The sequence below is a fragment of the Hetaerina americana genome, unplaced genomic scaffold (assembly GCF_022747635.1).
Source record: "Hetaerina americana unplaced genomic scaffold, ioHetAmer1.1.p SCAF_4, whole genome shotgun sequence".
Classification (NCBI taxonomy): Eukaryota; Metazoa; Arthropoda; class Insecta; order Odonata; family Calopterygidae; genus Hetaerina; species Hetaerina americana.
In genome coordinates, this window is record NW_027286985.1 from 64,525,269 (window position 1) to 64,669,447 (window position 144,179).

At 35.7% G+C, this 144,179-nt stretch overlaps 7 protein-coding genes across 8 annotated transcripts; 4 read left to right on the forward strand and 3 right to left on the reverse strand.

The window, feature by feature from the left end:
* The first annotated feature begins 35,896 nt into the window (after positions 1-35,896).
* LOC139691807 (corepressor interacting with RBPJ 1-like) lies at positions 35,897-40,513 on the forward strand. The gene is made up of 7 exons (XM_071589676.1): positions 35,897-36,067; positions 36,147-36,241; positions 36,317-36,466; positions 36,656-36,756; positions 37,115-37,323; positions 39,155-39,252; positions 39,744-40,513. The coding sequence occupies exons 1-7, from the start codon at positions 35,996-35,998 to the stop codon at positions 40,336-40,338; spliced, it is 1,320 nt and encodes a 439-aa protein (XP_071445777.1). The 5' UTR covers positions 35,897-35,995; the 3' UTR covers positions 40,339-40,513.
* Sf3b1 (splicing factor 3b subunit 1) lies at positions 40,506-70,776 on the reverse strand. Of its 2 annotated transcripts, XM_071589672.1 has the most exons (13): positions 70,701-70,776; positions 70,311-70,492; positions 69,828-69,914; positions 65,346-65,472; positions 62,028-62,107; positions 57,664-57,843; positions 53,850-54,066; positions 52,660-52,965; positions 49,715-51,690; positions 45,694-45,869; positions 42,528-42,800; positions 42,177-42,393; positions 40,506-40,838 (listed from the first exon to the last, which is right to left on the reverse strand). In XM_071589672.1, the coding sequence occupies exons 1-13, from the start codon at positions 70,726-70,728 to the stop codon at positions 40,680-40,682; spliced, it is 4,008 nt and encodes a 1,335-aa protein (XP_071445773.1). In that variant the 5' UTR covers positions 70,729-70,776; the 3' UTR covers positions 40,506-40,679. The 2 variants fall into 2 exon arrangements, with proteins under 2 accessions (XP_071445773.1, XP_071445774.1); XM_071589673.1 differs by lacking the exons at positions 65,346-65,472; positions 69,828-69,914; positions 70,311-70,492; positions 70,701-70,776 and adding exons at positions 62,595-62,664; positions 63,106-63,996.
* A 191-nt stretch (positions 70,777-70,967) lies between these two features.
* On the forward strand, positions 70,968-81,661 carry LOC139691805 (tRNA wybutosine-synthesizing protein 4-like). The gene is made up of 9 exons (XM_071589674.1): positions 70,968-71,072; positions 71,151-71,354; positions 71,487-71,655; positions 71,730-71,898; positions 72,159-72,348; positions 74,955-75,668; positions 76,508-76,909; positions 79,307-79,560; positions 81,574-81,661. Exons 1-8 carry the CDS (start codon positions 71,052-71,054, stop codon positions 79,508-79,510), a joined length of 2,073 nt encoding a protein of 690 aa, XP_071445775.1. The 5' UTR covers positions 70,968-71,051; the 3' UTR covers positions 79,511-79,560; positions 81,574-81,661.
* Positions 81,152-93,250, reverse strand: LOC139691806 (4-trimethylaminobutyraldehyde dehydrogenase-like). Its single transcript, XM_071589675.1, has 9 exons — positions 92,844-93,250; positions 92,569-92,752; positions 88,147-88,259; positions 85,348-85,479; positions 84,113-84,212; positions 82,697-82,824; positions 82,364-82,552; positions 82,033-82,259; positions 81,152-81,801 (listed from the first exon to the last, which is right to left on the reverse strand). Exons 1-9 carry the CDS (start codon positions 93,069-93,071, stop codon positions 81,582-81,584), a joined length of 1,521 nt encoding a protein of 506 aa, XP_071445776.1. The 5' UTR covers positions 93,072-93,250; the 3' UTR covers positions 81,152-81,581.
* A 364-nt stretch (positions 93,251-93,614) lies between these two features.
* Arf1 (ADP-ribosylation factor 1) lies at positions 93,615-96,021 on the reverse strand. The gene is made up of 5 exons (XM_071589714.1): positions 95,895-96,021; positions 95,251-95,416; positions 94,957-95,066; positions 94,753-94,878; positions 93,615-94,558 (listed from the first exon to the last, which is right to left on the reverse strand). Exons 2-5 carry the CDS (start codon positions 95,396-95,398, stop codon positions 94,394-94,396), a joined length of 549 nt encoding a protein of 182 aa, XP_071445815.1. The 5' UTR covers positions 95,399-95,416; positions 95,895-96,021; the 3' UTR covers positions 93,615-94,393.
* A 1,037-nt stretch (positions 96,022-97,058) lies between these two features.
* Positions 97,059-108,013, forward strand: LOC139692100 (DNA damage-binding protein 2-like). Its single transcript, XM_071590134.1, has 8 exons — positions 97,059-97,270; positions 97,345-97,777; positions 97,857-98,002; positions 98,082-98,243; positions 98,494-98,619; positions 100,543-100,675; positions 105,568-105,778; positions 107,330-108,013. Exons 1-8 carry the CDS (start codon positions 97,221-97,223, stop codon positions 107,470-107,472), a joined length of 1,404 nt encoding a protein of 467 aa, XP_071446235.1. The 5' UTR covers positions 97,059-97,220; the 3' UTR covers positions 107,473-108,013.
* A 7,554-nt stretch (positions 108,014-115,567) lies between these two features.
* Positions 115,568-118,988, forward strand: DCP1 (decapping protein 1). Its single transcript, XM_071590409.1, has one exon. It carries the CDS (start codon positions 115,817-115,819, stop codon positions 117,200-117,202), a length of 1,386 nt encoding a protein of 461 aa, XP_071446510.1. The 5' UTR covers positions 115,568-115,816; the 3' UTR covers positions 117,203-118,988.
* Positions 118,989-144,179: the final 25,191 nt, after the last annotated feature.

The window sequence follows — 144,179 nt, forward strand, 5'->3', positions numbered from 1 at the left end:
GGTCTAATATTCTAATAGGGTGCACCATTTAGCAATGTAAAGACAAAAAATGGTAGGGCCCAAAGGAAACTTTAAATTAATCTATCACATTATATACGTTTAACTGTAGCAGTAGCATATGATTAACACATGAAAGAATTGCTACGAGATTCAACAATCATCTTAATGAAATCCAATAACATGTGCCACAATTTTCCCAATCAATAAAAATGTTCTCCCTCATTTCTAAGTAAAACGGCCGAATAGAGCCCAAAACAAATGAAACCAAATATAAAAGAAAAGCAAGTATAAAAATCCCAAACTCATTTTAGACGCCTACATTTCAGAAACCGAATTGAAGATCAGCTATTTATTAACGTAAATTATCCTAAATGTACCTGTATCCTGTTTTATGTGTGTTTTATAATAATATTCCAAAATATTCACACAAAAACAAGTATATTTCTCATTCTCACGAAAAATAATTCTCATTCCCCTTCCATTATCATACAATTCTATCCTCGAAGGCAAATATCTTTCATAAGAGGATCAGGAAAAGTTGGCACGAAAATCATTACGCACTAAGTTCGCCTGGACTTAAATAAAATGGATTAGAGAAAATATTAGGGAAGGGGTGCATCACAGGGTTCGGGGGAATAACTGGGCGTACCCAGTGATTTGAATACCCTTTGCATATTATTTTAACGGACGAAGCTCTCATCTCACGAGTAGGGTCGTTTCGACTAACTCAAGTTCGAACTTAGGCCATCTCCGAAATGATCTATGTATTCCGTCCTCCACGTTCTCATTCCCTCCCTCGAATATGAAATTACTCCTCCAAATAAAAAGCATCCTAACGCCAGAGAAAGTCGTTACAATGACTGAAATTTAGTTTCTCGATATTTTCCTTACTTAAATTATACTGAGGAACTGGAAACAATCGCTGACAATAAGATAATTTGAAACTAAACATTGCAACGAACATGGAGATAGAAAAATAAAAATTTAGTTTTTAACCTCAAATTTTCTTTCGTTCCGCAAAGAATGAAACATTCGCTAGCATACTAACAAATTTACGGAAATAAAAAGGTTCAATCAAATAGGAAATAGCACTAGGATGACTTGTTTTACGCACAAACGTTTCCTTTTTAGTCAAATTTAGGAAAACTTTTATCTAGGTAACTATATCAAACGATTTTTTATAAATAACAAAGAATTTAGGTTTTATACTAACAAGATGCCAATCGCACGGAATAGAAAGAGGTTGACCATTACTCACATATTCCAACACACTAGTAATAATTTCGCTAATAATTCGGAAGGCATCACAGGATGTGTTTTTCATTCAAAAGACGAGATCTCGCACACACAATTTCAATATTTATTCCTTCAAATACACTAGGCATAACCTCTTATTTACACTATTATTAACTGGAACCTGCAACAAAAACTCTTTACCTAAAAGCAGTAGGAACCTACGAGTAACGACAATTACTGTATTACATTGATTAAGCAATATTCATGTGAATAACCAAACTAAAAGATTTCATCTTATCCATTTTTTTCACCTCCGTAACTGATTTTCAAAAAACACAGTTACCCATCGTAAATATAATATAGTATTAGCACAAATACCCACCACTATTAGCCAATAAATTATAAATATTGAAGCGAAATATGTTCGAAATAAATAGTTCTTAAAACAATATGAAAATACTATTACTTGAATACTATACTTAATACTATATACATTGAAAATCTAGTTGCCTCTATTGAATAGTCATGCGTCATATTCAATCATAAAATAAAAACCAATCCTAACAGCATTAAGTTGGAATTAGCAGATTACCTGTATAATTTATAAAAGGAATTTTAGATTAGGTCGAGGCTTTACATTTCATTACCTCTATTTCAAATAAATAGAGAAACCCTTAGTGTTCTAATATAATTACTGAAAACTATCATTATCACAGGAAAAATTAGAAAGAACGTGGCAAATATGAACATACAAGTCTGCAGTTTTCAATAATTATTACAAAATTTAACATAGTTTAATCAAAAAATGTTATTGTAAACTCGCACAAACTTATAATTGCGAAATATTTTTTTCAATTAATCAAATTGTAATTAATTTACCCCTGATATTGAATTAAAGCATTTAAACATTAAGGCATGGAGGACGAATTAAAATATATTAAATTATATATTGAGGAATCCGAAACCCTAATTGCAATTCAATGCTTTCGTTCGGTAAATTTTCACGGTTTAAAAATTTCCAATTATTACTCACTGCACATTTATAAATTGTTATTTATCATGTAGTTGTGCATAATAAAAAAGATTCTTGACTTTTTTCGTTTCAAGGTTAGGCATTTATCCCCACTTCTCCTCTCTTCGAAGTCTCTGTTAGAGACTTCGTCAGGATCTAAGTGCTTAAATTCTTTGCATTTCCACAAGCTTGGATATCTTTTAGAAACCTATTTTCATTTTCCTAAAGACTCGTGTTCGAATCTAGGAGTCAGCTATATGTTTCCGTAAGTGTAACGCGACGCTCCATTTGCCCCTGAGCACAAGGATTTCTCCTTCAATTTATTGAAATAGTAAAAAATATTTGATTTCGTTATCTTTTATTTACATTTTTGCTAAATTTTTAACCTTTCTAATTATTTTGATGTATTTTGTTCGAAGTTAAATTATTCCGAAGAGATTCAATTAAAGTTTTTTACACCGAATCATTCGATTGCAGCCAATTAAAATTTTATTTCATTGCTAATTTGAGAATCGGAACTAATGTCGTAGATATCAAAATTTTGAGACTGTCATGGTAAATATTGGTGAATGTAATAATGTGAGAAATAACTACGGAAGAGAAAGTACAAAGTAAACTGAGGCGGGAAACTGATAGGGCGGAGGAAGCGTGGTGGAGGATGCAGGGCGAGTATATGAACAATGTAAAAAGGAAGCACGGCATTGCTGTCCTTAGAGGGGTGTGAAAGAGCAATCTAGAAGAAAAAGGAATAATCTGTGCACACTATCAAAGACGCCAGGAAAATTATTGACAGAACCAGGTTACTTCAACTTCAAGAGATGTTGAAATAAAATATTGAGAAACTATACGAAAGACATTAGGCCAGCAAGCCTAATGTCTTTCGACAAGTCAAACATAGAATGAGAATATTACGTAGATGAGGATATCTTAGGTCGAGGCATACTCAAGGGAAATAGGAGAATTGAAATCAAATCAGACCGTTGAGGTAGACAACATTCCCACCGGACTAATTAAGGCTTTAGGAAATCGTGGGAGGTAGAGTTTTTATGGGCTAATTGTAGCATTTATGAGGAATAAATTTGTCCGGAAGATTTCTTTCGATCAGTGTTAGTTTCTATGCCAAAAAATGAAAGGAAGCTATATATAAGTACTATACAACGAGTTTATTTCCCATGTAGCTAAATTTGTACTCGGTATCATCAATCAGAATATAGCGAGGAGGGAAAATGACTACTCAGGAGATAATCATTTTGATTTCATAAAAGGGAGAGGCAGGCGTGATGCAATAGTGGTAATGAGGCCAATCATAGAGAGGAACATAAGAGTACGATCATGACATATTTGTTTGTTTCGTAGACTTCGATGTTTCGATGTCTAGCCTACTCTTGTGATTACTTGAGCGTTCGCATTAGAAAAGAGTGGACCGAGTTTCTAATAAGTGAGATAAAGACGAAAAATAAGTGAAAAATAGATTTAATGAATATTGATTGGAGTAAAGCGAAAGAGTTTTTCGGGAACCACAACAGTGAAAAAGAAAAAGTGCCTGAAAGCAATTCTCGGTTTATTCGTCAACCGGTCTAGAACAAGCCCCACAGTCCTATCTTAAAAGTAAAAGGAAATAAATTCAAGTTTGGCATCAAATAACCATTGGGTGAAAGTTGATTTCAATTTACATTTTTTTTTTTTTAATCATCTCTGTATGACAGTCACAGCCATTTTTTGCCCGTTCACAGATTTTGGGAATATTATTTCGATAGATGGTTTTTTCAATAAAATAAAGCAATAATTAAATGATGGACTAATAAATAACCAATTAAATCAATAAGGATGGATTTAGAAAGATAAATTCCAGCAATTGCGCCGGTAAGCAACAATTAATATGAGTGAGCTGAATGTTCTAAATCATACAAATCGTCTGCTGTCATTGAAAATAGTAATTTAGGCTACATTCCGATAAAAAAAGGTTCATTTCATTCATTTGGAAAACCTTTTCTTTGAACTTGAACATGATTAACGTTTTCCAGCTAGCTTCAGGGGATTCGGTATTGATTTTCTTCATGATTGTTCATCTCTCTCGTGCTATTAGATGGAATATTTTGTTTGAAAAATTATTTGATATTTGTATCATATGTGCTGTACTGTTAATAAATAAAAGTAACTTTTTAAATGTAAGGCTTACTTAAGTCCGTCCATCATTTACGATGAACTAACCTTTTCTCAACTAATTTCAGTCTAAATATCTGAAATTGGAATCCCCTCGCTGAATCTTTATAGTCGTGACGATTTTACTACCCTTGATGAACACAGACGTACTTCCTAATTAACAATTGAACTTTTAACATTCAAATAACTTAAAAGTTTGCTCTCCAATGAAACGAAATTCATGCACAAACTGAAATCTGATAAAAATTAAAACTTTTTGAGGTCAATCGCACACACAAATTCGGATAATGTCTTTGTCACGATTGCCCTTTACTAAACTAAAAAATCTTTCTCAGCTATGAGCATATACATATTTTCCCCTGCCTAAGTTTTAAATTAGACACATTAATGAAATTCTACCTTTCATAAAATAAATATTAAGTCAGATTCATAAGTATTTGGCCTTGTTCAATGACAGGAGTCCAAATGTACGCGAATGGTGTACAAAGATCATAACTGCTCAAACCAACATCACGGATAATTAACCTAGGGTCTTGCTACTATACGGAGAACAAATGTGCATGCAATATCACCAAGAAATATACTAAGTAGTGGTATTTTGGAAAGATTTCACGCTTGAAAATTAATGCTCCGAAGAAACTCCTTTAAACTTCATTTTCGGTCAAGAGACATATTTAAGAAAGGTAGGAAGATCATTATTTACTGAAAATACCATGGAAAATTTTCCATTCCAATAATAAATGCTTACACTACTGGTAGAAGCGATGTGACGCCAAGAAACGCGACTGATAGCCCTCGCTGCCAGCGGAAACAGCGAAAAAAATACTGCCCACAGAGATCACTGCAGTAAAATGCGTCACCAAGTCAACAATTTGTACCGAGCGTACGACAATGACCAAATCAAACTCATCTATAAATTATGAGTTTCACGAACAATGCCCACCTCCAGGATTTCACGCATCCAACCTCTTTTCAGCAATGACTTCAACTACGGCGGAGGGCAGACTAGTAGGTAACCCTGGAGACCACGGAAGTCATCAGCTGACCAACAGTGCGCAGTTTGTAATCTCCACAAACGGTATGGATACGGAGTGGTCGCCTGCTGAATGGCATCTAAAAACATATGCGCCGGGAAACGACCTCAGTCGTTCACCTCACTCCAACACAGTGCACAGCGTTAAAATGTCCTGCCAAACGGGATTTCCGCAAACCTTCAGCGCTGGAAGAGTTAAATATTATGTCACCGGCTCATGCCCGAGGCGAAGTAAATCTCCATGACCACAGAAAATGCAAAATCAACGATTTCCTCGAATAGCGGCATGCATTACAAAAATAAAATCTTCCCTTTAGTCCATCGCATTCACCACAAAGCACGTCTCCTCATCCTCGGCGCCCATCGCGGCGATTCATTTTTCGCAAGATTGACGCGCCTTCGACTGCGAACGGTGTGGGATGGGGAGTCGGAGTGGTCGGGAAGGACGATGATACCATGGTTGAAGGATATCATTTGAAGGGCGGGTAGAGGAGAAGGGATGGGAGACGAGGACGTGGGGAGACGTATGAGGAGGGTCGGGAGTTTGAAGGAGAGGAAGCGGTCGGATTAACGCCATCCACCGTCCGAACGCTTCGTGTAAATCCGTTTCCGGGTCCGAAGTTGATGAATGGTCTGCCACACGCATTTTGATTATTTGTGCGGGAAAGGGATGGCGGGATCCGGCGCCTGTGATCGGCGCCACGGCGGGAGGGAAAGAGGATGTGCAGTGGGCAGTGAGAGTGACAGGGATAAGGCGGGAAGATCGGATAGAAAGCGGTCGGGGAGAGGGAGGGAACGAAGGTTGAATCTTTTGTCCGTCTGTCAGGAAAATAGAAGGGCGAGAAAAAATAACTTTCCTTGGCAAGCAACCCTGCTCATTGCTGATGGACAAAAAGGTCCATGACCTTACGGAAGTATAGCAAGTAGATTTTTCGGTTATCAGTCCAAGGCTTCTTCGTTTTCAATCCGGATAATGCACTTGGATGCTATGAGATAAAGTTTATAGTACCCAAAGGTACGATTTTCTTTTTCGCAGAAAATTTAGGGAAACCAAAGAGGACTGGGAACTAATATTTCTACTTAATCAACTCAATTTAACCTACAATCAATGTGAACCGGCTTTAATGTAAGCATCACACACCCCGTAAGGTTCCGAATCTACGCGGAACACTGGGTAAACTCCGCACTCATTTTTTAGTAAAAAGACATTCGGGTTGATTGTAAAAAGTGGTTTTGGTCTCAAATCAGTGTCTTCACGTAATTATGAGTATCTGAGTGCATTGCATTATGCATATCTTATTTTGGGATGCGAGTAAAAGGCATTCATATATACCAATTGGGATAGGTGACAAATTTGCAATTCAGATTAGGTAGGATTTCACTTATACATGAAAGAGTGAACCCATTTCTTCTACTTAATCAAAGACGTTAGGAATTCATCATCCCATCCATGGATGGAATACTTCAATTAAAGTGCTATCCACCGGGCAGCCAAGAAGGCAGAGGAATGCCACCGAAACATCTGTCAACTTCGAGCATTGGGATACGTCGAGAAATGTAATTTTTTAAACAAACACCAATTCGACAAATTTATGCAAAAATAAGTTGTGTTAGAGCAACTATTCTTAAAGGGGCACCTAGTGCGTTCGCTAGTTTCACGGATATCTAGGAACAACGAACTGGGTCCCGTTAAAGAATACGTACACAAACGAAACGCGTTAAATACTATCGTATACAGCACCTCCACCATGATATGGTACCGGTTTGAGGTGTATCATAAGGAAGTACATACATATCGCGTTGATTACCTAGTAATCAATGGGTCTCGTTTCATTTCACAAGCTAGGTAATGGCTAACGTTAGAGTTTGGAAGGAAATGGTCCCTATTTTTTTCCATCAAAGATCCCTGCGAGGGATAATGTAACTGAGCAACGATCTATGTCACTCGACTTATTGAAAATTCTGCAAAGGAAAGAAGTTGAAGTGGTAATTTCTAACCCCATTTTTGTGTGATAACGCATTAATCATATCACTTATAATTATAGAATGAAATTAAATTAATTGTTTGCATTGCATTTGCTAATTAAGGCGATATAATTCAAAATATGGCCTTATCCCATTTTCATTTCGTCAGGAAATATTCCGCCTTGGTATTGTGTCGGCAAAAAAGACATTTATCAAATCAAATTGAATTAGCCTTGAGCTATTTGCTGACTTATCCAAAGAGTGGAAGCCCAAAAAGACATAGAACACATAAGGTCAATTGGAACTGACAATTTTGAGTAGTCCTTTCGCCACTATTTTATCCTCAATAGCCCATATCACATCGTGAAACTGTGTATTCAACCTGGTTCATTCGCAAATCTTACAACTATTCAACCGTTACCGAAAGCGATATTATGTAAAACGATCGAGACTATTATCATCACCCCAACCTACTTTTTATGCTTGCAAATCCGTCTCTCCCGTCTTATGCTCCGCATTAACAATAATCATTCCCGCGTTTGGACAACGGACATATTCAGTCGAGCCCTACCCCCCCCCCCAATCCTTTTCACTGCGAGTTCCATTGGCTGGAGCCATAATAGAAGGCGATAAGCGCTCATGCACCACCGAGCCTTTAAGTACCGCACGCGTCCATTTCCACCTGTGATCCCAGGAGAGCAATTATCGCATAAAGCATCGAAATATCTCGGCGTATTCCAACCAGACATAAAAGGGCTACACATTCTCCGAGGGTAGACTTGGAAAATTTTAATGGGAGATGGTTCAAGTTTTAATGAGAGCAAGGGATGAAATTACACAATTTGATGCCGTTGTGGGCGATGTGGTCGGAGGGTGGAGTCTTCCACGCCGACGAAAGCGCACAATCGAGAGGGGAAAACATCCAACTCTCCGTCTCGCTTCCATGAAACATGGAAATTCTTGAATTTTTTTAAGAGAAAATTTTGCGGGATTTCCTCAAGGGACTGAATGAGATACTCATATCTATGCCCTTTAAAGATCAACTTATTAAATATCACCAAATTAAATAACATCGCAAATATAATAGGAATTTCCCAAACATTTTATAACCACATCATGAATTCCGGTGGAATAGAGAACAGTTTCCTTCGGATTAAACAGAATTCCTGACAGTTTCCAATACCAAAAATTACTTATCTCCAGCTCTGCACTGCTAAACTCGAGTTAACACAACTTTCAGACTTTTTATCCAACTCTGGAGAATGGAGGCTCATTACACTGAGTCAACAAGTGTCAATATCTCATTTAAACAAACACTTATTTATCATTGCGTCGTATTTTGAATTTTCTTCGTGCAAAACCTTTCAGATTTTATTTTTACAGTCGATTTGTTTCTAACAAACACACGCCTGTCTTTTAATCACCGTGACGAACCTAACAGTATTTTTCAGAGTTCCTAAACATCAATAGAAATGTAAGATTCTCTAAATATTCAGTAAATATTGCATTAATAAACAATAGAGCGCTATCGAATTTCATCTTCATATCTCTTGCCATCCCTGAACAATAAATAATTCTAAATATAATGAAAAATTTAAATAATCAATTCTATAGCGATAAAAATGGAATTTCAAGAGTTTTTCGTGTTGTGAAAACGTGAGAAAACCTCATATGCACGCATACCCTTCATAACGCTCCCTTTAACGGTAGATAATGTCAAAAAGCAGGGTTATGAGATATAAAGAAACTGTAAGCAATTGTTTACCTGATGATAAGTGTACAAATTTTGTTTTTTCTGCAGCTCCTTTGTGATTCTTCTCAGAATCATTTTTGTTATGTCTTGTTGCTTGAATAATGGGAGTTTCTTTTTTCCTAAGCATTGCACATATTTAGTTATATGATATTAAGCTTTCTTTGTATTTTTAATGGTTGATATTTTTTAAGTTTTTTTTATCTAAAAAAGATTATGCGTATTTTTTTAAAGATAATTCATCAAAATATAATAATATCAAGTACAAAATTTAATAACTATGTATTGTGACTTAATAATTTAAGGAAAAGACTTTATATTAATATTTTCCTTAATTCGGATTCAAGAGTTTTGAAATAGCATATAAATTAGTTTAAAATAATCAATTGGTTGAATGTAATATGTAATACGAGTAGAATTGGAAGAGGACGTATGCGTTTTATTATGAATTGCAAAGTGTGTTGGTTAGTTCAACAGGAGGAAATGTAAACATCATTGCCAATAAAAAAAAACTATTCCTCTTGAACTAGACTGATAGCTGCTATATATGTGTGTGTGTGGGTCGCGGTAGTCCAGTGGGTAGAGCGGTGGACTACTGACCCGAGGGTCCCGGGTTCGGTTCCCGGGCGAGGCACTCTGGGCACCTGCAGCTCCACCCAAGCTGTGTGATTTTTCGGGTACCAGGTCCAGCACCAAACCGACCATCGGGTTGATTACTGTGTTGATGGTTTATATATAGTGCATGTTGACACTCATTGCCTAAAGCAGCTATTCTAAATCTTATTAAATTCGTCCGAACAATGTCATTTCAAAGCGTAAAGAGTCACACTATTTGACCCTTTTCGAAAGCAATAAATGAATGACAAGGCAAAGCGATGGAGAATATTTAATAATATCCCAGGTAAGAGACTAGACAGTAAATATAATAGAAAGAACGCAATAACCAGAAAATGGTGGTGAGTTATTCGTACACAAGATAAAGCAAACAAATTCAAAAGAATTTTTGCCAACCTGTGCCTAAAGCGTGATTCCAGCGCTGGTATCACTATGAATAAAATTCAGCAGGTAGGATGGTTTTTATTTAGTAATATATTGACGTCGTAAGATCTGTGTCCAAAATATAACGAAGAAGCTAATATTAGAGAAACTAAGGTGAAGAAATCATAAAATGAAAAATACAATTGAAGCTGTACTAAACATATTACACCAGTTTTTGTATGCTACGTACGTACAGGTAAGTTTAAGTATGTTCACTGGGGAATTTTCGGAACAACTAAAAACTGTGGTATTAGTACAATTTTCATGAAGGAGATAAGATATCAGTTCTACCTCTTTCTCTAAAATTTTATAGAAAATCATCAAAACTAGCCTATTTAATTTTCTAATATATAATCAATTTTTATAGTAAATCTTAATTACGGGTAATAAAAGGAAAATATACTCAAGATGTACTTTTAAATTTGTACTGACATATATGAAGTACTCATCAATATTAGTAAAGTAGCTGGCTCTTTTATTGATACTAAGATTTTGACTGCGCATATCACAGTATATTATTCAAAAACTAATACAAGCTGATATAAGGGGAATTGTAAATGACTTAACTCACTATGCGAAAATCAAAAATTGCTACATTCGAGATGTCCCACTTAATTGTGGAGTGCAAACCTTGGGTAAACACTATTTCTTATGTGTCTAAATAACTAAAATTGTACCAGAAAATTGGATATGAACAAATTAAAGTCAAAAATGATGTGAGTATTTAATTTTACCATTTGCGAATCTCATGTTTTTTCAGTTGTTCGTCCCGTCTAATGTGCACATGTTTATTCTAGATAACAGTATGAAATTACTTGTTACGTTACTTAGGAGCCTATTTAAAAAAATAGCCTTTGCATACTGCTCAAAAGATAACCTAAAAGAATAATATTGCGCAATCCAAAACCTAAGCATTTTTCAAATATTTAAAGGCATTAATGTTTCACCATTTCGGCAATTCTTTATCTACCATTGCCTAGAATATTTTATGTACCCAAGGAAACAGATAGAGCCGAATGAATATTCGAGTAATTTAAAGTCTATTTATGGTGTTGCAATATCAAAGCCATACATCGAAGCTTTTAAAAAACCTTTTGTATCGCTAGTACAATTTTTAACAGATCCCTCCCAATTAAATTGATTAATTTAAATAATGTCCTTAAGTTTTTACGAAAGAAAGCAATGTATCATTCCAGGAAAAAAGTCAAAGGTCTCTTGAAAAGCGTAGCGTGATTCATTATTTTTCTTATTTTACTATGCCAAAAACTACGGGTGTTTAGCTGAGAACATATTATAACTAATTGTGGACTGTAAAAGTAGTTCCTTGATTTTCTCAAAACCCTCTTCATTACGAACACTAAAATAAAGATTAACATATAAATGCTCAGATTTAGGTACGATTTTTTATTATATATTTGTACCGCACCTCTCTCTCAATCTGATGGATGGGAGAACGTTAAGTAGGCGATATGGAGGAGTTAGGAAAACGACAGGAATGTAGGAAGAAATTAAGGAAGCTGGAGAGTATAATAAATCGAAGAATAGCTTATTGTAGTTTAAGGTGTTAGGTTCTGTCTTGTTGGACGAAACTAAGAAATTTAGCCTACAAAGAATACACTTTGTATTTCCACACAAATTATATATTTAGACGACCTAGGTTTACAAATGTGAGGGACGGAAGAAACACAGGAACTACCAAGAGAAGTATTTTCTCTGCGAATAAATTTCTATTCCTGCATCCAGCTGAGACTTCTGGGTGTTTATTTATTCTTCTCAGATCGTCGTGAACTTTTCCCTCGCTAATTTTTGGCTGGCCTACAGGAGTGATGCGCATTTTTACTTCGTTGAAATATTCACAGTGAGCAGAAGGTCTCAAAAACGTCTACCTAAAACTAGCCGTAACGAGTATATTTCAGTCAAAGTGTAAATAAAAGTTTGTAATATTCGATATTCAAATTGCATACCACATTTATTTCACAAGCCAAGTAACCGCAATATATAGTATAATGAAATGAGATATGTTACACCAATGAATTCGAATTTAATTTTTTTTAATTTATTATGTGCGGTACACTCACAAAAAAATAATGTGAAGGGACTAAAAATCTGCAAAAATACCCTGGGTATGAACGGAAGAGAGCAATCAAGAAAGTTGGTTGGAAACTCAGAAGTTGGTATTGGTCTAGCTGATAGTGTACTTAACTTCCCACGGTGAGAATTTCTGTGATGTAAATTCACATACCGGAGGCAAAGGGTTTTCTGGTGGTAAATAAATTTAATTGACCGGCGAAGGGAGGACACGAAATGAATATTATGAGCGTGAAACCAAGCCACCAATGTGGTCTTCTTAATAACTATACCATCCCAAATTAAATCATGGTTCGATTCCCAAGTAATGCCATCTTATTACAGAAAATATTCTCAAGGTAGCTGAGAAATGGAGAAACTTCATTTCATGAGGCGGTTTTTCAATTTAGTTCGCCAATTTCATCACGATCAAAATTCAGTCTCAAAAGAACTCTTTTAAAACTGGCTAATCACATGATTCCCATATCGTCTGCCGCCTTTGACCCATCAATAGCTTCACGCTGCTAAGGAAGTCGTGATACTCCCGATGAAAACCCACATTGATAGTTTACAATGGATGCCACGGCCGCCTTACAAATCTTCCCAAAGGATCCTCGGCGTTTAAATAGCGCCACTAATGAATCATGCTATCAGTTGCCGAATAACAGCCATCGTGCATAATCGCCGCTTTCACTGTTACCCCCCTCTGTGTTTGCCAAGGTATTCTGTTTACCTTGCGTCGACTTTTGAGATAATAAGGCTATTGATGCGAGAATACGGAGTGATTGATGAACCCATATGTGCTATACGTTCGCAAGTCTCACAAAGTTGCCGATCGTGGTAGCAGCATACCAATTTAAACGCTTTCGGAAAATGATGAATGGAGTTTGAGAAATGACGATGAATTCTCGAGGCCACTTTGATAGATTGAAAATTACATAGAAGCAATGGACAACGCGTGGTTTATGACGGTAACGTTAATTCCAGTGGAAGGAAATTTTATCGATGGCGATAAATTTTAGATAGCGAATTAGTAAAACACAGCCGTACTTTATTCGAAGTCATAAACAGAACTTTCAAGTTCACGTTTAATCCTCACGAGTACAATGAGTACTTCAATCAAACAAAATAAAAACTACTCTAAATTAAACTGATTCTCATCCTATGATATTACTAATAATATTGGAAGCTAAACTGAGATGCACATTTTCTACAATGGCCACACCTTCCATAAAGACAGGGAGAGCATCTCGTAAACACATACTGCGGGAAATTTTGATCGCTACTTAAAACACTTAGAAATTCGTTTAGAGGAATGATTACAGAAAAATATCTATCTATAAAACCACCCTAAAATTAAAACCCTAAGGCCATATATTATAGCCTTAAGGTCATTCCAACATCTACTCAAATGAACAAACCCTGGAACACGCTAAAACTTGTCGACACTAAGGTGTAAATCTTACTCAGTTTACAATGATCCAGGGAAGAATTCACCTGAATTACTTCGCCTGAGTTCAACGGCGAGCTTAAGATAAAATTTTTTGTTTCTTGTTTTCAGAAATTATAAAAAACTATCTCGAAAATGAAATAGAGCTTCACAAGATCATTTTTTAAGCTCCTAATAAAACTCAATCCTCAGTACATAAAATTTTCACGGTGTGATGAAACTCATTATCATGTCAAATTTACCTAAAGTGAGAGGAGAAATGCATTTGTCGGGCTTGTGTGTCTGAATAGGTCAGCATTAGATATACATAACTTATTTGGCTTATTCATACCTGTATTTGAAGTACAATCTCTTTTACTACAATATTTTAAACAGGCTTAACCCATTAGCATAGCACCACTTGCGTACATCAAAATATTAGGAAACTATCCGATGTTCGGCAATAGCTACGCGTCCAGACTTATACTCTATACAAAGATTGTCCCAAAAGTAGCATGACTTATTTTTTCCCGGTTAGACGGACGGACGGGTGGCGATTTCTCTTGCTTTGTTCGAGGGAGGGGAGGCTTAAGAAAGGCTAGAGGACGATGGCAGTTGGCTCCCAGCCTTTGCGGAGTACGAATAGTTTGTATACGAAATTTCTATAACGTGACCTCATCACGTTCCGTCATGAAGTTTATTGGTACAGCGCTACGCCATCAAATTTTGCGTGAACAGGGCATAATTGGAAAAAAAGAGACTCATGACATACTCAAGGCAGCTTATTGTGATAACACCATGAGTAGATCGGGTGTTTTTGAGTGGCACAAGTTGTTACGGGAGGGTAGAGAACATTTTGAAGACGCTGAACGTTCAGGACGCCCTTCGACCTCGAAAAGTGACCAAAATATTGCAAGAGTGAAGGCTTAGTTGGACAGGGAGCACAGACTAAGTGTTTGCATGGTTTATGATGAACTTGGCATCCCTAAAAGTGATAATCATCGAATTGTGACCGAAAAAATGGGCATGAGAAAGGTGAGTGCGAAGTTAATGCCACGAGTGCTCTCGGACGAACAAAAGGAAACTCGCACGCGGATCTGCCGAAAGCTTTTCGACCATGTAAGTGAGGCTCCAAATATTTTCGACAATGCTCCACCAGACTTCTCCCTATTCTCTCACCTCAAGTTCCTGCTGAAAGGACGTCACCACGGCCCGTAGGAAGCGTTACAACAGGCCGTGACGAGGGAGCTTAGCGGAATTTCAAGGGTTGCCTACCAGAAGGCGTACGAGGTGCGGAAAACCACTGGCAGCGGTGTGTGGACGTACAAGGGTGCTATTTGGAAGACTTTTGAGTGAATGTAGCAATTATGGCAATACTTTTTTTTATCGCCTCTGCCCTACTACGTTTGGACAGGCCTTGTACATTGGGATAATCGAAAACATCAATATCATCGCACTGATGCTACTAAAAATGGCTCCACTTTTGCATGGGAAGGCCCAGAAGTACTCCGCCTGACCTAGAGATGGCGGTAGTTGTTGTAATAATATCACTGAATTAGAAAGTATGCAATCTAGAAAGCATATGTTTCAAGTTTGAAGACGCCAGGTTGTTAATTATCTGTTTGGAAGCCATCAATAGTGAACATTTTCAGTGAATATGTGAAACGGAGAAAATTGGTCATCGTTAGGTGATACAACACTTTTATTTGAAAGGCCTCAGCCCAAGTAATATAAAAGCTGAACTGGATTCCACTCTGGGTGAGTCTTCTCCTTTTTTATAACAGTAAAATATTGGGTAGCAGAGTTTAAACGAGGCCATACGAGCTGTCAAGACGAGCATCGCATTGGTCAACCAAATGAGGTGACGACTCCAGAAATGGAGAAGAAAATCCACGAAGTGATCCTGGATGATCGTCGACTGAAAGTGCGCAAGCTAGCAGGCATAGTACGCATTTTAAAAAGAGCCGTACATCACATATTAACTGAAAATTTGGGCGTGACAAAGCAGTGTGCAAGATGGGTGCTCACACTCGAACAAAACCAGTGTCGTAAAGATGTTTCAATTGAGTGTTTAGCAAAGCTTCTAATCAACAAAGCAGAAATTTAGCGCTACTTCATAACCATGGATGAAACATGGGTACATTACTTCACACCTGAGACAAAATAACGATCAAAACAATGGATTCAAAAGGGAGAACCGGCTCCAAAGAAGGCGAAGACCGTTTCATCTGCAGGCAAGGTCATGGCGTTGGTTTTTTAGGATGCATGAGCGATAATTTTCATTGACTATCTTGAAAATGGAAAAACTATTAATGGCGAGTGTTATGCCAACTTATTGCAATTTTTGAGTGAAGAAATCAAGCAAAAGCAGTCACATTCGTCCAAGAAGAAAGTGTTGTTTCATTAAGACAATGCACTAGCTCACAATGCAATTGCAATGGCTATATTTCATGAATTAAAGTTTGAATTTCTACCTCATGCACCCTATTCGCCAGATTCAGCCTCCTCGGATTATTTTCTGTTCGCAAACTTGAAAAAATGGCTCGGTGGTCAAGGATTTTCCAACCGTGAAGAAATGATATCGGCAGTTAATGGCTATTTTGAGGAGCAAGAAATTTCTTATTATAAAAAGGGTATCGAAATTATTGAACATCGCTGTGAAAAGGGTATAAAGCTGAAAGAAGATTACGTTGAAAAATAAATAAATTTTTTTCCAAAATTTTTGTTTTCCTTGTTGGGTCGGTTACTCCTGGGATTACCCTCGTAATATTCATGACTACTTAAAACTCACATAAACAATGGGATTTTCCAACCTCCAAATTAGGTGGCTTTTGATCCGAGTCAAAATGGGATTTAAGCTATTATATTAATATAATGGCAATCATTTATGAGCCCCAATGGTCATCATTTCACATTTCTTGACATTTCATCAAATTATAATTCTAAAGAATAAAGTTTGAGAGGATTCAACCCCCTGGCCATTGAGTTTTTCAGTTAGTATGCGAAACTGATAACAACTACGTTTCAACGGCATTCACGAAGATGTAAATAAACTAGTCCAGTTGTATGCATAGAATCTCATGCTATGAGGTGCTAGTACTGGAGATGAGAAAATGAACTGAAAAAAGAGATCTTACACTAGTGATGAAGAGATATGAGAAGATTACTAACGAAAGAAAAGGGGCCGGAATTGACATCTCCCGCCCAATTCCGAGGAAAAGAAGAACATTTTTGAAGCCACCACAGGGCAAGTAGCAACCGTCGGGCGTGGACACCTACATAAAGGGATGTGCTCTATTCGCTCGTACGGAAAGTAATTGCCAAGAGTAGAAGAGGAAAAATAAGACTCTGAAACTGATGGGTGGGAATGAGTGGAAAGGGTACCTCACGCGGATTTAATAGAACAGCGTCAGGTTAGGGATAGTCGAAACGTTAAATTAGAATTTAACCACAGAGCAAATCACAGTTGAAGGAGAAGAATACAAACTAGACTTAACCGATTTTACCTTACCAAGGCTAAGTATATAAATTGCACTCGACACACGGTCGACTGCGCTGTCAATGATTTGGCTACGCGAAAATATATTTACTTCTGTAACTTCATCGTCCTAAACAGTCCTTATCAATATCATTCCATTAATTCAAATGATCTGCAATTAACAATTTCACTAATTTTACGGATATGATCGCGATATTTGACCACCGGCTCTCATGATTGCCCTTACCAATCTACCCAATGACGATATGTCATGGTACATCACTTGCTCCACTAAAAATATGGAATATTCCAAGATTCTCAATGTTTTAACAAAATTACAATACTTTCATGTGATTCTTACGATTAGAGTGGCAAACCGATACAGACACATTGCATAAATTTGCATGAAATTCAAAAGTATACAAAAAAAAGACTAGCTCCAAGTAAAGGGTCATCAATTCACTTAAAATTCAGTACTGATTAGTTAAGCAACGCACAAAGCCAAAGCGAGACAATAAATAAATAAAATAATATCGCACAGATGATGAAACGCACGAATTTCCCCAGAACTTAATGAATAATTATGAGATAATGAAAAATTCCTCCCGTGTTAATTCATCATGTAGGGTGAAGAATAATATCTTGGCCGCTCAGGAATCGAAATTAAAGAAATATTTTACTTTTTAAAGGAAATTCCACAAAAAGATCATAACTGACCTTAAATACAGGTGTTTTAAATGATGACAATAGGTATTAATTAATCACGATATTCTGCAAAAGGATTGGAGCTAATGTTCACAATTTTAGTGCAACATAAAATTGTTTCCTCAAGGTATTTTTACATCTAGGCAAAAGTTCTTTGTACAGTGGTTGGCCATGGGCAATTTGCACTATTTAAAACGATTAATTGAAAAGGGTGCAGTTTGCATGGTAAAAATTTCATTTCTCGTTTCCTTGCATACATTCTTGGCCCAAGAATTCTCTCGATTTATTCCCCCCTATCTTCTAACTATCTAACCTCAACCCCTAAGCTTGGCGAGTTCGGGTGAAAGATTTTTGGAGAGATTAAGGAGGTGATACTAGCATTGTTGACACGTACCGGATATAACGTTCCTTCCGAGAGAAAAAAAAATAAGACCGCGCGGAACCAGAGTACATTCGGCCCATTGCATGTCATCACCCTTTCCCTCCTCCATCCTGCTCCATTTTTCTCAACGTGCGATATTTAAATGAGAGCGGCGGGTTTATAAGACGACAAGAACGTACGGTGGTTAAGTGCCCACATCTCCCATCCCTCTGGCGGAACGGAAAATGGGAAAAATCCTTGAGGGAGAGCTAGTGAGAAGGGGGTATGGAAAATGGGGGAGGGGGAGAGGTCCATCTCCTCCTGCGGATGGGAAGGGATTTGAGGCGGCGATGGGGGAAAATGAGAAGGAACGCATATTGCACATAGTCTGGATTAACGGAAGAAGGGCTGGCGGGGAAAGAAAGCCCCTATCGTCAAAGCGGGGAAGATTGGAAGCGAAGAGGCGGCACGGGGGGGGGGGAGGGGAGACGAACATTTCGGTCGACGCAAACGGGACGATTTCTCCGCAAAATTAAATGTCTTCTCTCCCTTATTTCTTCCCTGATTGAACAGCTTTCCCATTTCATTCATGTCGAACATCTCTACCATAGGATAATGGAAATCCAGATGTGAATAATTAATAAAAAAAATAGAGTCAATGAAATGATCTATGAATTTCTATGCATGAAGCAACCGTCATTTATTTTATGTTCTCATTATTAAATGTTTTACACAGTTGACCCTTTTTAGGTAAAACTAAGCAACGGACACGATTTAATAAATAAGTTCAGCTAATAGAAACCATTTTTTCGTAGTCGTATTTTCACTCCACACACAATTATCGATGAATAATCTTAGCAGCAATTTTATCGCCATGCTATTCAAACTAATTTCATTTCATTTTCGACTGTAGCATATTTTCACACAGTTGTTCGCTTTATGTTCAGCATTCACCTTTGCACATAACGCGAAGTTTTCACTTTTTACGTTACATGTAAATTCAAATATCATATCCTCACTTATATGCATACTTTTATTCTGTCAAATGAATAATTATTGTTTTTCAAGGATCTCAATGTCACAAGCCTATACGACAGATTGCCCTCTCTAAATGAGGTTGATTTTCTTTAATTGGCAGTCGAAGCCAACTTCACTTTGAAATTCAGCGCCAAAAATATCCCTTGAACGAGCTTACATATGTAAAACAGAGATTCCGGACTCTTCGACTCAATTGGCAAATTTAAAATCAATTTTTAACGAATATGTAAGAAACGTGTATAAATATCAACAGCGGCAGGTAAATAACTGCAACTACAATTAATCTACTTGAATTGCAATTACCTTCTAATAATAGCTTTCTCCTCTCACACGGACCCAATAGATATTCGGACGAGAATCGATTACGTCAATTACCAAGCGAAAATTGTCATAATCCAATTGCAAACACGTGACAAAATAATTTCTCTATTCCCACCAAGAAAATATTCGATTAAAATACAATTATATTTTTGTGTATTAGGTTAGATTAAGCCTTTTAGAGGGAAATATTTTACATTTTTTCCCCAATAAATAGGTACAGGGAATATTGAACTCCTAGCACGATCAACAACAATTTCAAGGAAGAATTTCGAAATTTAGGAAATACATATCGATTAAGTAAATTTCGAAAAATAATGAACAATGGTCTTCGTCAATATAAATAGTAAAACGAAGCCAAATTTACCTCAGTAAAGAAAAGCTTCGTTTACACGAGGTGATAGAGAGGTTTTCTAACTGCGAGCCTATTTAATCAGTCCTCAAGTCTTTGCGCTATGCATGGGAAATAACTGCTGCATAACTGATATCGTGGTTTTATTGTAAATTGGCTATTCTAGGATGCACTTGAATCAACGGTGTTCGGATTTGAGGGCTCTTTTGCCGACACGGCCATGGCTTGCATAAAAATTCATGACGTGAGTTCGCATTCATCCGATTACGAAAAAATACCCTACACGCCACCGACCGAGTGTATATTTGTTGAAGTTGATTTGGGTTTCAGTCAAAAAGAAAAAGGGAAAAATAAAGAATCTAATCAGAAAAATTAGTTACTCCCTCTCTCTTTCTTTCTGCCTGGGTTTTGAACGCAATTATAGTCAACATCCCTTACGTTTCTGTGGTTCCGCCAACCAACGTGGTCCGGAAATTTTATATTTTTTTTTGGATTTCCGAAGTCAACTGTAAAATCAGTCTCTCGGGTTACTAGGCGTGAAAAATATTCATACCAACGTTTCTCGGAATATGTTATTATTGTCTTCAGGTCACAAGTGATTGTCGACTATTTCCGCGCCTTATGTGTATACCATTGGACGTTACGGACCAAACGGTTTTATCTGTTGGGCAAATTTTTCGTGCACCCGTCTTTCCTGATGAAGTGTCTTGGGTATTTTACACTCTTTCATACGATTCTGAGCATTTCCGTTATAATAAGCTTGCAACGGAAAACCACCACATTATTCTCCCTAGAACATCCAGCAGCCTTATCTTGCTTTCAAAATAAAGTAGCATGGGAAGATATGTGTTGCAGTAAACCAATCCTAGGAATGAAATACTAAAAAAAAAAGCTTAACTAATATCAGCTTTCTGTGAACAAAAGTGTGGTTTTATCCATCCGGGCGTTCAACTGGGAGCTAAAAAATGAATTTTAGCTGTTGGTTATTTGTTCAATACGTGATTATAATCTAAGATTAATGTCAATTTCTCCGATTTCCCTTTATGTGATCACAGCCAAGAAGAAATGGGATAAGTTCAAAGAACTACGGGAGATACCGTGACATCTACTTTAACTTCATCATCTGCTAATGTGTACTAAAATGCAACAATTTCACAGGGTTAAAATCACTCGCATTGACCGGGATTCGACTCCTTTGAAATTCAAAATGGGATTTTTTTTCTTTGCCTTTCCCCCGAGTGCAATTTCTGAATAATGGCTTCACATATGCAAGTGGCTTTTCTCAAGTGTAGATAAATATTCTACTGCGAAAACCGCGGCATTCAGGAACAATTGTCATCCCCATCCATCAAAAACTCATCTCGAAGGCCCATCAAAAATCTAAATTTGACCAGAAGGCAACTGCTTGGATTATTTTCACAATTTCAGTTGCTTGATTTGTAAGCAACCTTGGAGTTGCAGATTTCTCGAGGAACTGATTCCAACCCCTGCGAGAATATACTGAAAGTTTTTTTCATCATTCAGTTAAAAATTATCATGTGTTACTAATGTTTAACGAAAATTATTTCATGTAGAATATAAAATAGTATGTGTACAGTGACCCAGATGCTATCATTTTATTACACTTATGGGGTGCAACCCGTACGCTTTCTCTATTTTTTCGCCCGCAAAAATATAATCCTCCCAAAAATTCTCGAAAATTAGCCGACGCACTCAGTTTCCATAGAATAGATATTACTAATAATCATATCGGACATAACTCTTTCATTTTTTCATTAAAACCGATGTTCCACGTTTCAGCAAAACGAAATCATTTAAATATGACAATCATGTCAATTTTTCCATGAAAAATATACGTGCTTATAATACGAGCTCGTAGTTATGGAAAAATTGTGACTAGTCGACTAGAAAAAAATAGTGTCAAATGTATACAACTTTTTTTCGAAGAATGATGAGAAATCGCATAAGTCTAGTAGAGAAATTTTGACACTCTAGACAATAGATTAATGGATACAACGAGCCTATCCCTGTACTGTAACTGAATATTGGTAACGGGATTTTAAAAATCTATATATAAGAATTGTGCAGTTAACGGCGTGATATGTTGGAATTGGAACATAATGAGCAAATAAAAGCACTGTTCCACTTGATAAATATTTATCACCGACCAGGTTTCAATATACTACATCATGTAGTAGTAGTATTTAGGGGAGGCGACCTACAGCTGAGGTCATTTGCGCCATAGGGGATGGACAGGAAAAGGTGAAGGGTGGAGAGATAACCGGCGTCGGCATTTGCCTGCTCTTTACGAAAGGCGCTAAGCGGTCCGCATCTTAACGTCCCATCCGACGGACGGCGTACTCACTCAAAGTACCCTCCATAAAGCACCTCAAATAGGGATCGAGATACCTCTGAAAAATATTCAACACCACCGGGATTTGAACCCGGACCCTATGGGTGGGAAACCAGTACGTTAGCCCCCGCACCATCTCGATCCCCTTACTACATCATCTTCAGGTCATTAAACTACATATAACCTGATTTCTGTACCTGTCTGGTTCAAGTGTTGCGCTACTAAAAGTATTTAGTGAAATGATATGAGGTAGCATAACTGAATTTTATCTAATTCACTGCATTTTATCCGCTTAACTGAATCATTTTGAAATTGGTAATAATTTTGAGCTGTAGGATTTATTGTGTGAAGCAACCGGAACCGGATAACCGAACCATAAACCGGAAGCAATATCGGAATATATTAATTACTTGTCACCACGGCGACGCCAGCGTTTAAAAACTAAAAGAATGATGTTAAGTTTCTTTCCTTTCCCGTTTGATTTGGAGATCCTCGAACTACCGAACGCACGGTCACTTTGTCAACAACCCTTTATCAAAATTCTTGCTCCGTCACAAGGTTTCTCCGAATCGATAGCTTGATCGAATAATATAAAAGCAAACATTCGAAAAAACACACGCGGAAAAATATGATTTACACTTTCGCCACCAAACTTCAGAACACTTTTACAAGTGAAGAAATCACCCAAACTTAATTATACTTCCCGAAGTACACTTTATGGCAATATTAGATATTTTTAAATAATACAACCACAAGCAAAATGAGAGTGTTCTAGGAAAACGAGAAACTTCATGAAAACACAGCAAGGAACTGCGATGACAGTTAAAAAAAAAGGTAAAGAAAGCATTCGCTAAGTAAATTTTCTGAGCCAAGATGGAGCGAGAAAAAAGCAAGCGAATCTGTAGAGCTGCCAATTTAGAAGACTTTGCGAATGACAAAAAACGCAAATATCGAGAATGAACATGGTCTGTAACCACCTAGACGCCTAAGGGATGGCAAAAAAAGTAGTTTTTCACTCGTTACCAATCGCCATTTTTGCATATCCAGGTGCCTTTTCTCGTCTACACTTGAAAAGAGAAATGAAATACTACATTTCACTCCGTGCTCTACCTAGGTGCAAAACTACATAATGTGAGGATAAAAGACAATAATTTTGGAGTTTGCTGAAACGCACCGTCTGTCTTTTCCGATGAAATTTTGGGTATGTTTATTCCTAGCAGAAGACTTCCGCAAATAGATGTGTGCTATTCCCACATCGAAATTCATTCCCACCTCATTTTTTGCTGTATTATAAAAGTCATACCCGTCAGTTTCCGAGCAACCGACAAAAGCTGTTTCAATCTAATACATGTATAACATTAAAGGACGTGGCAAAAAGAGTAACCCTGGTAAAAAATCGCTATTTTGCAAAGTAATAGAAATTAAATAAGATAATCACTGAATTAATAATCACCCATATAATTTTCTATCATGGGAAATGCAATTTCATCAATGGGCCTGCAACCTAACTGTGCATTTGACTAGTCAGATTTGTGTCCTGAAAATGTTTTCGTTCCTAATTTAGACATTTGGTTAATGACGCGCAACATTTCACAACTGACGCGGTTCATTCACAGCCTACCGCATAGTTGGTGAGAATTATGAAAGAAACCTTTTTGGTCTCATTGAAAGTACAGCTGATGAAAATTTTAGAGGAAAGAGCAACTAGGCAAACTGACCGAAAGACTCCAGTGGAAAAAAGATAGGGAAACTAGGGGGAGAGACAATCATCCGGACAGTACAAAGGACAAGCGTGGTCGGAATGATCTAATTAGAGTAAGAGATGCCATAATTAGGTCCTGCGCAGCGTCTCCTAGATAAGGTAATGTTGCTTGCCTGCATCCTCGGCAAAGGACATTGAGCCAGCCAGGAGATCGGGTGCGGACAAAGGCTAGGAGTGGTCACCAATCAAAATGACCGGGCGCATAAGGGAAATGCGATAAGTGGGACAAGCTTGCCAAAAAAATAAGGCCAGATGCCAAACCACAGGCCACCCAAAAACAAGAGTTTACTGTCAAAAATCCCATTTCCCATCGTCACAATACATAGTTGACAGATAAAAATAACGAATTGGTCCCCGTAATGTCAATGTCGAATGCAAAATATCAGGACCGGAGGTAAAACTTCCGAGCTTGATTTTATCACCGTCCAGGTGATAAAATTGCTTCCTCATTTAAGGGGAAAAGATACGTGGGCATGTTAAGCCAGGTACAATTGGTGAGGTTTTCATTTGATTTTTCATTTGTGCATTGTATTCATTTTTGATACACTTTGGACTTTGGCCATTACGCATTTGTAACTATCTGCTTAACTGGCTCGCTCCTTAGCCATTTTTTTCAAGCTAAATGCCTTTTTTCAGTCATTTCCGTTAAATGGCATATCCATTTCCTTATTTGATGAATTAATATCGATATAAAAATGCATTACACGAATTATTTCAACTATTAATCTTAAATACTAGGAAAAGTTAAAATGGCGAGGAAGAGAACATCGAGATAGTGCCTATCATTAGAGTGGAGACATTTTTCCAATGTTGAAACACATTACATGAAACAAAACTTCAAAGATTGAAAGGTAGACAAAAATCAGACAGGGACACTTTTTGTGTCTCTTTGCCAATAAAATTAGGATCCATGCACAGCTGTAAATCTTTCTGGCAAAAATCATTTCATATATTAGGGTTGGAGTTCGTATGCCGTTTAGTTAAATATACCAAACTTGTGTTTTCAAGGAACCAGATCTTATTGGAAAATAGTGGATAGTAAATAATTAAGATCTGCCCTCCCTCTTATCCTATTCCGTGACTTTAACACGCCTTAGGTCTTCTTAGCAACGCGATATGAACTCATTCTTACCAAACAATTGTGGTAGTAGTGGCATAAATGCGCGAGAATGAGAAACAGAAAGAATGCATAAATGCTGAGAGAATGTGAAGAAAATGGTAAAAGATGCATGGGAATAACTGAATATATGAATGAAAGTCGGGGGGGAATCCATAAAATCAGTTAGGATAGCGGATGATCAAGGATTAGTTTGCCAGTCAGCCAAGGGTTTGCAAGCATTGGAAAGCTAATGCGATAAGTATGGGATGAGCGTAAAGGTAAATAAAACAAAGGGTATGCAGTTTTAGAGAAAGAGAAATTCAAAGAAAAATAAAGCAAGAAGAAAGTATCAAAGACTTTGCGGTTCCACATCAAATAATTTATTATTGTCGACTAGTTTCGCTACGCGCTATCATTTGGAATCATGATGGACGCAGGTGATGCAACAGTGTAGCGGAACTAGTCGACAATAATAAAGTCTTTGCAGTGGAAACGCAAAATCTTTGATTCCTTTTTCGTGATGTAGACAGTATTTCGGCCTCTACCATCTTCTAAATCAAACTTAGTAAAATATTAAAATAGGAGTTCAAAAACTAAGGCAGGTGGAACATTTAACTTATGTAGGTAGTGTTCTGGACCAAAATGATCACCCTAGTAGAACGAAAGACGAAAAATTGCGGCAGGCAAAGAATCTTTCACAAGAACGCATGAGTTGATGACAGGGTAGTTGAGTAAGTTTCCTTTCTAACGAAAAATAAGTGAAATCTTCTTGAAGGTGGTTTTGTATGACGTGATGGTCATTGAAGCAAGATGATAGGCGTACGAGTAGTTTGGAGTCTTTTGAAATTTGAGTGTGGAGAAGAATAGAAAAGGTGAAATAGACGGAAAGAAAAGCAAACAAGGAAGTGCTAGGTATAGTAGGGGAGCAGAACGCATAGTTTGGAGAAATTCAAGGCAGGCAAGAAAGATAGATGCAGAGCATTTTGATTGGCAATGGGGTGTTGAAGACCGTGATAGAGAATGTTAGGCAAGCGAGGAAGAGACTGGAATAGGATAGGCATTTTGGCCGCATGGAAGGGAGGAAGAAATTAGGTGGAATCGAAGAGGGGCTTATTGTAGTGATCGATGTTTGGTTATGTATTGCTAGAAGAAGTAAGGGAATGGTTTTCTCTGCTGAAATAATCCGGTTTCTTAATTATTTCGAAAGCCTTCCTCATCAGCCTGGGGAAATATCTGTTCTCTTTAACACCGACTATCGCATTTTCGAAATAAGTGCTATGGGTCGCTTCATCCCAAGTGTGCTCTGCGATCGCCGAATGACGGATTTGTCGATTTATCCCAGCTCTTTGATGTTCTCAAATGCTTCACAGGAGTTGGCTCGCCCAACTCATCATCCGCATACCTTCATTTGGTCAGCGGCCATCTAGAGTCAGTCTGAGTAAACAAGACGTACTAGTTTTCGAGTTTCAGTCAGTAAATTAATCAAACTCATCAAAGGAGATGAAAAGAGCTCTAGTTGGGGCGCCTCTACCTAATATCATTCGAGAATTGTACGTGTGTTCATGTGTTTTCAAATATATATTTATGTATAAAAATATAGTTACACATAAAAGCCTGGTGCCCAAACAACCTCTCACAAAGCCTTGAGGTGTCTTGCGTGGTATTATGTAGATGTGTATGAGAAATTCATGACGCACCATATAAACTTAGTTCCCTTGTGTCTTCAAAGAATTTGCTGACCTTCCAGCTCTGGTAAGGAGGGACAAATAAACACCTCGCCTTCTCACACTTGTTGAGTTCTCAATTGTGAAAAACAGCATTTTGAAAAACAAAAATTTCAGAATGATAGTTTTTACTAATACTTAAATTTCATTCTTGTAGTTGATCGTACACATTAAATATTGTTAAGTCTCCGAAAATGTCTAAAATACATTCTTTTTAAACTGAAATCAACATTATTTTCTTTTATAATACAATCAGTACAACTATACAGAGAAAGTCAAAAATTATGGTGAATACTTGGCGTTTTGGCATAGCTATTTTAAGCTCTTTTTCCCTCTACGTAACACGGCCAACACTCCTTATTGATGGAGTTGCAGTAACGCAAAAATGTAATCCAACCAATTTCTGGCAACCAAAAAACGCCTCATTCTTCCAATGAAAATCAAGATCAAATATTTGAATCTTTCAATGCTCAAAAATTAAATTCATATCTCCAATAAAATACCATAATTTTCTGTTCACGACTCAAATCTTTTCCTATGGAACATATAGTTTTCAGAAATTCCTTCGATCTAAAAATCATTTTTCCTTCTTATCGCTTTTAATTAAAGAGATACGAAAAAGGAATTCCTCATAAAGTTGGTATAAATTAATTTTTATTTCCAATTATATAAATTATGTTGCTTCAACTCGAATATTTCATGAAAAGAAAAAATTTCCGACAAATGTAACTGTAAACTTGTACACCACCTGATCTGGACTTCTATAATACATTTATTTATTTAATTTATCGACTTAATTGGGCGAGATTGAGACTAATATTCCCTTCTGCCACCTAACCCTTGGACGCAACATTGAAGACAATTATAAACACCCAAGCCAAGCCAAGTTGGGGCCTCCTGGAATCCATCTAGGCGGGCATCGAACCCGCGACCTCTGGCGACCTCAATAAGGCAAGGACGTAACCCCACCGCCACCGCGGCCGGAAACAATGTATGAGTAAAACATATTAATGGTAGAATGAAAATTACGACGTAATAATGAACCTCCTCCATTGATGATATGTTTAGAATAATGCACTCATGGGTATAACCTTGGACAGTTGGTGCCTTGTTACCCTCCTAAGAGGCAATTTTCCATATCCGATTCGTATATAATTCTAACAAGTTTATTTAAATTTGTCATAGTGATATCTTATAATAGAAATTTCGGTCCCTTCCCGTGGTCCAATCGATCTCTAAATTGACCATGGTCTTAGATAAGGAGGCAATGCATGCTTGCATTAAAATTGACACCAATCAATTAATCGTCAAGGTCGTTTAAAGCAGTTAATAATTGGTCTAGAAGCACGACTGAGCAAGTGGTTTGCGAACAGTTTGTACGAAAAAATTTAACAGGAATATAAGATTTGGAAATTTGAAACTTGCCCGGTACAATTTTATTTACTGTTGTGTGTATAATTTCACTATGTAACCCTACATCATTCCTTGAAAACGTTTCTATTCTAATACAGCACAATATGGTAGGGTTATTGACGTTACCACTTTGTGTGTGTAATTTAACAAAAGATCACCGTTTATGTAAAGAATGCAAATTCAAAAAATAAAACCTTTAAAAACAAAATTTTTGACACAATAGTTATACTTTAAAGCGCACTACAATATAAAAATTAATTTTTACAGCCACTATCAGATCCAAATGTTTTTAAGAATTTGGGACTAACAAAATTAAACCGTGAGATATTCCTTAAATACCAATATTATCTTAATCAAGGACCAAGAATAGCTAAAGAACATTATCATGAAGAATAGAAGTTCCAAAAGGAAATTTAGAAAAATAATGGGTATAGGTCAAATTTTGATAGATTGGCAAGCAACTCCTTTGTAAAAAAAAGCATCTCAACACATATACATATAGATAAGAGCTCTTATGAAATACAAGAACTCAACAAACTTGCAAATACACCACACATATGTACACACATAGGGTCAGACAATTCTACACTTTATAGCATGAAATCCTTATTTGGATGTTTACTAACACTTAAATAACAATGTAATAATGACTAAAAAAACTCGATTTTGAGATACATTTAATCATGGAAATACACATCAAATTCAAAATTTCTTAAGTCTCACTATACATAAAAACTCAATTGAATGAAAATATTTAACCATCGAAGGATAAAAAACATTAAATCAACCACAATTGACTGTACATAACTAAAGTATATTTTGAAGTGCTTCTATTAGATGCTTCTTGGATGTGATCTAATTAGGTTAGTTAACGTAATGCGGCTTACTATGATGAAAAACTCGCCTATCCTTTGTCAAGGCCTTTCCCCCTCCAGTTCCAAAAACAGTGGTGAAGGACAAAAGACAATACATTTTTGGCCAAGTAGTAACATTGTTGCTAAACGCAGAGTTATGACGTTTTAAAACATCGGATTTGGGAACCACTGTACCTCGGGTTTTTAGCTCCCGGTAAACTAAATGAATAATGCGAGAATTTTACAACTCTTGAACTAAAAATGATTTATGACTGAAATACTGTTCCTTGTGTTCTGTAAGTTATTGCTGGTGCACGATACAGATCGGCCTATTATCCTCGTTGCATGGGTTGGACCAGAAACTGCTTATGATTAATTTATTAATGACCGCTTTATAAAAAAGGGAACGCAAGTAAGTTTAAAATATTGCAATTGAATGTGCGATAAATTTATAATATATTTCTTTAAATGCAACAAGGGCCGTACAAAAAGTAACTTCCGTTAGCCTACAAAGAACACTGGATTAGATACAGAACATTTATTATTCTTTTCTCAAAACTTCACATACCTACTATTTTTTCCACATACTCTTAAACGGAAATTCTGGAAAACGCTTAAAATATGTAAGCGTTTTCCAGAACTCTGAACTAGTTTTGAAATTCCCTCGGCATACATTTCTGCTACGTGAGTTCGCAGCCAACCGATGACGACATCTAGGAATTCCTCAAGCAGCACAAAACTTACGGTAGCCTAACATTTTAGTCGGCATTTCATGCAACAGACTGCGATAAATCTGGTGGAAAACTTTAAAAAGAACTCAGAAATCGCAAAACGCCAGTTTTGACGAACTTTTTCGCCAATTTTCTGAAGCAGTTCATTGTTCACCACAGACGGGCGTTCACTTTTGTCATTATCTTGGACATTTGTCCGTTCACTCTAAAATGAACGACACCACTAACTCACAATACTGTCAATCAACACGTAGTCCGTGCACAGCACGAATTTTCCAATTAATTTCAGCAGCTTTGAAATTTTTTGCCAGTAAAAACCTATCACCCAATGGATTTCACATTTGGTGGGATTTTCAATTGTATTGTTCATTTTGACTAGCTACTGTAAGCAAACGACATGCTGTGCGGCCTTCCAAACATTGCATCTCGAGGCGTACTGCCCTAGTATGCATGTCAATACAGCAAACATTCGGCTCCCCCCACTACCTCGCACGCTACACGCAAACGGAAGTTAACTTCTCGACAGCCCTCGTAATTCTATGTAGATATTTCCTGTATAAGCATACGAGTATATGTATCCATTTTTAAATTCGCTCAGTAAAAATCTGAAACTCATAATCAATGTTTGTCAAATATAGTGCAGTTTACAACGATGACAACCGAACTAAGGCAACAATGCATATATTTACATTTGAAAATTAACTCGTCGGAGCAGGAAAGATTAGTGGGTGAATGATCACCGTATGTATTTGTCATCATCACTTGATAGTTAATTTGATGCTCATTAATACGAACACCTGAGTGCTTTGTCCCACGGACCACACAGATCGTGTTTCTGTAACAAAGAGCCATAACATTCATAATACAGAATAAGAAATTGTGATTATCACACAGCATTAATCTATTAGAGTAAATTGTGTGCAGAAATCAAGGTTCAAAAGATCGCGATAGTGTAAATAACATTTGATTCCCGTCCCCGGAATTATAATTCCGTAGTTTACTAAATTATACGTAATTAACATCGAGTTTAATAATTTATCCAAATTAAACTTTAACATGCAAAGAATTCTGTGACATATTTCGGAGATATGATTGACGCCATAGAGGTCCAAAACAGGAGATTTAAACTTTAATTAAGGTCAAACGACACATTGGATTGTAAAAATCTTAAATTTCACCACAACATGTAAAATTACCGTTGACCCTAGGAAAAGCTATCAGCTGTTTAAATTATTTTTACCAAATTAAGAATAATAATGTATAAATATGAATGATTTCTTTTTCCTCAAAAATAACAATGATTTTTTTTTCAAAAAATTAAGTAGATTTATTAATTACGGGGCACTTACAAAATCTATAACATTTTTACCAGACATATTAATTACCAACGTGGATCATATGTCATATGTCGAACAATATAGGTCATAGGTCATATATAGGCCAATACTTAAGAGCAAATAATTAAATCAAAAGTGTCATTCTATGGAAGAACGGCCATTAATTCTTTTGAACCCGCGGTGTCTTCAAAAACAGAAAGCGATCCCTAAAAAGTCTCCGTTTGCTAGGGCAACGAACGCAGTTCCGCCCCCAACCACCATAACTAAACACCTCGACTAATGGTAGAACGATGTGGTGAATGTTAAACCACTCCGGATCAATCTCATACCCAGATTGGGCTAACGTTATCCGCACTGCAAAGCCCATTGGTATGGAACTGTAGACTAGAGCCACATAAGGGACCCGTAGGTGGTTTATAAGAGAAATTTATAAATTAAAGCATGCCTAAAGAGATTTTAAAGAGGGCGTTCGGGCTTAAGGGCTTTTTTTACCTTACCACATGGATGATTGTATCCCAGTATCCTAATACACAAAGCCTATTTTCTCGGGAACAGTTCCCAAATTAATTCTGGAAGTTACCAGATTTTCCATGCCAGAAAGAAAGATTGCCTGACTAATTACAGAATTTCCGTTCCCACACCAAGCATGAAGCATATTGAATGCGGGCTGGAATGCGTTATTGTTTCTGACTTTTCGAAAAATTATTGAATGATGTCTTCAAGTGATTTACAATTAGACCGATTGATATTTGAGTTAACTGACCCCTGAAATTGAACGGGAGAGGTTTGAGGAGAAGATTCGACGGTATAGCAATATATCGTATTTACAGGCTGAGAATATATTATCAGGCTATGAACTAAGACAGACGTGCGGCATGGAGCGTCAGGACAATAAACTGGCGTTATTACTCGTCACCGTCAGAGGTGTGTCTCGTAGTATCTTCTAGAACCTCGACTAAAAGAGTAGCACAACCCTTTGACTGCACAAAAAACTTCTGCAGGATAAATTATTTAAAAATTACACTATATAATTCCATGATGATATATTCCCGGATCGTGCATTTCGAAGGTCACTTGAACCACCGTGTCAACATCGGTGCTGAAAACGCAGCGCACAAACGTTCAACGTCCATCACCAACACTGAATAAACTACCCTTAGCACTCGAAACCCTCAATATTCCATACTTCGAAGTTTATAAACTGGTTAAGCATTTTCCTGAACTTCCATACTACCAATGGGTAGTAAGATTACCCCATATAGCGTTTTTTATCGTAAAACCCCACATTACTTATTTTCTGAATTTTATGGTGTACTCTAACTGTAGGCTCTTGACTTCATTTCGCGAGCTGGGACTCGTGAATTTTTATGAGGCAATGCTTCAGGATTTGGACCCAATTGACTATCGATGACGCTACTAACATTCCCGCCATATAAACACAGTTATCAACCAGAAGGTCGGCTTGGTAGGTGATGGTAGAGTTCACCCAGTACTAGGCCCGACGGCGAGTGATTTTCACACAACAGTGTATGGAGGCCAGTTCCTTTCCCTGCGTTGATTATGGTTTCCCAGGAAGATCTGGTAACGAAAAATCACACCACTTGGGGGGAGCTGAGGGGGCTCCAAAGAGGCATGCCCGGGAATTGCACCGGGGCCCTCCGGTCAGTGGCACAACGCTCTACCGCGTACCCTTCCCACCATTTTATATACTTATTTACCATATGCATTTTTCAATTAAAAAAGTATGAAATGGTTCACAGGACTTTCATGGACCACACAAGCACGTGTGCTCTTTCAGTAGGATATCCCTTTCCTTTGTGCTTACATTTCTTTATTTAAAGAAAGTGTTCAGAAGTACTTGGATAGCACGCGAAGGTAGTTCGTTTTTGTTGACGCTGTTTGAGTTAAAAATCTAATATCTTCCAAAATCTTTAAACGGCTAATATATACATTACGTATTGAAGTGTGTAGCTTTTTTAACGAGTCAGGATCTCAGCTGCCGAAATTTCGATGGCTAACTTCTAAGTCCTCAGCCTCCGCCGCCAGCAACCAAGGAAAATAGCGGCAGCTTTCCCCAATCCATTTGAAAACTTGCGATTTCGCTAAAATCGTGCACTAGCGAAACACCAAGTCTTACACCTTCAGATCGTTCAGAGGACGTTCAGTGAACAAATTATTTATCTTCTTAAGTTGTCTTTGAGACTTTGATTTAATGGAGTCATAACTTTTCTAAGGATTCACAAATTGGTCGTTATGTGGTTTCAAATGTAATTCCAATAAATATAGTTGACTTTCATTGAGAGCTGGGCCTCATGAGTTTTAATGATTCAATGATGCCGATTGTAATGCTCATTTAATTTCACTAGCGTTTTCCCCAAACTTTCGGACTAGAAAAGTATTGCAGAAGAATCTTTCACAATAGAATGAGAATGTCCAATACATTTTTATTTGGTCGGAATTTTCAATGCTAACAGAAACATGTGCACCCAAATAAAAACTCTCTTGACAAGAACGTTAGTGTGCTATCTTTGCCTACTCAAGCAAAGGCAAATCTTCGTTTTCGATCGGCAAATAAAATTATTTTTTGAGGATTCATATCACATTAATCCATGAAGAGCCCGATAACAACGGATCATTTACGCAGATAGCGCGTTTACTGAAAACATGAAGGTATAAAAAAAATCATGAAGAAGTGATGGCAAAGACGTAAAATTCTGGCTTGACATGCATACCCAGTTAGCCATCTTGAGTGTTTACTTAAGTTTCCACTAGATGCATTGCGATTTATAAGTCTCCGCCGTTTTTTTAAATCGTGTTCAGCAGTTAATGTTGGAGAATTTGGCGGAATGATTATAAGAACCAGGCCAGTGTCAGTGATCCGCCTAATTTCGGCCCTACGGGCCATATCCGGCCCCAAACTAAGAGAAGCCGACAGGCCCCCCTCCTAAATGAGCAAGTGGGGGAGGGAACCGTCTTCCCGGGAAAGAATCCAAATTCGTTTTCAACTGAAACTCGATAGCTACGAAAGAAGTTAAGTTTTATGTGATCCTTCCGTCGAATATTCTCATTTCTCGGTACTCAGAAGGTGTTGCGTGTTCAATTGTAACTCAAGAGGAGGCAAACAGTTGAACTTTCCGAGAGTAATTCGAGGTAAGTTGCGTAATAAGATTCAAACCTAAAAAACTCACGCGCACATGTTACCAGTCAATTATGGAATAATTTTTAGCTTTGATAAATATCAACATTATTTCATGTGTAGAATATCTGTATTATACTCATGCCGAAGTCTATTAATGAAGAATTGATTCTACTTGCGTCGGTTAGAGAAATAGTAGTTCTTCCTGCTGTATGTTTGGGAATTGCTAAAATTCCATTGTAATTAGTGTTTTGTGCCACATGTTGGCTCGGTTAGTGATATTGATTGATATGCCGTAGAAATAGTTACGTTCCTCAAAAGTTTGAGAGAGGAAGTGCAAGAAGCAGTCGTCAGTTGGCTTCGTGACGCGGCGGGAGAAAGGTACGACGCCGGTATTAAAAAGCTGGTTCCAAGGATGCAAAAAGTGATTGATCGTCAAGGCGACTATGCAGAAAAATAGCTAAATTCCCAGCCTTTCCTACGAATTACGTAAAGTCGAGAATAAATTTGATTTTTCATGAAATAAAATAGGAGACCTTACTTTTAAAATCGCCCTCATATACGTGTACTATATGTGTGATAATATGTCAGTTTATTTATACAGAAATTTACGCCCACTTGAAAGCACTCGATTGAAAAACGGTCAATACCGGAGAATGAATAAATAAATATGTTTTGCAATCGAGTCCTTAAATTAATATCAATTACTGTGCGGATAATATAACACATCATCACATAAATACAACGAGCGGTTAATATGGAATAATGGTCAGTTACGGGCATGATTGATCGTTTTCAGTGGCCCACACGAATCACACTGCAGCCACACTGATGAATTCACACTGTACCGATTTTCAAATATCATTTAAGTGAAATAAACTGCCTTGCACAAATTTACTAACCTATTTTGAGATTAGTGATTCCCTTGGGTCAAATGGCCACATATGTTTGAAACTACTTCTTCATTTAATTATTAGTACTTAGGAATGGACGATGTCATTACGAATACTGTTATGGCAAGGAATTGACTTGGGGAACATTATTTTGTCTTAGTTAGAGTGCGATGGACAAAGATAAAAGGCAAGAAATACAGACAGAAAAAGTTGAGAAGACATCATAGAAAGCATTTCCATTTTACATCCAAGCTCAGTATGTGTGCCCAAATTAATGATTCTACTATGATATTAATTAATACTAACACTTATTATAATCCCGCGTAAAGTGGGTACGCATTGATCAAAGATTACTTAAATGTTTCAAAACCTAATTATACTTTTAAATGTTGGGCAAAATTATAGCATAACTGGCTACTGTATAAAGTGACCAACTTACCTTCTTAATGCCCGAAATCTTCAAATCCAGGGAAAGAGATGTATGGTTTAACTTGCACATTTGAACATAGTAATTAGTTCCGCGAAGAAAAGCATTCCTGAAATCCAGTCGCGTAGACCTTTCCATGTATTTCTTTTTGCCACCCACTGAACTCATGCGATTGTTTCCATCGATTGTTGTCGATATCATCAACAACAGATCGACCCTAGCGATATATATGCATCCAAAGAGATTTCTGCAACTGTGACAGTTTGACGTTCAAGTAGTTTTGGTTTCAATTCTGAACAGCGTAGCGGAAGTTTTATCAGAATGGGGAAGGGATTCAATAATTACATGTGCAAAAAGTTTTTCCATCCAGCTTCAAGAGATAACCTGAAACGAGTAAGTAATATTTCTTTATGAGTTCAATCCGCCTTGGCTTTCTGAATCATTATTTACGTACTGTTCCATTTTCCATAAGGTATGGATGGCAGAGCAAAAAGCTGATGCTTACAAGAAAAAACAAGAAGAACTGAGAGTACAATATGAAAAGGAACAAGATCTATACAATAATAAGTAGGTAGTCGCTCAGTTGGAAATTTTTTGATTTAATGCTCTGCATCACATTACAATCATCTTTTGTTTTTGTAGGGCCTTGCTGAGTAAGGAGAGTAAGGATAAATTAAGCGTTAATTTTATGTACGAGCCACCACCTGGTGCTAAGAAGGAACGTCAAAAAGAGGACGACGAACCGGAATATAAGTTTGAATGGCAAAGAAAATATAATGCTCCTAGAGAAGAGTGAGTACTTCTATGTTTGGTCTTTCCGTTAGTTCAAAAACTTCATGTCACATTGAGAAAAATTGACCCAAGTTTCACCTATATATTATTTTGATAATGCATGTATTTGTCGTTTTGTATACATCAATCGTACAGTGTTGTCCATAATGTTCATTAAATCCTACTGCGCTTTGTTCGATTTCTTATTAGTTACTGCAAAGATAATGCCGAAATTCGTGACCAACCTTTTGGTATCCAAGTGAGGAATGTCAGGTGTATCAAATGCCACAAGTGGGGACACATCAATACAGGTAAATATGTCAGAAATAAACGAACGACATGATGCATCCCCGGAAATATCACCTAAACCTCCCAAAAAATATATCCGTCAATTAGTGTTGTCGAAACTGTTTAATAAGTAAAATACATTGGTGAAGAAGTGGTTCTATTGGTGAAAAATTTCGTCTGAGTAAAATGAAGAACTTGTACGCCTATTTTGACTTTGTTAAGCTATACGTTTGTATAATTGCCTGTCATGCAGAGATTTTTGACGTTTTTTAACCCTTTCTCTAGTAAATACAAAAATTCCATTGATGTTATTTGATTTACCATATTTTTCTTTAAAAACCGTTGCTAAAGTTGTTTTTACTTCAATATAAATGCTTTCAGACAAGGAGTGCCCCCTTTTCAACCAGTCGACAGGAGTTGGATTTGGAGTTACTTCCAAGGCATCAGGGAGTGGTAAGAGCTCCAATGAAAGCTCAACTAATGTTCCCATAGATGCTGTCACATTGGTCCAGCAAATGCGTGAAGATGGCCTTGCACTGAAAAGAAGTGCCATGGGGCTTCAGCAGCACATGGAATTTCCTCCGTCACAGGTGTGTTCAATTTCTTTATTCCTGTGAGTGAAGTCAGTAATCCTATATTTGAAGCTTTGGAAATCATTCGTGTTCATGAGTGCTATATAAATTGTCAATGGAATGTTAAATGAGTGTGGGATCAAAATTAATGTGTTATTGGTATTCTAATTCACAATAGTTCCATTCCATGGTTTTATGATCTTTGCTTGAGTGGCTTGTGGAGAATTTGAAATATAGTGTTTTTAAGTGTGAATGGGTTGTATAGAAAATGGAAATACTATTTTTGTGATTAATAGTCAAATGGAATTTTCCCAAAAAATAATTTTCCATGGCATTTCATATTTTATGAAATATTTTAATTAAAATATACATGCATTGATGCTATCATGCATGCTATTAGTTATGTAGGCATTATATCACTTGCCGAGCATTGCTCCAGGAATGTATTTTAGCTCATAAAGATGAAGTGTTCATTGTTTGTATACCCAAAATAATCCCAGAATATGCTTCAGAAACAGTGGAAAAATGTTTGGCTCTTTATTTTATGTTGTAATGGAGAAATGTCAATTCATGTGCTCCCAGAGCTCCTTTCATCTGTGATCTTTCGTGGTGCAAAAATGACAGTTGTTAATTTCTTGCCATACTTGGTTCTTACAATCACATTAGGCTTTTAGTTTGTTGAAAACTAGCATAGTATATTAGAATATGCCTTGAAGAAGACATCACTATTATGTGAAGGACAGAGGTGATATCAAGAAAGGAAATATTATTTCTTATTAGTTATGAGAAACTGTTGTGAATATGGTAATATATATCATGCATCTCCAGCAAAACATTCTTTGCCGGCCCTGATGGCAGTGGAGGATCATCTCCACCTGCCAATCCAGAGGTCGCAGGTTTAGTTCTTGCCTTGGTGTGTTTTTCTCCACCTAGGGCTGCAGTGTTTGTGCGTGCCTTTGTGGTTAATTTCAAGATTTAAAATTTGGTTTAAATTTAAAAAATGGCCGTTTTAGGATTAATGATAAGTAAATAGACTCAAGAAACAAAAAAATAAGTATAGGAAATACAAAGGGTACCATTACTACATCACCTGGGATGGGGTAGGAAGTTGTAGTATTACTATGTAATAATACCAACTCCATAATGCACCATTTGTTCTAATGAAGTCGTGGTCAATGGAAAAATCGCACTCGGGAAATCTGCAAAAAGGTTAATATAAAGGAACTGTGGCTAAGCTATGGTGTAGTGTGTGACTAGCATGAGTTTAAAGGTATGGTTTCAACAAACTGTTAACACCATGTGGATATATTAGCATTGGTAAATTAACTAATTCCTGAATTATTAAGTTATTTAAACATACTGAACGTTTCTGTATGATAATCCATGGTAGCTTGTTTGCAAGGATGAAATAATGTAAAATGAGTTATCCATATTCTCAAGACCACCAAGGTACCTGTTATGTGTATGACCACAGAAAACTCCGTCGCTGTATTTATTCACTGGGCCAGTCCCTTAATAACTACTGCTCATATGATTTATTAAGAGTAAAACTTCACGATGGAAGTGCTAAATATGGTTGCTATCATGGAACTAGTTCCTTTATGTCTCTAGTGTCTCTAATATTTATACTTTGCCGTTGATCTTTGAGGAAATTCCCTAGTAACAGGAATCTTTAATGACCCAGGGATTCCTTTAATACAATGACTTATGAGAATACATATTGTTTGGTCACTCCAAAACATTGATTATTTATAAGTTAATGGTCCCATCAAAATGCTCTGGTGAAATTTATGAATCAAACGTGCTCATCTTAGCTGACCTCCTAAAGCAATCATTGTTTTACTTGCAGCAACTGGTATCCAGTGATACTGAAGATGACAAAGTAAAGGACTCCGATATGAAATTTCTGAAGTCCCTCTCCACAGCTCAAAAGAGAAAGCTATTAAAGTAAGACACATAACGTAGAAGTATCCTTTTTTGTATAGTTATTCAATGACTGAAAAGAAGGCAGTACATTAGTAATTCCTTGAAGTTTAGCCAGAGATGAATAATTTATGAAAGATATCACACAAGTAAATATAAACTGTAAAAGTTTGTCAACTTTGTTTTTTTAATTGCCAAAATTTTGTTTTTTATTGCCCCCTTATGCAGTTTGAAGTAATTCAGGAAGTGGTTTGACACTATTTGGTGGCCAGTTTAATCAAGCATCCAACACATATTTCATTATGAATTTGCTTAGAGGTCATAACCTAATTCAACCCAGTTTAAATGTTGTGACTAAGTATTTAAGTCTCTGTGGTATCTTGATATAAGTGAACAAGTGTTACTTGATATATTACTGGCAATTCATTCAAATCTGAAGATGAATAGAAAAATAAATTCTTTCACCTATTAATGTTAACATCACTGAATTTACAAATACCTCTCCTTACCTGCAGGAAACTGGAGAAGCTCGAGAAGAAAGCTAAGGGCAAGTCAAAAAAGAAGTTGAAGAAAAAGAAAAAGCAAGAGAGCAGTGACAGTGATGCATCATCAGCCAAAGAAAAATCCAAGAGAATCAAAAAAAGGTCTGATTGCAATAAAAAAAGCAAGCACGCAAAAGACCAAAAACACAAGGAAAGCAAGAAGAATAAACATTTGGAAACTGCCTCTTCATCATCATCATCATCATCTACTCAATCTTCTGAATCAGAAGAGGATATTAAACCTCATAAAATTAAGAGTGAAAATAATGTAAACCATGATGCCGAAAGATATAGGCAGCATAAAACTGATGCCTACTCAAGAGATTTTCACAAGAAAATTAGCAATTCCAAAATGAGAGACAGTAGTCCGGCAAAAGATTCTGACAGAGTGAAAAGGAATGAGAAGTATTATTACCCAGATCATATAAAGAAGGAACATTGGCATGAGAACAGCAAACAAGAGGAGAGCAAAAGGCATCCTGAACAAAATTATGATAAAATGAAGAGAAAATTGAGTTCCAAGGAAGATGATGATCATAAATATAATGGGAAGAAAAGAAAACGTTAACAGTGAAATCTGAACACTATATATTAATTAACCATGTGTATTTCTGAACTGTATTTCAAAGGTACTGTAAATTTTTTGAATGAGTAATTTTCCTTAGCAATCCAAGGCATGAAGGATACTAAATACATAGCTCAATTATGGAATTATTTTAAATAAATTTTACTACATTTTACAATGGACAATGTTATTTTATTTTCATTGGTGAACTACATAGTCCTCATACGTTTAATAGAAGTTACAATGAAAATGCTCTGAAGGTTCACAAGAATTTTTCTGAATGTCACTCAAAATAATATATACAGGTGCAGAATATGACGACTTCACGCTTCATGATATCCTCCTTACAGTATGTAATCCAGTTCATACCTAATGTACTGATTTTTTGGATCATTGGCAATCCGTGGATATCCTGCTACTAATGCATCTTGACCCCCAATATAAAGGGTATTGTATATCTTCCAATATACATCACGAACTTTCCTTGCTGGATGAAATAGACCCTGAAAAAAGAATACAAATTAATTTTTCCTTTAAAAGTAGCTTACTATAGCTTAATTGTTTTCTGAGTTTTAAACGGTAAACAATGAGTAACACAGAAGCACAAAAATTAATCAGCAATAATCTTATCCAAGTCTTGTATATTTTCATAAGCAAGATGCCTGGAATAATAGAAAGGCTTTTTCTGTCAGCCCAATTGGTTGGGTATAAGCATGCCCGTGGAATTGCACAAAATTCAATAGAAGGATAATTTTTTCCCCCATGTAATCTGTGGGGTCATAGTAAATATTCCACTAAAGCAAGTTCATTTGTCAACTTTTTCAAAATGGGTAACCATAGCACTTCTATCTGCGATAATTGGTAGTAATAATTAGGGGAGGCGACCAACAGCCAAGGTCATTTGCGCCATTAGGAGTATACAGGAAAGGTCGAAGGTTGGAGAGAAAACCGGCATTGACATTAGCCAACTCTTAAGGCAAGGCGCCAAGACGTCCGCAGCTTAACATCCCATTCGACGGACGGCGTACTCACTCAAAGTGACCCAGGTAGGGATTGAGATACCACTGAAAAATATTCAACACCGCCGGGCCCTCTGGGTGGGAAGCCAGTACGATAGCCACCGCACCATCCCTATCATCACAGCACCATCAGAAAGTTGTTTAAAAGGGTGGTAAATTAATATGGTTACTTATAAATTAAATAAATGTAATGCCTGGATGATAAATTCTAAGATGAACAACGTATTTCTTCAGGGATTAATTTAACAGCAAATTAGTTCAGAGGTAGGAAAAAGTAATAGGGGGAAGTTCGTCCAAGGTTCCTTTAAACTTCATACACTTAAAAGATATTTAAAATGCATTGGAATAGAAATTCAGTTCCTGACACTTCATCAAATTCCCAGAGAAAATGGACATTTAAAATTCACTTGAAAAAACAAATATTTTACGGAAATTTTCTCCTAATGGAAGCTTCCCACATTATTTTCATCAAACATATATTGATGTTGTGCAACGCATTCCAATAAGCTATGCTAATGTTTTTAGATGTAAAAAACTACCCTATCGTTACAGTAAAATAATCCTTAAATTTATGCACGACAAATTAACAAAACACAAGTTTTCACAACACAATGAAATTATCTAATCCTTCCATGAAGAACTGCTCTAAAAGTAAGCAAAATACATTTTATGAGGAAAACCCATGAATGAAGGAAAATTTCACTTTTTCGTGGACAATCTATGATAATGGATCAAGCACATGAAAATGCCAATCCTTAACTATAGTTGACAATAATTTCCGTCAATTACTCTGAAGGATTTAACTGAGTATATCACCCATACCTGTAATGCATACTGAAGAATTTTGATCGGCCCAAGAGCAACTCTTAAACCTTCAATAGAGTCCATGAAAGCTTGGACAAGATGTGGAGATGTCTCAAAGATATTTGGCCATACATGATTCAGCAGATGAACCAACGCATCCTCACAACCAAATCCATAAACCCCCAAAGCCATATGTTTGATTGCAGCACATGCAGTCTGTCTATGAACCAAGTCCCTGAAATGAAAAAAACGTTTATTTGATGAAGATATTACAATAATTTTGACTGAAAATTCATTTACTTATATGAACACTACTTCTAAAATTTTAAATTCTGCAAAAAAATTTCTATAAGCACTAAGAAGGCCCACCTGTCCATTAATGCATCTTCCAGCAGTGGTGTCACAGCATATATGTAATCCTTTCCCATTTCACCGATGTACTCGAATAAAAATGACAATGACTTCAAAACTCCATTTTGCACATTCAATTCAGGAACTCTGTACTCATTCATCAATGCAGGTAAAACTGTGAATGGTGAACAGGTCTCAGCCACAATGGCAATTGCAACTGTTGTACATACCCTGTTTTGTCGCTCCTGTACTTTCAAATTATTCAGAAGTGTTGCAAGAACATCATGAGGCCTGTAAATACATTATGACATGCATTAGGACAACAAATAACCTCTTTAATAGCAACAAATTATATATTGCACGTCTAATCTTTCATAGGACCTGAAGTTACTTCCAAAACTAGGTATATCAACAGATGAAAAAATTAAATAGGCATTAATGCTTCATTTACAACATCATGAATTTTCTTATCCATAAAAAAACAAGAATGCTCACTGAATTCTCACAAGTTTAGCGAAATGAAATAATTACAAACACACATTCTCAAACTGAAGGCACATTATCTCCCTATAGTTAGCTGTTAGTATGGGTGTGCAAAGCTTCTTCATTGTCCATTTTGAAGCAATCAGTTATAATGCTTTCGGTTTAATTATTCAAATGATCCATTAACTGGAAGTAGGGTTACATACATGTAAACTTTCTTGAATGCCAAATTTGAACACCAGAAAAAATTGGTAATTGTACGTTTACATACAATACAGGGTACAGTAATGTGTGTCACAAACCTATGAATGTTTCCAAGAGATTATTGATCACTGACACACAGAACAAATACATAGTTTAAAAGATTTCACGCATTACGACCCTGTCAATAGTGACCATGATAGACAGAAAGCAATTACTGCATAGAAAAGTACTTTAAAGCATGCAAATAATAGTGGCGTATTATTATTATTTGGTAGACTGCCGTTTAAGGTAGGTTTCAGTTGAACGCAAACTTAGAACCCATACATTTCCTAGCCTTGCCTGGCAAGAAAATCCTTAACTGTTCTTATATTCCGCAAATGTTCTACCAGCCATCATTCCACCCAAGATGCATACCCTTCCCATTTTCCTTTCTTTGTCTAACATTCTCCTCTCTAACACAGCCTTAAGCATTCTATGGCCTCTACTCAAAATACTCCGCATCTCTGTTTTCTGCCTCTTTTGAACCTCTCCTAACAATTCTCTCTCTTCTCTCGCCATGCCTAGTAACTATTCATTTGTTTTCCTTTCCGTGCATTTTTCTTTATCCATCCTTCTCAACACCCACATCTTAAAATCCTCCAAACTACATCTATCATCTTGCTTCAATGACCACCACACCATACAAACCACATTTAAGGTTTTCATTAACCTTTCCTTCAAACTTCTTATTCAAAGTCCCAGTCATCAACTCATTCCTAGTGAAAGCTTCTTTGATTCATTCAAGTTTTCTTCTGATATACCCATTACTTTGACTGTCTTGGCCAAAAACAGCCAAAAGATACGTAATTTGTTCAATCTTCTCTATTTTCTGATCTCCAAGTTTAACATTTCACTTGACCTTCTTCCAACTTGAAAACCTCATAATCTTTGTTTTGTTTAAATTGATTCTCATCTCATACCCATCACACATTTTCATGCACTCATCAAAGATTGTAACCCTATGAATGACGGGTGATTTTATGGATTCCCCACATACTATCACTTCTACCGCCACCCCTTCTGAAGCTTCTCTTACCATTTCCTCCACATATATAGTGAAATGAACAGGTGATAGTGGGCATACCTATCTCACTTGCCTGACTACTCTACTGTACATCCTGACTTTCAATCCACCACATGTACCTGAGCAGTCAGAGACATGTAAAGTTGTGGATAAGTCTCCCATCCCTCCAATCTGCACCTATATTCTGTAATGCATTTGTCCATTCGACCCAATTCACTCCATCAAATGACTTCCAAAAATCCAAGAAACAGCAAATGCATCCTGATTGTATTTCAAGTTCTTTTCTATTTGCGAACTCATTACTGTTATGGGATCACATCCACCTCTCCCTAGCCTACAACCAAACTGAAGATCCTTCAAGTATTCATTGGCCATCCTCTTCATTCTTTGGTTGACAGACCTCAAAGTACCACCTTAGTTGTGCGTGAAAAGTGGCATATTAGAACAGGAAAAAAAGGCCAAGAATTATATTTGAAGTAACATTCTGTTTATAATGCTACTAATTAGGTTAAGTGCAATGCAAAGTTAGTCAGCAAGGATTATTATTATTATCAATAATAGTCTTCAATTTAAGGGAGACTTAGGATTGGAACACTTAACTGACTGACGGACAGCACCACATAGCCACCATTTTTGCCTAGCCAGACTAATAAATGATTTATATCACTGACAAATTAACCACATTCCCATTAAACACACATAAAATACCATTTTTGCTTTAGAAAAAATAAACCAGATTACGTGGTTGTCACTTGAAGTATTGCGCCATTTCATATTTCCTATGAATTGTTTAATTCATGAACTCCCATCCCCTTAATCCATATTTCAGGCAATTATTAGCAAATTGGAATGCACTTCAACAGAAAAAATTGAGTTCTCGATATTTATAATTACTCCAATGAAGAATCAGTTAACTTTTAATTCACATTATGGAAAATATTCTACTCTACACACATGGCACTGTTAATAACATTTAAAACTTTATAAGGAATTACACACAATTTTTCAGAGAGAGCATGCCATCTGGAAATTTCAAAGGAATGTCTTCTTAGAAATGGAAAATATGTAATACACAAAAAACTGACAAAATTTCACTTCGTAAGAAAGATCTATGAACCAAAGAAATGTTTGCCCTCCAAAAAGTAGTCAAAACATTGCAAACATGATCAGGCAGAAGAATAAGAATTAATTTATTAAACAGAAAGTTAATTCTAGGAGCAAATATCCTTGAATTCAATGAAATTTCACTAAATGCTATTGAACACAAGAGGAGATACTTTCCAAAGGCAAAACTTACATAACTGTTAAACAGATTTTGCAAGTTTCTCGACATGTTATTATGTGCCATTGCATTTTATTTACCAGGACCACCATACTACTGCTTATACCAACTTTAATTACTCTCAACTTCTGAGATATGTGCAACTATCTTACCCAATTGCTTTAGCAATGTAGCCAAATGTATTGACAGTCGCTCGTCTGATAGCCTTCTTGTGAGCTTTGAGCAATTCTAAGAGCTCAAAACATATCCTCATCCACTCCCTGGCAGAAACATACTCAGGACCTCGATCGGCTATCCTTCCTACCAAATCTATGCAATTCTCTTGCACCTAAAAAAAGAGGGAAAAAAGGGAAGTAATCAATTATAACCTTGCAATACTTATTAAACATAATTTTCGTGGATTTTAATGCTTTCAGCACTAAGTTCTACTATTTTACATAGTCATAAATCACAGAAATACGACATAGATTATCAGCCGAACTACCATGAACGCTTCAGTATACAGAACCAATCACACATCAAATGTAAACATGCAGTTACAATTACTTGGGGTAAGTGTGCACCAAAGCACAAGGCATCTGTCAAATGATAACACAGGACTTATGAATTAAATTGGTAATTTATTCAACTGTTTTTGGCTCAACTTTGTGGAAGTTCATGTTCATTAAATGAAGAACACAATGTATATTTCCACTGTTCTTTATTTACGTTCAACTAGTTCCAACGCTTAGGCATCATCATCATTCATGTAAATAAAGAACAGTGGAAATATACATTGTGTTCTTCATTAATGGTAATTTATTGTCGTGTATTGTGTACAAAATGTATTATAAGTAATGTATTGAAAAATTAATGCATTCTAAAAATTGTATAGTGGGAGCTTTCATCACAATGATCCACTCGGGCATAATGCATAATACACGGTACCACATCCAAAAATATGTATTTTAAATGATTTTGATAGGACTACATGACTTGAAAAGCAATGCATTTCACCACCAGGGTGTTGACTGTTTGTCAAGGAATTCCAGTTTTCCAGGGAATAAATATTTTTAGTATTTAGGGAAATCCACCTCCCTTAACAAGTTAACGTTTTTTTGAAAATTGGTTACGGATAATTGACCGTGATCTTAAAATGACAAGGTCTCATGATGATACAGGGCACATAACATAATACATAGCAGGCTGACAAAAGTATAGATAAACGCATCAGGAATAATATAAGTACACTGGCCAGATAAGATATCTTGTAATCACAATTTATTAACATTTGACCTTCTTTATTGGAACACAGATGGTCTGGAAAATGAAACCTTTATCCTGAAAAAATAGTGAAGTACTGGTTCACTAAAATGCTGCACTTTAAAAAGACTGCCAAAAGTGGAGAGCAAGGAGTTGTATCACTTAAGTCAAATTAAAAATTTATCATACCTTTTTCCTGCAAGGCAATTGCCAATGTCTTTAGAATCTTTGAACACTTCAATTTTTGGAAGGAAGAACAGAAGGAAATAAGGAGAATTGAAGAAGGGTTTATAGTAGTGTTAAATGTGAAGTTGTGCTTTGTTAAGAGAGGTGATTCATCATTGAAACGTCTTTGTCCATCCAAAACATACCTTAAAAATTAGAATACCAATGATAAAAATATTAAATGAATTTACATTCCTAATTTTTCTTTATTTTACTAATTAACATTAATGAAATTCAAATAATTAAGCTTCAATCAATATCTTTTATGTTAAAACAACTGGAAATTGGATAATTTAACTAATTATTATCCAAATAACATTAATAGTAACTCCAATGCAACAATTTCAGAGGGTAAAAAAACCATTCGCCTTGACTGGGATTCGAACCCGGATCCCTCGATGTCTGGTCGAGTGCTTTAGCCAGTTAAGCTATCGAGGCGTCCTCTTAAACTCTGAACATTAGCGGATAACTCTGTTAAAAGTTACTTTTGCGGCATCTCCCGCAGTTTCTTTGTAATAGTACCTTGGTCGGTAACATGGTTCAAATGGATATTGTTTTACATTGGGAAACAAAGGTATCAAGCAATGAAGAGTTTATGCAGTTGGAACCCCTAAGTAAGAAAGGTAAAATTTCCCTAAAAAATAGGCACCATGACTGAAAACCAAAACCAAACAGGAGGCAGAATACTTATATATGGTTATGAAAGCACAGGCAGTTTTCACAAAAAATACCTGAAGATTCACAACAGTATCAATGTTTGTTAATGATCCTATTTTTTAGCTGTGTTAAGAAAGAAAAGAGCAGTGATTCACACATTTTCCCATCCTTTTAAATGTTATTTTTGACACCACTGTATCACACTTGATGCAACTGTCTATGTAGTCCAAAGTTGGCATACAAAATGTGGGCATTGAAGGTCATTTACTTGAGTCTTGAGACCAATGAAATTTGACAGCAAAGTAAAGCTCATACAAATTTTCCCCACCCTAGTATGCATACTGGTATACACTCTCACCTTACCATATAAACCAGTAGACCATACACACCTAATTTCCCCAAGTACAAGTCCCTCCCTCATCTCTCTGCCCTTTTCAGAAGTCCCTGGAGTGAATGTATCAATCCCTCTTCTACCCACTAGACTGATAAGCATGATATGAGATCAGAGTGGGAAAGCATTTTGTATGCCATTAAAGGCCATCATGCACTCTTTCAGTAGTCTCTTCAACACCCTATTACATATAAAACAATGTTAATTTCAAACATTTATGCCTTTCAGGTACTAAAATAGCTAATTTTGAATGCACTGCATCCTCATTTGCATATAATTCAGTACTGTTCATAAACTGAAAGCAGTGAGTTTTAACGGAAAGTGCTTCCTTTTGGTTTTCTGTCACAATCCACCAATAGTTTCCGTTTGATCATCAAATGGTAATCTGTTTGTCATGTTACGATATTTATGCAATATCATGTTATTATTATTATTATTATTAAAAATACACATGTGCTGATAGACAGTGTCAGGTGGCACACAAGTCCCAAATAATTGCAAAAGATAGTACATAAAACTAGACTTCAAAACACAAATCTCTTTAACAAAACAAGTGAATCCCCATCCCATTTACAACCATTAATCAGCAAGAAAAAAAAAGATAAATTAAAAAAAAATTAAGCTATTACATATAATACCATACACCACACATCAATCAAATTATTACATATATGCCTTACATCTATTCTTAAAAGTATACACTCTGTTAGGAGTGAAAAAGTGAGGGAATTAAATATGCCAGAGACATAGGAAATTACACAGCAGAAAAAGGTAAGATGCGTGAGAATGTTGCATAAGGAAATAGAAGGGCATGGTTGCACCTCTCAGTCCTACAGTTTAACCCAGTAGATTGTGATGGTGCCAATAAAATTACAAGTGCCTTCTGGGAGAAATCTGTTAGTTACCCCATCATTGAATATAGCCAGCCAAATGTACTGGACAGATGGCAATTTGGTTACGCAGTAGGTTTCTACAGAACTGGCCGTGACTTGATCCTTTCGCAGAAAGACTTGGGCAATGATTTCACATTTTATTGGCTGTTTTTAATGCTAATTACATGATTTATTTCATCAGAATATTTTATTGTAGCCACAAATTTAAAATAAACGCTTTTACTTCCATTAAAAGGTTATTTATTCTAATAGCAGAGTACTTCTGAATTTTTTCCTTCAACTCGATATTTATTAGTGTGCATGTGTGCAAACAGTACACATTTACAGTTATGGTACTTGTGAATCCTAGGCATTTGAACAAAAAATTAAAGAGTGTAAAGAACCATCCTTGATTGTATTTAATGTTGTTTTACCATGTCATGCCTTACATATTTGAGCCAATAACTTTATGAAGTTTGGTATTAATTATGCAAAAATTAGGCATTTCAGTTGAGCATATGTGGAGAAAAAAGTCCTTCAGTAATATACGGATGTTTGATTAACACAGGTTTTAACTTATAAATAAATTTTGAAACAAACTTCTGTGTAAGAGGGGATGAACATAATATGCTGCAAACATTACATGATAACAGTGAATGTAATTCCACCCTGTAAATGGAGAACTTACGACAAAGGCGAGGAATTAAATTATAAAATCATTCCAAGAAAGCTTGCATGCAATTAAAAAATAGATAAAAGGGAATAAAATGTGATTCAGTTACATACCTTCTCATGCCTATTTTTCAAAATTGGTGTGAGCCGTGGTAACAAGTCCTTAATGGGTGGAGTCATTTTCGTCATTCCAATGACATTTACAATTGCTTTCAGGGCACCTAGTATACTACCTAAAACTTCTGGGTATTCTTCACCAAGGTATTCATATAAAACCACTCCCAAATGTCCCATCAGCTTTTCTTCTTGGCACGTTTTCATCACCACAGCAATCCTAGATATGAGATCTGCTGCTTGCTGACGAACTTTGGCAGACTTATTGTTCAAACGCCAGAGGATGGTACCACAAATCTGCGGCAAATACGGTTTCACACGTTTCCCTAACTGATTGACAATAGTACCAAAACCATTCAACATAACAACATCTTCTGTCGTCTGTTCTTGGAATGCATACAAAATACCATCAATCAACTGTTCCTCCAACCTTGAGTCAACGTCAGCAGCCCCTAGGTTGCCCATTATTTTTTCTATTGTTTCCATAACCATTTTACGATATTGTTCATTTTCATCCTTGAGGTCATCCACCACACGATTGATGATTTCCGAGGCTCCAACTTTGTTGGCAATTTCAACGGTTGTATCAACAAGCTGCCGATAGTTCCTACGATCGAGAGCCATCCTATGATTCCAGAAATGCTTGAAGAAGTGTGGCAATATTTCATCTTTGATGTACTGAGATTCCACACCATCAGTGGCACAACACTGTTTCACGACCTTCAACACAATCTTTTTCATTTCCTCATCTGGAGACTGAAACTCTCGAATCAATATGAGCATCACTTCCCTAGTATAGTAGTTTGCATACTCAGCATCCATAAGAGGTATCAAGTAACCAATGGCTTTCAAGAAAGCAGCCAAACCTTTGCCACGATGTGTGCGAATACCCTTCCACAACGGTTTCAATACAGAGTCAAAACTTTCAATACCATAAGGGGTGGCTGCTTCAGCCAAAGCAGCTATGGCCAAGGCAGTGATGGTGCGGACCTTCTGCTGTTCATCTACCAAACCATGTTCAATAATTTCGACAAGATTCTTCAGGTGGGGTAGAATTGCACAGCCCATGAGAATGGCAATCTGCTGCACAATTTTTATGCCAGTATGTCTTGCCTGCCATGACTTCTTACTTCGACACACAGCTTTTAGGAAAGGCAACAGGGAAGGTATACCAAGGGCAGATGCCACCACAGCAAAAGCACGTGCTGTGGTGTTACGAACGTATTCATCAATGTTATCAATGTCAGGCCGCATGGTTGATATCATTGTAGCTAGACCTGCAGCCTTTGCCAAATTTGATATGATTTCACGACCCTCAACACGGGCATAGTAGTCTTCATCAATGAGCAAGGGTTCAATCACGACCAAAATTTTGTGAACATATGGACGCACCAAGTCATCAAGCTTGTACAGGATACGGTCAATGACTTTAACCAAAAGATGACGCTCCTGGTCCTCAAGTGTGGGAGACATGAGCAAGGGGAGGATCTGATTGAAGAGCGGACCTGCTCCAAATTCCCTTGCCTTGTCAGTGATCTGACGCAAGGCAGCTTTACGCATTGGTGGTGTCCCATTTTTTATTTTCAACAGCAACTTCATAATTTTCCTCTCTTTTTGCTCATCCGGACTGAGGCTTTCTTCATCAACTTCTACCAGGAGTTTATCAAAATATTGTGCATCTTCTGGTTTCATGAATGGCAAATTCCCCTTTGGCTGGTTGTCCATATACTTTGCAGACTTATCTTCCTGTTGGATGAAAAACCCTGTCGGAGTCCCAGCAATTGGAGTTGGTGTCGCTGTCAGCTTTCGAGCAGGAGTCCTAATGGGCACATACCCAGCAGGAGGCTGAAGTACTTTGTATCCCGCAGGGAACATTGTGTCCAATTCTTCATCAGAGAGGGGCCGATTTCTCTCATCTATCTCCCGTTCCCAGCGATAGGCTTGAAGCTGTTCCGGAGTCATCGTCATTAGGTGACCTGAAAATGATAATGACATTAACAACAGTTTCTCATGAGCCATAAACATAATAACTGGTCAGTAAGAGCACAAAAAATTAATTTCAAGGCATCTGATTATACTGACAATTCTTTTTCATCAAAGAGTTAATTATTCACAACAACTGAATTATTAGGAGGATGTAGCTACAAAATTATCATTCTGATCAAACAATATATTTCCATGATTCAGGGAGTCCTAACCATAAAATTATGAGAACAACATAAATACCTTAGATTATGAATTTAAAGTAACACTTGAGTTAATATAAACATATGACAAGAATTCATATGATACCATTTGAAAAATAATTGGAGCCCCTAAAGATAAGCAAAATCAAAATACAGCCTTCACATCAAGGCATTTACCACAACTTAACTGAAAACTGACATCCCCTAAAATGCATTATAAATTCATGGTTTCCTGTGAATATGTTTGTCTTGAAAATATAAATAATAAGGCATTACTGCCTTGTTATGACAAATTCACAGGATATTTAGGTTGAAACAATATTTTATTTAAATTTATATTAGATTAATCACAAGCAGAGCCAAAATATTTAAGAGATTTACAATTTACACAAAGAAGTTATTTATTAAAAATGGAAAAATACTGCAGTTTCCAAATAGTAAATTCTTATTTCTTTACCATTTCTAATATAATTTTAATGATTTGTAAAGGAACAAAGGCACTCAACACAGAATTTTTTCACATAAGATTTTGCAAAGGCAGAGGAGCTCTTATGTTTGGATGGGGGGATGCATTCAAGTGAATTTGGTATTAATACCAAATTCCATGTATCTTCCATATCCAATACCAAAATGAATGTACCTTGTACATTCATGTATTGAAATCATAAAAATTTTGATTTTAAGCAACAAATTAGCTACACTTTATCATTGCCGCAACACTAATGGCAGAGCCGAATGAAACTCAAAAGCATCACAAACCTGGAGTGGGTGTGGCCATAGCCATAGCCTTTGGTCCAGTTGGCGTCACACCACTTGGAGTCATCATCGTAGGTGTTGCTGGAGTATGTGGCGTGTGAGGAGTGTGGGGTGTGCCCGGAGTCTGAGGAGTCATGCCCCCTGGTGTCATTTGACTGGAAGGAGTTTCGTCCCATCGACTTCTCCTCTTACTGGCTGATGGTGTGGGTGTTTCCTGGATTAGATCCCCACCACCCCCAACACCAGGTGCTCCCCCAGTTCGATCGGTCCTAGGTGTCTCCGCCCACCCACTGCTGTGACCGGGGGTTTCTAGAGAAAAATGTGATTAGAAATAATTGCACTTATTACCTATATGCAAAATTTGCACTTACAGGTGCTGCTTAATAATGTGAATTACTATAAATTCTCACATATATATTTAAATTTAGCAATAAGATGGTTTAATATGACAGCCAAAGTCATGGCATTGATCTATTCTTGATATACTCTGTAAAATCCAGTCTCCAAATTTTGAATTAGGAAATAGCAAACAATGAACAATTGGAAGCCATAACCCTCACCACCACACCATTTTCATCCCTTAGCCAAAATTTCATAACTTATATCTCCCTATATTTCCTAAATATGACTTTTTATGATGGTTGAGTGCAACAGCAAAAATATATAATTTTTCAATACATGGTAGTTCTCCAACATGCAATATGGCAAGTAATGCTACATATAGTGACAAGGTCAATTGAAGTTAAGACATCAAAGAATGAGTCTACAGTTACAGTAAGGTAACATGATTGCTTTAAAAAAACAACTACAAGAGATGCATTATCACTTCAATGCAGTTCATTAAACAGTTAACCATAATTAAGTTTTCCTTCAACATTCAAATTTATTATCCATCCAAACTGCACGAGCAATTTCAAAAGATAAAATAATTTCATTACATTTAGATCACTCAAAAGTGGTCACTATACATAATAGTATCTACATTTAATTAAGAAGAAGTGTAAACATATTAAATACAAAGGTAAACAGGTGAGCTTAATGACACTAAGTCTATTAATTCCCAAAATAATATGTCACAAACTACGCCCACCTTAATCTGAAAGTTACAAAATATGATTGGCTCAGCTTACATTTCATTATTAAAATTCCACATGACTGATGCTAAAGCCTTCCCATAGAAAAAGTTTACCTACCTCGCTCAGTTTTTGGTGTTTCATCCCAGCGGTTACGACGAGAAGATGCGCCCCCTGATATTCCCTTGTCATGACCAGGTGTTGAATGACCAGGAGTGGCATGCCCAGGTGTTGCATGACCAGGAGTGGCCTCCCACATTCGTGTGCTGGCCCCTGGAGTCTCTTCCCCACCCTTCCCATGTCCAGGAGTCTCATCCCATCGGGAGTGAGCTGGAGTCTGAAGTGAAAATTAAAATTGATGCAATAAAATGTATAATCCAACTCAAATAGTTAGAAGCTACTTCAAATGATATGGTTTCTTAAGACAATATATGCAAAATGTTACGAACATTCTCCCATTAAATGTATTTTTTTATTAGAAACAGACAAATGATAAACATACCTTTAGACACTTGCATAAAATGACATAACATATACACTCTGAACATATAGATATGCAACCTCAACTTCATAACACAGCATTAGCCTGAATATATAGCAACCTTAGATATAGTGCGGCCAAAATTATTTGAGAGGAATTGTAGTAAAATATGAAAATACCTGCCTAGACTGACTTGAATGTAATTTGGATTCCTGATCAATTGTAAATACATAAACATAAATGAAAATAATACATTAATGGCTCAAATGTGACAATGAGGTACAATGATAAGGGTGATCACCAACACAAAAGTGGATAAAAACAGTTAAGACAAAAGTGATGAAATGTATAAGCAACCTCATAAGCAATGGGACAACAAACTGCTTACCACATACAATTTAGCTTACACATATACCAGAAACAAGTTTCAGAGTTTTAATTTAATCATGCAACTACATATTATGTTCATTAAAGCAGCTAGTACTTAATGTCCACTTCCCTGAAGTGGTTGAATATCTTTTGACCCCACCAAGAAAAATTCCTTTTCGCTCAATCCCCTCCAGTCCCTATCTCCGACAAAATGTTGGTGACCAACTTCAATTTATGAAGGTAGCTTGAAAAGTTCATGGAAAAATTGCCAGAAGTCAGTGCTGGCGCAAGAAGTTTCCTGTGAAGTAATAGGTAACCCTTATGGGAGGCAATAACATGTAACGCACAGAACCCAGGGAAGAGATATGTGGTGTGGACCCCTCTCTATTGTTACTCCCGTTCTGTGATTTGTGAAAATGGAAAAAATTGAGATTCAAGCAGTGATTGAGATTCAAGCAGTGATTACACACTTCGTAAAGAAAGATATGAAAGCAAAGAAAATTAATGTCGACTTTCAGAACACACTGCAAGACTATGCTCCTTCATACTCAACTGTTGCTAAGTAACCAAACGAGTTTAAGTTTGGCCAGGACAGCTTAGATGATGATCCACGCAGTGGTCAGCCAAAATGTGCCACTACCCAAGAAGTTATTGCAAAATAGAAAAAAATGGTCATGGAGGATCCACTTGATGCCGAATCACAAATGCATCAGAGATTTCCTAACAGAGTTTGACCCATTTTAAGAACAACCAACAAGATTTTCTGAGCCAATTTGTGATCACAGATGAAACTTGGGTCCACTATTATACCCCAGAGACAAAACAGCAGTCCAAACAGTGAAAATATGTTGATTCACCACCACCAAAGAAAGCAAAGGTAACATGGTCAGCTGGAGAGGTGACTGCTTCCGTTTTCTGGGATGGGAATCTGCAGATAGATTATCTTCCCTGGTCAAACAATTACTGGACAACACTATGCAAATCTCCTGGACCAACTGCAGCAAAAGATACACAAAAAAATGCCTGGTTTGGCAAGGAAGAAAGTTATCTTTCATCAAGACAATGCACACCCAAGTGTTAAAGCCACTGCAAAAAATATGTGAACTAAGATATGAATTGTTGCCACACCCGCCTTCTTTGATTGATTTGGTTCATCAGATTTTCATTTCTTCACCAAGCTCAAAACTTTCCTTCGAGGACAGAGATTCTCTTCAAACAAAGAACTAACAGCTGAAGTAGAGTTATTTTGCAGGTCTGAAGGAATCTAATTTTCAAAATGGGATCAAGACACTGGAACAAGTGCTTTAGTGTACAGGGAGGCTACATTGAAAAATAAAAAAGTTTCACTGAGGCAAGTCGTTTATTTCTATCCCATTCCAAGAACTTTTTAAACTACCCACCCATTAAATCACAAAACCTTCAAGTGTACGTATTCACTAGATCTAGAGCATTATCCAATATTAACTCAACTTTAACATACAAATACTTAACCTACACCTCAGCAGGCTCATTTATTTATCATTCAGAACAATTGAAAAAGGATAGCTGCTCCCTAAAATGAGTGGAAAAGTTCTTTAGAAAACACTGCCCAAATGTTCATTGCATTAAAAGAGGATTATATGTGTATGGAGGCATAGATTAAGTCTATCTACACCATATATTTGGGAATAGGACAGTTCAGTGACAATGATTGGTTAACTCTAGTGGTGAGAGGGTTGTGGATTGGTTTACAGGCGCTGGAACCAGTGGAACCTCTGAAAGGCCATCTCACAACTGGCTATACATTTCCTATTCACCAAATCAAGAGAACCAGTTCTCTGCTATCATTTACTCATCTGATAATCTTCTCCTGAGAGTCAGGAAGTGGGTTCTGGCAGTTAGCAACAGCATATCTAATGTGCATCAAAATTATAGCTTTCAAAATCTTGCATTCAAGTCTAACACAGTGTCTTATTTTTCAGACTGAAATCTACCATTTTACATAAAGTACAATAATTTACAATAAATTATGCATAAATTGACTGCTAGAGTTAACTTGCTTGATTTCAAGGCAGACTATACTAAAAAATATTTTTATTAACATTCACCGTTGGTTTTCTCTCCAAAATTATGAGGTGTGGAAACTGCCAATAATCAACTGGTAGTAATTTAAATTTAGTGAAAATCTGCCTCAAGGATAAATATAACGAGTGATTGAATTTGGCAAATAATGAAGAAAAAGCCAAATAATTGGCTAAAAGAGCATTGGAGGCTTTCATCTGATGTCAAACAAAAATATATAATAGCCAATATTATATTCTAAACCAATTACCTACCATACTCAATTGTCCTTCAGCATCTTATGAATTGAGTCAGTAGGCACATATCACCTAAGTCGATCTCTTTAAGTCCTCTCAGTGGGCTAATGGAACTTACGAATAATTAAATATAGTGTAAATGAGAAATTGAAAACAATGTTTGGAGAAAAAATCCCAGGCCATTCAGGCTAATAAGGAAAATAGTTACAGTATCCAAGGAGGTTTTTGACAAAGGAAAACATAGTTAACGTGTGACTAATTATAATAAAAGTATTAACTTAACCTTGGATTTATGAATTTTCATGACTTTTTCTGGCTTAACAAGCTATTATTTGACTATGCGATTTGAATACCTGGAGATGAGTCAGGGGCAGGATTTGAATATAAGAGACACTACTCATCCGCTTTTGAAATTCCTTTGATGGAAAACAATTAGAAAGATTTGGTCTACATGTTTCGAAATTGTGAACAACTTAAATAAATGTTCAGTTTCACAGAGAGACACATTAGGTAACCTGCAAACTGTACATCTTCATGCTGAAGAATGATTCTACAACTAACTCCACCAAAAAATTAATTTAACTGCCAAAAAGTAGCATTTTTTCTCTCTTTCTCAATGTTACCCATTCATGAAATAAAGCAAAGAACTCCTACCAATAATAATGGTCAGCAGACAGGTTACTGCCAAGGACCAAGTTTTCCATACCAAGGGTACGTCTTATTGCAAATTCTTGTAAAAAATTTAAATATTTCTCAAAAATAAGTATTTAAGTGAATGGATACTAACCTCATTGGCCTCTGGAGCATCCCATAAAGAGGCTGCCTTCTTCTTTGTGGGCTGCGAGGGTGTCTCATCTGCTGTCTGGTCCCACCTCCCCCTCTTCTTCGGAGCAGCTTTCGGGGCATCACCATTTGAAACTGGCTTCAGCGTCCCATCCTTTGCTTTCTCTGCAAGCTTCTTGCGCAACTGAAAGTACATACAAAAAGAAATGATGTACCCATGCACGTTTTAAATTAGTATATTCTAATTTTAATCACTTTTTTAATAAATTCTACTTCTGCCAGCTTTGATTATCCAAAGTAATGAACATTTAGTGATAACGATCACGTTTGTACAGGTTATCTGTTTATCAGATTAAGAGGGAGCATTTCCTTCCTTTTCCACGGAGTTCTCTTCAAACTCCTTACTGTTGAAAATTGTACTGCTGACCAGGTAGATCCAAAAAAAAATCCAATATGTACCATCACAAACATATTCTGAGCTGATTTTCAAAAGACATGCAAGTTTTTGAGATGAATTTTTCATACTTTAGGGACTTATGTGCCACAAAAGAATATTGGCACAAATGTTAATTCTAAAAATAAAAAATATTGGGTTGACACCATGTTTGACCTAAATATCTGTGAGCATTATGGGGAAGTGGATGCTTAAAGACTTTTATATAGGCCACCTGTATCCTTTGTCAAAATTCTTATGTTTTTGAATCCATTTCTTGTTCAGAGGTGAAATAGCTGTTTCTCAAGCACCAAGGAAAGAGAAAATGGGGAAGTAATTAAAGAGTAGTAGAATGTGTAGAATATCTATAAATTACCACCACTGTATTGATTTGAATGAATTGATACCTGCTACAGAGTGGGCAATGTACTTAAGAAATACATTATCTTAATAATTATCTTGTACTTAAGATTGTACATTATGTGTATTTACCAAGATCAGGATTTCTCTTGTCACCATTTCAAATAATTAACAGCACAGAGTTTAATGATAATAAGGATATTTCAGAGCTAGATTTTAGTTTTAGGAGCTTCAATGCCAGAACATTAAACCTAATTAACCATGGGATCCATGTTAATCATGGGATAAACAAGCAGCCATTCCAAAGATAGGACTTTATTATTTTCAGTCAGCATGTTATTCACTTGGCAAGAGCAGTCAGAGGACCAAATAGTAGGTTTCACCTGTATGCATCCACATTGTTTAGTATACATATGTAGCCAAAATGAAGTTATTGCAGTAGATAAGAGGCATTCTTACTGATCTACATGATAATTATGCATTTTCTGATGAAAATATACTGCAGCAATACTCTGGATTACTTTCCTATCCTTCCTAATTTGAACAATGAGCACAATGTTATCATTAAGATGAGGAAATTCAAAGAAAAATGTGGACACTTGAACAGCTGCAGAAGTGACTTGAAAACTTTCATTATGTTCGAATATGCATTACTTATCAGAAAACCTCGATGGTGAGTCATTAAAGTAATATAGTCTCAGTATACAGCATGTCCTAGTTTAAGAAAACTAATTTTATCATGAACTATAATGAAACTTTCAGCAGGTAAATACGTCTCTCAAGTGGCAATATCAACCAGTATGAGTCAACCCACAGAATAAAACTGGTGCCTAGATAATCCTTATCTACTAGAGACAGTGTATGAGATATAAGATGAGATATACTGGTAGTAAGACACCTTGCCGACATAATACTATCTCACCTCGTCCAACAAACAAACTGTTCTTTAGATTTCTGTTTTATCAGGATTTTTCTGATTACCATTGGGTTGCATGCCCCCTGATAATAAATGCCTCTAGCCTAAAATTAATCAAGCTATATTCCTAATTCATGAAGGTACACATGTCCAACAGTTGTAGTGGCCACCCTTTGACCAAAATGAGGAACGAATTTCTTACTCATGCGGGTGAATTACCCCAATCAGAAAGGCAATAAATGCCTGTTCGCAGAAAAACCAGCAAGAATTAACTGTATGTAACAGCAATCGTGGTATGCTCATTTGACTATCAAATAAGACAAAAACACTCGTGGTGCTTATCTGGTACTAATGTTGTTTAATGACTAAGTAATAAGTTGATGGGAGACAAAGATTTTTTTTTTTTTTTTTTAAGTAATCTACCGGTTAAGGTAGGTTTTTGGACTGACACAACTACCAAACAAATATTTTATTACTCCTAACAAAACACAAAATCAATCATCCTACTCTACATCAGGTCCCTCTTCATCTCTGAGTACTTCCTTCCTCCCTTCATCCCGTCCAACATCCCTATCCTGTTCCTTCCCTTTCCTCTTTTGCCCAACATTCTACCCTCTATCACAGTCTTCAACATCCCACTGCCGGTCAACACCCCCTTCATCCACTTTTCCTGCCTCCATAGGATTGCTCCCAACAAACCCCTCTCTTCGCCCACCATACCAAGTACTTCCTCATTTGTTTTCTTCTCTGTCCATTTCACCTTCTCCATTCTTCTCCACACCCACATTTCAAAAGCCTCCAATCTACGTCTATCCTCCTGCTTCAATGACCACGTTTCCGCTCCGTACATAGCTACGCTCCATATCAAAGTTTTTACGAGTCTTTTCTTAACACGCTTACTCAGAGTCCCTGTCATCAACTCCCTCCTCCTTGTGAAAGCCTCTTTGCCTAGCGCAATTCTTCTCCTTACGTCCCTACTACTTTGACCGTGTTGGTCCAAAACACTACCGAGATACGTAAACTGTTCTACCTGCTCTAGCTTTTGCCCTCCTATTTTAATGTTAAGCTTGGCCTTTTTCTTTCTAGAAAATCGCATAACCTTTGTTTTATTAATATTGATTCTCATCCCATACCTGTCGCACTGAATTTCCAATTCACTAAGCAATGCTTGCAGCCCCTTGGCTGACTGACAAACTAAAGCTTGGTCATCAGCAAACCTAACTGATTTTACGAATTCCCCGCCCACTTTCATTCCTACCTCTAGTTCTTCCCATGCCTCTTTGATCATTTCTTCTGCGTACAGGTTGAACAGCAACGGTGATAATGGGCAACCCTGCCTTACACCCCTTCCTAACACTGCCCATCCTGACTCCCCGTTTCCCACCCTCACCTGAGCAGTCTGAGACATGTACAGGTTGCGGATTAGCCTCCTTTCCCTCCAATCTATTCCTATTTTCTGCAATATACTCATTAGTTTTTCCCAATTTACTCTATCAAACGCTTTTTCGAAATCTACGAAACAGGCAAATACCTCCTGGTTGTGTTCTATATTCCTCTCGATTAATAATCTCATTACTGCAATGGCATCACGCGTACCTCTCCCCTTCCTAAACCCAAACTGATCATCCCCTAAGTAATCATTTGCCCTACTCTCTATCCTTTTGTTTATGATCCTGAGAACAACCTTAGCTGCGTGGGATATCAAACTAATTGTCCTATAGTCCTCACATGACGTGGCCTTTACCTTTTTCGGAATAGGAACTAAAACTGATCTCACAAAGTCTTCCGGCCAGATTCCCTCCTCATAAATACTACGGATCAGCCCATATAGCCTCTTCCTCCCACATTTTCCCAAGCATTTCAAAAGTTCCACGGGAATGTTATCTACCCCCACGGCCTTATTTAGTTTCATCTCCCTTAATGCCCTTTCTATCTCATTGTCTAGTATGCCTGGACCTAAGCTATCTTCCTCTACGTCATGTTCCTTTTCAATGTCTAACTTTGTTGGTCTAAGCTCTTTACTATACAGGTCTTCTACATATTCCTTCCATCTCTCTTGGATCTTTCCTGCGTCAACTATTACCTTACCGGCCTTATCTCTAACTGCTATCGTTGATCTCCCTTTCTTACTTCCCGATAAAGATTTAACTATGCTGTAAAGCGCACCGATTTCCCCCTTCCTCTGCAGACTTTCCATATTCTCGCACTGCGTCTTCCACCATGCTTCTTTGGCTTTATTTGTTGCCCGCCTCAATTTATTGTTCAATTCTTTGTACTTCATTTTGCCTAATTCTGTATTTATATTCTTCCATTTTCGCCGCTCATCCATTTTTGTAATCATCTCATCCGTGATCCATGGTTTAGACAAAGATTACTGGTGCCAAAATGCAAAACTAATTTGAGGTAAATCTTGAAATTTAGTAAAGCAGCATCCAAGAATTAAAGCAGTTACTTTCCACCAAGTTGGAAAGAAATATGACTATTAAACTTAACATTCCAAAATCAAACAGAATGCAAATAGCATTGGCCTGACAATTTTCCAAGTGGTATGAGGCATTGAAGAGAAGTACATTAGTTATTAATAGGATTCCCTTTCTTAATATAGAATTATGAATACCATGAATTCGATGATGATGCAACACCAACGATTATCACTTACCTCAGTTTCCTCCCCACGTAGTAACTGTTCTCGCATGATCTCAGTGAATGTTCGGGACCCTATATCAGGTGTTTTTCCACCTGGAAAGAATAAAATAATGTCACGCAAAGCGTGCCAGTTAGTTAGCCTTCTTTTAAAAATATTTGTGACCTTAGGACAAATGGAGAATATTCCAACTCCACGACAAGAAAACAAAGGCAATAGTATATTAAAGAGATCTCTTTGTTTCAAAAATCAATCAAGATTTCTTTCAAATATAGTAAACATGAATAAAGTGATCAGTCATAGAAATACTGTTAAAGAAAAGCAGTTAATCCAAAGAGATCAAATTACATAATGCACTAACTTGAATTTTTGGAAACAAGGGACAAAAGAAAATTTTCAGAAGTTGTTTCAAGAAAATGTAATTTAAGAAATATCCGAAACGTAAAGCCAGAAACTCAGTAAAGCAATTACTGATCCGAGAAAAGTCCTTCCTCCTACTTATGTTAACATATTTTTTTATTTTACATTTCTTGAAACAAAGGCATTGCTTCTGAAATTTCCTGAAATTTACTCAATACATACGTGATACCCTCCTCAAGTCACTTCATCAAGGTATGGGCATTATTTTCTCCCAGCAGCCTGTGATATGGACCTAGAAGTAACCTTAACGATTAATAATATTTCTGAATTTCTCACACAATCACACACTCCTAAGGACTTAGAGGGGAATACAACTACAGAAGCTTCAACCAATTTTGAGACTTTTATTGAGACTTATCAAAACCTTTACGTATTTTCCGGTCAAGCAGAAACCTTATGAAACTCATTCCACACTTAGGAACAGAGTTGTCTTACATGGAATCCAAATGTCATTCTTGAAGCCACAGTGAGTACCCATGTTCTTTTTATCTAGGCATAAAATAATATTCAAATGAGCTGATAAAAATTGTCTCAGTTTCACTTTTACTATTTCAATGCAGTTTTAAGAGATTTACAATTGGAAAATATTTAAAATGCCATTTGGTGTCAGGTAGTGTGAAGCACTTAACCACACACTTATCACACAATGAACTTGAATTTCTTTTAGCCATACTTCAAAATCCTGTTTTCAGCAGATGAACTCGTGGCGTTGAAGGAATTCCTCGGAGGGGGAGAGAAAATTGGATATTAGTAGGCGTCACTATTTACGGCAGCCCCAAGAAACCCAAGACAAACACCCTTTTTGGCTAAGCCACTTTACTTTCAATCGTACCCATATCTAAGCATTTACTCCTACCATTAATTTTCCTTTTCTACATCGGCACTAACCATACCAAGAGCATTGACCACACCAAAGAAATCTCTATTGTGACAACATCAATTCTTCAAAAAAATTCACCAAAGACAGACAGTTTAAGCAAAAAATGGAAGGTGCATTAATGCTTCATTAACATGATTCAATTTACATGGCAAAGGAGTTACCCATGATGCAAATGGTATGGGAAAAATCTATCAAATGGTTCTCCAAACAAAGGTCAAATTGATGTATATGCGAGTGTGAGAAACTTGTAACTCTAATGTCAAACTCTTGTGTCAACTTTTGTACTAAGTATACCACCTGTCTAATCTCATATCTCTTTGTTTCTTAAACAATATAATGATACGTTCACAAACAACATCGACACCAAAAAAAGCAAGCTGTCTTTATGCCATTGAAATTTTCCAGACAATTCTAAAAAGATCTTCCAAAGAAACAAATTTTGCCAAGAACCAACTGGTTGCAGGTATGTTTCCTAGCAATTACTGTAAATATAGTAGGTCATTTATGCATGTGCAGTGCATTCTCATCTCAGTACATTGACTTGCAGTCACCATAATTATTCAATACCAGCTTGAAATAGAACAATTTTTACTGCTCCTTTTATTTCTTTTTAATGGTCACCTCATAAATGACTTTCACATTAACAATATTCATCTTAATGCAACTTGAACTTTAATTCTTTAATTCAACTTTAATTCAACTTAATGCAATGAGCAACAAGAGGGGTTCGGTGAATACTGAAAACCTTATACTTTTGCAACAAATCATTTTATAATATGCATACTTCAAGAAACACCCATTAGGCAGGCTATGGATGATCCTCCAAAAAATGTAATCATTAGCTAGGAAGCTATGAAATGCCTTGTTTGACTTCTTGATTTACAAGGTGGATTGAATTATGGTTATCCAAAGATTGAGAAATAAAGTGATACCTTTAATCAAGAACCACTACACAATCAATTTAAATGAAATGTAATTATTTCCAGCCATTCTCAAGCATACTAGGTAAGCTCATGTAACAAATACGTGCATAAATGGCAAATTTTCCAAAACCTGTAAACCACTGGTTATAAATGCTCAAAATTATAAACAATAAGAAAACAGCATTTAACTATTTGTACAAAAATACAATTAAAAACAAAGGTCTTCAAAAGAATATTAACCACTTTAAGCGAGGAATACAAATATAGTGTGCTGATTGAAGTGAACAGAAAAATCTTTAACAACTGCAATTAATTTCAATACATCATCAAAATGCATTTTTAGAAGACGAAAACACAATAAGCTAGACATCAAAAATCAAATGATGCATTGATACAGGAGGCTAAGAATATTCAACATGAAACAAGGTGAATATTGTCAATAAAAGTGGATATCTCAACAAATAGACTGCCTTGGATAAATACAACATGAAACAAGCATAGCTAACCTCTACAGATAAAAAACGTTACTTCTCAAACCAACGTATATTAGGAGATGGAAAATTCACGAAGCACATGACAACCTTTAAATACACGAATAGAAAACATTATTATAAAGATCAATTAGATGACCTAAAAAAAATCTTAATCTAGTGAATGGAATGAATTACTTGAAGCAATATCATCTTTCAAAAATCAAAGCTACACAACGATTGGCCTAAAATCCACAACCCTCAGAAAAGACAGCTTGCCTTTGATGAGTGTAAACCATATAACAAACTACAAACGGAAGATAAAGTAAATCTAATTTCCTTATGTCATTCACTCTCACAGTCATTCGTGTGGATTCACTCAATGAAACTATCAAACAATTCAGTGGCACCTGTTCAATGGCCTAATGTGAAAATATGAAAGTTTACTCCAAAAGATAACCAAGAATATTAGTTTCACATTATACTTCAACTGAGAACTCTGTATTCTAAACCAACCATACACATTAGGCCATAGAAAGGAATAATGCCACAAATTCAAACATATAAGCTAACAAGTTCTGGGATCAAATGAAGGAGAGAAAAGGTTGCAAGACCAGAAGGAAAATGGACATTTACAAACCTTCTGCAAAGGGATCCACTCTCTCGGGAGATATAATCATCCGACGCCTCTTTTGCCTGTACTCATCATCTTTTTCTGCCACTGTGGGCCGCCTTCTCTCAGCAAATGGGTCATAGTCTTTCTCACTCTACAAAATTAACATTAATCTTGGAATTAGCCAACAATAGAAATAATTATCAAAAAAACATTTCGTGGTACATTTTCACTTAAACTACAAAAAAATAGAAATATAATTTTTAAGCAAATGTTTGAATTCCACTCAATATCGCTTGAATTTTTGGATTTTGCTTGATTTAACGTCATACTGTACAATTTTCTTACATTTTTAATAAAATTGAAATATAAGAGCACTTACTTATATCTTCACCATACCCAAGTACTGTAACCAACATTCCACACAACTATTCATAAAATCCAAGAGAAATAAACCCTTTCAGAAAGTAACCAAAAACTAAAAAAATATTTTAAAGTAAAATTTCCTTGCATGTAACACTCATAGTCTTAAGTAAACAGGTTAAATTCCACGGAATCCCCCAACTTCCAGCAACTAGCCACAGATCCTTTTTAAAACACCAGCAAATACTTAAGTTGACGGAACAGTAAATACTCAGCTATAACTTGCCCATTTCTCTGACTTCTAAGATTCAACTGCAATTCATGACACTGTAGTTAAAATGCAAAGTTCATAGAATTAATGAGATTATTTTTACCACAAACATATTTTAATGATTAACTTGGTCTCTCCTTGACCAAGCACAACTGCCCTTAAAATAATCCTTAATCCATAGTTGTGCAAGAAGTGCTTACGGCTCAAACTTGGTCTTATTAAGGGCACAATTTGACAAATATGGAACATTGGCTACTAATTATAAATGAAAAACAGACTTGAAATATTAAAAAGAGGGTGGTGGTCCCATAAGTAACCAGCTTGACTTAGAGATGGCTTGAGTTTTTGAAAAATATCATGAATTAGAAAGTATGCAATCTATGAAGCATATGATTCCAGGTTGAAGATAGTATTTGTATTGGCAGGTTTAGTATTTGTTTGGCAGCCATCAATAGCGAAAGATTTCAGTGAATTTGTGAAAATGGAGAAAATAGGTCATCAATACAATACTTTAATCTGAAAGGCCCAACCAATATATAAGTTGAACTGGATTCCACCCTGGGTGAGTCTGCTCCTTCGTTTACAACAGTAAAATATTGGGTAGCAGAGTTTAAACGAGGCCTTACGAACTGCCAAGACGAGTATTGCATTGGTCAACCAAATGAGGTGGCGACTCCAGGAACGGCAAAGAAAATCCATTAAGTGATGCTGGATGATCATCGACTGAAAGTGTGCAAGCTAGCAGACATAGTAGGCATTGCAAAAAGTGTGGTACATCACATATTAACTGAAAATTTCGACATGAAAAAGCAGTGTGCAAGATGGGTGCCACGTTTGCTCACACTCAAACAAAACCAGTGTCATGAAGATGTTTCAATTGAGTGTTTAGCCAAGTTTCACAGCAGCAAAGCAGGAATTTGCACCGTTTCATAACCATGGATGAAACATGGGTCTATTACTTCACACCCAAGACCAAAGAACAATCAAAACAATGGATTTTGGCCAAGAAGAAAGTGTTGTTTCATCAAGACAATGCACCAGCTCACGGATCCATTATTGCAATGGCCAAAATTCATGAATTAAAGTATGAATTGCCACCTCATGCACCCTATTTGCCAGATTTAGCCCCCTTGGATTATTTTCTATTGCAAACTTGAAATAATGGCTCGGTGGTCAAAGATTCTCCAACCGTGAAGAAGTAATGTCGCCAGTTCATAACTATTTTGAGGAGTAAGACAGTTCTTATTATAAAAAGGGTATCTAAATTATCGAAAATCACTAGGAAAAAGGCGTTTTGTTTAACATAAATACATTTTTTTCCAAAATGCTTGTGTTTTCTTTGTTGGTTCGGGTACTTGTGGTGGAGGAGAGAACACAGTCGGGAGAAATCCAAAGGAGACAGGAAAGATGTAAAAACCCCAGAAATTTCATGAAGACTGCTGTTTAATTGACTTCCTGAAGAGTTGAAACGAATACTTCCCCAAGAAAATAAATTCAAAAAAATGCTGAAAAGTTTCTTTTTAAATAATGTTTTCTACAGCATCCACGAGTACCTAGAAAGGGCATTATTGTTCCTATGAATTTGTATGTATGTTAATGCACCTATAAATGTAATTAAATCTTAACGAAGCCCATTAAATTATGCATTGTTCCACGGCGAATAAATCTATTTATCTATTCAGAACATTTTACTTAGGAACTGAATGATGAAGACTGTGACAGAGGGACGAACATTAGGCAGGAGAGGTACGGGGAGGAAAAGGTTAGGCAAGTAGGATGGTATGAAAGGAGATAGGAAGTATAAAGATTTATAGAAGGGTTTTCAGGGTGTCTTCTTGACAGTTGAGAAATGTGGCAATTTTTTGTCAGTACCCTTTCAGAACCTACCTTAAATGGCAGACTACCATTAACAATAAATTGGGATTAAAAAACTAAATATATCCGGCCAAATCACATTTAAAATGTTATTAGTTCAGAATTTCAACAAATTTATTCATGAAAATTAACAAGAAACAATGACTATTGAACCTGAAGTCCACAAATGAAACAATTTTAAGGACCTAGGGCTCTATATTTTCATCGGCCTTCTCATATATTGCAATTTGATCAGTAACCTTTATAAACCTAAGGGGACACTTTTGAGATATCCCCAGGTTTTATTAAAAGGTGCAAACTAGCATTTCCAACCAGTCTTTGAAGTTTTAATGGCTCATTATATTTTAGATCTATCTAACATTTCCTCATGCTACTCAATCAGATGAAAATCTTCCAAAATACCTCAGCAACATAGACTAAATGTTCCATATTAAAATGATGAACTAAATATGAAACATGGCATTTCCTTAAAACTAACTAGAAACTAAAACCCCAGGGTTGTATTGAGAATGTGCCTCAATTATTTATCAGTAGTCATTTGAAATCTAATGTCGTAACCATTCTCTATTAAATAGTGATTTTTAAAAAATATTATCATCATAGTCTTTCGATAACCGGGTTGATTAGGCACACAACGGTACAGATATGCAGCGCAAATTTTTCTTGGTAAAATGTTTGAAGACCCTTGATGAGCCCTCAAAACAATATCTTAAGATAAAACTAATAATGACAGGGATGCCAGGCAAACACGAGTTAGGATTACTAATAGAAAAACAGGGCAGGGAGAAAAGGAAGACAAGGAGAAGGAAGCATGACAATGAGGTGGAGGAAGCACTTGGATCAGGAAAAGTATGAAATAATAGAAAATCAAGAAAAGATAGCAAACAGACATTTGATGCACAGAGGGCAGATCCACAATAGGTGAACACAACAGAGGTCTGGAAGCAATTTCAAAAAGCATATTTTTCACAATTTTCCCTGAACCAATATTTTTCTTGTTCATGCCTTGTTTTGCATTTACTGTAATCATGGTGCACCGCTGAATTCTTTTTTCAATTCAACTGATTTCATATGTGGAATGTTATATGAGACACACACTGTATTTTTCCATTTATTTTAAGCAAAAGTAATTTCTAATTGATTCATCTTCATATTATCACTTCAATTTTGCTGCAAGCATTTCCCTCATTTAAACACTACATTTAAAAAAACTCCCCTTGTGTAATAAACCGTAATGACTAAATACAAGATATTTCCAAAATTGAAATTTTTCAGATATGATGGCATTTTTCTTGGAAGGTAAAAATTTCGATATATTTTGACAGGTATTCTCATGTATACCCAGAAATGAGTAATTTCCCATAAGAAGCCCAATTAAAGTTCCCATAATTCTTGATGAGACAATCAAGAAACGAAGAGTATGCAGCCAACAACGGAATGACCTGAGTATACTAAGGACCGAAAAAGTAAGTATCGTAAAAAAATTATTGGCATTGATCCACTGTGTATGCTTATCTATTTTTTGTTATAATTATATTTTATGCGAGCCTATCTAAGGCTGTGACAAATATCAGGGATATCCGGAATCCAATTACTTCAAATAAAACAAATATATTCAATTAATCATTTTACGCATAATTCCTTGGAATTGTTCCATTACATATGACATACTTAAACTGAAATTCCACATATTACAAGTGAAATTACAAAATTATTTTGATGCTATTCTGAAGAAATATGTTCTTTAGCAATTTCTTAGATAATATAGTTTAACATAATGGATGGTCTTATCTGTCTACATGCAGAACGCTCTCAAATAATTAATGTCAAACGTAGTAACACTGACCCTAATATCAAAACCAGTTATCTTACTCCATGTTTGCAAATCATTAACTTTTAATGTTGAGTTACAGTACATATGAGAAAATATGCCCCGAGGCACATTCCCTGGAATATATAGTCATAGGAATTTGAGATCAATAAACATTTAAAAAACTTACCTGAGCTATGTCATTAAGAAGAGCAGCCGGAGCTGTAAATCCAGGTCTTTTACTTTGGCCAAAAGATACTGTGTCATACTCTTCATCCTGTAAAATTAAATTAATATCAGAACTACAAAAAACCTTCCACTGCAATTGTTAAATTCAACAGATGAATAAGAAAGGCATAAAATGGCCTAAACTAAATTAACCTATTTCAATCTAATTATACTGACATAACTATAAAGCCCATTTATCAAAGAAAATATTTTATGAAATCCCTGGTAGTAACCATGACTTTCAACCGGAGATATTTCTGAGTTATCGTAAACGGTATGCAATGAAAGTGCTGAAACAATATTACAAAAGCTTCTTTATCTTGCATGCTGCACATCATTGCAATGCTTCAAACCCGATTCATGGTCAATCAATTGAAATTATTGCGATTTTGGCAGTTTCTCGGAATAAATCAATAAAAATAGGTCATAGGAAAATAAATTTTACCTCGACTTCATCATTCGCGGCAATAGAGGTGACGTATCCTTCGAACTTACTCCCCCCGCCATCATATATATCTCGATCATAATAACCACTCTCGCCGAGACCAACTCTGTCTTTTTCAACTACTTCTTCTTCTTGGACATTTTTCTTCCTAGCTTGTATTTCTCTAATTTGCGCTTCGATATCTGAAAGCAAAACAAATTCCTTACAATACAAATATTATGTGCTAAGCAGTAGGCGGTAGTTTTGGCATAACACAGATAAACGGGAGGATTTTCTGCAGATGTATTGGGCATGTTATTTAAGGCGATTTAAAAAAAATTAATTTCACATTATTCGAAATCATATTTGCAAAATAAGTATACAATAGTGAAAATTCGAACGATAACTCACCTTCATGGGTTCTTGGTACAGTCTCCATTTTGTTTTAGCATTCTCTACAAATAAACTATAGAAAAGACGGAACTTCTTGCGCAAAAAAAGAGTTCTATTGGCATAAACTCAGGCGATCTCAGCGCTGGTATCAGGCTCAGGGCAGAGATGAAGCAATATAACAAGAGTGAAATGGAATGCGTTTTTCGACATTTCCTGCATGGTGCTGCCACGAATTATAAGCGGGAGATTCAAATAAATCGATGTGTATTTGTTTTTCTATGTAAACGAAGCAAGCTCCAGAATAATCAATTCAATCGTTTTTCTTTCTTTATTGTGTTATTTGCGTTGCTTACAGGAGAAAAATAAGAGATGAGACGTTCTGAGTCCCAGGTGGATGTTCCTAGGTATTCATTGTTTATCCTATGAGGCAATATAAACCACGATGACTAATTTTTTACGTATCTCAAGATTCAGGGAACTTCTGATTCCTGTACCTTGTCAAAATGTTCCATTTCTCAAAGAGGATACAACCAAGATCCTTATATATCATGTTTTGTTAACAAGAGCCCGCGAAGAGCTCCGTTAATAAATTTGGGATATTTCGTCAGGGTTCGTGCGATCAAAGATGCTGTCGAATCTTTCTTGGAGTTCATTGGAGGAACGTCGGCACAGGTATTCTTATTTACTGAAAATTATGTCATCTTCTGACCTATTTCATGGAACATTAATTGGTATATTCTGGAACATGATGTAGATTATTGCTGTTTTATTCGTTGTGGTCATAAGTAGTAAAATATTTTTCAGATTATTTCTTGCGGCGCTGGATTTGATTCAAATTATTTTGTTCTATCGGGAAGTAAAAAGCTTGGTCCTAATTTAGTTTATGTTGAAATTGACTATCCGGAAGTTGTTCAAAAAAAGACGGATTTGATTAATAATTCGTCCACCCTTAATGCATTGGTTGGTACTATTGGTAAGTATTTAAATTGCACTAAATCATGCCGAAGTCAATTTAAATGGACTTAGTATGTAATGGGTGCATAATAGTTTCTCCCACGAGCAGCTCTGGCATCAAAGGAAGTAATTACAAACTGATTGGATGTGACATGGAAAAAGAAGATGAGCTCTTAAAATGCTTTATTGTTTACGAAATAGATTTCCTCGTACCTACCTTGTTTATTTCTGAATGTGCTATAACATACATGAAAGTGGAAAGGTAAGAATAAAAAATTTGTTACACTAAGCTAGTAAATTTATTTATTTACATAGATGTATCTAATTGTACATAGCTATACTTATTCCTGTGGATACTTTAAATTTACGGGGGTATGCATTTTTTTATGTAATGGTATTTCATTATTCAGAGCTTCAGAAATGTAGAGCCTATTTCTTGGGTAAATATAAACCAATTGCATTTTTAATTCAACCGTGAACTAGTTTATGTAGGTGATAAACCTATTTAATACTTGGTTTCAGCTCATCAAAACTTATTAAATGGGCTTCTAAGAACTTCAGTAACGCAGCATTTGCTACATATGAACAGATAACCCCAACCGATGGATTTGGAATCATCATGATTAACCATTTTCAGAAGCTCAACAGCCCACTACAATCCATTGACAAATACCCAACATTAACCAGTCAAAAGGATCGCTATCTTGAATTGGTAAGGCAAGCTTCTCAGGTTTTCAATTGAATATTATTAATAGTAGTCCAATGGTTGAGGTAGGTTGTTGAAGAATAGGCTGACATGGTGAGACAAGCCATGGCTAAACTTTTAAGTTTCATCTAACACAATTATAATCCATGTTTCACCATAGGACACAATAATAAATAATAATTCGCTAGTTTGAATTCCCATTTACACAATAGGTGAATCATAATCATAGGGGAATTTAATCTTCCGTCCATAGACTGGAAAAACTATAGTTTCATAGCAGGAGGTGAAGACAAGGAGCCATGCGAGTCACTGCCTTATGTTTTCACTTCACATTCATCAAACCAATTAGTACTAACACCCTACGGAGGAAACAATGTACTAAATCTAATAGCAATAAGTTTATCTTAAGACAGCCTAAATACAGCAACACTTAAAGGACTTAGTGACCTCAGAACAGAGCTAGTTAAAATTAACTTGATGATTATAAAAAATAAGAAACCTAAAAGAAACATTTACTTGTTTGACTGATTGAGCTAATTATGAAGGTTTAGGCGTGAGTTGCAGCAATCTTATAATGTAATTTAGGAAAGTCATGGCCAGAGCAGAAACATTGTGAGTTTGCGGAATGCTTTTCTTGGCATCACACTGGCTGCAACACATAGCTAGTATATTTAAAAGTGACGGGACAGAACCAAGATGGTACAATGTAGAAGTACGTAAAGCATTAAAATGCTGCTGAGGGCTCAGGTTTCCTGTGAACTTTGTCTATTTGCTGATAATGCCGTGATACAAAGGGAAATATCCAGTCATGAAGATAGAGTATCATGAGCTAACGACCTAAATGCAATCAAAAAGTGGTGCAAGGCTTGGGAGCTGGAATTAAATTTGAGTGAATGTGTTTTGATAAATTTTTGGAGGTAAAGTATTTCACCCAAAAACACAATATACCAACATAACACACATAGAATCAGTAAAATACTAAGGTGTAACAACAACTACGGATATATCCTGGGGAAAGCACGTTCATGAAATTTGCAGTAGAGCTAAGAAAAAGTTAAGATGCATAAAAAGAATACTTCGGAATTGTAATAAGAGGGTAAGGAGCTTTGTTATTCCATGTTAGTTAGGCCCCAACTTGAGTATGCTACAAGTGTGTAGGAACCTCATGAAGACACTTAATTTTGGAACTGGATCGAGTGCAATGTAGAGCAGTTAGATTTCTGAAAAGTTGTTCAGAACAAGGTGGCAGTGTCGCGAAACTATTGGAAGAGTTGGAATGGGAGCCACTAGTTGACCGTAGGCAGGTTAAATTTACTGCATGAATTTAAGGCAGGTTAATTATCTGAGTATGTTAAAGATATATTACAGACCTCAACTTACTATGCTAGATCAGATCACCAACATAAAATCAGGGAGATTTACTGTAGAGTAGATAGATTTAAAATGGCCATTGTTCAACTCGTCTATCTTCCACTTCCCTTCGGTACATCCAAAATGTATCATCTTTTCCACCCTCTATCTTACTAATCCAACATTCTCACTTAAATTGACCATCAGAATACCACTGCCTCTCATTATCTCCTGTTTACATTTTTCCTACCTTTTTAAAGTTTCTCCCTAAAAGCTTATGAATAATTTATGTTTTCATTTCTGTCCATGTGATTATGCATTCTTTATGTGTATCTTGTTGTAATTATAAATTCTGTTTAATTGCTTTAGGGAAGCTGGACAGTATTGTGTACATTTTTAAAGGTAAACTGACAGAATTTAAATTTTGGTGAAGAAAGTATATGTGGAAATATGTGGGCATTAAACTGTGTGCCTTTGCATGTGCTTTAAAGTTAAGCATTCTGATCTAATATTCAATTCAATTAAGCCTTAAAGGGGCCTTTTCCCTACTGTTCATTCCTGTGTACCCCAGTCATTAGAACATCCCTTTGATATATGAATTTCTCAACCCTTGTTTTGGCATTTAGCAATCTTTTTCAGCCGGCATTAGTCCTTTCAGTTCATGCGAAAGGTTCTTCAAAGGTGTAAAGCAGTGGCTTCAAAGCCTGAATCAAGGATTAAAGGCCCATTTCAGGGAATCATGACTTTGTTCTGAGTGAGCTCAGTCCTGGAGAGCCCTTCCCAGCACAGCGTAAGGTTCTCACCAACCTATGTATATATTATATTTATGTGAGTCATATTTATTGGGCATTTAAATGAGCCAGGATGTATTTTAATTCAGTTGTCATGTTTGAAATAGTCAATTAGAATCTGTTCCATCTAGCCTAGTTATGCACGTGGGTTTTAAGATTAAGGTCAAAGAGTATCTATGAATGTCCAGAATATTTTCATTCCCTTAAACCTATCAAAAAGATCATGAAATCTTCTGTCAGTATTTGAGAACTCAGTTATTTGAGTTTTTTGGTGGCAATGTGCTTAAGTATCCAAATATTTCCTTGCTTTTGTAGTCAAGATTTCAATCAGTTGTACCATTATCTGTTTTTGAATCAGGATCATACTTGAATCTTCCTCAATAGCTTGGCATTGAAATTCATATGTCCTAAATACTTAATACAATGGTTCTGTAAAGTATTAACACAAAATCCTTTATTTGTTTCATTTAGGGATGGTCGTCATGCAAAACAGAATCAATAATGGACATATACCTTCAGAGTGTGTCAAAGGCAGAGCAAATCAAAATGTTAAGTCTGGAGCCCTTTGATGAATTTGAGGAGTGGCACTCAAAATGTTGCCATTATTCATTATCCATTGCTACCAAAGGTGCCTTGGTGAAATGGGAGCCATTGTGTAAAATTGATGAACAGATCCAATCAAATCCTTCCTTTCCATGCAACTGGACCATAATTAAAACTGATCTCAGAAGATTCCATCATACCTCCTGTCAGATCAGTAGAGATGAATTTCTTGTTATTGGTGGTTTCGGCCCCCATAATAATGGGGGAAACGCAAGACTTCCGGGCATATGTCTCGTTGTGATAGACAGTTCACAAGGGGCATCATCGCTTTCTCAGTTGCCTGTGGAAGCTCCTCTGGGGGTTACATTTTCTAGAGTGCACCATTCCTGCAAGGTGATGGCTAATGGTAAAGTGATAATTTTTGGTGGACGGACGTCTCCTCTTAATCCACTCTCAGACTGCTTGATACTGTCCATCTGCAGGGATGATACCAGCAATATAAAATGTGTGAGAGTTGAACAGTTGGAATTCCCTTCTCACGTGAGACCACCTCCCTGTTGGAGGTTCAGTTCTGTTATCATACGGAGGGCAAGTGATGAAGAAGCACTGATGGTTTTTGGTGGTCGAGGGAGCTGTTCACAGGTATGTCTTCTTGTTCTGTTCTCAGAAAATAAACACCGTGTCTGTGTGCAGAACACATGCACACTGACCGATTCTGAGATGATTCAAGCTCATGTATGATTATTTTGGGAAAAATGGAGAAAAGAGCTCATTTTGTTCATAAATTAATTCCAATATGGACATTGTATATTCCCAATGAGAAAAATGTTCCTCTATGTTGCGAGATGAGTTCATATTTGTCATTGCTCATTGCACATGCAGTCTCTGGGAAAACCAAATCTCTGTCAGAATTAGTTCAGACCATTGGCATGCAAAACAATGAGATTAATCATAGAGACAAATCTAGTATTAGTAATTTCATTTGTTGGTGCTTCGACAATTGAGGTAATTTGAACTATAGATATGTAAAATCATAAATGTAGTCATGCGTAAATATTCATGAAAAATATATGAACAAAAGGAAAATTAGGAAGATTTCAAATAAAGGAGAAAAAACAGGAAGAGTAGCATTAAATTTTCTGTAAATTTAAAAACAAATTGAGCACCCATCTTGTTCATAGAATGATTTTTATTGTACTCCCCTCATGTGGACATAGAAACTGTTGTCTCTCTTCACCTCAAGGTGATTTAATGAATTTTATTACATTTTTACATATTTTTATTGTAGATGTAGGTACCAAACACTCCCAAATTCAAAATCATGATTTTCTGTAGGTATGATGTGTTCATTTGTTGAATAAAATGTGATTGATTCACATCATTATTGCTCAATTTTAAATTGTCGATATGGTTTGTGACATCAAGTAACGGAGACATGCCTAATAATTTGTTATTGTCATCATGTGTCACTTTTTTTGCAGACCCTGGGAGACTTGTGGCTTCTCAATTTAAAAAGTTTTACTTGGCAAAAGGAAGAGCAATTTGATGGGCCTGTTCCCCGCTTTGGCCATAGTGCTGCAGTGTGGGAAGGTGGTGAACAGGTGATAGTTAGTGGTGGTCTGCTGGAGAATGGCTGTGATTATCCTTTGAATGAAATCTGGAGTTGGCATTATGTATCAAAAAAATGGAGAAAGTTTGAATTTGGTGATGCTTCGTCACATGTACCATTGGCCCGCTATGGTCATGGCTCAGAAGTTGTTACTGATGGCAGTGGTGAAGACTTGCTTGTCATGATTGGGGGAGTGAATGGGAGCTCAAGGCAACAGCCAGGCATTGGAATTTTCAATCTCCATAAGCTGATTTCTGTGGAGTATTCATTGCCGGTATGGTTATTTTACATTTTTCATTGGCTGTTTTACTGCTGTGCGTTGACACACTTGTTCTTGCTTATTAGGCGACCAATGACATACCATTCCAACCAATAATGCATCCTTTAGGAAACAAAAAACAATAAATGGTGAATCTAAAGCATAACACTCAGAGTGATATTAATGATATCTTAGATGATAATCACTTTAAATTGGCCAAGTATGACATTTTTCTGGGAGACTAATATATTTAAATTAATATAATTCTCCTTAGGATATTTTTAACTCCAGAAATAGCAATGAAATTCATGCAAGTAGAATGTTGACATTTTATCTATTCTCCACGCAGTTGTATTTATGGTCACTTAATACTGAATAAACATACACATACAGTTGGTTAGGGCAGGAGGTGGAAGTAATAAAATTAAATTGAGGATAACTTTTGTCATTAGAATTTTTCATATTTTAGTAAAAAGTTATATTTATTGAAAAGGATATGTTTTGTGAGTTTTAGTGATAACATTTTACCACTCAGTGGTTAAGTGTTAAGGAGAACAATTAGCCCAGTTGTTAAATTATTTTAATTGGTTAGAAGAAGTATTACATTAAAGTTAAAAAGTTTCATGCTTCTCCTGTTTAATATGCTAACCAAGCAGCCAGTCTCATAAAATGCATTTTATGCCCGAAGCCCTCCAAAAGCCGTGTATGAAATCTGTGGGTGATCATTAATATTGAACCTTTATTCTGTAGGAATTGATAAAATAGACAAGGGATAATCATTCTCATTACTTAGGCTCCTATAATATATTGCCTCAATAAGGTTTGTACAAGTACATTGGCATAAAATAAAAGAGGTGATATCTTTAATAAGTTAAATAAAATGGTCTTAAAATGATCAATTAATTTAGCGTGAGAGGTTTTATGGTAGACTTCATGAGGGAGAATTGGGCCTATAGTATATGTATCCCAGCAATACTGAAAGGAAAGAAATGTCAGAACTTTGAAGTTATATTTCTTTTAACTTTTTTTTTCAAATGAGTATGTGGTAGCCTAGTTGGTAGACCATTCAGATACATTTTTGATTCCCAGAGAAATTGGATGGCATAACCTTCACTATGTTGTGCATTTTTCAGGCACCAGATCTTTCTAGGAAACTGCTGGTGGCATAAAAAAAGAGTTGGTCCCTGTTCACTGATATGCGAATTTCACATTCTGTAGAACTTAATAAAAGGCCATCTCTCTTGTCACCTGTTAAACTAATTTTTGGGTTGACTTCTCTGGTGTGAACGTGTAATTAAGCAGTAGAGGATTTGGTGTTGGTTAGTCCTTTGGCCAATTCTACCCAACAACAAAACTTTTGATTATCACAAATTAACCCAAAACACTATTAAGTATGTGAGAGTACTCACTTGTATATCTGATGATGATGTTGTAATAATGAACCATATTGAAAATATTGTTGTGATATTGGAACCTCGGTTGTGATTAATGTTTTATTTGTGTAAAATTGCATATGCATGATTACTTTACAACTTGTCCCCTCTGGAGCTGCTCTTCAAAGTTTTCCTCCAATCCCAGTCCCTTCCTCGGAGCAAAGACCTTTCCATTTCCTGCATCATTACCTTAATCTGTCTGGACTTGCTTCTCTTCTATTAGGAGTTCTACTTTTTCATTTCTTGTAGCAATATTATCTTCATCCTCCTCCAGACTCCTAGTAAGGCATTCATGTTTTGGCATTGGCAGGCCCATCAAGTAAAAGCATGCTAGTGTTTTTGACAGATTGATTTTTAGCTTTTATCACCTTCATGCTCAAGTCCTGTTTATTTTTTATGTAATCTTACGTAATCACAGTATTGATTTGGGTATAGTTTACACCCAAATCAATAATGTGATTACGTTTACACCCTTGGACAGAATGACTGTGCTCAGTCAGCCAAAATTCATGCAGAGTTTTAACATGAGACAATCCCTCACTCTGTTCCACTTTTCTAAATCCCCCGAATAAATGTCACACACACAGTTATTAGATATGCTCAGAAAACATTGCTAAATATATTATAAACATTGATGGTGTTTAGAGTAAGGGAGGAGAGAGGACCACATGGAAGACATTAAGGTTATAACTGACTGAAAAAGTCAAAGGAAATTAGCAATGTATCAGGACATTCAGTTTTCCTCATTATGGTGAGAAATAATTTCCCACTTCTTTCTATATAAAATGAGGTACATTTATATTATGCAATGAAAATAATTAACAATATGAATATGATCATTAGCAATTTCTCACCTTTGTTTGTGGACATTCATGTTAAACTAAAAATTAATCTCCTTTCCACACTTAAATCTTGAGTGATGACTGATGTAGAATTTATCTTTTAGTGATTTTGATTGCTGATTTGCCTTTTTTTGCAGCTCCCAACTCCAGAGTATCCGCTAATGACATTCAACCATTCCTGCCACATTTCACCAGACCAAAATGAAGTCATAATTCTTGGTGGAGGAGGAACTTGCTTCTCCTTTGGTACCTCCTTTAACAGCCATATTATTAAAATTAATATCAAACAGCTATGCAAGATTTCACAAAATTTAAACAGTTTACCCAAGGAAAAAAGCTGACAGTAAGTTGCTTTTCTGATCTTCAGGGAATATTTCAACCAAGATATAAGGTCAGTCAACTGTAATTTGTGTTCACCCATTAACCATAGACAATTTGCTATTTGTTTTTATTTATGGTTAATTTTTTAAAAATTGTTCTTGTTATTCCATTTTGAAGCTTAAAACCCTTTCACCATGTGATAATAAACATTTATCAATTTTTATGATAGTGGATTTTTTTTTATTATTGTACAAATGTCCGAGGAAATATAATTGAAGCATAAGTCTTTCCTATTTCGCAAAATAGTCCCAAGTTCAACAGTTCATGTGCTAGCCTATCATAAGGTGTGCATAATTAACTTGTCATGATAGTCTCATATGAATCATTTAATCCAATAAAATAAAATTAGTTTCAATATCAGTGCTCAGTAACATTGGATTTGTTGCTCTTGTACATGCCATATTTAAACTTTTAATTGCTGCAAAATAGAGTAAATTTTGATGTGGAATAAAATTGTGAGAATTGATTTGATTTCATGAATCAATGTCACCAACATCCCAAAGAGACTCTTGAGAATAATTATGTTTCAAGTGGCATACAATGTATTAGCGATGTAGGAATCCTGCCTGGTCTCTTTAGCTCACTTGATCTTCTAAACCTCTCTGTCCTAAAAAAACTGGTAATGTCACCTCAATTGGCCCATGGCGATTTTCATACTAATGAAAGACACATCACTAAGTTGATGATGTCTCTCTTATCTGGTGGCATACCCCATAGAGGAATGATTTATTTTCTCTTTTGACTTGGCTATTAGATCCCTTCATTGTTTCACCATTAGTACTGAAACTTAACCTAATGTGTTGGAAGTTTATATTTAACGCTGTATATGCAGTATAATTGTTATATAGTATTATTTACAAAATCAGATTTTGACGTGTGTGTGCTAATATTCATTTTTCTATGAATTAGTTTTATTTTGTTTTAATATATGCTAGCGTTACAACAACTTTTAATGATAGCATTCCCAGATACACAGTATCATTGTTTAACATTTCTTTTATCCTATGGTTATACATCATGTCACATCGTTTTGGGTTTTACAGTAGAAATGAGATCAATCAATGATCTTTAAAAAGTTTAATCAAAGATTTGTCATCTTTCCGGTAGAATTATTATGTAAAGTTATGAGGCTTAGACTCTGAAAAACTAAAAATGAAATCTTAAGAAGAAGAGACTGAATCTTACCATGCACCTAGAGGCAAACACCTAAATGTCACCTAAAGCATTCAACAATTTTCTTCTAACATTAAAAAAAAGCGACTAATAAATGCAGTCCTAGTATCAGATTATTGTTATTGCCTCTTCAGGTTTACTTTACAGCAATGGGTATGGGGTAAATGATCATATTTTTTTAGGGACATGTATCTATGTAATGGTATTAGATGATCGTCACATAAAAATTCCTGCAATAGGTTTTCCTTTCTTAAATAGGTTTCCTTATGCCTACATGTCCTAATTTTTCTAGCAATTCAAAGCAATTCCTCAATTGAATTTAATGACTCATCCCCTTCTGGAGTTTTTGTGTTATGCATTGGTATTAGTAGTACTTAATGATAAAATTTATAAAGAAAACCACCACAGCAATTTTGTTCTCACTGAGATTAACTTTACTTTTCATCATATATGCATAAAATTTTTACAAAATTAACATGGATAATACTTTATTTTAAGAAATAATGATATGCTTAATATCACCCTGAGATTCAAAGCATACATTTTCAGGTATACATATTTAGTAGTTAAAATAATATCACCTTTTCGTATGGACTTTACCTGTTACTACATGCTATAAAAAAGATAAACATATATATATAGTGTATGTATGATTACAATTTTAAAATGCATAAGTGTTGGTAATGAAACAGTTAATTAGTTTTTTTATAATAGTATGGCTCAAAAAAAATATGTATATTTCATAAAATCGTGAATGTAAATGATTAACTCCCTCTTCTGTAATGTCTTGAAAAACAAGCTTACAAATTCTGATATACAGCCCGACTAATAACATTTGTCCTATTTTCAGTCAGAATGTCACTCTTGGTACAAGGGCCCACAATCAACATCTCCACCTTCTACATAAACAGTCTTTGTCTGGGTGTACTGTTCTAAAACGGCAGTCCCATTTTCACGTCCTAAACCACTCTGCTTGTACCCTCCAAATGGCAGAAAAGGTGGGTAGAGGTTGTATGTGTTGATCCACAAAGTGCCAGCTTGGATTCGTTTCACAACACGAAAAGCACGTTGGATGTCTCTGTAAGAAATAAAGAATGTTGAAAACATATTTCGTTCAGTGGGAAATGTTTCTATGGTTTCTTGATTCTGATTTTCTTACTTTCCATTAGATAGAAGTGTGGCATTCATATGCCATAAAGATACTCTTCATGTTTTTCATCAGATATGATTTTGAAATTCCCAAAGCCATGAATAATGTATGTATTTCACTCTACATTGATGATTATCATACATGCACAAACTGACTCACTTGGTAAAGACGCCACCAGCCAGACCAAAGTTTGTAGCATTTGCTCGAGTAATGACCTCATCCTCTTCACTGAATGTCAACAATGAAAGAACTGATCCAAACACTTCCTCTTTGACTACTTTCATGTCATCTGTGCAGGAGGTCAATACACATGGAGAAAGGTAGTAACCACCATCATTTGGGGAGGGCAATAAACACCTTTCACCTCCACATTCAACAGTAGCCCCCTAAAAAAATAAAGACATAACAATAGATTGCTTATTCGGCTAATTATAGGTGCATCAACTCAGATCAGAGGTTACATAACCCCCATCAACACTTCCTCTAATACCTCAGACTTAGCACTTTCAATGTAACTCAGAACTTTCTCTGCGTGCTCTTTTGTTATTGTTGCACCAACGGTTGTATCTTCATCAAATGGATCCCCAATCTTGAGTTTATTGGTAGCTTCAATAAGATTTTTCAGAAATTCTTTGTAAATACCTTTTTGAACAAAAACTCTTGTACCATTAGAGCAAACCTGTAAGACAAAATTGCAAATTCCATATTACAGATCATTATAGTTTCAACTCTGCATTAAAAAGAAAAAGCTATCTAAATTAAATCAGTGCAAAGTACAAAAAAAACGAGTTTTCATTGAAAGTTGAACATTATAAATATTTACTTCTCCTTGAGTCAAAAAGTTGGCCATTAGTGTTGCTTTCACTGCATTCTTCAAGTCTGCATCCTCAAATATAATCAAAGGAGACTTTCCACCAAGTTCCAGGGTTACCTTTTTTATCCCAGCAGCAGCTAAAGAAAGCAAAAGTTGCATACAGCAATAAGTAAATAGCAACAATTTGATTTAACTCATTTGCACTAATAAATACAAGGAAAATGGATTTTGGAGGATTTTTAAATTCAGGCTTTTCATCAGAGTGAGAATGATAGAGACATAAATATTAATTAGTTACTTAGGAAAGTTTAGCATTGTGCAAATTGATCATTCAGGATTAGAACCAAACTGAACAATTGTGGAATTCCACAGGAGGTCCAAAGTACTTACTCAAACTACTTTCTAAATTAAAAAATTCATTGCATTTCCTTTCAGTGTAATGTTAATCAATACAAGCACAATGGTTTACTAAGCTATCTTCCCTGGAGATTTGTTAATCTACACAGGAGCATAATACTTTGAAGATCATACCACATTACTCCTATTACGTATATAGATTCCAATGATTATTTTTAGGAACACAGTTATCAATAGTCTTCTATATGAATCCCTGCAACAATTTGGATACATTTTTTAAATTTTAATTACTAGTCCTGTGGTGGCATGACATGCATGTTAATGTACTGGCCATAGGGGTATCAGAACTTTCTAATAAATGCTGACGTTGCACAGAGGAAGAATCGACCAATCTCTTCTAAGTATATTTTACATATTCTATGGATTGTTCAGATGTCACACACAGCATGATTAGCTTTATGTAACGTGATTTGCAGATTGCAATCTGTAAAGTCAATGGGCTAGCTGCTAGTGATCCCATTCTCGCATTGCACAACACAATCCCACAGCAGTGGATTTGATGTGTAAAAATTTGAGAGAATGCAACAAATATCATCAACTATTTCGCTGAGATGCCTGATTATTATAAGTAGCTTTATAGAGCATAAACACTACATTCAAGTATTTGAAATGTATTGTAAGCGAATGCTTCCCAGGGGCATTATACTTTGTAACTAGGATTGGTGACATGTGAGCTGAACAGTCACTAGCATTAGTTTTAGATTCATAGCATAAAAAAACTTTTTAGGGCTCGCATATATCATCCAGTTAATGCGAAATAGTCAATTTTTAATAGCTACTAACTCATTCATTATAAATTCAAACAAGAATAATTACCAACTTAGGTTTAGCGAAAATTAATGACTAATCTATGATACCCACACCTAACTTCAGCTAGGCTCTAATGCAGCAAAAAACAATTTAAATGCACCACTTGTCAGTGATATGAAAGGCTAATGTTCACACAACTACGACCTCTTCCAACTAGTATGTTGATTAGGGTAAAAAAATAGCTATTAAAATCCATACCTGCAGCCATAACCTTGGCTCCAGTCGACACAGACCCAGTAAAAGAGACTTTGGCCACATCTGGATGGTAACATAATAAGGAGCCTGTGTCCCCATCTCCCTGAAACAGCAATATCATGTTAAATTCAAAGAAACTACAGGAAATGCAACAGCAGTAATGTAGTCATGACCCCACAATTTCACAGTGAAAAAAGTAGCATAAATCAGTGGTTTGAGGTTTTTATCCTAGTCTAGGAGTAATTTTTGCAAGTCTTCAAATTCTTATGTTTGACATGATGTTAGGTATGGTTTCAGGTATCATATCAAAACCATAAATACATTTAGCATAAAAATTATACCTATCCTCATCAAAATTCTGATACAGATTTAAGTTTTTTGATATACTGGAATCAGAATTAGGAATGATGGAAGAAGTAATAAAGAAATTATTAGAACAACATCCCACGCAGGGGCGGCATTACATTATAAAAAAGAGCACTAAAAACCACAATCCTACAATTATGGAAACACATTAAAACATATTACTCCTTGCTGGAACATTTTTCCTTTTATTACTAATGCATGGAAGTTAAAAGCTCCAGGTGACAGTTGAAGCAACAAATGTGTAGTGTTAAAGGAAAATTATGTGGATAACTCAGATAACAAAGAGTAGGCAATGAGATAAATTTTATGAAAACTCCTAAAAAAAAATATGTAACCCATTCAGGCAAATTTTGTGACACAATTATCAAACAAAGACAGTGTCACCAGGGGAAATTTGAATGCAAAGACATTGAATACAAATAACATGTAATGATTGACAAATGAGGAATATTTAATATCAATATGAAGATGTTAGATGTACACTTGGTCAATTAAACTAAACAAATAAGCTCAAATATATCATATATAATATTTTCAAATAAATAAATTTTTATTCAAATATTTTCATTCCTACAAAAACTCCATTTCTCAAAGAAAAGATAAACCACCAAGGACACAAAAAACAGTTACATTTTTCTAAATAAGGAAGTTGTTGAAGCAAAGGCCTTATCATTCTCCCTCCCTCTACCTCATTCCATTCCAACCACAAAATGTTCTCCCGAGAATGCCCTTTTCCATCTGATGAATTAACTTTGCACAAATAAAATAAACATTAGAATAAAAAATCTATAAAAATAATATATTTTTCCATATTCAGCTACCTTGTATATCAGATTTGTTCATAACTCACAGTAATGCCTCTTCAGGCTTACCTGAATGACATTGTAAGCACCTTTAGGAACCCCAACTTCAACCAGTATATCGGCAAGAGCAAGGGCAGTCATAGGCGTCAAGGGAGATGGCTTGTACACAAATGTATTGCCACATGCCAGAGCAGGAGCTACCTGTAAATGTGAGTGTTATTGTGATATTAATTGCAATAGAAAGCAGTGTCTTATGGTCTTTAACCAACAATTAAAATCATGAAACAACTCACTATCATTACTTCTTGTCCATGCAATTGATTTCTGTTCCCCTTGGTACTGTTTAATCTATTAGCAAAAATATTTCCTTTCTCTTTCTCTCTCCAACTTAAATTTTTAGACATTTTTACTTGTTCGTAACTTATCTAAATAAAAATATTTGTGATCCTAGTCTATAGGCTTGTAATTATCTTGTAAATGAATCTATTATTTCTGCATTTGAAATAACTCTCGGTTGTGACCAGAGAATGTAGGATCCTTATTTAACTCATCCCTAATTGGGTAATGCTTGATTAGGTGAGAAATCATTTGAATAAAATATTTTAAAGATTCCACAGTCCCCAAGTAAGTCCACTTACAACTTTCTGTTGTAAGTGCCGATTTTCCCTCAGTTTGCTGAAATACATATATCCAAGGTACACCCTCATCTTTCCATATGTTGTTATCTCTTGTCATTGCTCAAGTTGAGTAATATTCTCCCAGTAGTAGGCCCTTTCTGAATGTGTGTTTTCCTGAGTGCTTGTGAGTGTGTCAGCTCTGTGGTTGGCTATGGCATGGAAGTTATTCCCGTAAACAGTCACAGATAGTGTGTACGTGTTCATAAACCCAGGTATCCTTAACTCTTTAACTCTGTGAAGGATCCCATTTGGATTGAGTGTGTGTGTCTGCTGTTGGTCACTGGTGAGGAAGTAACATTCCCGCAAACTATTACAGAAGGGTATTCTGGTTGAGGGGTTGTGGTTGGTCACTACCATGGAATTTCTTTCCCCACAAACCATCACATCAAATTTTGTTTTCTTTGCAGGATGAGTGGTGCTGACTTATTATGACTATAGGAGTTTTCCTTTAATTTGTTCTTTTACTATGCCAAGGAGCTCAAGTTTCCTTGACATTATCATTGTTTTTTTCTTGTAAAGGGCTGTGATTGTCTTCCACTGTTAAAAATTTATTTATTTAAGTAAAGTAGCATATGGAGCTACATTACTGCTATGCCAGCAGGCTCTCCAGTAATGTGATGAACACTGCCATGCCATTATATACTGCTGTGTGTTAGCTAATGCTATACTTTGGGTCAACTGTGAGTGGATCATTCTGTCATGTTGTATGAAAAACCACTTACGCCAGCATTTATTACTCACTGATTCCCTAGATACCTAAGCTCAACCTGGTCACATCTATTCATACATATAGTTTTGCATTCAGATTTCACGTTTCTACTATGCATTTTGAACAATCACTCCGGAATGCATGACCTGGATGAATGTCTACCCATTCTGAGAATACAAAGCTTTATCCAAATGGATGACTAATCTGGTGATTTCCAGAAGACTTCAGCGTGACAGTTCTGTTGCTTACATGAAATCAACTACTCTTACTCTTAGCTGCACCAATAGATAAAATTGACAGATCCTTTATTCACAAACCATCGGTGCCTTCGGTTAGAACTACTATACATTACAAGTAAGCCTCTTTAGATGAGGTTTTGGAGTCATTTTCATATTTTATCATTCCAGTAATTTATAAGAGCATCATTTTAAAAAGAGGCACTCCTGGAATATAGTTGAAATTGGAAATGTCACAAAGTTAACTTTAGCCACTGAATTAACCTTCTTTGAAGTAAATGTTCAAAATGCATGCCTATGTTTATATCAAGTTAATTCCTTTCGTTAGCTTCATAACATGAATAGAACCAGGTCATGCCAAAAATGACCAACAGCTAATATACCCACAGGCATTATACCGGAAGATATTAATTATGGTGGGTTGGAAAGAATATTTAATGCTGATAGTTGTACTTATTAGGATAAGTGACCTACAGCTGATGTCATTTGCACCATAATGGATAGGTGGATAGTTAAGTAGAGGTAGGATTTTCAGGAAATGGGAGAAGGCATCAACTCAAGACATTTATTAAGCCTGATGCAACAAGTAGGAGTTAGGGGACTAATAGAACAATATACATTACAGATCTAACCATTCCTAGTGTCATCATCTTATAATCAATATCAGCTACTAAAACACTATCAGAGTGTTCATCCATTGTTCATATTTTTACATGCATATAGTTTATCCACGTATTGTTTTGTTTTTATGCTAATTTATCTTTCTATTTCTATCTCTAATTTTATTTATCCATCAGTCTAATTTTGCCTTTATTGGGGAATTAGGGATATATTTATTTGTATTTATAAAATCCTCCTCATAAGAACCAGTCTCCAAGTGAAAGGCATTGTGATATGGAGTGATGACATTCATGCAGTTACAAAGCTCAATGGTTTGTGAAATACCATACGGTTCACATAACGATAGCAGGGGGGATGTTCCCCATATTGATTTCCAACAAGAAATGTATGCTACCCTGGGAGGCCACTATCATTTAAACCTGGGACTCAAGACTCAGCAGTTGAACACTATTACCAGGCTACCACATACTTTTTTAAAAATATACCTAAATATTTGTCTACAGGAAAAATATCACTTGATAAGCATATGCCCATAAAAACATTCCTCAGCTCACAATAACAAAACATCACTTTGGCTTCCAGGAAAACAACATTTCAAAATATACAATGGAATTAAACAACATACTTTCCAAGTGCAGGTTTGCAAAGGAAAATTCCAGGCTCCAATGCCAGCTACAACACCAAGTGGTTCACGGGAAATAAGTGCAAAACTATCTCCTTCCACTGGAATATACTGCCCTAAAATAAATAAGGAACAAAATATTCAATTGTTTCTGGCTCAACCTTGTGGAAATTCATTTTAATGAAATTAAGAATACAAAGTAACTTTCCACTGTCCTTCATTAGCGTACAACCGGTTTCAACGCTCAAGTGCCGATGACGCTTGAGCATTGAAACCGTTTGTATGCTAATAAAGGACAGTGGAAAGTTACTTTGTATTCTTAATTTCATTAAGGAACAAAATGGTTGCACTCCTCATGAAGGTTCAATGTATACCTGTATTGCTATTTGGTAACTATAGTGTCACGCTAGTGTTTGCATATTTTTCCCATTAGGAAAATTACTGGACTTAAGAGTAATATACAATAGAGGGGGAGTGAGCCAGTGAGGAATGGCAATAATATTAAGTAAAACGATGGAGAACCAGTAGATTACCGATAATAGTAATATTTGCTCTAGACTCTATAAGAAGATTGAATTTTGGGTAAGCAGAGAAGAGGGAATGAGGATAGATTTGGGTTGGATGAAGGCAGTCCTGGGTATGAATAACCAAAGAAGGAAATGACAGGTCAAACAAAATGAAATGTGATAGGTAAAATATAGTTTTTAGAGCCTAGATTACTCTAGATTATGATATTTTTATAATATTTAAAAGGTATTGCTAAACTCAACATCTTATTTTAATTATATGTACTTATTATAAATTCTATCACTACATGATATAGAAAAAGGAATCATCTCCAATTTATTATGTATTAATCGAAAGGAATCATTGGTACAAAGAAATATTTAACATCAACTAATTTTTCAAACTCACACGAGAAAAAAATATGAGCTGGAAGATGATAGTTATGGGAAACAGAGAAGATAGTACCAATTTTCCACTAAATAAGTTTAACAGTACGACTGGGTTTTTTGATTAATTGCATCATCTTCAGGTACCAAAATGAGTTCAAGTGCAGCCTTGTACACATTTTTGCATCCTGGGAAGGGGAGGTTGGATGGGTAAGAACAGAGAAACATCCACCCTCCCTTCCCAGGATGCAAAAATGTGTACAAGACTACACTTAAATTCATTTTGGTACCTGAAGATGATGCAATACATCAAAAAACCTGGTCGTACTATTAAAATTATCTAGTTGAAAATTATTACCACCTTTTCTTTATTATGTTTGAATTCTACCATATCACGCCTGAAACTACTCAATTTGTTCACATCAAATGTTCTATGTAGAAGAAAAGATGTGTTGACACCGGTCAAAGGTAAAAATAAGTTAATGTTTCTGTATGAGAGCTGTTCAGAAGAAAAAACCTCAACAAAGATTTCTCACACTAATTATCATTAGCTCTCAAAACATTGGACCAAACAAGAATGAGCTCAAGAATGGAAGCATTTTCTCAGGCAAAAGAAGTTGGGGTTACATTGTTGAAGATATTGATAATGGCCTAATTTCTATAGAAAGTGCAAAACACTGCCATTAATTCAAGGGAAGAGGCATGACAATATCATTGGAATGGCACTCCTGCCATCAATTTAAGTAGAAATCCAGCTTGTGAATGGACAGGAAGAGATAATTGATAAAAGTGTAAGTATGGAAAATCTTGGAGTGGATATCAAAGTTAGGATAATATGGAAAGTAGCTACAATGACAGTTATTTAAAGCCATGTCCATCAGCATAACATCCTGCACAGGAATGTTTTCTTAGAAATTTCAATAACCATTTACAGCTGAGGAAATAGTTTTCCCTCAATAATGCATTTCATTTCCAACGAGAAATAATAAATTCAAGAAGGTAGTTATCACTTGGTCATACATTATATGCTAATTGTTTAATATGTACACAAAACTACAATGCATGTTTTGTGACACACTATTGAATCAAAACGCAAATATTCTGTCATTCCATAAAATGTTGTTTGCAATAACACTGTATTTGTGTTTCAATGCAATATAAGTAGATTATCTTCAGTTATACCTTAAAGAAATGAATGTGCATTATTTTTTATGCATCTGCTACATTATGGAATTGTATAGAAATATTATCAGTTGCATTCATCTTGTCACACAAAGATCTGGAAAGCTTGAAAATAGTAAAATGGAGGCCAGTTGTAAATAAAGCACATACAAGCAACATAAAATCTATACAATGGAGAAATCAAAAGTTACCATTAGGATGACGAAAAAAATTTTAAGTTCTTATTGGAGTTAAAGGAATGTTTAAAACCCCTGTGATGGAGATCCTTTCATATTAGATGCAATTGTCGGTGCCTTTTTTACAATCAAATGCCCGGGTCAAAACAGAGCCTTTTGTAAATGTTCCACATGAAGCAAGTTTATTGTTTTCAATGTGAAATAGCATTAGAAACTAGAGGGGAAAGACTTCCTCTCCCCTCATATTTATTTCATTCATGCTAATGAGCTTTCCGCTAGAAATACAAATTTCAACTCCATGCTTCATTCTCTCTCCATACCTGATGTCCTAACACTACCCGCCATACACCATTACAGCTTCTTGTGGTCAACTCTGTTGATAAATGTACTACAACTTTTAACCTGAAGCTATGGCCAAGCTGTTCATGTAATGTCTTTTCTTTCAGTTTAGATGCTATTTGCCATAATTTCATGTTTCTAAAAGGAGAAAAATGGTATTATGGGAGTCTTAATTCATCAGTTAAGCTCTGTTACATCTGTGGAGAATGTAGTCAATAGGTGATAGGAATGTCATCAAGTACACCTTGAGTAAGAAAGACTTAAGTGAAAAAATTTGTGAACAAAACAATATGAAATCACGTAAGTGCACTTTATATTTTTAAAACTTTAAAAATGGTCCAAAGGAAAAAAATCTTTTGTTTTTGAGCATTAATGATGTAGATAAGCTCTGAAATTATTGATTTTCCTCTTGCAATATAAAAGTTTACAAGAAGTTTTCTAACCAAACCTACAGTATGTTATACATTCCATACAACATATTCCCAGAATACCAATGTCTTCAGTACAATATATGATATAGCCTAACCACTCAGTTTGAAGTGGAAGCCCAAAACTCTCAGGAGGACCTTCAGATGTCTTCTATTAGCACCAAACCCCACCTTTTTCTCACAGCTTGAAATGGTGAGAAACTTTGACCAAACAAGATTTGGCAGAAGAGTGAGGCTCTTAACTGAAGGTAAAGGCTTGCTCCTGGTAACTGTAATGACATTGTTGGTCAGATGCAACCCTTCCATATTAACTATAATGTGGAAGACTGGAGTTCTTTAATAATTCATCAAAAAGTAGCGTCAAAGCAGTGATGATGTTCTGTTTCAATCATGTTACCATTCTATTCAACAATGCGGTTGCGGCATCTCCCACAATTTCTTTGGAACATGTTACCATTGTTTTCCTGAAGAAAAACTGAAAATATAGTCAAAGTTCTCAATTAGCTAAATGGCTAAGAAAACTGTTGGATGATATGAGGTGATTTGACAACAGGAAGGATATTGAAAGTAGCAATGCTTCAATTATGCTTAAAACTAGGATCAAAATGGCATGAGAGTTCAGTTGGTTCTTAAAGGCGTGACTTATGAAGCAGTTAGTGAAAGCTCTGCTCAAGAAATGAGCATTTGAATTACCTCAGCACAATGTTTCCAGGATAACAGGGGCTACGTTGAAGGATGGCATTATTTTTGGTTTAGACAATTAGAAACTCATTAAAGACTTTCTTTTAAACAGGATACTAAGAAACACCTGAAGTTCCTTGAAGTTGCCACCAAGAGTTTTTTTGGAATTATAAAACCCCTCTATTTCACTTAAATTGTGGAATATATGATGAAAAACGTATAATATATCTGTTGTTCGAGGAAAGAGGTAGGGCAAATGGCTGTAAACATAAGTAAGCCAGCTAATAGCTTCCCCAGTCCAGTGTTTGTACTTAAACCATCAACCACTTGTAAAAGGCAAACCATAATAATTAAGCTATTAAATTAAAATCATTAAAAATTAAAGGTACAGAAGAAAAATGCAAGACTTCTATGCTGTAGATTAGAAAAAATCGAACATTTTTCGGGTAATATGCAAATAGGATTATATATTCATGAAGTCCACATGACTTCTTTATTAAAGGGAGCCTTTACCGCAAACTAAGCGCAGGTGATATCTCATAATGCTTATGTAAATACTCTAGTTTTACCAAAATAGAAGGCATTTATGTTAATTACCAAGCTAATAGTTTTCTTTCAATTATGGGGCCATAATCATTTCAGACATAAAATCACAGTTAAAAATATCGTTACTTTGCTATGTCCACACAGTTGGTACTCCTCCTCCAAGATAAACCGTTTGTTAACCTGCAATAGATGGAATCACTCCTCCAAAATACTCGAAGGCATCCGCACACGATAGGATGTCCACTCTCGCCTCCCAAATAGGCTTGCCATTATCTTTAACTTCAAGGTGGGCGAGGAAATCCAAATTGTCTCGAATCTTACTGCCGGCTTTCATCAATATGCGCCCTCTGTCCACGCATGAGGTCTGCAAAATATTGCCATGCAAATTCGAAACGTAATCATGAAACAAACGCTTACATTACCCAAGTATCTTCGTCGGAGATTTTGATAGTTACCTGGCTCCATTGAGCAAATGCTCTCTTGGAACTCGCTACTGCGTTCGCCACATCTCTCTCGCCTGACGAAGGAAAAGAGCAAAGTAGTAATCCTGTGGCAGGCTCGATCACTTTTATCGGTTGTTTCGGCTCTGTCGGTTCACACCGCTTCCCATCAATGTAATTGAATCCCTGTTTGCTGCAACAGGCGTTTACTGCCCTACGAATCAATGCTCGGCGCGCCTCCATTATTCGACTTTCGTGAAAGCTTTACAATTAATCTCAACCCATGCAGCAAAATAATTGCTGAAAAAGTAACCCAGGCAAAATTTCAAAGTAAGCAAGTCTGCGATTCTGATAATTTAATCTTGAAAGTCATTAATCATTGCTTTCGTAACTTCACCAGCTTCGGCACGCCATGATGGTACTAACCACGACGTGGCCCTGAAACGAGATATCAATCAACCCACCCACCGTAGACTCTGCCCTATCGATGCTATTTAGCTTTCACTTATCACTATGTGCTCCATTTTAAATCTAGGGGTAAGGTTATTAAGTAAAATTTCATTTCAAGCACAAATACAATATATTTCACAAGTTTGGCATGTTACATAATTTCATAAGGTCTCCAAACAAGCAATGCAAGGAACATTTATAATAAATTTTAAGATTCAAACCAATCCAAATACATTGCTAATTAATATAGAAATGTTCCAAAACAACATGCTATTGGTGGCCCAACTCGTTTCTTAGATAAGTGTAAAATTTATGCATAGATTTAAATGAGAAGAATTAAGAAAAGAAGATCGTTTATTCAAAATTGAATCCACCAACATTTAAATGAACAATTTACATTATCTCTCCTGCAAACCCACTTCAAGCAGTGATCATTTACAGCACAAGGGAAACCGGAATGTCAACAATGTCCACACGTGTGTATAACAATGCCAGCTTCAATAAAGATTCCAAATTTTTACAAAAAAACTACGAGGAAACCAAAAGTATTGATGCCTACAGTTTCATTTGCCACTTTGTATTTGGTTTTTGAAAACACAGGAAACCAGTGTCCAAAATAATAACAGCAGCCAAGAGAAACTGCACGCTGCACATCAGCTGGCATGTACACAAACAGAACGTAAAATAAATCCCTACTGAGAAAAGAGTAATTGCAGACCATACATACTGATGAAGTGTTACGAGCCATTACCTCAGTTACTGAGCACAGCCTCACGAAGATGAGGCACACGTTCTTCTTTCTTCTAAGTACCACTGATACTTGCACAATTCTCAGACCCAAATTTTACTCGGGTAAACATTGCAGCTGTGGCACACTTCTTACGTTTTTCATTCATATCCAACCATACCAAGACGATAGTCCTCTTGAAAGCTTACACATTTCACAAGCACCCCAAACTCCCTCCATCATCTAGTCCCACTGGTTGAATGCAGCCTGGGCCGTAATGGCAAGGAGAATGCGCACAAGACAAGATCACATGTTTTGGGAGCACACTCCAGTACACGACTACAAATCAACGCAGGGCTACAACGAGTGGAAAAAGTTAACGAATAATTTAACGGTTTGCATTTTTCAACTGGTTAGACAGCCAATCCAACCCCTCGTACAATCCATCTCCGCTAGTTGCACAAGTAGCTTGAATGTACCAATTACGATTCCTCAAAGAATGTAGTCCCAGCTTATCTGTTATTTCGGCCGCATTCATAGCATTAGGCAAATCCTAAACGAAACAAAGTATTTATTAAGCACGCAAATATATTATAAGCCAATTTTTACACGATATTTCCTTTTATTAACTTCACAAACTTGCTCGTAATTAACAAGGATTGGAGGAATGCAGATATTAACACCAAAAAAATTAACGAAAGCTACTGCGGCGAAAGGTGTTATACAAATGAATACATTTTTACATACCTGTTTGTTAGCAAAAATGAGCAGCACTGCATCTCTTAGTTCATCCTCTGCGAGCATTCTCATTAATTCCTCCCGTGCTTCTCCAATTCTTTCTCGATCGTTGCTGTCTACCACAAATATAAGCCCCTGAGGTGGAAGAAATGTTTATAGATTTTTGACGCATTTGTAACCTTATAAACAACTAAAACAAAAATCTGAACTCACCTGTGTGTTCTGAAAATAATGTCTCCAAAGTGGGCGAATTTTATCTTGACCGCCCACATCCCACACAGTGAAGCTTATGTTTTTATACTCCACAGTTTCGACATTAAATCCTGGAATTAATGATAGCTATATATTAAAGGCAGGAAATAAAGTGGGTTCGTAAGAGTACGTAAGATTTGACAACCATCCACGTCACAACTGGTGATGAGTCACTTAATGCCACACCACATGCTTCATTAATGAAATAAAACAATAAATCAAAACAAAATTACGACTCGTATTAATTTCACTTACCGATAGTTGGAATTGTTGTGACGATTTCTCCTAGTTTAAGTTTGTACAAAATTGTAGTCTTTCCTGCAGCATCCAAACCGACCATTAGAATCCTCATTTCCTTTTTGCCAAACAGGCCTTTGAAAAGGTTTGCGAACATATTACCCATATTGGTTGGTTATTTAACCTGTGAATAAATATTTATTATTTCGCTAGACAATTAAAAAAATTCAGCACACCGATACTTTGACAACTGTCAAGTACTTCGGCAACACTCATCAATTACTTATCTAATGTGTTTCAAACATATGAACAAACCACAAAAATAGAACTTATGAGGTAGGACCTTAATAATTGATTATAAAAACTGTACAATACGGTGACCAACAGCATCCCGGTATGAAGTTTACGTATGAACATCTGAAATTTACATGTGAATTTGTGCCATCACATTCACTCAAATTATAATCCAATCAAAGGTACAATTTGCTGTCCACCCCAGCGACAGTTTACATTAAAAAGTATAATTCAAATAATGTTAATACCGGAACTGATGTACTAATGCTGGACAATGTTAAGCCGAACGAAATTGGAAGGCATATAAACAGAACTCTCACAATTTATACTGTCTTAGGAATTAGAAAATACAACAATGACATTCTTACGTTCTTAATGGTAGGAGAAAGGTCTTCTTAAGTTCCACGGACTGATTTTCTCAGACCGATGACTCCTGTAAAAACGTCAAAATGGCGGATGTGGAAGAGAATTTGTGCACCTTGCCACGTACAGGGGTCTCTCAATTGACGTAATTGGACAGTCAGAAGTCACGTGGTACCCAGTACAAAACATCCATGTAGATAGCGCTGCGGTACTTGAGCGCAGTTTTTCACGGTATAGATAGTATAAAATTGTTTCTATTTTATACAATGTAATTAGGGAAAATGCTGGAATTAGACAATACGTTAGATATGATATTTCCTTCAAACGTGTCTCCCCCCCCCCCATGTTTCCCTTGAATACGGCTGTCCGTAAAATGTATGCGTTAAGAAATGATTCCGACTTGGTACCAATACTTACTTTTAATCTGTATATTTAAATATCGGTAGGACAATTGATATTATTAAATTAAAATTTTCGGGAAATGAGAATTCACTTTTAACAGAACAATTGAAAGTTGTCACTGTCGAAAGATAGTAGTTAACCCGGCGATGACTTTCGTATGTGTTATCTTGACATCTGACAGTACATTAATTATTTTGAACACATAGCGAAGTTATCAGTGAAAACTTAAAAGGTAACTACTATCTGACAATCATTTTTTTATTTGGAATGCAAGAAAATGCTTCAGAAAAGTCTTAAGTGAGGTAGATGTTTGATGCTACCAATGCATTTATGGGCAATTTTCCTTGTAGTGCACATCGACCTCATTTTTCAAAAATTACCAGCGTTTCAGGATTTTGGCAATTGATAAGAACAACGTACAGCAAGACGAGCAAAATTACGCCATGAATTAATTTTTTAGTTGAGCAACTACTGTCTAACATACAAGGCGAGGTGTTGTGAGGCTATTTTATGCTGAAAAATCCTAATGAATGTCCATTAATATATTTTTCCTGAAGTGCATCCTGAACGACTGGTACTCATCACTGCTGAAAAAATCTCTTCCGAAAAAGACTTTCTTGTATATTTCGCGTTGCGCCTACTTTTCTCACGATTATTTAAATAAATAGCGATGTTAGGCATTTTAACCACATACCATGGGGGAGTGAAAAATTCACCACAAATGGTTTCGCTTCTCGAGGTTCCTTTGTCAGTGTTTTCATCGAAATTGGAGGAAAGCTCGTGCTTCGAAAGGTTGAAGAGTTTTCCCCGCGCCAATTTTTAGTCTTGAAACTAATCAGCTATTTAACTTTGTCATATTTAGATAATTGGTAACATCCATGTCATTGCATGAATATTTAATGCATGATCATAAATAATAAAGGACTAACATGCCATCCAAGAAAACAAATGTTAAAACGAACTTGAAAACTCCAGAAAGGTAAAGTTTAACATTACATATGTTACAAGTTTGAAAGCTCGAAACAAGTACGAGAATTGTAATTACTTTTGCAGGAAAGGTAATGAAAACGACAATGAAAGTGATTCGGACTTTGAGATTCCATTGCGGCAAATCAAGCGGAAGAAAACCATTCCTGTGAAACAAGAAACATCTCCTTATTTTTCAAACGAAGGAAACAATTGTTCTGCTGAAACTGTGTCAAATTACAGTTCTGCCACCTGCAGTTTACAGCCTAAAAATATTGTTCATTATCTCTGCAATGCAAAAAAGAATGTAATCCTCAATCAATATAGGGAAACATTCCGTAGTTTGGTCATTAAAGATATTCGGAACTTCTTTGTCTATCGATGCAATTCTCCCTTTTCAAGAAGAGTCACTTGTTTAACTTGGCATCCATATAATTCTAATGTCTTAGCGGTTGGTTCCAAAAGCGGTGATTTGTTTCTTTGGAACATAAGTGATGAGGACAACAAGTTTATTCATGGTGTAAGCCTTGTGAATTTATTTCGTTAACCTGAATGACGCATAGTCAATTTGTAATATTCTTTTTTTTTGTATGTTTCAGAGTGGACCAGATGGCACCATCAAAGCGTTAAAATTTGACGATCTTAACCCTACAAGAGTTTACACTGCATCAGTCAATGGGACAGTGTGTGTACAAGACTTTTTAGGAAAAGCCTCAAAAGTTTTTCTCACCATCGACTCCTCCAGGTAATCGATTCATTGTCGCTTATAAGATCGTTGCTTTCAGGTCATGTATCATTAATACTAATTAGACTGAATACTCCAGGTATCAGGATTATTATTCGTCATTGGATGTTTGCACACCCAATCGAACTATAGTGGTTGGTGACACTAAGGGATATGTCACGATGATGACTCTCGATGGTCAGGAAATATGGACTTCACGATTGCATAAGCAAAAAGTCACACATACTGAGTTCAGTCCGAGGTGAGCATCCTGTTGTTCGTTTTACAGGAATTATTTTTATTCTTATTTCAGCTTTTTCGCCAAGCATCGTCCCCAGATTTAACTTGCAACTATTGTCATACATATGATAATTTGTATTGAAATGCTATACATTTTATTTAAACTTGACGCATTTTAATAGAAGTAACAGCTCCCAATTTTGTATTTTATTCATGGCTTGTTTGTCTCTCCTCTATAGTAACAGATGAAACGATATTGTCTCTATTTTCAGAGAAAATTGGTTGTTGGCCACAGCATCGCTTGATAGAACTGTGAGAATGTGGGATATCCGTAATATGAAAAATTCATACCTTGAAGTGCTCCAGCACCACAAACCTGTGAATTCTGCTTATTTCAGGTGAGAGGAAAGGTTTCCTTTGCCGTATTTTCCTATCAATTTTTTATCTGTTTCGCCATTTTTGTAATATTTTTGTCTAGAATGAAAACATGAATTATTTACTTCGATTTTTTTATTAATTCATAGCAGAATTGATTGCCTTAGCGAATGAGGGAATTTCCCACTGGTAGTGAAGAGTAGTGGAACATGCCTACCTGTTCCACTTTGGTATATGTGTAAACTTATTGGGGTAGTTCATTAAACACCTACAAAGGTAGGGGTGTCATATCACTGCAAGAGTGATCTAGGGTCACACTTTTACATTATTTTAATTTAGTTTTGATTTATAAGTTCTTGAATTAGGTGTTCTTCAAAAGTGTATTACACAAATAATGCTATGAACATTTTTGGTTTAAAATTGAGTAATACCTTCAATAAAACATTTTTAAGCATTTCCTGCCATTTTTCATTGGCATTAATGCCTGTAGAAAATTTCAATGCATCATTTCAAATCAATGCCAGATGTTGAGTATGCATTGCTTTTGGGTTACCCTTCCAGAGAGTATGTTAGTCTTAGTGGGCAGTGTTATGCTACTGTTGTATTTATTTTATTTTATTTTGCACAATTACGTTGCAATTAGGCAAATTTCCTGGTGGCAACGGTCAGGTTAGGTCAAAGATAACTACTAACAACGAAAATTACATTCGAACACATAAAAACAGATAAGAGACAAAATATTTTTACATAATGACACTTCCACATCACATACAAAATGCCGTCCACATCACATACAAACAATATTTTCAAAACTACAGTGAAGTTTATTACCCAGTGGCTACTTTACATTTCAACTTAAAACTTCTAAAATTGGATGGAAAGGGCTCAAACAAACCTCCAGGCAGCTGATTCCAATCAATTATGGTTCTATTTAAAAAAGAGTATTTTTTCTTATTGGTTTTTTGAGTCCTTATTTTTATTTTGTGGCTATGGTCGTTTTTTCCCTTAAAGTTAGGCTTTTCTATCCCTTGCCATAAATCTTCCCACGCTTCGTCCTTTTTAACAACTCTATACATCGCGCCTAACCTACTCCTTTTTCTTCTATTTTTCAAACTCTCCCATTTCAGTACATCTAACATATCCGTGACACTATCTGTTCTTTTGTACCTTCCGAGTACATATCTTGCTGCCTTTCTTTGAACTTTTTCTATCTTTTTAATATGTCCCACCTCATATGGATCCCATACTATGTCATAAGCTAAACCGTTACTCCTTAAGTAATAAGCCAAAATAAACTAGTATGATCTTCTGATTACAAGAACTCTAAAGGGGACTGATGGTGGTAAAATAAAAGGAACTGGCTTGTCTATTCTGAATGTATGAGTTTGATATCCCACAGTTTTGTCCGCCAGTGCCATGAAAAATCCAAGTTGTTGACTCTTCAAATTTTGTCAGTCATTGTTTAAGTTAGGAAGTTAGAATATTTTGCTACTGATTAGAGATCACAGGTTCAAACATATGAGATTCCTCTGGTCATCCCCATTCAAGAGTAAAATATGATATATTCTCAGTATCTGAGCTTTCTTGGAAACCAGAATTGCAACAGAGAAAGGTAACAACCCTGTACTTAATGTATGTGCACTTACCATAGGGCTTAGTACCAAAAGAACTTTGCCTTGCCCACTTTGAAAGCTAAATAATCCCAAAGTATATTAAAAAATTTAATATTTACTGAAAATACTTAAATAAGTAGAAGCGGAGTTGAACAGCATAGAGGTCCATGTCCAGGCAAGACCATGATGATGATGCAAATATGACTAAAGTTGTGACTTTAGAAATCAAAGGTCATAGATATATACATCCACATAAATAATAACATGACTTTTTCATACTGATGTTACAAATTTTCCTCTCCTGATGTTGATATTATTTTTCTTGTCTTTAAGTTCTACTGATGGTGTCCGCCTCCTTACCACTGATCAACACAGCCAACTGCGTGTCTACAGAGGTCCACTATGGACTCTGGAGAATGTCATAATTCATCCTCACCGCCAGTTTCAACATCTTACTTCTATTAAGGTCAGAACTGTGTGAAATCAATTGAAGTATGTCAGAGTGACATTTTATGTATTGAATCATTAAGGTGAGGTATGAATTCGTCAGGTAGTGCCCTTGTTTTTAACAATGAAGATGCTATTGAGCCTCGGGTACTTATGACGCCAGTAACTGTACTGTAATTTAGCCATTAGAATACAGAAAAGTTAGCTGTTGTTTCTAAAGTTGTAGATATCCTTAACAAAAAAATTTCATAATTAACCCTCAATTTTTTTTTTAATGAGAGTCTGAGGTTTTATTGAAAATACTTCATTTGAAAGGGAAACAGTAGATTGAATTTTTCAATTGAGTTTTCTCCACATTACTCTACTTATTTCACTTCTTCACTAAAAATGATATCTTGATGTCATGTCACAATGCAATTTTGTCCTCTGTAACTCTAATAGTTCATACTTGAAACCCAAATTTTGATTGTTTCTTATGGGAAAACAATCCACATCTGGATTTAAAAATTTGGCAGAAATAAATAGTGCATTTGTGTACAATTAATATATATTTTTATTAATGCAATATTTCATTTTAATGATTTGTATAAAAGTAATTTTCCTTTAATTTTTTTAAATCACTTTTCTTTTGACAGGTTTCATAGTTTTGTTTTTGACTAGTTTTCATCAGTCGTATCTTGTGTTTCTTTGGCAAGGAAGGTTGACAGAAAAACTATCTGTCAATTGAATCTGCTGTCTTGTTAAAACCTTTCTTTTTAATGGTATTTTCATTACAGATATCTTTGGATTTAGAAACAAGCAGCTGAATTTGGATTATAGTTGTTAACCAGTCATTCTAATTCTCCACAGTACGGCAAGGTTTTTTCCTTAAAAGGTTTTAATTGTTATTGATGTCTATAATTTGCTCTTTAAAGAGATTTTCTTCTCTTTATCCTGCTTTCTCCTAATATACTGTAGCTCTCCTGTTTTCAGCCCAACATTGTTTTCCTCTATTTCTGTTTCATTAACTGCTTAAAGTTTGGTCTTGCCCATAGGAACCCATATTCGTAATATCATGATCATTTCCAGGTCCTTTCAAAGATTTTTTTGCTCAGTCATGCCACAACTTTTTCTAGGCTGATTTTAGTGAGAGGAACATCTTACAATGCCTGACTAATAAGATGAAAACAATGAAGAATATTAAAATGGTTCTTCCAGAATTCCCTGACAATTCAATTGGTAAATGTTAGGTAACTGGAACTTCTTTGGAAAAGACTTTTGGTATAAAGATGTTGGCAAAAACACATTGATCCATTGTTTACAGTAGTTATGTGGTGACAAGGAGGTAAAAACTTCATTTTCATGAATTGAAACTCTTCACCCAATATTCCAACTGTGGTAAATGTGCTGGAGCATTGCCCATTGTGATTAGAGCTGTTTCTAGTTGACCCCTGTAGATTCCAATATATGGTGAGAGCAAAGACCTCTGTTACCCACTCAGAGAAGAATTAACAGGTTACTCATGCTTTGGTGCTAGCTCTCAGGAAAGCCTTAAGATGGTGCCTATCAACATCCTGCTTTTTAAATGCTCAGGGATTTCAAGAGTGATGAACAAGCAGGGGTTTAATTTTCAGGTCACCACTGGAATTAGCACAAGGAAGCAAAGTTCGTCTATCTTTCATTTTCTTGAGTCCTGCCAATGGCATTTTCTCCTGAGCATTTTGTTCCAGAAGGGCTGTCCTATCGCAGTCAAGAACTTGTTCTGATCTGTAATCTTTAAACTCCATCACTTTCTGAAATTTTTTCACTTACTTTGCAGCAGCATCCTGTGGAAGATCTAAGGGGAATTTCTCCCATCATAATCATTTTATGAGATGATCATATCATTTTTGATGGTTCTACCTGGTATTGGTTTTTGGAATGTGCTTACATTCAATGATATAATTAGAAGTGCATGCCTTTGAAAAAATTTGACTGCATTTGGGAGAGCATCACAGTTCATATCTTAAAGCCAAAACAGAATGTGGAAAAAATTTATATACAGATGGCTTTCAAGCATATTTGCTAGGTGATGTATTGATAAAGGTCATGTCAAATGAGCTAAGTTTCTTTAAATCTTTTGTCCTACCAATAGCTCCCACGTGAACTTAAGAGAAAATTATGAGAGAATTGTGCAAGAAGATGTATGATAAAGAGTTTAAGGCAGACACTATTTTCCCTATGAGTTGTGAGTATGGAGCAGAAGCAAGCATGGTATAAAGTTATGGTTTTTAAATAAAAAAATAGTCTAGCAAAAATTGTAAATATAGGGCAACAAGGCCACGGAAATATAAATAGAATCAGGATTAGACACATCATTAAAATTTGATCTTCAAAGAGACGGAATTGCATTGTCTTCACAACTAAAAGGATGGCAACCATTGGAAAAACCATTCCAAGTGTCATGTGGGATATTTTCTGTAAGTTGTGTAGAGTCACCAAAATAAACTGCATTTGTAACTCATTGGGTATTCACTCGCTTTGATAGCTGGCACCAAAACTTAATACTTGTGACATAGAATTAACAAATTAGATTAGAAATTATCTCCTTGAACGAGAGCAGATATTATTTCTGAAAGATAGTTCAGTTTAGACTCACTTCAAATGCAGTTGTTAATTCCCATGAAATTGGTTACATTATTAGACTGTGCCATTCCAAGATTGACATAAGGTGTACTCCAGTTAGTTACGCTTAGCCATTCATGAACCTGTATTCTCCTGTTGTTTCATGCTTGAATAAATATTAATTCTGCTTCCCTTCAAATTTAGTCCCCTTCTCCAACATTTGCAATCAAACCCATTGACTAAAATCATTCCATTTGTGTAATAATCTTGAATGTTATTTTTTTTAAAGTAGTACTAATTTTTTGATTACTGTTAGTATTATCCTCCCAAGAATCTCCTTCCTTGGTATTGGTTTTAATGAGTTTTTTTATATTTCTGGGTGGACATAAAATACATGTCACAAGAAATTAAATACTAGCATGAAAGTACTCTTTATCAGAAAATATGTAGTTTAATTTCTCATGGCAAAATTGAGGCAATGTTCACTATACCTCCCATAAAAGCGAGAGAAGAGATGATACAATTATTAGAAAATAAACAATGCTTTGAGTAATTGATTAACTACAATTTGTGTGCCAATTAAAATCACTAAGAAAGAATTTTATTTATGTTATGCTTTATATAATAACTAATATTTATCTGCTGTATTCATCATGATTTGTTCATTGCACCTATGCATGTAACTATCAAATTAATTGGGTGGGTTTAACAAACACTGCTGTTCCAAAGTAGAACAATTGTTTTAAGCATTAAACTTTTTTCTTCCTTTTCATTTGTTATGACTTATTGTTCGTTTTTTATAGAAATCATCAAGGATATCATTTCAATTTTTAAGAATATGCATCACTTGATATCGAGGAATCAGTGCATGTCATACATTTCATGAGATGTAGACCATAGATTATCAATAAAAACTTACATACTGTTTACATTTTCTCACATATTTCTGTTCAGACAATTGTTTATATGTACATGCATACATAGTTCAGTTTATCGTAAGTAAACAGGAATTACAATCTGAAAAATTAAATTGATATGATGTTAAGGAGTAAAATACAAAAAATAGCATAGAAACTTCAGCACAGGTCAAACGTCAGCACAGTCAAGCCAAAATGTTGGCATGATTCACTTCTGTAAAAAATGACTCTGCATTTACAATGATTGGATAATTTGGTATGCTTTACAATTCGTGTCAATCAATTGATACCAGCAGTAACAAAGTACATAACACATTTAACTTTCATTATATATGCTTTCGGAAAAGTTATCTTAACTGCACTGTAATAATTTCCTAGCTACAATATATGTATCGAACACTTAAAGAGGTAATTTTGAAGTTTTATTATGTTTTCATGCATTTATTTAATTTACTATCATTCATGGAATATAGAGTAGGAAAGTACCATGCACCATAACTCAACTTTGTAGGGAAAGCAATGTACCTCTAACATGTCCTACTCTATCCTTAAGGGTAACAGTTCCTATTAGCCTGGTATCCCCAAAAGACATGGAACTAGGCCATTTTGAATTAATTGTGAAATGCCAGGCTTGTAATCATGGAGAAGTAATTGGGCTTATGCTCCAGAAATAAGAAGGTCTATCTTCAGTAAAAAGTCACTGACCCCTAATTTAATGTGTGATCCAGGTAATGAACACCATCCTGTGAAAGCATGTATGTTATATGGATGCTTGAAGAATACATTATTATTGAATTTAAGTTGGGATAATTTATAACTAAAAAGGACACATTTATTTGACTGCAGCATAAAAATAAAATTTTATTTTGGCCTACCCTTCAGTTTTTCTCCTTTTGTATCTAAAAGCACAAAAAACTGTCAACATCTATTTAAATTTCCATTCCATTTAAACAGTGCTTTGCAGTCTGCATATTTTTCTGTAGTATACTTGTCACCAAATGCCATATCATAACCTATTCTTTACTCTTCCTGTTCTGTTAACTTTGACAAACATTAAGAATGTCCTGCTTATTGATTTTGCTATGGAATACTGTGAGTTCTTCCATTCTGGGAGAAGAATTATAAAAAGAAAACTAAATGCAAATTTATCTTTATTTTTGAATCTATCAGTATGTGGCTTAATTCCTTAAGATAGACTTAGAAATTTCTACCTCATTGAGACCTTGTATAGGTATGTCATTGATAATCTCTTGAAAATTAAACTAGATGGCCTTTTGTTTGTTTGTTAGATGTTGCTTATGGTTTTTTTCTAAACTAAGTATTCACATAATGAGGGTGAAGGAGAAATGTTTTCTTGGATAATGATTGATAGAACGTTGTAAGCTCAGTGTACATGTATATTATTTTTTAGGCACAGTGGCATCCCTTGGAAGACATAATTGTAGTTAGCAGGTATCCAGATCCTTCTCTAAAAGATTGCGCTGGAAATGATCTGAGAGCAATTGATTTCTTTGATGCAGAAAGTGGAAGCTTACTCTATCAATTGTTTCGCCTTGGGGTTAGTGGAATTGTGTCACTAAATGCTTTCAACCATCTGGGTGAATATCTGGCATCTGGAATGGGTGAGTATTTGAAGAAATGGCATATGTACATTTTTTTCGCCCACTGTTAGTCCTTTTTTGGATAATATTATACATTAATAATTATTAATCAACTTTAAAATGATAAAATTTGGTACAACAGAGGATATTTTTTTATTTTCTTTCCCTATGAGCTCCTGTATTTTTTTAGATTTAACATTTTCCCTGCCTATGAAGCCATGGAGAGGTGGACTAGGTAAATGGTTTTTGTATAGAAATAAAAATGTGTGTTAGGTTTGTTAGCTAAATTTTGGTTTTAATATTACAAGTATTCTTTTTTAATTCATATAGCTTCAAAAGTAGACTCCGAAAAGTGTTCAAAATAAAAGATTTTGAGTTAAATAAAAACAGGATAAAGTTGACGTGCTAAAATTATAGGTTTAATTCTCATCTGCCCTTTCATTTAAACTCAACTTTCAATGCTATCATAAAGCTATTTTGTCTTTGAGCATTTGTTGAAAAATAATTATGAATCACTGGCGAAAGTCAATTTAACTTTAAGAACGAGTGTGAAAATAGATAGTAACAGATGGCTAAAAAACTGCCTTCCTACAGAAAATTTGGAGGAAAATGTTAAGAATTATTGCATGTCTCAAAATAACTTATGTTTTTAATTCAGTCAGTATGTTAAGATGTATGCATTGAAATCATGAACACATGTATTGTGATGGATTTTGTGTACATATTATTTTAGGCTTCGGAGCCCGTTGTCATAAACCATTTTCTTTTAAAAAATGAATGTTCAAGAATGTGTATCAATCCTGAGAAGCTGTATCTGCACAGAAAATGCCAAGTTACTACAAGTAGGGTTAAGTACCTTTACAAAACAAAAAATCTTATATAAATTGGAGGTGCATGAAAATTGTAGCATTTTATTGTTTCATATACCTTAGGCTTGACCTCCCACTTTTCTATGGTAATTTTAATGTAAAAAATGCCTAAAATGAAAAAAATACTCAATTTTGGTATGGATCAACATTGAAAGTATGAGAACATTTTAATTGACTTGCTTATCAAAGGTGGATTTCCCAGGAATCCTAGCACAATGCTCAAGCTAACCCAGAACTTGACAGTTCTGCTTCCATGTAAGAAGAAAATTTCAGGTATAGATAGCATCATCTAGACTCACGTACTTCAATAAGGCTCCTACATACACATGCTCATCGAATTATTCATGCCAGCATTTGTTAAAAAAACACTGTGCAGGGATTTCAGTGTATTCTCAGTGCCTTCTGCTTTCAATTTCAACACATCCGTATTATAAATTCATTTATTTCGCCTCTCCTCCCTTCTAAATTCACTCCCTCACACAGTCGATCCTTTTAATTTATCATGCAACAATTTCACCACCTAAGCTTTATCCTACCTTACAATAAATCAATTTTTTCCCCGGTCCATGCTCGGTTCTCGTTGTTATTGTTATGCTGTCATTGTCTTTTGTCCTCTTTCATAGTTTTTAAATTTTTCACAGTAAATTGGCACTGCTGATGTATGTGAATAATGTTTTAAAATAAATAAATATCCTATTTTCAGGGATGACTATTCTTATTTGGCGTACTGATCACGGGGGCATACAGGAAAAGTTGAATAAGAGAATCACCCGGCCAAAGACAAATGACCAGACATCACAGGACTCGAAAAGCAAAAGGTTACGCAGGAATTGTAAGAAATTGTAGTAAACATTTTTTTATAACCTTTGATACAAGTTTACTGTTTTTATAGTATCTGTGGATTTTATGAATAGTATTTTTTTTAATTTCTTATATTTCCTTTTTCCCTAAGTGTTGTAATTTTATATTTGCTGTTGAGATTTTTTTATATTTTACATGTCTGCATTTAATGAGATTATGTGTTTTGTAATTTTTATGAATATGTATTATTTGTCATAAGTTTTCTTTGATGGTAGCTGTATCTTAAAAAATGCCAAGCACCTACCTTCTTTTCATAAGTGGTATTTGGCCTCAATATGTTAAATTTTTTGAGAAGGCTTTTATCTACTATGTTTGCCATTATGTTGGATTAAATCTTTTTTTGTTAATGTAAAGAGTACAAAGTCAAGTAAGCCCTTGACATAAAACTATGTGTGCAACTCCCAGGATACAGCTCAGGAAGCTCTATTCTGATGTTGTATTTGTTTTCATTCCCAAGCAGTATTTTTCCTGATGTCATTGATGTACAAAAGAAAAATTTTAATTTTGATTCATTGCAAAAAATAAATTGTTTGACATAAAACATTTGTTATTGAACCTTTATCTCTTGTGGAGTTAGTTGGCTTTAAATGAACAGCCAAGAGAGATGGCAGCAGCAGACTACCAACACATCGTTCACCTGAAGTTTAATGTGAGAGGTAAATGTACCAAGCACTAGAAGTGAAATCACATCATATTTGAGACAAGGGGGATCAATTCATTTTTTCTGTACAAATCATGGCTTCTCTTAGGAGTAGGAAAATCAATAATTCTCCATCAAATTGAAACCTTATTTAAATTTTCAATGCATGTCAAATTGACTTTAATTTACAGCATCACCATTATGTGTATATCTCAATATTGGATACCAAAAACCTCTTAAATGAATTTCAATGGCACATTGGAAAACTATGTTAGGTATATCATATTGAAATAATTCTGTTTTTTGCCCACAATTACTAAATTACAGCCTATAATGATTTCCATATATATCATGTCAGCATTCTCTTTGTGTTTTTAAAACATTGCTTGAATATTTCTTCATTAGGAGGCATTTGTTTCCCAAAGGAAACGAAAACGTTATTTGACATTGGCTCGTAAGAGTTTCAAATGGATTTTGTAACATCCACCTACATGTGAACTACTTGAATGTAAACCCAGAGCAATGCCCAGTTTTCATGATCTTTTGTCCTTGTCAATAAATTTCACATATAGCTTACAATTCTGCTTTCTGTTGGTAGGCATAGTAGGTGAGTTGATTTGCCTCCTAACTTGTTATGAGAAAGGTGCCCTTTTTAATGTATGTGATAAATGTATCCTGCGGATATTTCTCACCAGTCCCTTCTCTTCCTTGGTTTTAGACCTTAGTTGACTGCTTTTGTCAAATGCTCCTGAGGTCCCCCTCTGCTTCAAATCCAGCTGGTGTCTCTCAAATGCATCTGCTCTTTCTGGAGATGGTTGTCCTTGACTAGTAAAGGAAGATATCCAATGTCCGAGAGCAATATGTAGTTTGACTTTCTACTATCTTAATTTAAAGTTCTTGACAGAAAATATTATGTTTATGGTTTTCTTTCCTATATAATTGATTGTGTTTGGAAGTCAGCTCCACCCAAACTGTGGGATTTTTCAGGAACCAGATCTTTCTGGGAAATCATAGCTGTCATAGGGAAAGGAATTGACCCCCCTACCCTGATGTGTGAATTTCACACGCAATCAGGCTTAGTACTGGGTGAACTCTTCCATCACCTTCAAAACCAACCTTCAGGTTGATTACTGTGTCAATGGTTTTTTATCATTGATTGTGGTAGGTTTGAATCATTTACAGAGTACATGTTTTTCAAATATCATATTCTAAGTTCTCAGGTACAGTCATACCAATTTCAAATAGTGCTAGTAAATGTGTTCTCATAAACAGGTGGAATATTTTTTGAAAATAGTGAAATTTACTTTTGTTACCTAAAATGCTCATTTTTTCTGTCTACAGTGGCCTGTACCCCATTTTAACCACTCAGCTGATGTCTCATTTCAGAAATTAGATAGAGGCTCAAAAATTGTTTTAATAATCTTCATTCACTTTTTACTTTCTTGTAACAATTAATTTGGAATCCATAACCTGGACATACAAAATGACCTGGGTGAATATATTTATAAAGAAAGGCTATATCTCAATTTTCTTTCCAAATTGAAAAAATTCAGAAAGTATTTCATTATATGAACAGAAATCATCCAGCCTCACTCAGTAGCAGTTCCATCCTGGATATCTCAACGTGTGTATTATCAAGATCAGAGGTGAGGCAATGAGGTTGATGCAATCTGTATCTTCAAAGGAGGAAAAAAATTGTAAAACATGATCAACATATGAATTGGGTCATACTCATATGGTTTCACTGAGTTAAGTGCTGTAATTTTCCTCTCAAGCCCTTATCACAAGCAAAAAGCAGTTGTAATCTGTATTATTGAAGAAACTAGAGACATCTCACGTAGTAAATGGAATATTTATCATTCAATTAATCAACCTGAAATAAAAATGGAGTACAAAGCAAATTGAGCACTCTCACTAGTGCTATTCGCTACATCAGCTTAGATTTGAAATTAGGTAGAAGCTATTTCCAATTGTTTCTACCGGCTATGTGTCACAAATCAAGCTAGTGAAGTCTCAAAAAGAGACTTAGAAAATTGTTGGCAAGAGATGAATGGAACTCAAGGACAGTGGTTGACCATGGTGACTTTGATAATTTCTTAACAATCAGGAATTTTTTATTTAAACTTAATAATTGAAGATATCATGGAAGACTCAAGGCAACAGTGAATCTGTTTCTCGTCTGTGAAAAAATCTGGGACCCTAGAGTCATGGTTCTTGGACATCTCTTTAGAAATAGCAATTTTCAGATATGATGTGTTCTGAATTTTTCCATAATGATGCATAACACGAGGAGCAATGTCAATTGAGCAAATGTCATTACACCAAAGGTCTTATTACATTACAATCAAGGCATTATTACCCTGATATACTCTTGGTATGGAAAAGTAATCTGGATTTTTTATCAGTAATCTACCGGTTAAGGTAGGTATTGGATGGACAAGCTGCCAAATGGTACAGTGACAATTCCCTTGTCTCTCTCAACAAAACACAGCCCAGCATCCAACCTTGCACTAGAACTCTCTTCAATTCTGCATACTTCCTTCCTTTCTTTTGACAAGAGTAGGCTAATGCCAACGCCAGGTTTCTCTCCTTCCTTCCTATCCATCCCTAATGGCGCAAATTATCTTAGCTGTTGGTCGCCATCCATAAAAACCACTACTACCACATTTCTGAGTCATAAAATCTACACTCCATATCAAGGTTTTGAGTAGCCTTTTCTTAACATCCTTATTTAAAGTCTCTTTCGCCAACTCCCTCGTCCTTTTGAAAGCTTCTTTGCCTTATGCAATTCTTCTCCTCATTTCTCTACTACTTTAACCATTTTGGTCCTAAATAATTCCAAGATAGGTAAACTGTTCCACTTGCTCTTGCTTTTGCCATCCTATTTTAACATTTATTTATAATAACATCCATTTTGCCGGCCCCGGTGGCGGCGGGGTAACGTCCTCGTCTGCCATTCCAAGGGTCGCGGGTTCGATTCCCGCCTGGGTGAGTTTCGCTCCATCTAGGGCTTGGGTGTTTGTAAATGTGACCATTGTCATCGTTGTTAATAGTTCGATGTAAAGGCCAAAATGTGCTGTTTTCGGACTTATACTGAATAAATAAATAAAATAAATAAATAAATTTAGCTTAGCTTTTCTCACTGAAGAAAACTGTATAACCTTTGTTTTATTTACATTTATTCTCTTCCCATACCTATCATACTGACTTATCAATTCACTCAGCAGAGCTTGCAACCCCTTGCTTGAGTGACAAACTAAAGCATGGTCATCTGCAAACCTGATTTTATGAATCACCCACTGACTTTCATTTCTATCTCCAGTTCTTCTTATGTCTCTTTAACAATTTCCTCCGAATATTCATTGAATAGCATGGGTGACAATTGGCACCCATGTCTTACTCCTCTCTGGCCATCTCGACTCCATCTGCCTCTCGCAACTGAGCTGTCTGAGACGTACAGGTTGCATATAAATATCCTATCCCTCCAATCTACTCCTATTTTCTGCAATATATTATGTGTTTTCATTAATTCTACCCAATTTACCTTATCAAGCTCCTTTTCAATATCCATCTCAATTTATTGATATAACTCTTTATTTCCTTCTACATAACTTTGTGTTTATTTACTTCCATTTCCTTTTCACATCTATCTTTCTAATCATCCCATCCCTAATCCATGGTTTACTCGTTCTTTTCCTATCAACAGTTCCTATAATTTCTTTAGCAGCTTTTTATATCCTTTTTTGATATTTTCCCCTTCTAGTGCCCTGCTCTCTTTCATTACTCATGATTTTCTCTGGAGCCTGCTGATAGTCCTTCCTTGTCAAGCCAGTTAATATTTCTTTGTTCCATTTTCTAAACCACCTTCTCTGCTTTATTTTTTGAATTGAACGCTAACACTTCATAATTACTAAGCCATCTGTAATGCATTCATTAATTCTAACCAGTTTACTTTATCAAAAACTTTCTCAAAATCTGCAAAACAAAAAAAAATAAATCCCAATTTACTCTCGTTTCTTTGTATTATTGACCTGACACTTGGTATTACTGCAATATCAATATGCATGCCTCTCACCTTCCTGAACCCAAATTGATCATCCCTAATAATCATTTGACATCGTATTCTTGATGATCCGTTATATCACCTTAGTTGTGTGCAAAATCAAACTTAATGCCGTGTAGTCATCACTTATGGCTGCTGTTCCCTTTTTTGGGATGGGAGGTGACTGATCTAACAAAATCTCCCTAATAAATGATATCTACAATCCAACGAAAACTTCCTTTTTTGCTAACCTAAATCTTTAAGCAGTTCAGCACAGATGCTATCTAATCCCAGAGCCCTTGATTACAATACCCATAATGCTTTCACCTTCCTCTGCAGTGCACCAATTTCATTATTTATTTATCAACTTATCATAACCTAACACTGCATCTTCAATCATGCTTCTTTTGCCCCATTAGCTTCCCTCCTCAGTTTGTTTATCTTCTTGTTCTTCCTTCTGCCTAAATTTGTGTTTACATTCCTTTATTTGTTTCTCTAGTCTGTTTTCCTGATCATCTCATTTATAATATATGCTTTCCTTCTTATAATTGTTCAAATAACTCTACTTGTGGCTTTTGCTATCCCTGCTGTTGTTATGCTCCCATCTTTCTTCTATGCTACCAAATTCCCTGCCCTCTCTCATACTTTTCTTTAATTATTCTTGATTCTGCTTTCTTTTTGTCTCAGTTAATACTTCCGCATTCAACTTCCTCTTGTATCTTCCTGTTTTATCTACTTAAATTTGACGATACACTTCATTAGTAGTCAATTATGATCTGGATTTTCTCCCAGGAAACTGCGAGTTGATTACGTGATCATAAATGTACACACAACCATATTAAAGTATAAATGATACATCTCTTCGTTCCCAGACATTTTCCACATATATGTATCTACTTCCATTGTGGTATTAATGCATGCAAGTGTTCATTACGAGTATATCCTGTCATGAGTATAACTCTATTGCTTTCTCCTCATGGTCATTCCTTGTAGATAGAATCACTTACCTCCTATATGTTCACTATGCTTCTTCTAAAATTTTCCATAATTTTATAGCCATTCTTTACTAGATGTTTTCCGCTTGGCTATATTACTCTATAATTATCACTCCAACAATATTTGCCAGGACTTATTCATAACTGTGTCCATCATATTTCTTGGTAAAAATAGTTGTGGTAGTTTCCAGTTGCTATCCTCAATAGTATTTTTAACATGACATCATCACTCACATGGTCCCTTGAGTCAGATGCCTTAGTAGTTACCCTACTGAGGAACTGACACTATGTGGATTATCTTTTGTCTGGCTCCTAACCTTTGGACAAGCTGACATGAATGACCCAACCAGGAGCAATTGCTTCCACGGACAAAGTTTTAGTGGTCATCAGAATGCACAAACCCTTCCGCTATGTCAAAAATTTAGTCCATGGGGAGGGCTAAAAGAAATAAAAATATACTTAAGTAGAGGCTCAACAGCTAATCTTGAAAAAGGAATTTAATGCTATTCATGGGCAAGGGAAAAATTTTAGTGAGTTTGAAGAGTAAGGAATAGCAGGGAAGGTTGATAGTAGTGAATTGCCACTCAATTAACAAATTGAAATTATTGATAAGAAAAATAGCGGGAAATAGATAGATACATGTTGATAGAAAATAAAGCCACAGAGAAAGAAATCTTTTTGAAGATGGACAAAGAGAGGGCAAGGAATGAGAAAGCAATCAACACCTGAAATTAGACAGAGATATTTTATAAATGGATGCATATGTAACTACCTATATTGATTAATTATCTTTTTTATTTTTTCCACACGATTCCTTTGCTCAAATATGAACTGAATACAGTTTATGCATGGTCTCTGGATAATACATTTAATATTCTTTAAAAGATATAACCCTTGCCACATTTGGTTTCAAAATCTTGCCTCTGCCCTTGCTCTAAATAATAACATATTATCCAAAAAACTGCGGGAGATGCCGCAACAGTAACTTTTAACGGAGTCATCCGCTAATGTGCATCTCAATGCAACAATTTCGGAGTGTAAAAATTATTCGCCTTGACTGGGAATCGAACCCAGACCCCTCAATTATAATCACAATCCCAGATCCCTAAATAACATATTTATTTGCCCAGCAGACATAGCATACAGTATGTAAATACATGACAGATGTATTGGTCACGGCAATGGGATATAGATCACATTCCAGATCGATAGAGAAATACCATATAGTTTTGACAGGAAAATAATATTATTTCATTCAAACATTTATAAAAGTTACTGTGACTCACGCAACACAAAACCTCATTCCACAATACATTTCTGAATGAGGTTCACTATTGACCTTTGAATTATACTCATCGTCCCTTTACTAGGATCAAAACAACTACTTCTTGTGAACACAAGATCGTGAGCCCTATCCTGCACAACAAACGTTTTAAACAAATGAAAGAAGCTTGCGATATTTTGATTTCAGAAAATATTAGTACCTACGTTTCGGGCCAGTTTCTAAGGATGCTACACATGTTCAGCTTTTGAGCACATTCTTGGCATATCTGGCAACTTCTTAATGAGCCCTTGAGACAAATATTACACCAATCAGAGAAGAAAGGAACCAACATAATCAATTCCCTAAACGTTCGTTTTCACCGATGTAGGGGTTATAGGTAGGCACAAATGATTATTTTGTATGCCCCAACCCTCTTTGGGAGTTAGATTCAATCGTGCCACAAACAGATCAGAAGAAGAGGTTTCAATCGTTCTTTAACAACAGCGCTAGTAAAAAGCAGAAACTCCAGGGCCATGCATAATATATTTATCTTAGCCCAGTTTAGGTACTTCAGAAACGGATTGGGAGCACCGAATGACCTAGTCTACAAATTGTGACCCTAGATGGTGTAGTTCTCAATCAGGTGCTTAATCCTATTTATTAAGGAAACATCGGTCAAGCGTGAATACCTTTACTTTTCATTATAAATCTTAGGTTTTAAGGACTAAAGGAAAAGTTTATTTCTTCCACACGAGTGATAACTTTCCAGTGCACTTCTCTTGATTGGCATTAAGTCGTTCCCACAAAGCTATTATACTGTAGAGAAAATATGGAACTCGCAAGATTGACTGTAGAGTCAATTAAAAAATACATTCAAATATATTTATCAACAAATCAGTATGAATAGGTTAGGCTGTCTGACAGTGCTGTAACATATTACATGCGGCGGCGGTTAACGTTTAATTTGTTGAACGAACTATTGAGTGCGACAACCGAAAAGCATGACAAAGATTGGAAACATTAAACTATCAAGATTTTTGGAATAATACACGGAAAATTACTTTATTATATACTCCTCATATTTCTTTCCAATTACCTAAGCTTACTCCGCCAACTAGCCACAACAACTTTGAACGGTGATGCCAATAAAACAATTGCGATACGAATTGCGTTCAACGCTGATTTTTATTTATGCGAGTTTTGCTTGAGGTTGTGAATAGTTGGTTCACGCACCGAATTGAAATAACTTTCCCAGAACTTTCTGTTGCATGTTGTGAGATATCCTAAGTAAGGGGAAAGAACAAAGTCAGTTCTTGAACCTCATATGTTAGAAGTTTTGTCCATGATTGGCGGCGGCTGTTACGGTAAATGCTAAATTTTAGTGAAATATGGCGGACAATACTGAATTACGTATGAATGTGGCGGCCCTTAAGAGGGTTGATCCTTATGTGAAAGACATATTAGACTCTGCAACTCATGTTGCGCTGTATACTTTCAATTCTGAGAGTAACGCATGGGAGAAAACAGACGTTGAAGGAGCGTTGTTCGTTTACGGTCGAAATGGCGAACCGTACCACGGTATAGTCATTATGAACAGACTGAATACCAACAATTTAGTGGAACCAGTGAGCAATGGACTTGATTTTCAGTTACAGGAACCTTTTTTGCTGTACAGAAATGCTAAATCTCGGATATATGGGGTATGGTTTTATGATAAGGACGAGTGTATTAGGATTGCATCTGTTCTTGACAAGCTAGTTCAGGAATTGAACAAGAAGCATGAAAAGTCGCCAAAAGTTAAAAAAGGAAATCCAATTGATATATTCAGCATGCTAAGTAAGGCTCAGGAAGATTTCCATGTTAGTAAGGTTAAACTTAAAAACAACATTACGGATGTGAGTGTCTCCAAGCAACCTTCACAAAAAGTGGGTGTGACTCTTGAACATTCTAGACCAGAGACTACTCCCCAGAGTGTGATGGAGTTCTTTGCAAAGGCTAGTACATCACAGTATACTGTTGACAACGAGGAGTGTAAAGGACTGAAGCAAGTGGGGATATTTCTCAACCAACCTCCCACCATAGGCATACCTGCACCAGTGGCTTGTCCAAACGTCACCGATACTAACGGTGTGCCTTTGAAGCCTCTGATTCAACGGCTCATGTCTAATCCTGCCCATAGCGTAGAGCATATTGAAAAGCAACAGCGGTCTGCTACCCCTGAATCCAAAAAGAAGGAAAGACTCTCGATTAAAAACGATACAAAAGTCCTATCTTCTTCTTTAAATTGTAACTCTGTTCCAGCAAAATTGGTAGAAAAAGTCGAAGGCGGCGTTAGTTTTCTACGGGTAGCATCACCTGCCCCTCCCGATGGATTGATTGCTGCTGCCAACATTGGAACTGCTGTGGGCACTGTCGGTGAGCTGTCTGGGATTGATCGACCGCTATCAGCTCCGTTGTGCAGTGACTCGACTGGAAATCCCGCCTTAATGCCTCCTGTTATGTTTACCTCGTCTCGTGCTGCAGCGAAGTCAGCTGCTGGAGATTCAAGTTGCATTTCTCAGGTCCAAAGCTCGCCTAATTTAATCAAACCCAGTACATTGGGAGCAAGTGCACGACCCTCCCAAGAAAATTCTGACGGTCGCTTAACAGATCTCTCACCTCTAACAAGAAATCAGCTTCTTCAAGCTTTCACTTATTTAATTAGGCATGATCCAGAATTCGTGACTAAATTACACGAGGCGTATGTAAAATCGTTTACCGAAATAATTTCGTAAGCACCATTTTCTGTAAAAATAACCTCGTGCACATTTAATGTAGAGGCAATTCCATGTGACTTTACTTTGCAGCCTGCCATTTACAAGTATTTAGTTAATTAATACAATGTGAAGTGGTGAAAACTTCTGTAATTTTGTTTGAGAAAATATTTGTCAACTGCTTGAAAAATCGTATTTTACAATCAAGATTTGAAATAGGTATGTGCAAAATCATTTAAGGACTATAGTACCCTTGACAGAGCTGCAATACCTGTTTGCTTGAAAATAATGGTGTGTAGACGATTGCCATAAAGACAAATAGATTTCAAGAGAAAAATACAGTGATGTCATATTGTATTTGTAATGGCCAAAGCCAGTAATTAACGTTTTATTTGAAAACCATTATGAATTACAACATTGCAAAATGAAATGGGTGCAAAGCGGTAAATTTGTACAATCTTAGTAATTTGCCCCTTGGTTTGTTTATTATTGTAATTATCATGTAGAATGAGCTTATTGATTACAAGAGCACTTGGGTATGTGAAGATAAATGCCTAATGATTCCATTTTATGACTGTACTCTTATAAAGTGGAATAGGTTTCTCTTGTTCGTTCATTCTATCTGTTTTCATTTTCAATCGCTGTCCCTGATGGTGTAAGTGAGAATAGAGCCTTAGTAGACGGTCGGTCATTTCCGACCTAAGATTCACATTTATTGATATAGATTGCCAAAATTTGTGATAAACTAATATTTTTCTGAAGTACAAGTGGCAAGATAATCTGAACTAAAGAAAATGTAAATAATCACATGCTCACCAATGCCACAGGTGTAAATACTGTTCTTGCAACATGTAATTGTTTTAATTGCCCTCTGAAGGTTTATCAAATAGATATTAACTATATCCTTATTCAAAACCGGTTATAAAGTAAAGTTATACGAGGTGTATGTGCTTGTTGCCAGATGTGAATCATTAATGAAATTATTTCCGATGTTGAGTGAAACAATGACCACAGTTGTGCATGGTATTCAGATAATGGTCATTGCAAACATAAGTGGACTATTTAGTTAATGATCATATTTTACCTTGGTTTTATTGACTCCGATGTTTTGAATATGTTTATAGCTCATCATAATACTTTTCTTAAGACAGTTTTGTTTTATATTGAAATATTTTAAAACTTCTTCATGTGTTGAAATTTAATGTTATAACTGTGGATATGTGACAGCATCAAGATCTGATGTAATACTTTTGAACATATTCAAGTTAGTACTTTTTCTGTGCTCCTCAAGAGTAATGAAATACTCTGTAAAATTTTGGATGACGTCTTGTTTTGGTTGACAGATTAAATTTCTTATTATGTGCAATTATTTCTTGTGTTCTTTTTTTGTGTTGTGTTTCACATTTTTAACAGATTATAGCGAAGATAATTTTTGAATGATGTTATAGTATAGAGACAAGCTTACAACTATGTGTTTTACAGAGAACATAGTTGAAATCAATGCAGTGACAATGTTAGAGCATTTTGTGTAGTTATATGATAGTACCATAGCATTGATAGTGCATTATAGTGTTTTAGAAAGTCCTTTGGTGAAGGATAAAAAGTAAAATATGTCATTGCCATAAGAAATATTTTAATGATTCTGTTCATGAAAAGGAGTCTTTATGGCACATTTTTTAGGAATCTCATTCGATTCAATGATAGAAATTATAGCCATTTTATCTTATCAAGTTTTTTTCTCAGTACAGTTATTTTTGTCCGTTCTTTATGAAAGAATGAAAATTGTCCAATAACATATTTTTTCCATTATTTCGTAATTATTATTTTACTGCAAACACAAAATAGTACAAATAAATGAATTACAATATGGGTTTCAATGCTTCAGCATCATTTTCATGATGATGATACTAAAACTTTGAAATTCTTGTTGTAATTAATTTATGTGGAGTTTAAAAGTTTGCAATAAAGTGAAAGTTGTATTTTAGTACTGTGAATCATGAATTGTTTATATTTTCTCAGCATATGTTACAGCCCCACCCTCAAATATAAATGTGTATTCTACTGTATTTATTCACAGTATTGCTCCAAAGTGATGCCTGAGTCACAAACAATACATTACCTCTTGAAGCATCAGTAAGTAAGTGCACAATAATCATCATGTGATCATGAAGTGTATGCAAATTAGCTTGAATAACAACCAGCAGTCTTAAGGGGTATATGTGGAGACAATTGGATATCAGCTGGACTCAAAATCATGTAATGTTGAACAATGAACTTAACACTTTCATACCATACCATTTGCCCATTAGAAGTTTGGTTTTAAATGGCTTTTTTTGTAATCACTAGGCCGTCTTTTTCGCGATGATTACCTCTTTTAAGAATATTACTTAACTCATTTACACCTTTGGAATACATATCCTTCATTTGAGCATAATTGTTTACCCCAATAGCAATGGCAGTAAAACAATAGAAATTCTATAAGCAAACTAGGTGTACACAAATTGGTTCAATAAAATTCCATTTATCCCTGAGATGGGTAATAAAGTAGGAGACTAGCAAGTTGTATGTCGCCTAACTTAATGATTGTGAATGCTCGTTTTTCAAATCCACTGGCAGGAGCTAATTGAGTAACTTAAGGCGTGTTGTGGTGTAAGTCGAACATAATGAATAACTGATCATAGCACTTTTCCACTTGATAAAAGTTTTTATATTACGATCAGGTTTTGATGTATTACATCATGATCAGGACCTGATGATGATGTAATACATTGAAACCCGGTCGTAAAATAAAAATTTTATCAAGAGGAAAAGTGCTACAAACAGTTATTCACTGGCAAGAAGTTTTCTGTCCTAATTTTTTCCCTATGAAAGATGTTAGTCGAGGAGAATTTTCTGCTTGCTCCAATCAAATTTTCACTATTGCAGGTGAAATAGTTTTAGGTATTGGATGTACTTAAGGCCTTAAAATGTGTCTTTCACGAGGGCTTTGTACACACAAATAATGTGCATGAGGGAATGATTATCTATTGTTCTAGACATTGTTTTTAAAGTAAGGAAATGTATTTAGTGACATTGGTCTCTAAACTTCACCCCATTATTCAAATGACTTATATATAAAGCATAATTCAATGTAATGAATTATTCAGACAGGTTGACCAGCTATACAGTATTCTAAAACCTAGCAGAAGACCACAAATTTTGAAAAGCAAGATCTGCTCCCAGCCAATCCTGGAGATGAAAAAGCATATATTACTCATTGTAGAACAACATTCTAAACCTCCTTATCATATAATCTTTTATGTTTAATTTGTTAAAAGTCCAAATGATGTGGCCACCGAATGTAAGTTTAGCATCTAATTGAATTCCCATTATTGATTAATTTAGCCTCTTGATTTTAATATTGGATGGTTAATATTAAGTTTTGTTTGCTGGGTTTTGTTAGTGTTTCAAATTACAATTGCTGTCAAACCAATTCAAAGCCATATTTTGAACTAACTTAGCATCATCTTTATTTTTAAAACTTTGTAAGATGTTTTATAATCTGCTGGTAACTAAGGTTTAGCAATGATATTAAATGATAGTTCCCCAATCATGATTATGAGTGGGACATGTAAATCCAAAAACTGATCTCTGTGGGATTCTACATTTTATTGTGAGGGATACTGTCGTTAAATCCTCCACATAATCCATTGTCATATCACAGGATATCAAAGAAAAAAGGCTAAACCTATCTCCTAGTTGGAAGTCGGAACTAAATTAATTGTAAGTACGTTAGCTTATGAAATTGCTCTTTCATGTGCATTTCCCCAAAAAAACAGACTTAAGAACTGAAAAAACTGTTATTAGACTCCAAAAATGAGGTGGCCCCAGGTTTAATGGCATAGGGAATAATTAGCTGCCCAGTGTTTTTTTCATGCTTTTGTGACTGAGCATTTCTCTTGAGATGATGTGAGCATCTTCATTAGTGATATTAAAGATGCTCAAACATGCATGTCAACTTAAGCGTCATACATTCATTGCCAAAATCTTAGGTTCACTTTAAAATAACAATTGGACATTAGTAGCAAGGTCTTATAAGCTCTTTTAAACTGATATATTTTGAGTATTTAAGAGCCAAAATAAGGCCATCCAGCTGAAGACTGGTAGATTACTACTGTGAAAATAATATTTTCCATTATGATGGAATTAATCAGACTATAAATCTCTTTGCTAGATGTTTTTACTATGATTACAATATCCAGGTAAGTAATCCAATTCAAACAGGCAAGGCAATAATGTTGAGGCAATATAAAGAAGTGGCAGACATGATATTGTTGCACTGGATTTAAATAATTACAGCAAGTTTCAACTTAATATGGCATCTCCTGGCAACATTCTGACTGGTCATATTTATTTAAGGTAGTCTTGTGGGAAATCACCATTTGTAATTTATTTGAATAAACATCACTTCCTTCAAGTTATGCCTAAAATTACAAATTTTATTTTAGGGCAGCCCTTTAACCACTAATCCCATAAATTGCAGTTAAGCAACAGCATGAAACAGTTCCAGCCACTAATTTGATCGAAAATACTGGGAAAATTTTCATCTTAGTCAACTTTTTCATTAATTACTCCATAAGCTGCCCTGGTTTTACCTTCTGTTTAATGTATGTAGTTGTTTTAAAATTTTTTTTTGAAAAATTTAGTAAGTAAATTGATCTTTCTAGCCTTAAAAGTATAATCTTTGTTTATAAATATGGTATACTTTGTTTTTATCAGATCATTGTTTAGTTGTGCCCTAGATGGCACAAACTAGCTATTACTGGAAAGAAGAATCATTGGCTACCTTAGCGACATCTGTAGTATTAGCAGTAGGTGACCAACAAGGAGAAAGAATCATACTCAGATTGCTAGGCAGCCTTTGTGTCAGCAGCTTAAGTTCATCCAATTGACTCAAGCCAGTGTAACTACATTTGGCACAACTTGTGAATGTACTCTCCATAGGGCAGAGGTGATCATATTTATAGTAAGTAAAGTGGGCCCCAATTAATTCCCTCAAATTTTATTAATGGTTGCTTAAGTTCCAGATATCATAGACATATTTGTGAAGAGTGGATGTTCTATTGTCATTCTTGGCAGTGCATAGTATTTTTGTGGCTTAAAGAGGTCAAGTTTTTTAAATAATCCCAATCCTTAATTAAGCTTATAATTGTAATTATGTGATTAATCAGTGATTGATTCATAACCTTGCAAAACCTTTGTACTTGACAGAGGTTATTTAAATTATGGTGCAATGTTGTTTATTCCTTGGTCAATAGGTCATTCTGAAGCTGGATACAAAAATAATTCGGGTAAATTTTTATAAATAAATGCGCCCTGGTATCAATGTACCCAATTTATAATAGTCCTCCAAATTAAAGTTTCTCACTGCATATTATCAGTTTTCCCGTGTCTGTTTCCCCTTGTATAACAATCTTTTTATTCCCAGTTCATACCCAGACTTTATTTCAGATCCTAAGGGAAAGCCGAATGTATCTGTGGTAATAATACCCAAGTAATGGCCCAAGCGGAATATAGTATATTTGTCTTTTTACATGTCTGCAGCAACTGAAGAGTGTCATTTTAAGAAGTTCTTAGTTTACCTACAGCAAATCTTTTAATATTTTTAAAGCTACTTTTACAACAAATATTTGTGTATTTTTAATGTGCATTTTTTTGAGAAATTTAGGGACATATTCAATAGAAAAGGACAAAATTAATCTGATTAGGAAGCCACATTTTCTCATTATTCTGATTTTCTAATAAAAAGAGACGTTTCAGGCGTGATATGGTGGAATATCATGATTAATAAAAAAATAGCAATTTTCCACAAAAATAAAGTTTAATGCGACCGGTTTCAATGTTACTACATCATCATCAGGTCACCTGATGATGATTTAGTAACATTGAAGCCGGTCGCATTAAACTTTATTTTTTGTGGAAAATTGCTATTTTTTTATTAATCTGATTTTCTAATTTTTTCTTGGGATTTATTCATTTATTTTTTGCATGGACAGTGGTGTACACTTTCTGGTTTAATGGTTTCTTTCTGGTTTCCGGTTCCGGTACCTGGTTTAATTAAACTAGCAGTGATTTATGGAAATTTCTATGTTTAAATTCCTACAACTATTTTTGGAAAACTAGCTGATATCTCTTTACCTTCAAGAAAGTTTGATAGACAGTATTAGTCCCCTATCAAATAGCCCTAATAGAATTAATTTCATGCTAGCATTTAAGTCCAACCTTTTTAACAGGCATGCAAGTTTAAATAGTCATTGAATGTCATGACAATTTTCACAACTTGAACTGCAGATTAGTAATACCTTGGCTATTACAGTAATTTAGTCGTGTTGAATTCTTTAAATAAGAATAAATGATATCATACTGTGCATCCTTGGCTCAAATTTGCAGTGAACCAGCCAATTTGTTCCATTAATTAAACAGTGTCAGCTTTGTGTTTCCTGTCATTTCACCTCCATCTTTCTCCCAATAAGTTATTCCAGCTTTACTCCCATGAAAATATTTTAAGTGAAAAGTTCTCCCGTGTTGATTTTCTATGACCTTGGTGACCAGTGACATGATTAAACAATAGCTGTTATTAATGTAAAGGAAAAATATATGCAGTAAACTGGATAAAATTGAAGTTCAAAGTTTTGAAAGGTTTAAATCTGAAATTACAATAACTGCAAGTCTTAAAAACCTGGTGACATTGAAGATGTGGAAAGGTGTTTCTGAACTCTCGTACTACCCCATAAATTCTAACATTGTGCATGAAAATACTAGTTGGTTGAATAATAAATAATTATGAAGTAGCATATTACAGCACACCTAAGATTGGGACAGACGAATCGCTGTGGATTGGTGGAGGTGGCATTTAACTATTGACTAAATTATGAGGATCCACCATAGTAATCACCATAAATGTTTAGTTAATTGGTCAGGGGTGATCCCTCCTGATATCAAATACTAAGAGCTCTGAAGCATAAAAAACATCGGTGTATGATGTTTGTGATTCCCCTGAATATTCTGTAACACTTACAATGATATAACTTATGCATATAATGGGAAGAGTTCACCCCAGCCGTACTCTTCTGGGGTGAACTCTTCCCATTATATTTATACGGCCGTAGTTACCGTTCGCTTTGTATAACTTATGCATCTATGGCGATAGGGAGGATACTTACATGATGAAAGGGTTGGTAGCAAACCAATGCTATGCAACCCACAAAACACACAGCCTCGCATCAACACTATACTAGAACTAACCTATTACAAATCTAATTAATACGTGAATCATTCATTAAAAAATGATAACATTAAAAACGTAGGTTTTGTATGCATAATTCCATTAGTTTAAGAAAATTAGTATTGGTTTCAATAAAAAATAATTAATTTCAAATATCATATTGACATTTTCCAATATGAAATAAAATGGTACTAAAAATAAGTGAATTAAATGGAATAATGATTGTTTTGCCTTGATTAAGTTTCACAGTTTGTAATACAATTATATATATATATATATATATATATATATATATATATATATAATGTATAACACTTAGCACTAGTGGACACAGACAAAAACACAGAAACACACAAAAAAAGAGACTCACTATTTTTCGAATTTTCGGTGGTCGTTGCCACCTTTATCAAGGAGGAGAGGGACAGAACTGAAGGGAATACGAGGGCTGGAGCGATGGATGGAAGGGGAAGGTGGGGAGGGAATTCCGAAGGGACGGGTTTGGAGGGGCAGCGTTAGAAGGGTGGGGAAAATGTAGAAGGTGATGGGGGTGGAAGGGGGATGAAAATATAATTAGAACAGGGTAATTAGTGCCTAATATTGATTCCTGGCCAGTTCCAGGACTCCAAAAGCCAGATGAAGGATTGCTCTAGTGTTTTCAGTTTCAGAGGAGGATCAGAGGGTGGGAGGGATGCTATGATTGATACACTATAGCATTTATCAAAGGGAGTGTTGTGTTCGGAGGCGTGTTTGGGGATAGGGAGCATGTCAATGAAGGAAGAGTTTTTGCATGAGGCTCGGTGGTTGTTGATTCTGATATTGAGGGGTGTGGTGGTTTGCCCAATATAATAGGCAGGGCACAGTTGGCACTTCAGAAGGTACACTACATTGCTAGAAGTGCAAGTAGAGGAGGGAATTGGTGGGAGAGAGTTAAAAAGCGGGTGGGAGAGGGATGGGATTTTGGTTTTGAAAATAGGGCATGTTTTACATCTGGGTTTATTGCAAGGCGTTGGAGTGGTTTTAGGACGGGTTGGGGATTTAAGGAGTGGATTTGTTGATTTGAGGAGATCGGATAGGTTGGCGGGGCGTTTGAAAGTAACTGAGGGGCATTTGGGAAAGAGGTTGGCGGTGGCATTATGATTTTTTAGGATAGGGTAGAGGTCTTTCAGGATTGATCGTATAGATTCTAAGCCCGGGAAGTATGTAGTGCAAATTGAGAGAGGGTGGGGTTCTGCGGTGGAGGAAGGTTTGGGAGTGTACGCATGTTTTCGGATTCTTTTGTTCAGGAGGGATTCGGGATAACCTCTTTTTAGGAGGGAACAGTGTAGACTTGAAAGGAAATAATCAAGGGAATCAGGGTCACTACAAATTCTGTGTCCCCTTGTGGATAGGGAGTAAGGAATGGAGCGTTTTGTGTGATATGGGTGGCAACTATTGTAGTGTAAGTATTGCTGTTTGTTTGTGGGTTTAATATGTACAGAAGGGGACACAGAATTTGTAGTGACCCTGATTCCCTTGATTATTTCCTTTCAAGTCTACACTGTTCCCTCCTAAAAAGAGGTTATCCCGAATCCCTCCTGAACAAAAGAATCCGAAAACATGCGTACACTCCCAAACCTTCCTCCACCGCAGAACCCCACCCTCTCTCAATTTGCACTACATACTTCCCGGGCTTAGAATCTATACGATCAATCCTGAAAGACCTCTACCCTATCCTAAAAAATCATAATGCCACCGCCAACCTCTTTCCCAAATGCCCCTCAGTTACTTTCAAACGCCCCGCCAACCTATCCGATCTCCTCAAATCAACAAATCCACTCCTTAAATCCCCAACCCGTCCTAAAACCACTCCAACGCCTTGCAATAAACCCAGATGTAAAACATGCCCTATTTTCAAAACCAAAATCCCATCCCTCTCCCACCCGCTTTTTAACTCTCTCCCACCAATTCCCTCCTCTACTTGCACTTCTAGCAATGTAGTGTACCTTCTGAAGTGCCAACTGTGCCCTGCCTATTATATTGGGCAAACCACCACACCCCTCAATATCAGAATCAACAACCACCGAGCCTCATGCAAAAACTCTTCCTTCATTGACATGCTCCCTATCCCCAAACACGCCTCCGAACACAACACTCCCTTTGATAAATGCTATAGTGTATCAATCATAGCATCCCTCCCACCCTCTGATCCTCCTCTGAAACTGAAAACACTAGAGCAATCCTTCATCTGGCTTTTGGAGTCCTGGAACTGGCCAGGAATCAATATTAGGCACTAATTACCCTGTTCTAATTATATTTTCATCCCCCTTCCACCCCCATCACCTTCTACATTTTCCCCACCCTTCTAACGCTGCCCCTCCAAACCCGTCCCTTCGGAATTCCCTCCCCACCTTCCCCTTCCATCCATCGCTCCAGCCCTCGTATTCCCTTCAGTTCTGTCCCTCTCCTCCTTGATAAAGGTGGCAACGACCACCGAAAATTCGAAAAATAGTGAGTCTCTTTTTTTGTGTGTTTCTGTGTTTTTGTCTGTGTCCACTAGTGCTAAGTGTTATACATTATTATTCACGTCCGTGAGTCTTTCAAAAAGTGTTATATATATATATATATATATATATATAGTTTCAGTTGATCAAAATGCATGGAACTTATTAACTAGAATACAATATCACATAAAACTTGTACGTATACAATTTGTATTCATTGTATATGTATTCTAATTGTATTATATTACAACACTTTTTGGAGTTAGTCAGAAAAAATTCATTCTGACCATAATTTATTTTTTCAAAAGTAGGTCATTTAATTCAGATTTAGAGGCATTGTTAATTAAATGTAATTACCTTTATTTTTTGGGGTGAATATTGTCCATCTGACAACCTGAGTTCCAATTTTAAGTTTCTCGGAAATATAGGTTTTTTAATGAAAATACAACATTTTGAAATGTATATGGTAGGGATAGAATACCAGGTGACTTAAATATTGGTCTCCCAGGCGATCCAATGGAAACTCCCAATGGATTAGACTAATTTTATTTAGATGGGAAAGCTCTAATGGAAGTAGTTGTATTACCCCATAAGAGAGATGGGGGTAAATGAAAGCAAAATGAGCCATTTTAGATACTTCAGCGGAAGTGATTAAGGCAAGCTTCCTTAGTTTTTCTAGTCAACATGTTAAATAATAAGTTCACTCTCATGAAGAGGCGAATCAAGAATCTCATGAAGGTAAAGGATCACAAATTTAAATAGGAAATGTTGGAGGGTCTAATTGTTATTTGTAATGAAAAGGTAAATGGATGTGGAGATACATATTTAACCTTGAAATTGCATGAAACAGGTTATCCTTAGCTGTTCAAAATCAGATTGCATTATAGGTACCAGTTTGGAATTTTATTTTATAGTAAAACATTGTACTGATTGAAAGCTAATCTAAGGCTTCCTCAGAATTTAGAAAGGAATTATAATTTGCAGGCCCTGGTGGTGGTGGGGTAAGGTTCTCGCCTATCAACCCAGAGGTCATTGGTTCGATTCCTGCCTGGTTGTGTTTTTATCCATCTAGGGCTTGGATGTTTGTAATGTTTCCATTGTTATATTATTGTTTCAAGTTTGATATAAAGGCCAAAGTACTGTTTTTGGACTAATGTGAAAATTAAAAGACTAATCTCTGTACAAAATGTTTCTGTTGGACAAAGAAGCTCCAGCAGCACACACCCTCCCCTCAATTGCCATGATACAGTCTCCCTCCACAGCTTCTCTATCCTGCACACCTCATTGTGTATATTGGTCCTAGCAGCATCTTGCCTCTCTCCAAAAAGTAAACTAGTGTAGGATTTTCTTTGGTGCAAAGTGCTTATTTAGTGTCATGCTGTAGAAGTCTCTTTACTGAAGTTTGATGTAAACTCATGATTAGATAGGCATTATATCCTAATAAATTTGACCCTTTAAAAATAGGAAGAGCAGCTTAATCATAATGGATACCTTAACATGCCTCTTGTCAGTACAAACTGTACTGCATTTGTACTTGAAGAAATATACGAGAAAGTGAAACTTATGAAGATGGGAAAGAATTATTGTTACGTTAAATTTTATCATTTCTTTCTGCCATTTTGAATTATTATTTACTTTATATTATGATATTACATTTCATTTATAATTTGATTTTGAAAATTTTATGGCAAAATTAATTTTGACATTTGGTTGATATTTTATTGAAACCACAATCCCTATCTTAAACTAATGAAATTCTATGTAATCACTCTTTTACGAAAGTGTTAATTGTGTGATGAATGATTAAAGTGCAGCAAGGAATTTTACACATTTCTATACTAGCTGGCAAACAACATACAGAATTATGCCAGGGTCATGAGATTTCAATTGCTTATTTTGTGGGTGGTATGGGGTATTTTGATTTGCCCCTCCTCCACCCAAACCTTATCAGATAGTCACAGGCTGTGGTGCGCATGCTAGTTGACAAGTTGTATCAGAAAGTAGATGGTCCACAATTAAAATTACCTGCAGAGGACTCCTTCCTCCGTGTAAGAATTCTCACTTATGTTTGTCAATGTAATTGGCAAATGGTTACAGCTTTAGGTTTCTCACTCGACAAAATGATAGCAACACACTAATGCACCATGTGAGATGTTTGCCAACTTAGTGAAATGTTCGTTCACTGGAGATCATGAGTCACCTCTAGTTCATTATATTTTTTGTCGCAACTGTACGTGATGTAAATATTCTGGATGTGTCTGCTTCTATATCTGACATAACTCTATGGTGCAAGAGATTTTAAGAGATTTCACCTTGAAAACCAATAAACATGAGATACTTTTTCATCACAACTTAACTCAAATTGACTCCCATAAAGCCTCCCATCAACCTTGTGGCTATCTCATGCAAAATGTTATCATCAAATGAAACCAAGATGCTATTTCAGCAGATAGAACTCTACTTTTACCGTTAAATTCATTTTAGGAGGGCTTTGATGCAATTTGTGCTACATTATCTTCAATATTTAAATGATGCAACCTTTGGCATTAACATATACCCCCTTCAAGGTTGTTAATTTAACCCTTAATATATCCAACCAATGGACAGGTGGCCATATTTTGGCAATTAGTACTGCCTTTCTCATGGAGACCCTTCGTTCGCTCATTTCGGTAAAAAAAGTAGCTAAGCTAACCAATCTCTGGGAAAACATCTCGTGGGAAATGAACGTTGATAAAAAATATCTTTTATTATACTAAAGCAAATATTCCCAATAGGTGGGGGACTATGTATGGAAATCCGTTACACAACCTTAGGGCACGAACTGCGTTTGCATAAGAATGGTGGGGTGATTTTTCTCAAATCTCGACGCAACCCTTCGGAATGATTGCTATCGGAGGATGGAGACCACGGAGTCCGTAATACTCATTAATCCAACCGAGTAAATTCAAGGACGAAATGAGAAATACTTTTTTCATTCACAATTAAATCGCAGAGCCACAAAATATGTGGTTAAGGCAGAACTACAAGGTCATTTCCAAAGGACTTGATAGTTGTTTTTTCCGACAGATATTGCATGTTATGCACAAATTTCACATTAATAAGTGAATTCCATTCGGCTAACAGCTATATTTAATGAAATAAAATATTTATTAACGATATTGACACTCAAGGACTGTGGCGCGTGGAATTTCGTTACTCATCTGGATTATGGAGTGTATTGTTAGTTTTCTGCTACTCAAATATTAGTTGACTTTAAAATGACATTAATGGAACAATTCATTTGAAAATTTGATAATCGCTTTATGGCGTTTGAGTGCGTTCAGTAATTTGAGTAAGTTCTTGGGAAAAATATATCTCCGTTCTTGAAACATATAGGATGTATTTCCTAACAATTTTTTTAAGGTAATTTTGAAAGACTCGATGACAATTCTAACAGCAAATACTGTGGTGGTTTTCATTTTGTTGAAATGCTATTGTTTCTTAACGTGAAATCGAAAAAGTCAAATCACTGTGACCTGTGCATTTTAACCCATGCTTTTCTCAATCGATAATAACCAAAGTATTCCTATTAAACATAGTAAAAACCACTCCTGCTTGCAAGTACACTGGACGCTGAACTTCATTTTGTGCAGATGAGAGCCAGAAAAGAACGGTGAGTTATATTTCCAAAATCACGAAAATTGTTTAGGCGCCAAATACAACTAGGAAGTTTGATATATACATTAGCTTCACTGTTATTACGTGAATATGCCACTATACGGATCAGATTTTCAATATAAAATTTATTTATGAAAACCCTCGCCAAAGTGTCTTTGGGAATGTCTCGAAATCGAATTAATAGTTGAAAGAGGTTGTTGAGAATTGCAGTGAACTAACCACAGGAAAACATACCTACACCTTGATTGTTAACAAATAGTTGGCATATCATAAAACTGCGAATGGGAAAAATTAGTTCTGATGTCTTCTTTAATGGTCAGCCCAGAAACAATTTCAACTAACCCAAGTAATTCAACGTTTTATTTTTCCAGCCCTCATTTGTTTAATCCACTTCATTCAGGCTACTAAGATCAGGGTTATCATCACTCACTGCTATACTTAAGAAAAAATTAGGCACTGGCCCTCAGACGATTATGATGAATCTGTTTCAGCATACCAGGCCACTTAGAAGTAATTTTTTCATTACACCCTTGCTGGAATTATGTATAGATCTCTGGAAGCACATGATCCACCTCAAGTTCAAAAATATTAACTATTCTCTGTTCCAACATAAGGTGGAAGAGTAGTAAAAGGTTTAACTAAGTCGGCTATTGTCCAATATCTGTTCTCACATGTTTTCTAAATTATTTGAGAAAGTGTGAAATTTGGTGCACAACTGTTTGTATGGTGCAAATGCATTCACTCTGAAAGCTAATTTAAAGTGATTTTTAATCTTGTGTATGTACATTTGAAAAACTACATACATAGTTTGGGCAAGTTTGTCTCCCCTCATGGAAGAATACGCTGTCCCTATTGATTATTTATTATTATTTTATCTCCTTATTTTACATTGGTAAAATATAAGATATATCTTGTTAAAAACAAATAATGTATGCATGAATTTTGAGAAATGGTATTATTAAAGATAAATGATTACAGGTTGTCATACTTTGAGGTAAAATACATACTCATTTAGGTCTTAAAAACAACTGTTGATTTAAAAAGATTTTTACCTAGATTTAAACATCTGATATGAAATGCTATATTTTATGCCTGCTAGTACATTATTATAAATTTTAATGCCAGTATAGAGGGATTCTTTTTTAAACAAAGAAGTTGAATGCTTCATTGCATGCACCTTCTTTCTTTGTCTTGTGGCATAACAATGAATACTCTCATTTTTTAAAATGGAAAAATGTTTCCTCGAAAACACACAAAATAATGATGTACATACAAACCTGTAATAGGTAAGATTTCAAGATTTATAAAATGAGGTCTACATGATTCTCTTTTGGGAATTTTGGCCATATATCTAATGACTCTTTTTTTGAATGATAAATGCTTTGTTAAAACCCATAGCAGAGCCCCAAAAGATAATTAATTCAATGACACACTCGTGATTGGAAATTACCGAAGGAGGCTGTATAAACATAGCTTTGTAGATTCTCTTTGGCTCACCATATACCCTACGGATATATTTTTTGTACTTTCTCTGGAAACTTAAAATGTGTGAGCGATGATTATATGAGATAACCTACTTTTACTTTCTTCAGAGCATTCTTGTCTATGGCTTTAAACTCTGGGGGTATGTTAATGAAGCTGTCCATAATTAAACTGTAGGAAATGGAATTTGGATTTTGAAATGTAATCGGGCCTGTTGAGTGTTGCAGACCTGCATTGAAAGAAAACTAAACAATTTAACCTTCTATGGTATGTTTTTTCAACTCAACTTCATACTCATTAAGCAAAAGCGTAATATTTGTATAATATGGTCATCTGTTCACTCACATGACAAAAGAAACAGGCAAAATCTATACACTGGCCAATGCAGGCTGTCTTAGACCTACTATCAGCACAGCAACTTGGCAATATTTTTTCCAGTAACTTCCCCAACACTCCCTAGTCAGTCTCCTAAATGTTTAAAAACGTAATTGAGATATGGATATGCACCAACCTTTTGTATTCTATCATTGAATATTTCTAGCTAGAATGTGGAACATTTAAAAAAATGTACCATTGCTCATTGCATTCTAATCTTCCTATTATGTAATGTAATTACTGTACTCCCCGTGAACATCCACATGGATGGATATCTCTGTGGCATGAATGTATAATGATTATTAGTTGGGAATTGGATTGTAGTTTTTAATGGAGTAATGTGACTTGCCAGGAAAGACTCTGTACATTGTGATAAGTGATGACAGCATAGTCAATTCTGGTTCTCATAACTTGGCTTTGATGTGTTCCTTTGTGTGCTATAGCAAATTCTCTTTGTCGAAAGTTTACAACATATCTTAAAACTTTAAGAAAGCCTATTATTGTCAGATTAGTGCTCATCTTAAGTTGATTGAGTAGAATTTTTTATTATCTTGGGGCATTGATGATGATTTGATGATGCAACTGTAATGATATTAGTGTATGAAAAATCTTTTTTTCTGACTACTTTTCCAAGGTGTATGATTCAGCTGCAGTGAAACCCAAGTCCTAACTTTATTCCTCTGATGCTAACCTCAGTAGAAGTCAACTCTGTTGTGATGATGTATATAAAAAATTGGCTTTTCTTAATGTTTGTGAGTGTTTGAAGCTGAAGTCTGGCACCATTATTTCTATGAAAAATGTGTTGAGTATCTTTATACTCCACTTGCTCTCTTGTTTAATCTTCCCAGTAAAACTTGTATTTTCTTTCTATTAGAATGTTATGATACCTCCATTTATAAGAATAAGGATGAAAATTATGTTCATAATTGGTCCAATTTCAGTTGTTTCTAAAATCTTTGAAAAGTTGTTTGTAAGTGTTTGAACTCTTTCTCTGAAAATTGTAATTATTCCTTAGTGACATGATTTCTATTGTGGATATTTTATTGTTACTGACCTTGCTATGTAAAATGATTATATTTTCACATCCTTTGACAGTAACACAGTTGGATGCAATTTACAGTGACTTTACCTGTGCCATTTTAAATTTCATCAGTCACTCATAGTATCCAATTTGCAAGCATTTGTTGCAATTGGTAGTTTTTATCCTGAATTCAGAGCTATCTACCTGATTGGTATCTTATTATTGAAGTTAGTATTTGCCAATTATTCATGTCAATTCCATTTTGCATCTGGTGCTCCAGAAGGCATCTTGGTCCTTTATTTATTTTGTTTATTTATGATGCATTCCAAATATTTTCAAGTATGTCCAGCTCTTACTATTTTAGCTGATTATTTAAAAATGAAAAAGCAATCAAGCAGTGTTGGTGGTAGTATTACTTTACTACAGAACTTAAAAAGATTTAATGTGTAGACATCAAAGAATTATCTGTTACTCAACCCTCCGAGGTTGTTACCTTCTCTCATTCTAAATCTACCAATTTATAATTGCTATTTAAACTCAAAACATCAGCAGCTTCCTCATGGACTGCAACTGTGACATATTGGGAGGGCATTTTCATTCTGATGAACCCTAGAGTTGTTCTGTTGGGATCCATGATATTTGCTCCAGGTAGGGTCACTCATGCTATATAGGTTGAAGGTAGGAGCCAAAGATAGTCCTTGCAGCATCTGTTCCCCAATGAAATGGCTGCAAAGGGGTCTGATCCCAGTCAGGCAGCAATTGATTGATGGTTTCACCTAAAAAACAAAATTGAGGAAGGGAACAGGAAATCTTCTCAATTATTTATCCCAAGACTGTTATAATAAACACTGTGATGGCAATGAGTCCTGGCTACTCTGGGACTCAGCCCAATCAGCTGTGTGCCTTGCCTAGCAGTAGGAGAGTCAAGGCTTTTGTAGTTGTGATCTCGTGAAATCCTTGTAAAGCAACAGCAGCAGTACAGAAAATACAGAAGCGGACCAAAATACGTTGAATAGGGGCTTGGAATGTTAGGATGACATTGAGGACAGGAAAATTAGAAAATATAAAGTGAGATGGAGAGAGGAAATATAGAAGTTTTTAGGCTATGTGATATTAAAAAAAGCAAACATGAATTAAATTCAGATAAGAAAAAAAGCTCTTTTAATAAGAAGCTTAACAATACCATATACACTAAGTAACAACAGCAATTTATCTGTATCACCTAGAATAGTCCCAGACTATTAATATTTACCAAGCATTACAATTATGGGCACTCTTTTAAGTATACTGCTGTAGTAAACTAAACCTAGTGGTTGCCATTGTTCTTATATATTGAATGGATGCATATCAGAATGGAGGATGTGCCCAAATGAACTTGTGGCAGTGAGATGAAAGGAAAATGGGGATTATTGAAGTGTTAGTTATATAGTGGTATATACCTAGAGGGAAGGGGAAGAGAGCAAGGCAATAGTATTGAAAGAGGGGTGGCAATAATATTGAAAGAAATGTAGGAAGAAGTTTAATAAACATAGAGCAACTGATAGGATATTATTAGTAGAAGTAAAAGCTGAACCAATGAAATTGGTCATTGTTCATGCATACATGCGACCTATCAATCATAGGTTAGAAGTTGTCGACGGCGTTTACGATTATTTAGAGGAAATAATCGTTGGTATTTCTGGAAGGTAATATGTGAATGTGAGGGGGGTTTGTAATGCAATGATAGGCAAAGGAAGAGATGGTAGAGAGGGGGGGACTACAGTTTAGAAGAAAGGAATGACAACGGGGGGAAAGTATTAGAGATCTACTTGAGACAGGGATTAATTATAATAAATACATTGTTTGGACACAACAAAAGGCATAGGTAAACATGGAAAATGCCAAGGGTTTCAGAAAGATTTCAGCTAAATGATATTATGGGTAGGCATAGATTTAGGAACAGTATGATCAATTTGCCCATTTTCCTGGGAGCAAATGTGGACTCAAACCCTAATTTAGTAATAATGAAGCATAGTATCCAATTTACAAAGATAAAACGAGGAAGTTAGTTTTGAGGAGTGGCCATTATCACCTATACTGTTTAATGTAAATGTGGAGGAAATGATTAAAGAGGCATGGGAAGAAGTAGAGGTAGGAATACAAGTCAGCGGGGAATTCATAAAATCGGTTGGGTTTGAGAATGATCAAGCTTTAATTTGTTAGTCAGTCAAGGCACTACGGCCATTGCTGAGTGCGTTGGAAATTTGGTACGATAGTAATGGGATGAGAATAAATTTAAACAAAACGAAGCTAATGTAATTTTTCAGGAAGAGAAAGGCTAAGTTAAATATCAAAATGGGAGTTTGTTAACTTCAGCAGGTGGAACAGTTTACCTATATTGGCAGTGTTCTGGACCAAAATGGTCAAAGTAGTAGGGATATAAGGAGAGGAATAGCTTTAGGCAAAGAAGCATTTATAAGGAAGGAATTAATGGCAGGGACGTTGGGTAAGGATATTAAGAAAGAGCTTGTCAAAACTTTGGTACGGAGTGTGGTTTAGTGCAGAAAGGGAGCATGGCCATTGAAGCAGGATGATGAGCATAGATTTGAGGCTTACAAAATGTGGTTGTAGAGAAGGATGGAAAAGTTGAAAAGGACAGAAATAAAAAAGAAACAAGGAAGTGCTTGGAGAGGAGAGAGGATTTTTGGAATAAATCAGAAAGTGGCAGAAAAGATAGATGCTGAGCATTTTGATTGGGAATGAGATGTTGAAGACTGTGATATACTATATATAGGAGAGAATATTAGGTAGACAAGGAAGAGTTAGGGATGGAATAGGCATATTGGGCAAAGTCAAGAGAGGAAAGAAGTGTTCAGAAATGAAGAGGGGCTTATTTTAATTGTGAATGTCAGGCTGTGTTTTGTTAAGAGAGACAAGGGAATTTTCGCCATACCGTGTGGTAGCCTCTGTCCATTAAAAAATACCTTAACTGGTATATTACTGATAATAATAATAAAGTGTAAATAGTATATATTTTTTGTAATTGTTGTCGATTCCCTTCTAGATATACATCCTTGATAAGTCCTAGCTGCTGGACAGCTGACTGGTGAACATAAAGTTTGAGATCTGAGTAAGGGTGGTGGCTCTTCAAGGTAAATAAAAATCATTTTTAAATATTGAATTTTTCACTTTTTGGCACTGTTTAGTAGAAAGTAATAATGCACACTTTGAAATTCATTATTCTTCAGAGCAGAATGCATATATTCTTAAATATGGATTTTTCAGTTAATGCCTCATGCGTTTTTAATGTCATTTTGTTTCTATCTTAATTTTTCAAGAAATTCTGGTATTTATAGTAATTTTCTTTGGTTTTTCATGGTGGCTAAACTTAAAAACTATCCTTTTTATATTTATTTAAGGCTTTATGATGGCATTCCTTAATAGCTGGTCATCTTCAAATTATTATAAGGATTTTTTGTTATTTCTTGATGTTGGTCTACAAAATTATCTTGAATAGAATCATATCCATTGTATCCAAATTTTTTAATGATTTTAAGCATTTAATTGCTCAAATTGAACCAATCTCTTGTTATAGATACATTTTTTATTATGTAAGGGCTGTAATTATATATATGCAATATATATTATATGCAATTTTATATATATATATATATATATATATATATATATATATATATATATATATATATATATATATATATATATATATATATATATGCAAGAAATATTAGAGGAAAATATATGTAGGTGCTTACTGAGCTAATTATTGCTTAGATAATATACCATCCGCAAATAATTAAAGTTAAGATTGAATTCAGCTTTCAGTTTTCAATTATTCCATCCCTCCTTTTAAGAAATCAAACAGTCTTCAATTCATTTTAATTGTATATTATCTTTGTTATAACATTCACAGTTAAAGCTTTTAATTCCAATTCTTAATCATGCTAATTTCAATTAGAGTATTTTATTTAGTATGTTAAATATATTATGCTCTTAAGTTTGCTTAAGGTGCAAAGCATCAATTGTTGTTGAACCATTTTTTCAAAAACTTTGATTCATCATTGTATGGGGAATGTTTTTCCACTACAAAATGCTACATATGGGATATAGGGTCATGCGGTTAAATTCAGAATGTGCAATGAAACAAGTGGCAAAGCATTAAAGGAATCAGCATTGGAGATCCCCCGATTTTTCGTTTAAAGTATATATTAATATAAATAATAATATGTGAAATAGAGTGCTTTTTCTAGTGGATTTACATTTAAGTGTAATTATCATTGGATTGTCTACCCGATTCTGCAAATAAGGTTTTGGCTATGTGAACCACATGTCTTTAGGGGTGTAGTGGTTTATATTTGCTTAAGGCTGATTTGCTGTGATGCGGAGATGCTTTTCCATCAAAATCAACTTTAAGGTTGGCTTGATTGGTGAGGGTAAAACTCACCTAACACCAAGCACAATAGTGTAAGAAATTCACACATCATGGTGGGGGGGACTTCCTTTCCCCCTGCTACCTGTGGTTTTCCTGGATATTACCTGTGGTAATATCCAGGAAATCATTCAGCTTTGGTACCCAGCGAACTCAACCCAGAACCAAATTGAGCCCTCTGGAGTATTTAGCTACATTCACCTTGTGCTTTACCTATCAGACAGTGTGCAAGTGAGGTTCATTGCTAGCAGACTATGAAGTATTAGAGAAGTAAAGAAATACATCATATGTTAATAATTAGATGGTCTAAGTCATTCAAATAGGAGGTCTAATCGTGGTGATTGAGTGAGGAGGTAGGATCGGCCATGCAGAGAATGGCCCTCCTCCTCCTTCCTATCTTTCATAGAATATGTGGTAGCTTGTGGTCTCACTATTGAAGTTGGCTCTATTCTATGATCATAACTCCCTTACGCACACCTCCTCAAACTAAGTCCTGAAAACGTCCGAATTCAATGAGTTGTTATCCTTTCCTCCTAGCGGTTTTCTATTTTTCTTTTGTATGTACATCTACCTGTTTTTGTACACAACGTAATGCCGTAAGGCAACTAATTTGAATCCCAGGCATGCATTAGATTCATGCCGCATCATCTTGCGAAAGTACGAAATAATATCAGTTGCCAAATCTCCTAGTTCAGTTTCTGCATGAACTTCATCTATTTTTTGAAACTACGTAATTAAGCAGTGAGGATTATTTACGCAACATTATCCTGTTTTGCGCATTTTTAAACCTTTAAAGATTGATGAACATATCTGTTCGGTTCCGGTAGTTCACGTGATTGAGTTTCATGTACTTTTAAACCCGTGCCAAGCAGTGATTAGCAGCGAAAATTGGACTCCCCATGTCCCTTAATTGCGAATCTTAAACTTAGCTCTCCGCGAAAACTTTCATTTCTTTTCCTTCTCCAACGCACCTCGAAATGCATCTTCACGCGTGGCGTACCTGTTGTGATGCCCTTGGACGCACGATGTCAATCCATTAACCCGTCGTTAATCAGTGCCAAATGATTGTGCTGACAGTGTGCGGAGATTTTCGTGCAGAGCCTCGGGACAAACTCCCTTTCATCTTCCGCGAGACGCCCGACCCTGCGCTGCTCATCTGTGCAGTCTTTCGTCGCCGTACGAGTCGGTTCTGTCAGTCTTCCGCGCTGCGTCCTCATTCGTTCGTTCGACATTCTCTTGGCACCGCGCTCGACGTCCACCCGCCTCGCCTTCCTCATCGGCCTCAGAAATCCGTCCCATCTCGATTTCCTCCCACTTTCATGCATTCGCATCCCTCCCGGAATAGGTTGGACAACACCTGTCGCCTTCTCTCATCGCCGATCCCATTGCTCTCTCAGTTCCCCAGAATTTTTCGGGAAATAACGTCGCCGATTCGAAGCATTGACCGCGGTAGAGCTTCCGGCTGACATTTCTGTCATCATCCGCTCGTGCCCGTCGTGTGTTTGCTCGCTCGCCGGTCAACCCACTCCTCTTCGGTCGACGGAAAGTCAAGTGAAGTTTTTTTTGCGATACAAGGCGCCACTTCGACTAGATAGCTGCTCGCTCCAAATGAATTGGCTTCGGCATTCCTTGGTCTTTAATATAACTTTGAAAACGGCATAATTTTTAAAGAGGTTGATTCGGAAATTCATGAATGAAAATTCTTGGATAAATTTGAAGCTTTTTCTCCTCCAGCCGTGAGAATCGTTTTAGTCAAGGTTCTTCCCATGATGAATGACTTTGATTTATCCGCGGTTAGTCTTATGTAAATTTAAGAAGGGAGACTGTCATTATCGAACGGAATATCGCAGAGTTAATAACCGTACATTATCAAACAGATAATTCGTTCGCTGTTTCTACATTACTGGATGCCCAGGTCCGTATTCATCGCTCGTCGTTTCATATGGGTGGATGTCTTAACGAGTATATGAACATTGGACAAAGTTAGACTAGGACGACAATCAGGAAAATGGGGGGCACAGAGAACCCTCCTAACGGTCCCTCAAGTGTAGAGGCATACGACATGAAAATGTCTTCCTACGACGTCAGCAGCGTGCAGGATACTGTCGGCTCCAGGGGCTCAGGGCACAGATCCAGAGGCAGTGGTGTAATAACATGGTGGATGAGTCACGAAGACACGATACACAAGCATAATAAGGTGAGTCGGGATGGTTTCTTCCAAATTGGCATTTGACTTAGGAAAGATTTATCGAAGTTAGCCTCAAGGATACGCTTTTAAATTTATGACATAAGTTTAAGGTGAATTGCAATCAGTCTTATCCTGCTAATTATTACTGCAAAGCATTTTCAGTTTATGCTGCAATGAGAGTGCTGTTACTCGATGGATAAATATTTCATGTTTTAAGCTTGTTTGGTATAGTTCCACTTAAATCACTTCTTCCATGACGTTGGGACTCCACATTATTTGTATTTTGTTTCATCTTTATTATTTAATTAAAAAATCGGTCTAATAATTTCATTCTTATATGTATTTGATGTGTCAACCGGGTTGTATACTAGGGTTTAGTTCACTCACTAAACCGAAATCTGTTTAGTCCATATTGACGCTGCATTCTCCCCCGCAGAGCAATGCCAGTGACGTGGCATGTACGAATGCTTTTTGCAATAAGAAATCCGATAATTTTTACTGCAGTAATTTATTCCTTGATAGTTATTTGATTTGGAATTCGATCAATTATGAGGGTGCGAATTCATTAGAAGCCGCTGGAATATGTCGGATAAAAGTCAATGAAATTTTCACGCACTAATTCTCAATGGCTAATGGCTCAATGGGAAAAATAGCTAGCCCAAAAAAGTTTACCCCCGCATGTTGTCGTTCATCCCATCAAGGCATGTGTCAAGTGGTAAAATACATCAAAGGAATCGACCGTAGTTGCAGGAGTCACGAAGCATAGAAGTGGCAGTTTCGGGTGTATGGCAGGAATGAAATTTTACCCGAGTTAATAAGAATCGGTTACTTCAGCTCTAGCAAATGCTGACCCATTCAGGCTGGAGATTATATAATTTGAGCAACATTAGTCCGATGAAGCATATCAGCAGTCAGTCTTACTAATGTTCCATTCTCTTGGCAATGGGATTTCGTGTAACGAATTTCATAAAATATTTATAATCCACGGGAAATTTCTATTCTCTTTTCGTTAGTATCGAGTGTTCTGAAATTTTTAGACTTTTCATAAAATTTTTTATGTTGTCATATTCAAAATAAAAGATAATTCCACGCTCCCGCGACCTTTAGAACAAAACAATTTCAATGAAAATTATTCCAATGATTATAAGTAATTAATACGAAGTGAATCCTGTTCCGTTCTTGCCACCGTTTATGCTTTATTGAAATTACCTTCTTGACATTCCTGCAGAGGTTCATCTCGCATATTCGGTCCTTCAAAAAATACCAACCTCGCTAATACAATAATTCAGACACCGATACACTGATGAATTATCCTGATCCTCACTGAAACTACTTCAAATTGAAAAAAATCTGTTCTGTTATGCATCCAATGTGCTTCTTAATCTAGTTTGTTATTATATTATTATTGTTATTTTAATGTATCTTCATCGCTGTTAATTTAAATTCTTAATTATAATTGTAGTTTTAGTTTTAGGTGTGCCTTTGATTGCCGTATGTCATGTCCTAAGACCCCGTCGGTTTTATGAAGCATTGAACACTGGCACTAGCCCTAACAGAAGTGGAAATGTGCTTCAATATAGAAGTGAAGTATTGTTTATTAAATGAAACTATCCTCAGGGAATAATGTATATGCAGAAGATTTTAGTGTAAATATGTTTAGACTCAATGTCTCGTCGTCATGTTTCCTTTTTCTGCCACGGACTTAGCTAAAGGTGTATAATTACTTGAGTAATGGCAAACCAATTATTATTTTTAGCGTGAAGATAAGGCAGTCTAAATGTGTTGAGAACAGTAATTCGAAATATGTAAATATGCGAAATAAGAATAATCAATTTTCATTTGCGTCCTAAAGGGATTACACCGTAATACGTCGTGATAGTTACCACTTACCGGGAAATTCCTGAAGGAGAGGGCATTTTTATGGAAAGGCATCTTTCCGACATTTTTCGGAATGTGATTGTATAGCAACGAAACTTTCTTGGACTCGGCCAATGTTAAAGTTCAATTAAAATCCTCAAATTAGCCATTGACAGTTAAAATGATGCCCGAAAGTTTTATTTCTACGTAATATAACTGGCAATCTTTCCATTCATCCTTAAAGCCGCGTGATTTCGTGCACGGTAATCGTCCATTGCGTGATTTGGGATTAATGATCGCAAATTACATTTCAAATATACATCCATCAAACGAATGCAAATGGGATTCTCGACGGCTGGTGAATTTATTGCCAAAACACGACAATATGTGTGGTTAAAGCGCCCTTACGATGGCCTGAGACCTCCTTGAAAGAAGGTGGTATGGTAACATTATTCTACATTGTATGTGTGTATATATATGTATATATTATATTATATTATATTATATTATATTATATTATATTATATTATATTATATTATATTATATTATATTATATTATATTATATTATATTATATTATATTATATTATATTATATTATATTATATTATATTATATTATATTATATTATATTATATTATATTATATTATATTATATTATATTATATTATATTATATTATATTATATTATATTATATTATATTATATTATATTATATTATATTATATTATATTATATTATATTATATTATATTATATTATATTATATTATATTATATTATATTATATTATATTATATTATATTATATTATATTATATTATATTATATTATATTATATTATATTATATTATATTATATTATATTATATTATATTATATTATATTATATTATATTATATTATATTATATTATATTATATTATATTATATTATATTATATTATATTATATTATATTATATTATATTATATTATATTATATTATATTATATTATATTATATTATATTATATTATATTATATTATATTATATTATATTATATTATATTATATTATATTATATTATATTATATTATATTATATTATATTATATTATATTATATTATATTATATATAAACCACAACCATAAACACAGTAATCACCCCGAAGGTCGGTTTGGTAGGTGATGGTGGGGTTCACCCAGTACTAAGCCCGATGGCGTATGAAATTCACATGTCAATCAGGGTAGGGTGGCCGGTTCCTTTCCCTGTGCCGGTTATGGTTTCCCAGGAAGATATTTTATATATATATATATATTTTTTTTTAAGTAATCTACCGGTTAGGTAGGTTTTGGGACAGACACAACTACCAAACAAATATTTTATTACTCCTAACAAAACACAAAATCAATCATCCTACTCTATATCAGGTCCCTCTTCATCTCTGAGTACTTCCTTCCTCCCTTCATCCCGTCCAACAACCCTATCCTGTTCCTTCCCTTTCCTCTTTTGCCCAACATTCTACCCTCTATCACAGTCTTCAACATCCCACTGCCGGTCAACACCCCTTCATCCACTTTTCCTACCTCCATAGGATTGCTCCCAACAAACCCCTCTCTTCGCCCACCATACCAAGTACTTCCTCATTTGTTTTCTTCTCTGTCCATTTCACCGTCTCCATTCTTATCCACACCCACATTTCAAAAGCCTCCAATCTACGTCTATCCTCCTGCTTCAATGACCACGTTTCCGCTCCGTACATAGCTACGCTCCATATCAAAGTTTTTACGAGTCTTTTCTTAACATCCTTACTCAAAGTCCCTGTCATCAACTCCCTCCTCCTTGTGAAAGCCTCTTTGCCTAGCGCAATTCTTCTCCTTACGTCCCTACTACTTTGACCGTGTTGGTCCAAAACACTACCGAGATACGTAAACTGTTCTACCTGCTCTAGCTTTTGCCCTCCTATTTTAATGTTAAGCTTGGCCTTTTTCTTTCTAGAAAATCGCATAACCTTTGTTTTATTAATATTGATTCTCATCCCATACCTGTCGCACTGAATTTCCAATTCACTAAGCAATGCTTGCAGCCCCTTGGCTGACTGACAAACTAAAGCTTGGTCATCAGCAAACCTAACTGATTTTACGAATTCCCCGCCCTCTTTCATTCCTACCTCGAGTTCTTCCCATGCCTCTTTGATCATTTCTTCTGCGTACAGGTTGAACAGCAACGGTGATAATGGGCAACCTTGCCTTACACCCCTTCCTAACACTGC

Coding starts and splice junctions, on each gene's coding strand:
- LOC139692100 (XM_071590134.1), top strand. CDS start 97,221: ATGCCATCCAAGAAAACAAATGTTAAAACGAACTTGAAAACTCCAGAA. Junction 97,778..97,856: donor ACAACAAGTTTATTCATGGT/GTAAGCCTTGTG, acceptor TGTATGTTTCAG/AGTGGACCAGATGGCACCAT. Junction 105,779..107,329: donor ATATCTGGCATCTGGAATGG/GTGAGTATTTGA, acceptor TCCTATTTTCAG/GGATGACTATTCTTATTTGG.
- Sf3b1 (XM_071589672.1), bottom strand. CDS start 70,728: ATGGAGACTGTACCAAGAACCCATGAAG. Junction 65,473..69,827: donor TTCTTAATGACATAGCTCAG/GTAAGTTTTTTA, acceptor TTAATTTTGTAG/AGTGAGAAAGACTATGACCC. Junction 52,966..53,849: donor AACACCAAAAACTGAGCGAG/GTAGGTAAACTT, acceptor ATTTTTCTCTAG/AAACCCCCGGTCACAGCAGT.
- Arf1 (XM_071589714.1), bottom strand. CDS start 95,398: ATGGGTAATATGTTCGCAAACCTTTTCAAAGGCCTGTTTGGCAAAAAG. Junction 94,879..94,956: donor ATTATTTTCAGAACACACAG/GTGAGTTCAGAT, acceptor CTTCCACCTCAG/GGGCTTATATTTGTGGTAGA. Junction 94,559..94,752: donor TCATTTTTGCTAACAAACAG/GTATGTAAAAAT, acceptor TGTTTCGTTTAG/GATTTGCCTAATGCTATGAA.
- LOC139691806 (XM_071589675.1), bottom strand. CDS start 93,071: ATGGAGGCGCGCCGAGCATTGATTCGTAGGGCAGTAAACGCCTGTTGC. Junction 84,213..85,347: donor GTGCTTACAATGTCATTCAG/GTAAGCCTGAAG, acceptor TTGCTGTTTCAG/GGAGATGGGGACACAGGCTC. Junction 81,802..82,032: donor GCTGGTGGCGTCTTTACCAA/GTGAGTCAGTTT, acceptor TATTTCTTACAG/AGACATCCAACGTGCTTTTC.
- LOC139691805 (XM_071589674.1), top strand. CDS start 71,052: ATGAGACGTTCTGAGTCCCAG. Junction 71,355..71,486: donor TTGGAGGAACGTCGGCACAG/GTATTCTTATTT, acceptor AATATTTTTCAG/ATTATTTCTTGCGGCGCTGG. Junction 71,656..71,729: donor TGCATTGGTTGGTACTATTG/GTAAGTATTTAA, acceptor GGTGCATAATAG/TTTCTCCCACGAGCAGCTCT.
- LOC139691807 (XM_071589676.1), top strand. CDS start 35,996: ATGGGGAAGGGATTCAATAATTACATGTGCAAAAAGTTTTTCCATCCA. Junction 36,242..36,316: donor CAAGATCTATACAATAATAA/GTAGGTAGTCGC, acceptor TTGTTTTTGTAG/GGCCTTGCTGAGTAAGGAGA. Junction 37,324..39,154: donor TGGAATTTCCTCCGTCACAG/GTGTGTTCAATT, acceptor TTTTACTTGCAG/CAACTGGTATCCAGTGATAC.
- DCP1 (XM_071590409.1), top strand. CDS start 115,817: ATGGCGGACAATACTGAATTACGTATGAATGTGGCGGCCCTTAAGAGG.